The sequence below is a fragment of the Rhipicephalus microplus genome, unplaced genomic scaffold (genome assembly GCF_043290135.1).
Source record: "Rhipicephalus microplus isolate Deutch F79 unplaced genomic scaffold, USDA_Rmic scaffold_14, whole genome shotgun sequence".
In the NCBI taxonomy this organism is placed as follows: Eukaryota; Metazoa; Arthropoda; class Arachnida; order Ixodida; family Ixodidae; genus Rhipicephalus; species Rhipicephalus microplus.
The window spans coordinates 8,437,389-8,581,567 of NW_027464587.1; the positions used below are offsets into that span (position 1 = coordinate 8,437,389).

A 144,179-nucleotide genomic window follows, 5' to 3' on the forward strand; every position below is an offset into this window, starting at 1 on the left:
GTTAGTGGTTGATGGGGAAAAAAAAGAAGGCACCTAATTTCCGTCTGCCTACAGGCGACACGGCACAGTGCCTTTGGGGTGGGGTGGAGGGGGATGAAAGAGGATAGAGTATTATTGCACTGTGAGCTACGTTATGTTTCTCTCTCGCCGTGTGACAAACTGTACGTGCACCTTCTCTCTTTCCTGGGTTGAAAAGAAGGCAGTGTTTGACTTTCTCTCTCTTTCTCCCTCTCTCGTTTTTTTTAATCCTTATTCGCTGCTCCCTGCGCTCCCTGCTGGGCTGCAGAAATTAGGCACCTTCTTATAACCACTACCCCCCCCCCCCCCATTTGGCGGATGGAGATGAAGACGACAATCTGTTCGGACTGCCCTGAACTGAATTGACATGCAGTCTGTCAGTTTACAGTGATCTGCAAGGCGGCTTTCCTGTAAGATTTGTTTTTCAACCAAAAACTCTCGTTCGCAGACTGCTTTTTTTTCTCATTTTGAGCACGCGAGTACAACAAAATGTCACCTCTCCGAATTCCAGCGAAGGCACGCGAGCAAAAGAAGATCTCAAAAAAGGAATGGCAAAAACGAAATGAGCGAGAAAAGCAGCCTATGAACTTGAGTTCTTGGTTGAAAAACTAACCTTACAGAAAAGCTGTCTAGCAGATTATTGCAAACTGTCCACTGTTTTCTCCTGCAGATAATTTCAGGAAGACCAGGGCGCAAAGCGTGCGCACCGAGACGCTCTGAACCATCCCTGAGAAGCTCCCATCACGCTTCCATGATGCTACCATCAACATATAGCTATATTTAGTGTGTAAATAGTGTATATTAACGTTCCTCTTATCAGCCCCGGCTACTCTGCTCGACTTCTACCCGAGACTTGGCTAGCTCCTTCGAATACATCACGAGCAAGCAAAAGGGCACGGAGTTGTAGAAGCGAATATGTGCGACACCACATCGCTTTTATTACGTGACATATTCGTTCTCCGCTGCATTCGCCCGCTCGTGTCCGCAGATAACGTTCCAGTTTTGTAGCGACGACACACCGTTGATTGCGGTCACGTCATCGAATATCAATTAAACAGCGGTTGCATTATTTGTTTGCAAATTACTTCACCATAAAGTTTGGTGAAGTAATTTATTACTTGGCCACCTGAGGAGCTTTCTAACTTGACTAACTTTTTTATCAAGACCTGGATATAAAGTTAAGATTTATTTGGTTAATTCTGAGCATTACCTTCGCAACAGAAGTACATCACCACTGTCTGCAACAATGATTATTCATCTTTCACAGTGCCAGTAGGTCCGTTCAAGTTACGTGATGAAAACATGTTTGCTGGACGACGTCATATATGACATGTCGCTCAAGTGTCTCCGCATTATAGACGAATCCAGCCGTCTTTTGTAAACCGTTCGCTGGCAAGTTTTTTAAAATTTGTTTTGTTCCTTCAAGCTTAATACACTTCTGCTCACCACTGGATAGCGTTGTTACGCGCGGCGCCTGAGCCGACGGGGGAGAGAGGCATTCTTTGTTCGTCAAACAAGTCACCGAAGGGCTGCCAGCCTGCTGTCCATTGTGTTTTGTCCATCTTAGCCGGGAAGTGAGGTGGCATTCCGACACCATAAGACGTTCGACGTGACGACCACAGTGGTTTCTTGGTGTCACGGGTGCAGTGGGGTGGCCGCACCACAATCAAAGACGTCGACTTGAGCGAGTGTGAGCAGCACCGTCAGAAATGGTGTGTGTCCCCCGTGATTCAACAGCGCATTCTGGACCCATTTCCTGATTTAGTCAAAACGCACACTTTATAATGAGCCACCCAGCTCATTCGCAAGAGATCTCTCGCCCTGTCTGTACAGAATGTAATAAATCCTCTGTTAAGTTTGCCATCCTACTCCTGAGTACACATGCGTTTTCTTTTCTGTCTCTCTACACCCCCTTTCTTGCCCCTATTTCTCCACCCCCAGGGCTGGGCAGCAAACCGGATGCCAAGATCTGGTTAATCGCCCAGCCTTTCTTTCTCTCTCTTGCCATCTTACTGCCTTGGCATCTTCATCCCGGATATCTGATGCCTGAATTAAAAGGCATCAAATATTTTCTGCGGCATGTTGAGACGCTGCATATGAGTGGTCATCCTCGAAAATTATCAACTTTAACACCACGGACAAGTGATTATATACCCTGAGTAGGTTCGAGCATGTTTTATGCCTCGACGCTTCTAATCTCCATTAAACTTCTCCCTTTCCTTCGGGGCTTTGTGTAGTTCTTCACCTAACGTGCTGCATTCGTGCTGCACTGCTACCATTTCATTTTTTCTGTGTATACGCCCTGTTTCGGGCGCGATCATAGGCTGCCATCTTGGACTGATTATGATGCCGTTTTGCATTCATATGAATATTCGAATAGTGCTACGGTGAACTCGCACGCATCAACATGCTGGGCCAGCACATTCAACGTTGTATGACCAAAATCATTTCTAATTACGACATAGAAAACCATCAAAAATTAATTTTAAGCCTAAGATGGCAGCGTCTATGCATTACTGTAACTGTTACATTTATTGTTTGTCAATTTGTCCAATATGTCATTTCATGCAGCTGCCGCCGAACTTGTGCCGCTGCTCATAGTGGTACTCTCTGTCTCTAAAGCTGGATGAAGATAACTAAGAAGCCTGTTTTTTACTGGCTACATAAATGTGAAACGAAGCTATAAATCAAGATGAAAAAGAAAAAGACAAATCTGTGAACATTCGGTACTGGTGCATAAATGGCGCGCCGATTGCGCCGATGAAAAACGTCAGCGGCAACGCGGCGAAAACTCTCGGCGGCGGCGCGCCGACCAGTCGGCGCACACTTCTAGTACCAACTGGTTGTTTTTTCTCTGCGGCCCCTAAGGGCGCGTCAGTCGAAAGTTGTTCGAGACCTGCAACTGTGCGCCACTGTTTTGGAGGCTATGCAAAGTGTTGCGTTGTTGCACCGTCCGCCACAAGTGACACTAGCGACCGAAAACATTTTCAAATAAAGGAGGAAAAGAGTATGGCAGCTGTTTTTTTTTTCATGCGGCAGGCAGCTTCCTAGAGGAGTCATTAAATAGTGCAACGTCTCCTCCACACCCTTTCTCTCTTTCATTTATAATGTTTTGCAGAGACTGCTGCGCTGCGCTGGGCACGAGCCACACCCACACAGAAACGGCTGCTGCGCCGCACGAAAGTGACGTCATGCATTTTTCGGTTAGGCGCTTTGTTTGAATAGTCTGTAGTTTCTAGCGGTACGTCTAGACGTAACGATAAATGTAGTTAAAATTACGTCCAAACGAAAAAGTGAACAAAAATGTTAGTTGGGTTTAGCGTAACAACAATACAAAACCGGCTTGTTTGCCATCTCAAAGTGATCGGGAGCTGTGGCGTAGTTGGTTAAAGCAACACATCAACTGGTGAGGTCTGTGGATCAAGTCTTATTGCAGTTATCGATACTTTCTTTTTCTTCACGCATGCATTGTTTTAACATTTGCGCCTCCTCATCAGCCCGGTTTGCCTTTGGTGGTGGTCCCGTCCACAGGCCCTTTAATATTGGATCTTCGATGACTCTTGCAGGATTGACTATATTTATTATGATAAAGTGGTTTGCGAATTAGTGCTCTTAATCGGCGAGACGCAAAAAGACACAACAAAGTCGAATGCAGCTGGCTGCATTGGTTTCTGCGGCACAGGTGTCAGGAATGTTGATTCCCATGGTTTATCAAAGTTTTGATGACAGAAAGGTGCACTGCAACGTAGTCTCGGGCAACTTTTTTTATGTCGCTCAGTGTACCATCACCTGACGAGGTAACCGGCAGGCCACTTTCTTTAAAATTACTGACGTGTCACCACAATGTTCTAGGCAATCAGCACTTGATAAACAATGCCCAAGGGCAAGTGCCGACGGCGTTAGCCCATCTAACAACAAAACAGCTTGTCTGCCTTGCTCAATAACACGCGCGGCCTGTGAGAGCACGGGAGCATTCACGTAGCAACGGATGAGAACGGCCGTACGTGTTCGCACTTGACAAAACAGGCGGCAATGCAGTAGCTCTGGCCTTCGTAGATCACAGGCTTCGTAAGAACATTACAATAAAGTTGGTTCCATCCACCGTATGAACACTTCGCCGACGCACTGGAGTTTCGTGCATGTGCATCCGGTCAGTCACACGTGAACCGTGCGAAAGCATTTATTTCATCGTCGACCTTGTCCTTCGCGACAAGCGAAACTCGACAGCAAGAACACTTGCACCTTTGACAACACCACGCTTGGCATTGCATTATAGAAAACGCAGTGCGTCCAACGACTGTAATCCGCACATCATACTGAGAAACTTTATGGCGCACACACTCAGATGAAGCTGCGGCGCGGTGGACGGCCGCGCTAGCTCCAACCTCCAGGTTCAACTAAGCATCCAGCAATCACATGAAGCAGCGACGACACTCCAGTCCTCCTTGGGAGTGGCTTAGGCCATGGCCACGATTTCATCAAAGTTTTCACCACCTAACACATCGCAGGCGGCTACCATCTCGCAGTGTTTACCTTTCGCAGCCGCAGCATAGAGAAAGAAGAACCTTTATTTCTCTATGGCCGCAGCGCCCATGGCGCCCCCTGTATTTAAAATACTTGTAATATTTATTTAAATAACAAACCTGAGCTAATTTACTCGTTAAACACTTCCTTAGTAAAAGTTTTAGTAGGTTTAATGCATTACGCACGAATAATTTGCACATTTAACTAGCTTTAGGTAAAATTTTTTAAGTGACGTCACTTTTGTGCGGCGCAGAAGCCACTTTTGTGTGAGTATTGCTACTGCGCCGCGCGGAGCAGAAGACGCTGCCAATGTTTTTGGTCGCTAGCGTCACTTGTGGCGGACGGTGCAACAATGCAACACTTTGCATAGCCTTTGAAACAGTGGTGCACAGTTGCAGGTCTCGAACAACTCTCGACTGACGCGCCCCTAAGGGCCGTAGATCAAAAACGCTCAGCTGGTACCAACGCTTCTAGACTAGGTAAGTTGCAAAACTCCCGGCGTCAGACTACTCATCACTCGGCGCCGGGACAGCTTCCGGTTTGGTGGCACTGGCGGCGCAACAAGCTTTCGCTAGCAGACGAAAACGCGTAGTCGTCGTGTCAAGACGCCGTGGCGGCCGTTTTGAAAGAGCTCTGCCAATAGTATATTATCGAGATTTGTTGTGCTGCCGCAGAAACTTAATACTGCGTAATATTTAGTGGTGTAAGGCAAATACAGTATAAATATGGTTTTCTTAACTGCCCACAATAAACAATGCTTGATATATATAGCATAATATACGAGTCTGTCGGTTAGTTGCTAGTTGGCGTACGTTCGCAATATATTTTTAGACGCGAAAACCCCAAGTACAATGTCTGGCATCCTCTATTTGTGGCTGTGTTTTTCGAGCTTGAAAATAACTTACAACTATGTGACGCAATCTCGTGGCTTTTGTCTGGTTATGTAGTCAGCTTTTCTTTTTTTTTTTCATGTCAGTCACATTCTTTAGGAACTTAGACCATCGAGAAGCTACGCGTGCGGCCATTTTCTTGAGCATGTATTCCCTCTGCTTCTTCTGTATTTCCTCTAATGAAACCTGTTAACACAGATGCAGCCAAAGCTTCGAGCAGAGACCGCACTTTGAGGTATCGGTGAGCACTTCGTAGTCATTACTCACGAGTCTGCCTGCTGACGCACTGGGACAACATGAACACACTTTCAGATTTTCTATGTCCTCCAGAAGTTCGGCCGATTGGGTGATGGTATCTGCATTGCCAGGTGACTTGGCTAAGCGATGGTGACGGCTGCTAATGGTGACTGTCATGTCTTCTGCGACGACAACGTACTTCTCCACAAATAGCGCTCTTTTTTTTTCTTTGAGCCCTAGAAACACCACAAGACGTCTTGTCTTGTCATTCTCAACAACTTTCCGCTAGCATGCAAACAAACGTTTTCTATGTCTTGAAGCGATATGACGCCACTAGTTGACGGCATGTTAGGACTTATATCACTGTCTTCAAGCTCAGTACTCGGAGATTGTCTATTTTTTTTGCCGATTATATTCTGGAAAATACCCCACTCCTATCGGGCAGCTTTCGCTTCTTTGTCGCGGGCCCAACGACAAAGCTAAGTGGGCAAGGTAAGCGGGTGAATTCGGGAATATTCGTGGAACGCATCCTTCGACAAGGTCCAACTTTCCTCTTGCGATTTATGCCTTCCTACTATATGACGTCAGGATGTCCTTCTCATGAAAGTGCATCTACTGACGCCGACAAGAGCTCTCGCAAGTGGTGCCCCGTGCTCGGACTCCTGTGACCGTGTTTCCATCTTTCCTATCTCTCCTATCCCATCAGTTTGTTGTCGCTCCTTCTGGCTTACCACCTCACGTCTCTTCCTCTTTTCTACACCTTTACTCCTACCCCTTTTATCCCTCTTCACCCACATCCCTTGTGAGCTACTGTTGAGGTGTCGCTCACTGAAGCAGACAGTTACGGGGCTTACTTTTCTCTTCCTTTCTTTCTTAAGAATCACCTTCTCATATCACACATACGTGAAGTGCTGGGCAGTTTCTTATCTGCTCGAGCAATGGCATGGTTCTATGCCTCTCGCTGCTCAGGTACACGTGGGCAAAAAAGAAATACCGTGGTGTCTCATTTCCTGTAGATACTCTACAGCCGAGAACGCAACATCTGGGCATGATGAAAACACGCAACACATACAAAGTAGAACAGGGCACGCTGAAGCACAATACTGTTCACGCAGAAAGAACCCTCCACAGATATCGACGCACTGCAACATGCACAGGCGATTGAGGTTACGGGAGTGACACGAGCAAGCTAGGTGTTCTGTGAACGAGTATGCAGTGAGTGAATCTGGATGCGACATCAGCGCCACATTTGTCGCTGGCAGCCAGTGTTGCCATCGCTGAACGTCAGACATCCGCTAAAAAGAAATGAGAAATCCGCCAGATTCCGCTAGATTCTAAAACATATCCGCTAAATTTCCCGCTAGGGCCTATTTTATTCAAAAAACACTGCAATTTCGTATGATAAATACCTTTATCATTCTCAAAAGCTCCCCAAAACTTCGAGAGCTGAAATAACATATTGCCGCGAATAGTCGTTCAAGGAGTCTAACTAGAACACTTGAGGCTTCAGTGCTGCGGTCGTCGTCATTGGTGAACCTCATCACAGATGAGGCTAAAAGTTATAAATGTTCACACTGATAAAAAAAAACTCACAGGTCAACGAAAAACACATCGAGGTCTTCGTCGCCGCTGTTGTCGTCTGACACCATCTCCACAGGACCGCTGGTACTTGTTGAGGGACCAGGCAGGTGACTTGGTTGCACATACGTTGCAGATGTCCCGATTGCACTAACAACTGCCGTGGGAAGTTCGTAATCAAAACAACTTTTCTGGTGTCGCTTCAGCCCCACTCTTACGACGAGGATGGCATTTGTTGTTTCAGGCTTCAGCCTGTTCCTCAGCTTGAATTTTACTATGTTGAGCTGACTAAATGTCCTCCGGAGCAAGTGAACAGGAGCCTCTGAAGTTAAACAATTTCCGCATTTTTAGAGAACACGGGAATGGTTTCTTGCAGGGCGATTTTGAATTGGTTCACTGCGTGAGGTATCCGACAGAAATCCGCTATGTACAAAAATGGCCCGTCAGAAAATCCGCTAGCCGCTAGACTGATTTTTTTCCCGTCGAAATAAAATAAAATCCGCCAGATTTAGCGGGAAATCCGCTAAATTGGCACCAATGCTGGCAGCAGCCGCGCCGCGCTACATCGCCGAGTTTTGCAACTTACCTAGTCTAGAAACGTTGGCTGGTACCGCCCGTCGCCGTGATGATGGATGCATGGATGGATGGATATGGCTGTACCCTTTAGATTGGGCGGTGGCTAGCGCCACCAAGCCGTAATACCTAATGAACCAAAAACTATATTTATTTTTTTCCCTTAAAAAGTGAGTTTGAGGATTCGTACTTTGCAGTGAAGAGTTTAAATTTCACTCGTGCCTTGACTTTAGCCACCAATCAGATAACCTCCTTCTAGTTAAGTCTACCCGCTCAAAGTTTATTTTGCCCTCCCTGTCCCTAAACCCCAGTGCTTTGAAAAACTCTGCGCCATCATCCTGAACTATAGGGTGAAGCCCTTTACAGAACATTATCAAGTGTTCGGCAGGTTCTTCTTCCTCTCCACACGCACTGCATACTGTGTCTACCCCTTCGTATTTGGCCCGATATGTCTTGGTTCGCAGTACTCCCGTCCTGGCCTCAAACAGTAGAGAACTACCCCGAGTATTATCATAGATCCTTTCCTTGGCAATTTCCTGCTTAAAAGTTCGATAGATCTCTAGTGCGGACTTCTTAATCATGCCCATTCTCCACATGTCAGTCTCCGTTTCCTTCACTTTCTTCTTAACCGATAGCTCTTTTTGGTTTGGCCACCTGCTGTTTTCTAAGTATTTACCAGTCAACTTCCTGGTTCGCTTCCTCCATTTTGTATCGACATTCTTCATGTACAAGTAGCTGAAAACCTTCCTAGCCCAACGCTCTTCCCCCATTTCTCTCAATCGTTTCTCAAATTTTATCTTGCTGCTAGCTTCCCTGCCCTCAAATGATGTCCATCCCATATCACCTTGTACTCCCTGATTTGCTGTATTCCCGTGAGCTCCTAAAGCAAGCCTACCTATCCCACGTGTCTTAATTTCTAATCTTGCTTGAACTTCTGATCTCATGCACAAGACCGCATTGCCGGACGTCAGCCCAGGAACCATGACCCCTTTCCATATTCCTCTCACAACATCATACCTATTGTAATTCCACAGTGCCCTATTTTTCATGACTGCTGCATTCCTGTTACCTTTAGTCGTCACGTATATTTCGTGTTCCCTCAGATACTCGGTCCCATTGCTTATCCAAACGCCCAGATATTTGTATTTATCTGTTATCTCTAGCGTGACCTCCTGTATTCTAAGCTCACTACCTTTGTTGTCATTGAAAATCATGACTGCTGATTTTTCCTTACTGAATCTAAAATCTAACCTATCTTCCGCATTACTGCAGATGTCCATCAATCTCTGCAAATCTTCCTTGTTGTTGGCCATTAGAACTATATCATCTGCGTACATTAATGCTGGTAGTGCCTGATCAATAAGTTTTCCTTGTTTGACTAAAGAGAGGTTGAAGCCCAGTCCACTTCCCTCTAATTTTGCCTCTAATCTTTGTAGGTACATCATGAATAATAAGGGTGACAGGGGGTACCCCTGCCTAAGCCCCCGTTTTACCCCCTGCAGGCTTGGATACCTGTTTTTTCCACTTTATAACTACCTTGTTACCTTTATAGATACCCTTTAAAAGATTAGTGACTACATGTTCCACGCCTAGTGTGTCCAGTATTCCCCACAATTCCTCTTGAACCACGCTATTGTACGCTCCCTTGATATCCAAAAATGCTAGCCACAGGGGCCTGTGTTCCTTTTCTGCTATTTCGATGCACTGCGTCAGTGAGAACAGATTGTCTTCCAACCTCCTGTGTTTCCGAAACCCATTCTGCAGTTCCCCCAGCACCCCCTCATCCTCTATCCACGCCTGCAGTCTTTCCTTTATAATCTACATCGCCAGTCTGTAGACCACTGATGTCACTGTTATATGACGGTAGTTGTTTATGTCAGCTTTGTCCCTTTTCCTTTATAGATCATGCTCATCCTGCTTAGTTTCCATCCATCGGGAACTTCACCATCGATTATTATTGTGCTCACTGCCTCTCTCAAAGCCTGCTTAGACTTCGGACCTAATGTCTTTATCAGCCTAATTGGAATGCCATCTGGGCCTGTTGATGTAATACTAGGAACCCTTTTTTCAGCCCTTTCCGCTCTTGTTGTGAAAATGGATCCATTGCACCACTTGATTCGTCATTGTCTATTGTGGTGCATAAAGTACTTCTTTGTTGAAATTTTTCTGTCACCCTTGTTCTTATATATTGAATAGCTTCGTCCCCTTCTAGCCTAGCACCTTGGGCTGTAGTTATAAAACTCTGTTCTAGGCTTGTCTCATTTCTTAGGGAGTTTAGATGGTTCCAAAATTTCGCAGCTGCCTTTCTATCTTTTTTATGTACTTCTGCCAGCCACTGAGCTCCCTTCTTTCTAATCTTTTCATTGATCGGAAGCGATGCATCCCTTCTACAGCTAAGAAAGGTTGCCCATTTTCTTTCAACATCATCTGTCGGTTCACCCCGCTGCTTAGCATGTCTGTGTTCCCCAGAGGCTTCCTGACATTTTGCTATGGCTCTCTTAACTTCCTCATCCCACCAACTTTTGGGTTTGTGTCTTCTTTTCCGGGGTGACTTGTCACGCGTCTTAGCAAGTTCCAGCTCAAAAAGTCTAATTAGATTCGTGTATGTCCACGCTGTCTTATTATCCTCCGTGATTACTTTCTCAATTTGTTTAGTAGCTATTTCGATTTGCCTTTCTGGATAAAAAATTTTCTGTAGTTGCTCATTTTGTTCCTTTCCACTTTCACTGCTCTTCCAAAACTTAGCTTGATACGTTTGTGATCACTACCCAGACTTCTAGAGCCACTTTCATCTATGTGCATTCCTCTGAGCTTATCATACATCCTATGTGACATCAGTGCATAATCTATCGCCGACTGCAGCCTTCCTACCTCCCAGGTTATTTCACACTTCTCGGTACCTTCACACTTCTCGGTACTGTTGCAAATGATCAAATCAAGCCTTTCACACATATCCATGATCATTTTGCCTGTCGAGTCGGTATACCCATCTATATCTTCTAAGTGCGCATTCATGTCTCCTAGTATAATTATCTCGCACTCTCTTCCTATTTCCTGAATGTCCTTTGATATACACTCTACCATTGCCTGGTTTTCCTCTCTGACCTTTGCTCCCGTCCACAAGTACACGAAACCAAGGAGTGTCATTTGACCTGCCACTTTCCCTTTTAGCCATAAATGTTCCTTGCACTCCTGCTTGACCCTTTGCCAGTCTGTACTTTTATGAATGAATGCCCCAATACCACCCCCCTTTCTTCTGCCTTCTGTTCTATTACAATATTCCCACGCGTAGTCCGGATTGTTTGGAGGTTGTTCCATGTCCCTGAGATGTGTTTCTACAAAACCGTATACCATCGGCCTCTCCTCCCTTAGCTGTTCTTCTATCTCTTCCCACTTCAGCCTGTTCCTACCACCCTGCATGTTAATATACCCTATGTCTGAATTGGCTCGGCGCTCGTGGCTACGTCTATTTATGCCCCGGACTCTACCTATCTTAGATATTGGTGCCACTTTGGAATCGTATCTGTCCATACCACCTGTCGAAGAGTCTCCCTGGTTGTTTTCCTCGTTACTAGCTATCCTGCACCCCGAAGGGCTCGCTTGCCCCCCAAAAAAGCTACTGCGCGTCCTGCAAGTCGCCAACCCACCTCATGACCTAGCCGCCCATCGAAGTGAATTCTGTCTCGTTGAAAACCCCCCCACCTATGCACCTCTCTGTTTATTTCCACCACCTCAAAGCCTTTCTCTCGACTCATCCGCCATATCTCTTGGTTTGCGTTGACCACCGCTCTTTGCAGGTTGTTATTACGCACCGGTACCTCCGGTATCGTGCATATCACTACCTGTACCTTAGGAGAAGTGGCGCGCATGTCATCGACGCCTTTCGCCAGTGTGGCTGCTAGTCCTGCTGCATCTTCATTTAGGACATCGTTTAAACCGCCTGAAATTATCACGAGGTTTCGTCTATCAGCTGTCGTTTTTAGCTTTGCGCTCGCTTGCCTCATGACTGCTTCCAGCTTGCGTCCTCGGAACGCCCCTACTGCAACCCTCTTGTCACCTCTTACCCTCTCTTTGATGGCTTCTGTGCATCGATTTAAATTCGAGTCCCCGGCGATTATCACATGCTGTGACTTTTCAGCTGGAGCGTTCTGCACCTGGGGGCTACTTGCACCTGTGACGCCAGCTGCTTTGTTCCCTCCCTGCCCCACCACTACCTCGCTGAAGCTGGCCCTTGTGACAGTTGAACCGGCTAAACCTGTTTTTTCCAAACTTGCTTGCTTTTCCTTCTCCACCGTTCTGGTTGCCGGTTTCCTACTGTTCTCTCGGTAGGTCGCTTCTTTGTTCAGCTTCGCTAGCGCTTCCCCGGCGGACTTCAGTCTTTCTCCCATTGCCCTCGTTTTCTCTTGCTCTGTCGCCAACGCAGTCTCGAGCTCGGCGATTCTCATCAGCAGTTCACCCTGGGCAACCATCATTTTCTCCATTTTTTCCTCGACCTCACACTGCCTACACTTCGCGTCAGCCTCTTCTCCACCCGCTTCTACGCTTGGGTCCACTTTCAAACCCACTCCACATCATGAACACTTTACAGTCTTTTTAACCATGCCTTTCTGACACCAATTGTCCCTATACTCAATAATTACTAAACTCGAGCCCTGCACTACGAGAAAAAAAAGAAAGTCTCAGCTCTACTACAAAAATTTGCGTGTTCAATGTACGCGCACCTCCCCCACGGGGTGGCAAAAGAAAAAAAAACAACAAAAAATTTTCAAACACACGCACCCGCACTAACTAATAAATACCTGGTGACTGGCCCCCGAAAAAGCCGTACCATAAAATAAGTGCTACGAATATTTCAACCGCTGCCTTATAATTATAAAGACAAGCTCAAAACATGCAAAAACACTTATCTGCGCAGTCGATCCGGAGCGCTCAAAAAACGCGTCCATCCGCCTCTACAGCCCGAACTGAACCTGAAGTGATGGATGAATGGATGGATGGATATGGCTGTTCCCTTTAGATCGGGCGGTGGCTAGCGCCACCAAGCCGTAATACTTAATGAACTCAAAACTATATTCATTTATTTTTTCCTTAAAAAGTGAGTTTGAGGATTCGTACTTTGCAGTGAAGAGTTTAATTTTCACTCGTGCCTTGACTTTAGCCACCAATCAGATAACCTCCTTCTAGTTAAGTCTACTTGTTTAAAGTCTATTTTGCCCTCCCGGTCCCTAAACCCCAGTGCTTTGAAAAACTCTGCGCCATCATCCTGAGCTATAGGCTGAAGCCCTTTACAGAACATTATCAAGTGTTCGGCAGTTTCTTCTTCCTCTCCACACGCACTGCATACTTTGTCTACCCCTTCGTATTTGGCCCGATATGTCTTGGTTCGCAGTACTCCCGTTCTGGCCTCAAACAGTAGAGAACTACCCCGAGTATTATCATAGATCCTTTCCTTGGCAATTTCCTGCTTAAACGTTCGATAGATCTCTAGTGCGGACTTCTTTATCATGCCCATTCTCCACATGTCAGTCTCCGTTTCCTTCACTTTCTTCTTAACCGATAGTTCTTTTTGGTTTGGCCACCTGCTGTTTTCTAAGTATTTACCAGTCAGCTTCCTGGTTCGCTTCCTCCATTTTGTATCGACATTCTTCATGTACAAGTAGCTGAAAACCTTCCTAGCCCAACGCTCTTCCCCTATTTCTCTCAATGGCTTCTCAAATTTTATCTTGCTGCTAGCTTCCCTGCCCTCAAATGAGGTCCATCCCATATCACCTTGTACTCCCTGATTTGGTGTATTCCCGTGAGCTCCTAAAGCAAGCCTACCTATTCCACGTTGCTTAATTTCTAATCTTGCTTGAACTTCTGATCTCATGCACAAGACCGCATTGCCGAACGTCAGCCCAGGAACCATGACCCCTTTCCATATTCCTCTCACAACATCATACCTATTGTAATTCCACAGTGCCCTATTTTTCATGACTGCTGCATTCCTGTTACCTTTGGTCGTCACGTATATTTCGTGTTCCCTCAGATACGCGATAGTGTCAGTCGCGAGCGCCACCGCGCGGAGCTCGTTTAAAACTGAAGGCAGGCCAACTCCGCCACAGAACACATACTGGGAGCGCGAGCCATTCCTCAGGCATCTATCTGGAGGAGGCGTTGGGTAGTGTAATGGTGTTCTGTGCCGAAACACTGCCAGTCTAGTAACGTGGGTCGTAGCAGTCACTACCTGGGGGTTCAACAATCGCAGCGCCAGATTTCTCTCTGCTCTCTGGTATTATCATAGTGTAGTTGTTGGTATTACACACACAGTATTACTACTGTGTGAAACTCTATGGCAGATGACAAGTGGGTGTTGTACCGGGATCGGCCCGAATGGAAAGACGTGACGCCTGTCTCCCAAGACGACGGTGAGCGTCCGGTGGTGCGCATCGCATACTCGGAGCAGTTCCTCGATATATTTGACTACTTCCGCGCCGTTTTGCGCTCCAACGAGCGCAGCGAGCGGGCACTGGAGCTGGTCACGGATGCCGCCTCGGTGAACCCGTCCAACTACACGGTGTGGCACTATCGCCGACTCCTGCTCAAGGATCTGGCTGTAGACCTGGCTTCCGAGCTTGGCTACATCCACGCTGTCATCGAGGAGAACCCCAAGAACTATCAGGTACTCGGAAATAACTAATTTGGTGTGATCGAGCGCAAAAACATGGCTCATATATATACCAAAAGCTGTGCACGCTAAATCTGCGACAGCTCTGACGGTACACCGCGACATACCGCCTTGTGTGCGCGATCATTCTTGGCATGACGTCAGCCGAATATGCAGGCCCAAGACGTTGATCAAGTTCGCTTTGGCGAGCACCATCTGAAGTAAAGTGGCGAAGGCTGGCGCTGTTGCTTCTTCACTTCATCGGCGAAAACGAGCGTGTCTCCCTCTGCTCTGGTCTGCGAAGAATGTCATAAATGGACCAGAACTTTCGCTTTTACCTCCCTCTGGCAACCGAATTGAGGTTCAGTACCACGTCTCCGGAGAGTGGTAAGGGCAATAGATGCTAGAGGCAAAAGCACGTAAACATGTGAAATTTTTTAAGCACTCAGATAGACAGTCGTGGTACGACAGTGCTGCCAAACACCTGGAACAATGTTAACATGAAGCTGAGTTTTCGTAACAAACATACAGAAACGGACTTTATGCTGGCAGCAGTCTTGTAAGTAATACTTTAGTGGCTCCGCACTTGACAAAGGCGGTTGCCAGACCAGGAGGTTGCATGAATGCATTGGTCGCACCTGCTTGTCCTAATCCTGAACATATGACTTTCCCATGGGTCCACAACAGACGCTGAATACAGAGACAAACCTCGGCTCATAGGCCTGGCTAACAGAATCGGCTGAGTTATGAAAACAACCTGTACAAAATGGCTAGGTAAGCTTGTGTCAGCAACGATGTCACATCTGGCCTATCACCATCTCATTGCAGAATTTAAAGCTGTACTTGCATGTTTGGCCACTCTGATGCCAGGCATTCTTTAAAATGTCAAGCGTTTCTTATATACTGAACGAGGCTTCTGATGAAAGTATGTGAACACTTTAGGCGATTTCAGTTACAACCTGAACCATTTCTGCTTTACTCGTCATGGTACAAGGGGCGTTTCTAGTCATTTGTTGTGTGTTAATAATATATTTTATGACGTATGTCTAAGATTTGCCGGACTCACTAATTTTGGTGACTAGCGTGAAGAAGCACTCAAGTTTTGCTACAAATATTTGATTTTGCATCCAGAATGTTTCTAGGAAAGGGAAGAACATTTCTGGCACCTTTTATAGTTAAAATGAGCCAAGAAACTAGGTCTGCAGAAAGATAGTCACCGGCAGAATAGTTTCCACTGGAGAGGAGAGACCACAGTTGCGAAGATAATGTTGAGCTGCTGCAGGACTGCACACTTACTTTGATAGCACAACACAATACCGTAAAATCTTTAGCAAGCGCCCGATAGTCTGAGGAGGTTTAAAGTGGGGGGGGGGGGGGGGGGCATGCTTATTTGTGGCTGAAAATTCAAGATGATGGCACAAGACCAGAGGATGCATACCTGTGTTTCTGATGAAATCCTTAATTGAACACAACAGTTTTTCCCTTGTTGGGCAAATACAAGCAGGGAATAAAACTGAAAATGGTGGGAGAGGTCACATATTTAAAATTTCCTGACATGCCCCGCCGCGGTGGTCTAGTGGCTATGGTACTCGGCTGCTGACCCGCAGGGCGCGGGTTCGAGTCCCGGCTGCGGCGGCTGCATTTCAGATGGAGGCGGAAATGTTGTAGGGCCGTGTGCTCAGATTTGGGTGCACGTTAAAGAACCCCAGGTGGTCTAAATTTCCGGAGCCCTCCACTACGGCGTCTCTCATTATCATATAGTGGTTTTGGGACGTTAAACCCCACATATCAATCAATCAAAATTTCCTGACAAAGAGAGAGAGGCACCTGCTTGGGATTTAATGGCAGGGCAGGACTGCTACTGAGAACTACGGCATTAGTTGCCAAGTTCAAATTTTACTTAGCACCAAGTTGGTGTCGCTGTAATTTTCTTATGCAACTGCTGTAGTGCTGATTTTCTCATCGTTCTGAATAATGCCCCTGTGACACGAGCAGCCGCAAACTCTGTTGAACTCCCTCGTCATTACACCAAGGGAGATGCAGTCACCCTTACTTCGCACTAATATATTCGGAAGCATGGTAAGCTGGGCCATTTAATTGCGGAAGAGCGCAACAAAGGGCAAGACACCAAGGATGCACAGACAAGTAGCAACTATTCCTAAGAACAAAGTCATATCAGGGGAATGCCTTTTTTTTTCTTGGTATCTTTAGACTTTTCCCTCTTTATTCTCAGGAATAAAGAATCATTTGATAGCAAGTGTTTTTTTGTGTCTCATCTTTGGTGTCCTTTCTTTCTGCTGCTCCGCCAAGGGGAAACATCCAGTTTTTACATATTTTCTAGATTCAATGCAAGCACTGCCCTGTCCAGCTTGAAAGCTTCCTTCACTGAGAGAGCCCTACACTTAAGCGTAACTGTCACTGTGCACATAGACATCAATAAAGGAAAACCCATATATATGCATCAGAACTACAAGAACTTTTCTATATTGCAATTTTTAGTAGTTGACACTTTAATCTGTACGTATCAAAGCTATTACAAATTCACTAAATTGTAAATAAAAGCAACAAGCATATGTAGTACACTGAAAAAAAAAAAGGAAATCACAGTTGCTCATAAATATTGCATAACTGATTCAGAGTCATTGAAGCTACCTCCGTACCATCTCTGGCAAGTTCATATAGTAGTGTAGGTAATGTGTATCTGAGCATTTGCTTTCCATAAGTCATGTGCCATTTTCAAACTGTCCATATCTCAGGATGGCATGTGTGGTATGCAGGGTCATTCTTTTTCACCAATATATCTAGAAAAAAAATTTTCTTTATTGTTTCCAACTTGTGTTGTCCAAGTAATCTGAAATTGTAAATGTTTTGTATGCTTGCAATTTTTAGCTTTTCGAACATGTCCTTTGAGTGACTTAAGTAAGGGCCGTATGCGTATTGCGCATTTTTAAAGTAAGAGAAGTTTTTAAATATTTTCTTGTGTTGTCCTCTCCCAGACCAGCGCGCCATAGGTCAGAGTAAAGGTTAATATAGCATTGTATAAAATATAGTTGGTTGAAAGAGAGAGGGTAAAGCAATGTCGGCGTCATGAGGCCAATTACCTTGGACAGCTTTTTCAGCCAGTAATTTATGGGATCATCTCAGGACAAGTTACTCAAGAAAAATACGCCTAGTGTTTTGAAAGTGTTCATAACTTCTACTTCAGAATTATTGAGCACTAATTAGGGGGCTGCACAGAATTTGTTTCACAAGTGAAACAAAACAGCCTCAGTTTTACTGATGTTTAGCTTTACATCATTGTTAGTAGCCCACAAATGAATGGAATGAAGTGCTTCATATGACCGGTCCGAAAGACATGCAACGCCCAAGCCAGTAAAAAAGAGACTGGTATCATCGGCATATAGTATATGTTTTGCCGTATGATCAAAGTTAACATGTCGTTAATATAAAGAACGACGACAAAAAGGACCAAGAATGCTCCCCTGTGGTACACTTACATTGAGTGGTTTAATTGCCTTGCCTTTTGAAGTCGTAGGAATCTACTTGTATGGCCCTCTTTCTGTAACGTCGAATGAGAATCGCTGGATTGTTACGGCTGTTCACCACCTTACCCGCTAGGCGTAAACAGCTTCTCTACAATCTGGGACTGCCCCTGAAGTCTTGGATTTCTTCCTCCCCTACATCTTTTTGTGCCATAGAGCCCCACATGATCTCCTGAATGATCGGGGTCTTTCTTTCTTCTGTTGTTAACCAACTTTTGTGCGCGCCCAACACTGTTCACATCTAGTTGCCAGCCATAGATCAACCGATTGACAGAACGCTTCAATCGGATGCTCTCAAACATGATTGCCACGTACATCCATGCCAACCACACAATGCAATCCTGCCTTCCATGACATTCGCTTATAATATGGATGCTCAATGCACTGCCCGCTTTTCTCCATTTTTTCTCATCCATGGTCGCCCGAGTTTTACTGTGGACGTCTCTCTTGTTTCGGCCCCTGCACACTCGACAGCTCCTTTCTGTGAACAGTCTTTATCTCATCTTGAATGCTGGCCCCTCTAAAAAAAACTCGAAAGTCTGGTCCTTGAGGTACCTGATGACCTGTTGTGAATTACACACATGGTAGGGGTCTTTAATTACTAGACTAGAGGGTTATTTCTGCAGGTAACCTCCCAAAGGCCTCTGCCTGGTTTCCCTTTCAGAGACGCAGAGGCATGCAGTGGTTGTTCTGGCTTGATAGTGAAAAAAAAAAATGGATAAAAGCTGTCTAGTTTAGTAATTGAATGTCCCTACCACATCTGTAATTCACAAGTGGTAGTCAGGTACCTCAAAGATCATAATCCTACTCTGTGTCCCTTATCAACGTTGTTTGTTTTTATTACTCTACTTCTCAGAGCACCTTGTTACAGTATGTTGAAGAATGTATAACTAAAGATAACCGGGAATAAGTCTTCGTGAATAAATGTGGCATCAGTGTCACTTGTTTCATGGAACTTTTTCTATTTGGATTCCACTTTTGTGTTGTGGGGTGGGTCTGTTTGTAGACAGTGCACGGGTGTGTGAATAGGTTCAAGGGTTGCCCCGGTTCTCGAAGGTTTTGTGCGAATCGCTTTGAGATATGTGGACGACTGTATAATTTTTCTTTCTGTAAAAAATAGGGAATCGAGCGTGCTATAGGTGCTTTCATAGCACATAGTGGTGCACTTGTAAAGTTCCCCAACACGAATTGTGTTTCTCGGATAATAATATCAGAATATTTCCAAATCACGTTTTCCAGAAATATCAACTATGAAGCTAAACGATGCTTCCAGCCACAAGAAACTGGTAAATATTGCTTCGTCGGCTATAAGTGCGAGCCTATCCAAGTTATGCCTGCATAAGGTGAATGACAGTGTAGACAGACGGGATCGCTTAAATGTGTCTTTTCTTGTAAAAAATTGCTTTAGAAAATAAAACAAAGGCAAGAGAAGCAAGAAAGAGGCTTTAGTTTCTTATTTTCATAATATATTATCACGTGATTACGGATAGAACACAACGTCTGCTGACAGGAGCAGCAGCACTGGACGTCGAGCCGCACCGATCACCATGAACATTAGCCCATCGCCCCGTCTTCTTTGTCACAGTGGCACATACACGCATTGGCATGGCTCAATCTCATTCCATGCCTGTGGCATCACCTCCCTTCCAAAAAATAGTATCGTACTGATGCTCAATGCTGATCAAAAGTGGAAGTAATCACGAACACGCACAAAGACACATGATGAAGTAGTGTCAGGTGGTTTGGGGGTAGTGTGACTTCATCTGTGACACATGAACAATGTCTGCCTGCTGGAAACGTCGAGATCACCGAGCTGTGTCTTCAAGCAGGACTTTGTATTTGACATCATTGAGGCCCCGTAGTACTCTATAAGGACCGAAGTATCAGGGAAGTAACTTTTCCGGGCGGTTCCTTCGGCAAATGGAAATCCACAGCCACACCAGATCATCGGGTTGGCAAATAACTTGACGATTACGAGAGCTGTACCTCTACAATTCTGTGCATTGTTGTTTTCGGATCCGCTCGAGTGCAAGCTTGCGCGCTGTGTCGGTGATACGGATAAAGTCGTTCGCATCAGTAGTAGTATCGGTCATGTCAGGTAAGAGCATGGCAGCCAGCATCGTAATTGCTTCTCAGTCGTGAAGCGATCGGAAAAAAGTGAAACCTGTAGTTTCTTGAACTGCACTGTCGTAAGTGAACTTTGCGCATGGCAAAATGTTATGCCAGTTTTTGAGATCATGGCAGACGTACATGGATAACATGTCAGCGAGCACCTTGTTTAGTCTCTCTGCCAGATCATTGGTTTGTGGATAGTATGCGGCCCTTTTGCGATGAGCGGTTTCACTAAGCCTCATGATGTCTTGCATCAGAAGGGCTGTATAGACTGTTCCATGGTCAGTGACAACAACTGTTGATGCTCCATGGGGGAGGACGATGTTGTTCATGAAAGAATACGCAATCTCATTGGCAGTGCCTCGTTGTAGGGCTTTTGTTTCGCAGTACCTTGTTAAATAGTCAGTAGCGACTATAAACCAGTGATTGCCATCATCTGACTTCGGAAAGGGCCTAAGCAAGTTTATGCCGATTGGTTTAAGTGGTTGTGATGGTGGTGTAACAGGCTTTATTAAACCAGCAGGGCGCACAGGTGGGTCTTTACAGTGGTGGCTATGGTTACACGTTTTAACGTAATGCTTGACATCTTGGGTGAGCTTTGGCCAGCAGTAGTGAGTCCAAATGCATGCAAGGACACGTGCGAATCCTACGGGGCCGGAGGAAGGCTCATCGTTGCATAAAATGTCAGCACATAGCCCTGATGGATCGATGAGCAGGTATTCAGTTGCATAAGGTACGAAGTTATTTTTGTTGAGGATGTTTTTCAGAGACAAAATGGCTCTGAATGTGCTAATGCCCGTGATGGACTCGAGCTGTGGCTGTCAAGGTATTTGATAAGTTGTCCTAGCTCGGAATCATTTTGCTGTTGTTGAGCCAAGTCAGATTCACTGTCCGCGCAAAGAAAACGGCCATCAGTATCATCATCGCTTGATGTCGTTGCAAGGGGAGCGCGTGAAAGGCAATCGGCATGAGTGTGCCCGCAGCCAGACTTGTAGACGACTGTGACATCAAATTATTCAAGACGCAAGCTTCACCTCACGAGGCGCCCTGAAGGGTCTTTGAGATTGGCGACCCAACAGAGGGCATGATGGTCCGTAACGACTCCGAATGTACGGCCATACAGATACGGTTGCAACTTTTATATCGCTCAAATAACAGCAAGGCATTCATTCTTCGTGGTCGAGTACTTAATTTCTGCAGATGACAGAATGCGACTAGCATAAGCTATAAGACGCTCGGCACAGTGTTGCCACTGGATGAGCACTGCACGAAGACCGATGTTGCTTGCGTCAGTGAGCAGTTCGGTAGCGACATCTTCATCAAATTCCCTTAGTAAGGGCTCAGTATGAAGGCACTGTTGAAGCTCGAAAAAAATGGCTCTCTACATCGGACCCCATACAAAAGAAGTATCCTCCTTCGCTAAGCGGGTAAGGGGATCAGCGATGTTAGCGAAGTTCTGCACAAAGCACCTATAGTATCCGCAGAGACCCAAAAATTGGCGCACGTCCCGTTTGTTCGAAGGTGGGGTAAAAGCAGCAAAAGCCATTGTCTTTTCAGGGTCTGGTCGAATGCCATCCTAGTTGACAAGGTGGCCGAGGAACTTCAGTTTCTCGTAACTGAAATGACACTTCTCCAGTTTTAGTGATAGGCCTGCGAATCTAATAACGACGAAGACGTACTGAAGTTGCTTTGAATGTTAGTCAAATTTTCGGGGAAAAACAACCACGTTGTCTAAATAGACGAGGCAGGAATCCCACTTTAGATAGGACAGCACGGTGTCCATCATCTTTTGGAATGTTGCCCGTGCAGAGCACAATCCAAACGATAGCACTTAAATTCGTAGAGGCCGTTGGAGGATATGAACGCTGTTTTTTCCTGTAGCGTTCATCAGTCTCGATCTGCCAGTAGCTGCTGCACAAATCCATTGATGGAAAATATTGGGCATGTCGAAGTTGATCCAGTGAGTCATCTATGTGTGGGAGAGAGTAGACGTCTTTCTTCGTCACTTTGTTGAGTTTCCACTAATCCACGCAAAATCGAAGAGGGCCGTCTTTCATTTTAACGAGTAAGACCGGCGAGGCCTATGGACTGTACGAGGGCTAGATGACGTCATCGTCGAGCATCTGTTTCACCTGAAAACGTACCGCCTCTTGTTATTTTTGCAACACGTGCTGTCGTTTTGCGGCGTGCTGTCGTACAGGCCGTTTGGTAGGGCCCGTTATAATGTGGTTCTTCACGTTTGGGGTCTGTTTGATGTTGGAAATGAATGCAAGGCATCACTGCACGTGCGTAAAATCATGTGTATCCGCTCCTGCTGTGCAGAGGATAGCTGGCAATTCATGTCAACTGTACTGGTCAATGCAGTGTCACATTCGGCAGTAGTGGCAATTGGAGCGATAGTAGAACATGCTTCGTCATCAATGGCCTCGAAGTTCGCGATCCCTGTTCGCTTTGCCAAGTGTTGGTGCTCGTCCCTGAAATTCGTGATCAAAAGCCGAGCCCTCCGACGTTTCGATTGGATGACACAAATTTGCTGAGCCAAGAGCACCGAGACGTTAGTTTCGGCGATACCACTACTATTGTTGTCACAGTCGCCCTCAACAGTTACCAACATAATGGCTCGCGGCGGAAGTGCGATGGTGTCGTCAGCAATTCAAAGTGCTGTGTTCTGCGCAGCTGTATCCTTTTGTCTGGGTGTATAGTCGTCAGAGAATGTTATAAGCAGGTCGCGAAGGTTAATAATGGCTCCATGCTCGTGGAGGAAATCTATTCCGAGAATTATGTTTTGCGAGCATTTGTGCAATACAACGAAGGAAGCAATCTATGTCAACTCATGAATTTGGAGCCATGCGGTGTGAATGGGTGACCTCCTGCAGTCCGGAGGTTGGGTCCATGTCCCCAAGGTGACGTTACCTTTCGCAGTTGTGCGATAAGTTTAGTGCTTATCACGGAATAATCAGCGCTCATGTCTACCAGAGCGGTTACCGGGTGGTTGTCTACAAGAACAGAGATGCGAGCAGAGACACGTTTGTCGTCGATGGCATACGTCGGCGAAAGGATGTCGTCGGATGTCGGCAGGCAGTTCGGGGAAGGGTCTTGTAATGGTCGATCAACAGTGGCCTTACCCTCAGAGGTCGCTGTTCTTAGTTTCCCCGGTGCAGGCTCGCGAACCGAGGGGATTGTCCTGCAAGAATGTCCGCAAAGGTCGATTGTTGACATGGTGACGTGGAGTCCCGTGGAGACGGTGAGCAAGATTGGTGACGCGGAAGGGTTGGGGACTGCTGGCTTTCCAAGTACTCGGCGATAGCATGGGGCCGCTCACCATTGCTGGCATTTCTGGGTCGACGAGCATCCGGACGAAAGCCAGGAAGACCCATGTGCCGGTATGCGCAGTCATGGTAGATGTGACCTGGTTCACCGCAGTGATAACGGAGAGGCCGGTTGTCTGAAGCACGCCACACACTGGATTTCCGTACAAGTGGTGGGTTGCCATACTGTGGTGGTCCTGAGTAGAACGACGGCACCGTCTGCAGGGTAGATGGACGGGACAGATAGCCCAACGCTGGTGCAGGAGTTAGTAACGCTTCAGCGTACATTAATAGCGGAGCTACGGCTGGACGCGGGGCCATCATAGGTTAGACTTCGGCTGAGCGCAGAGCTATCATGGGTTGTACCAGCTGCCAGAACTCTTCGTGGACGACATCTGTTAGAGCAGCAACATCGGGCTGAAAAGACACCGCGTGGAGCTTTTGCATCTCTTCGTGCACAATACTGCGCACGAGCTTGGTGAGGTCTCTTATAGTCGTGACATCAGGCGTTGCCAGGGTCGATGACACCGATGAAAGACTGCCAGGACGCTCATACTGAGACGAACGTTGCGTTAGCATTCTCTCCATCGTTGTGGCTTCGTGGAGGAAATACGCTACAGTGCTGGTAGGGTTGGGCCCTAGTCCTGCGAACAACTGCTCTTTCACTCCCCACATCACTAGGCGAACTTTATTCTCTTCCATCATTGAGGAGTCGGCTCGCCTGAACAGTAGCGACATGTCCTCAATGAACATGGCAACTCTCGTTCGTGCTGATTTTGGGAATTGAGGAGACGTTCCGCTTGCTCCTTTTGGTCAGAGCTTTTGAAGGTATTCTACAACTGGGTGCAAAACTCTAGCCAGGTTATCAAACTGCTTCGTGGTTTCGAACCAAGTGCGCACAGAGTCCTCAAGGTAAAAGTAGACACGCCGAAGGGCTTTCGGTGCATGTTCCACTCGTTGACATTGGCGCAACGGTTGCAGTCGTCAAGCTAGTGTCAACGAGTGCAACGAGCCGAATCAATCACCATGAACCCCATCGCCTAGTCTTCGTCATTGTCACAATCGCACATAAGCGCATTGGCATGGCTCAATCACGTTCCATGCCCAAGTAATATCTCATGGCTTGAAGGATCGAAATATGGTGTAGATGTGGTTTTATCAGCCTCGTGCAAAGTGGGTCGGATTTGCAGGTTTACGGATGAACGTCTCAGTGGAATGTAAATAAGTTGGGCATGTGCCGTAAAACATGCAAATAAATTAAAATTATAAATGAGTGTGGTGTACAGCCTTTCTTTAACGGGTGGTCGCAGTTATATAGGACAAACTGGACCTTGCATAAATAAAAGGTTCTGAGAGCATAAGAAGGATTTATGCAAAGGGATAAGTTCTAAGCTTGTAATGCTCTCTAAAAATTACGGGTGCGAGCCTCAATTTCAGGCTAAAAGTGTGTTGAGAGCCATAAGGACAAATGAAGATGCGAAATCGCTGCAGCGTATTGCTTGGTCTACGGACTGCAGTATGTACTAAACAAATGAAAAAAATATTAGGAAATTTGATGACAAATGCGCGGCCAGCCTTTGTTGCATTGCATGAAAAATAATTTGTGCTTTTGGATAAAGGTTAGCTTGTTATCACTCTGCCTTCGTTTTTATCACCCCGAACTATGTCTTAGTACTCACATTCGCTTGTTGAAAGATTTTACCTGTTACGGTCGGTTATATGAACTTGTGTGCTGTGAAAAATAAGATCAGTTGGTAGTCAGCGCTCGTGTTGTTCCTTTTTGAAGCTTTCCTTTCAGCATCTTCGTGCTCACGCTGCAACCCCTATTAGTATCCGTTCTCATTTTAGTTCTCCTTCGCCAATGCGCTTATACTGTACAGCCTAAAAACTTTGAGGTACGGTGCATTTCCAGCTCATGCGGATCTCTTACAGAGACATCGTAATTATAAGTGCTCGCAATTACAAGTTGCATATCTACTGCGCACACACATGCAAAAAACAAAAAAGCACATTTCATCATACAAGTGTGCACAATGCCTTGTATACACCTTCACCTGACATTTACAGATCAGTGGAAGATCATGTAAAAGTGCAAAACTATTTTTTTCTCTCCTCATGCAAGCCGTGCCAACAGCCCGGCAGCCTTTCCAACCGACAGCGGCGAGTGTGGAGGTGGAGTGGGCCATGCCCACTTCTAAAATTACGCTCTCTTCGTGCGATTAGAACGACCAGAGAGAAATCTGCTGGTGCACAAGCTTGGAGGCCATGGCTTCACAAAAAAAGGATCTGGAGTTTTCACACTCTTATACACCAGAACTGACATACTAATTAAATACAGTTAATCCCTTGACCCATCGAATCATGGAGCCCCTGATATTTTTTTTTTTGTGGGGAGTGGCCTCTTTCATTTCTTTTTCTACCCTACTTTTGCAATAACACTCATGAAGTTGCAGTATTAAAAAAATAAAAGACAGACAAGTTAACTACAGCGAGCAGTATGCAAAGCCGTTCATTTCATTTGTTTAAGAAAAGCTCCAGTGTGGTTTGACCCCGTCTACTTTTAAAAGATTTTATGCAGGATGTCTAAGTTTGAATGCTGCACAAAAGACAGACTTTATTATTAGCAGCGCATGCTGCAGTGGGTTTTCGGATTTCGCACAGGAAGCGTGGTGTCCCGGTATGTAAGTGTGTCTGGTCTGAGCTTCTATGCTACGGCAACAATACCTGTTAAGTAGCTTGTCAAAAGTTAATACATACTCTCCCATTACCGCAAATTTCATGGAGCATGGGTTAAATTTCGGGCACAAAGAAGCAGTTAATAACTCTTTCGGAACTAAAAGAAAAGCATGCAAAAGTCGCTGAAAACTTTTTTTCTGTCAATTTTTATAGTTTTTGTTTTTTCTCAAATGAAATCGTATCATTCTTTCTATTCACTGGAGTTCTTTTACTTCACTAATCGTGCAAGAAAAGATAGCTTAAAGGTGGCTTCACGGCATGGCAATATAAAGAAAAATGCTAATAAAGGAAAGTCATGACACAAATGTCCCAAGTGAGGCTATGTAGTGTCAAGAAACAAAAGTATGACGAGTACCGTCCTTATTGCTTTTGCGTGAGACCACTTGTTGGGGATGATTGGCCATTTTGTTATAAAATATCATGACTTTACTCATTGATGGTCACGAGAGTGTGAAACTTGGCTCATCATTCATGAAGTGAGACCCTGATAATTTTGTCGACAAAACATGACAACAGGCAGTTCTCCGCACAGCAAACCTCTTGTTTGTACAGAAAGCTTAGACATGATCAGAATAGTTATTTTGAATAGTTTATGATGAAGTACATAAAAGAGGTAGGCAGGTTGTGTGTGCTTCCAGTATATTGTAACTAATGCCTCTGGGAAGGCCAGAGTCGCTTACATTTGTGAAGTCAATATTTTTTTTGTGACCCGAGCTGCCAAGAAACTTGAGACTGTCTGCAGAAAAGCGAAGTGCAGTGGCCTCATTTTTTTTAATTTTAGGTAGGTGTTCTGGTTACCAGCACTGGAGTTCGTGCTGACACGTTGCGCTGCCTTGGCGGCCTTGTTGCGATACGGCTAGTAGGACGGTGATGGCTACCGCGGCTGAATGCGGGGAAGTGCGCCCCCCCCCCCCCCCAAAATGCGGAAAACAAAGGTACTAGTGACGTACAGCGCCACACAGAAAAGGCGTATCACCCAAACATCTTTTACTCATTCCCGCCGAGGCCATACGAGAAACAGCGGGGACAACGCTGGATCTGTAGAACACAACAAAACTTTGGTATGTCACATAAAGGCTTTGGTATGTCAAATCGTGCTTCGAATTGTGCATTTAATTTCCATAAAATGTCACATACATGGTTCTAAACATGTAAGCAAGAAGGCAATACTGAAACGGATCAAGTAAGCAAAGCCATTCACCACCTTTTGCGCACATAGTATCTTGCAAACGCAAGGCACAAGAGCCTTTTATGCCTAGCTCCAAAAAGATTCTCAATGAGCTTCTTTACTAACGTGTCAGGTTTAGACGGCCGACCTGAAGCTTCTAATCGGTCTGTTGATGACGGCCAGTCGGCATAATTTACCCAAAGTACGTCTCTGCGATGTGTGCGATTTCCCCTCGCGCTAACCTTGCGAGTCCGGTTAGACGTGGACACCTCCCACTACGCTGTCAGCTACGAAGATGAATACTGATTGGATGGACACGGTTCGAAGCACCACATCGCAAAACAAAACGGCTTCTTACCTGCACCCGCTACGAGAGCTGTAGCCACCTGTTTGTTATCTGCTGTTAGTACTTATACAAACGGTGCACGTGTGCCTAGAATAAATAGGTGTAGCCTGTTGTTTTTCTCGCATCTTTGTACGAATAAGATACAGTTCCTTTCTATGCTTAATTAATATATTCCATATTGAGTGTTTACACTTATCTCACTTATTTTTCCCTTATTTATTCTGATGATTTATTACATGTTTTATCTGATATGTTTCTATTCAGCAAGCGTGTATATCAAGATAAGGTGGCACATGTGCCTTTATTCGCAATTTTGGTTTCCGGCCTCTATCAAGCTGCAGACCGCAGCTTTTAGCCCTGAAATCTATTCCGAATGTATTTGAAAAATTAAAAAAATTTGAATACAATGTTTGTAATACCAAGATGAAAAGCGCAATTGAATCAAATCTGTATTTCACACATGTGTAAATATAAATGTGGCTGCGGAGAAGGGAAAAAAAGCCGCTCAGGTGCGGCTTGACGTAGCTCCTTACCTTCCACACATATCGGTATCACACTGTATCTTACGATCAGTGAGTTGACTTATTGTACACCTCTGAGTTGATGAACTACGACAACTTTATCTACTGATTATGCACGAGTGTTCTGCTTCTAACACTGTTCAAAACATTGAAAACAAAAGCGCGAAACGAAATGGCATCTCGCTATGAGTTAAGATGTCATGAAAGCTGTAATTGCAGATTACATAAAAGACGGTCAGATGAGCTTCCACTTGGCCAAATCAGTTAGGTTGAGATAATAATTATCAATGAAAGCAACAAAACAATGTGCAGCAGCACACCAAGCTGAGCTCTTTCATGTACAATTCCAACACACACTTACCTGTACATTTTTGTTGTACGATGCTTGTTAGGCTTGAGAGCGGCATTTGCCTCGGAATGTGAGTTGCTGCAGCAGTTTTCTCCACACCGTAATCATAATTTTCTACGCAGAGCTTACATCCTTTTGGCAGCACACTGCCGCAAAAGTAATCTTTCACGAACACGACACTGCTGAAGCTGTACTGAAAGTTTACCAGTGGCATCACTGCTCGTTCGCTACACCAGTCTGCTCTTCAGTCGCAGCTCCTGATCTGTTGCTAAGAACAATGTGCATAATCATGAAGTTCTGTGCTGTAAATTTTGCAGAAACAAAAAAATCACGGCAGAAGAGGTGACATAGCTCATAACATGTCGTGCATCGGTTCGTAAGCCTTTCAACGGGACCCAGTTGCCCTGTTCTACGAGGACTTTTCAAGCTACTCGTTTGGTGGGGCCACGTGTGAATTTTGGACACGTCACCTGGGCTGGGCTGGTTTTCTATTGCACATACTGCTCCAGCTTGATGATTTATGCTTGAAACGGTGGGACAGCTTCCAAAAAGTTGTTCTGCTGCTTCATAAGCTATGCCGAATAGGCCTCAGTCAATAACGTCACAAGAATAACTTATTTCCAACCATGATCATAAGACCTTTTCCTATGAGCTCCTAAATGTTTCCCATCAGGCATGCAAACTTGCTATGCCACCAAAACCTCCCTTGTAGTGGCCTGCGTGCCCTAAACAGCACAGTAATGAGCCACACATTTCCAGAATGGTAACGAAGAGATGCGATGACTGGTGTTGTTGTCCACTCATATCTCTAAGATATATTTGCGTACAACTCAAATTTTGGTGTTTAGGCATACAATCTTATATATTCTTACGTGCACCCGAAAGTTTCCAGGGATGTGATGATCGCAAGAGCAGTGTTCTTCCTGTCCCTGCTTGCCCTCCCTTTGCTGGCAACTTTGACAAGGAAAGGAACTTGTCCAACTGTCCGGGCACCCTTGTTTGATGAGCGACTTCATGTGCTGAACCAGCAAAAGTATGTGGCAGCCATTAGTTTTCCAAAAGAAAGGGCCAAGTGACATTCACTGGGATAAAAGTGTTGTGGCTGGTTGGAGGTCAAATGAGTTTGACATGAGAGGGCATATGTGGCTGGGAAAAAAAAGTTATTCAAAAGTCACGCATTTCGTGATGCCAGCTAGCAGAAATTGTCTGTTCCACACTTGTCATCATGGTGTGCTGGCTGACCCTTTCAGGTTTAAATGCAGATACAGATGAACCCCTTTATAAGAAGCACTGATGTAAGAGACAAATGAGCATAAGAGACACCCGCGTGCCTGCATCAAAAAGTAGTTCATCAGTAGATGCGTATATGGTACTGTTATGACCGCCCTTCTGGTTTGGCTCTGCTTGAATGCGGGCGACATTGCGGCTGAGCCTACCCTCATTCATTATGGGTCAGCGCTCCCAGAGATGCACCAAGAGTGGCGGCAACACAAAAGTCATTCTTCGAATCATCTAGGGCCATCGGCACCTCTCATAAAATCCTTTGAACACGCCTGAACAACTGATGAATTAGGAAGAGCTGTTGATCGTCAAGGTGACTTGCTTTGTACGTAAAGGTGCCCCAGACAATGAGCCAAGCATCTTAGATTCGCGTTCCTGTGCATTTCCCATGGTCTGCCTGGTGCTGCACACTCTTTACTGCAACGGATTACCAAGTTGATTTGCATGTAGGGCTCAACGTTTTCACGTTGTGTTGTTTCATGCACGTTGTGCAGTGTTTTCTCCCTCGCCATAGGACGAACGGGCGTGCATCTTCCCTCTTTCCTGGGTTGGGAAGGGGGTGGCATTTTATCTTTCCCTTTTGGGGCCAGAGGTGAAGATGACAATTTTCATTGGACTGTCCTGGCTTCTATTGTCTTTTCCTGCAGGGAATCCTGGGATGACCATGGCATGAAACGCAAGCGCCGAGATGCTCCCTAAAAGCTCCCAGAGGCACCTATCAAGCTTCCACCGAAAGCTTCCATGATGCTGCCCCGATCATGTAGTAACAGGCTACCTGTAAATAATTTAAATAAAAATTACTGTTAGCAGCTTTGGGCTTCCCTCCTCAACATCCCCTTGAGACATCGGCTAGCTCCAGTCCTCTGGGTAGACCCCCGACCACATCAGTATCCTGCCTATAAGAGACACTTCATGTAAAAGACAAGAATTGCTCCCTGGTGCATGTCTCTGATTAAGGAGTTCAACTATATATTACGCCATGAAAAGTGGACAGGGGCATGTCGAAGGTCGCGTGTTTGGTCCCTGCCAGTGGAAAGTCATGTTTTCGTGCACTTTAGCTTCCCCACATTTGCGCCATGAATACCACCATCTATACTTTTCTCGGCTTTTTTAGTCCTCATTTTTCAAAAGTTGTGTAGCAAATGCCTTGATGAACCACAATAGTAGGGAGATGGCGCCAGTGTAGTCCAGCTCTACATGGGCATGAGATGTGACTTGCTGGCTCATGACAAGAAGGATGCGGTGTGTTGATGCAGGTGTGGCACCACCGTCGCGTCGTGGTCGAGTGGCTCCAGGATGGCTCTCGGGAGAAGGCCTTCACGGAGGCCATCCTGAACATGGACCCCAAGAACTACCACGCCTGGCAGCACCGCCAGTGGGCCGTGGCCGAGTTTGGGCTGTGGGACCGAGAGCTGGACTTCACCACGCAGCTGCTCAGCAACGACGTGCGCAACAACTCGGCCTGGAACCAGCGCTTCTTTGTCATCAGCCACACGGTAGTATTATAGCGCAGAATAATGCATACCTGCCAAGTCTCCCGGATTGGCCGAGAGACTCCCGGATTTCGGCCGTTTTTTCCGGTTGTACGATTGTCATGAAAATCTCCCGGGAATCGAAATTTCTGTGCCTGATCTGGCTCCATTGACAAAAAAGCAGCCAAATCCGCTCCAGGCTTTTCCAACCTACCCCATTTTATTATAAATGAGTATAAGAGACGTTCATGTAAACGTACAGTATAATCTCAGTGATGCGAAACCACGGCAGATACGAATTATTAAATTCCCCAGCCAAATTTTACTATGTTCATTGGGCCTCAATTCGAATGTTCCGAACACATTTCCTAATCGCGGCGGGTGATACGAACTTTAGTACGGAAACCGTCCAATGAAGGCCGACAGCAGCGCACTCGAGGCTTCGAAAGTACACGTGCGACCGGCGCACTACAGTGCGTGTGATTGTCGTTGCGACAACCGCTGAGAACAAAACCGTGGTCGCTCTTGACAAGATTGTATGGCGACGACGTAACTGAGAGAACCCCGAAAGTGTACGCTCAACCAGTCAAAGCAAGGCTGCTTTCTGCAAACTCTGCGGACAAACCTGCGGCAGATGCTATCGTAGATGGCATAAAACGACTTAGTTTTGAAGGCGCGTGCGTAGCCAAGTGCATGGGGATTGTAAAATGAACTACCGCTTGCTGCAGCCGCTGCACACAAAACCGCGGTCGCGGCGACGCGATAGCGATCTACGAGCTCCGAGGGCATGCAGTGGTAGGTTAAATGCAGTAAATACGTAAACAAATAAAAAAAAAGTTACAGTTTCGTCGTAAGGGCGAAGCAATAAATGCGACAGCAACAACTTGGCATGTAACGCTGAGAACGGCAAGCATATCGAAACGTGCAGCGCGCTGCTCACACACAAATGACGCACGAAAATGATACTCGCAGGACGAGAGAGAACTGACAGCGTTTACCGCTCAACATGAAACGTGCTGTTTAAACAAAAACGATGTACGGTACGTAATCGCAGGTACAGATGAGAACGAACTAACAAGTGTCCCATTTGTTATACCTCACTATGTATGAAAAGCACGCTGTTTTCGCAAAAGGGGCCTGTGCAGAGACAGAAGGGACATTTGTGGACCCAGGAACGAACGCTTTCGTTTCAGTGAAAGCCGAAGGCACACGATTCCTATACCAAAGGATAAGCGCGCGCGCACAGGCATCCATCCATGGGGCAAAGTACACGTGATAGAGAAGTACGTGTCGGCGCATCGTGACGAGCTTGGCGCCGAGCGCGGGCGGCTTTTTGCACGCGACCTTTTGCACGCTGCATTTTCAAGACCCGCATGGGTCTTGAAAATGCAGTGTGCATGCTGTAGTTTGCATAAGGGAGTTTGTGATGTGCCACACCATATTTTCGTCCCCTGAGCTGGGGGTGTATATGCACATGCTCTATATTTATTACTGATGATTTACATGTCACTGAAAAAATCAGCGTTCAGTATGTCTAAGAGGTGACAATGTTATCTATTCAAGCCATGCACGAACATAGAAAACTTTGCATGCCAGTACAAAAGTAATTTCATAAACACATCATTTTATAGAGCTATTCTTTCACCTACCTGTATTGCTAAGTGAGATTCTAAGTCTCCATTTTGATTTCTGAAGGCCCCCGCTCGTAGCCATCCAGTGGCTACGAGCGGGGGCCTTGAACTGGCCTTGAACTGAACTGGCTGGCTAACTGACTGAACTGACTGACTGAACTGACTGACTGAACTGACTGACTGAACTGACTGACTGTGACTGACTGAACTGACTGACTGACAGCTGTCGCGCTTGTCGTTGTTGATTGACCAAGTACTCTGGATGTTAGGTTGAAAAACTGTTTATTGATCAAGCTGACGCGTGCCGACGTATGTTTCTTCCATGACAAACGTATCAAAAAGGAGCACCAGGGCCATCGGGTGAATTTTCTTGTTGTATTTCTTCAGTGGAGGACACGCCCGCCACTTGTAGCGCCACACGCGGTGGTTTAAGGCGTCGTCATCTGGAAACACCTCGTTGTTTGAGAGCACAATGACGGGTGTCCTGGAGATGGTCTGGTCAGCAGTGTACTTGACAGCCACCGAGTCTACGTCACCACCAAAAATTTTTTTGACAGTGTCGAAAGCGGATGACTCACAGTTTGGCTCGTTCCATACCAGGATGCGACGGCCCACAGTGTCCTGTAGTGGAAAGCTAGTGTAGCGGTTAAAGTTGCAAATGGTACTGCGGTTGATGTAAAACGTAAGAACAGGATCGAAAAAAAAGTTTTTGCCTGCACTCGGAGGGGACACAATTTCCGTGCAATTTTTTTTGGGGGATCGCCTTCTCGACCAGGCTGTACAAGTTGTTGACAAAGGCCGACACTTCCTCGTGGATGCTGTGAAACTGAAAGTTTAAAAGTTCCATCACGGCATCAAACGACGCGGGCACATTCATGTAAAAGGTAGCGAGGTCGCCATGTGGGGCGTCAAAGAGTGGCTGCGTGTTCTTGTACATTTCAATGAAGTCGAGGGTGGAGTACGAACACATCTCATCATTAAACACTTGGATGGCTCGTTGAAGGCGCTTGTCGTCCAGGCGAATAAACTGAAAGACCGGGTCCGCCAGCCACTTGGGGGTGTGCACAATGTTGCTCAACGGCGATACGGGGTTTTCGCGTAGCCAGTCGTAGATGGATTCTTCCGACGCTCCTTTTGCACGTTTTCGGCACTTTGTACCCTTTCTTGCGCATACTTTGTCAGCGTCTGCACCGCTCGTCTGACCTCCATGGGCGCCGTCACATGCAACTGAATGCGGAAGTTTCGGGTGCAGTATTTGCAAAACTCGGCCGGGCTCGTGTCCAGGACCTTGGAATTGTCCCAAAACTTTATTTCTAATGTCGCGACCCCAATCGCTTCCTCCCACTTTAAGGTATTTCAACAGTCGGGGCTGACTATTGAGATTGGACGAGATTGTAGAGGCCCCATGCGCTGGCGTTTGTAGACGAAATTGACGAGCGATTTGGTCGTCTGACGAAGCCAGCGAAAATAACACATCGGCATGTGCCGTTGCTCCAGCTGCAGTTGTGTAGGACGTGGACGTGTGGTAGAGAGGTTCCTCGTGTGTGGAGTGCGACGGCTGCGACTCCGTACTGGGTGGGTCCTTGTTCGAATCTTCTGACAATGTCATTACAAATTGTCTGAGCTTCTGCGTCGTCTCGAGCGGGAAACACATCGTGCACAAGCTTTCTTCGTTTTGGAACTGAGTGTAACTGCAATGCCCAGCGTGGAGGGGATTGTAAACTTTTTCCATCTCCTCTAGACCCTGATCCTGGTTCGGGCACGTTTGAATTTGATACTTCTCCCACGTCTCGATCAGACTCCGCAAGTGTCGCCATGGTTTCATTAATGTCATAGGCACGGTTCTCGTGGCTCGAACCAATAAACTCTGTAGTTTGTCCCTGGGAATATAGACGGCGTCACCAAAAAGCACTTCCAATTGGTAATATAGCGGTACCTCGTCTTCTTGTTCATCATGCTGACGTTTACGTGATTCTGCCATGGTCTCTATTCAAAGAGCAAAAAAGCAACAATTCAGGGTATAGTATAATTAAGTAAAAAAAGTGTCTTACCGAAGGCGTCTTTAGTGTCCGCTTGAGGTCCTCCTGAGTGGACAGCCGGTTGGCGACTGCGTTTTTTGAGCTACTAAAGACCCCTTTATATACCTCTCGTGGTGGCCTTGGAAGCCACCGCGCTTGCAGGAAAGTCTTGTGCAACTACTACTTAAGGGGAGATGCTACTCGAAAAACGATTTTCTTTAATAAGAGTCTGAATTTAACACAAATGGGCATGCTAATAGAGCTTTTTCTCCTTTTTTCAAATATGTCATTTATTTTCATGTAGATTGCTTGGTTTTCTTTCTGCAGGTCAGATACTGCAAAATTATGGCCACTGTTATGCAAGAATTCTGACCTATAAAAATTTGAGATAAAGCATGCAGATATAGCTGACTATGATCCTTTGGAACTGTAGAGTGCAAAAAACTATATAAATGTTGTGTGTAAAAAGGTGAAATACAATAATAAAATAGAAAAATTTACTATGACTCTAGTTGCCAAGGGCTTTCAATGTTATGTATTTTTTGAAAAACATAATCAAGCAGCACTGACAATCTGAATAGATACTTGCACTCTATGGGCCTTCATCATGCTATGTGCAAAATTTCATAGAGGTATGACAATTCTAAGTATACGAACTAGCGTGTATAAGAAGCACAGATCACACAAAACTGCAAAAGGAGAAAAACGCATTTGAAAGTTTGAAACCTTTTTTTTTTTTTATCACAGAGTTGTTAGAAATGCATAATCTTTGGCCATAATGTTCAACAGAACTTTGAAAAGCACTGCAAGTTACTAGAACTGTCCTGCAGCATAGGTTGTGCCTTCACGGTCCTTGCGAGCACTTTCTTCTAGCCGTGCCCTTTTCACTCCACGACGACGGTGGGCCCTTGCTTCTGCTGTCAGACGCTCGGACATTCTCTTGATGCGCCTCGCATCGCGGGAATCACTGAAAGTAACTAGATCTCTAGATGGCAGTATGTTGAGCTCTTCCAGGATGTGCTCGAAAGTAGCATGACCCTTGTTGAACCACAGGAGTGCCATAGCTGCGGCAGTCTCGACAACCGTTCGGGAGACAAACTTAGTCTTGGGGCAAAGTAGCCAAATTTTGCTGTTCAGGGATTCCGATGCATTCTGGGTTTTCCCTTTGATGCATCGAGCAAGGAGCTTCTCATCCGTTAGCCGCTTATAAATGGGCGACACAGCCAATCCCTGTGCTTTTGTCAGGAGAGGTGTGTGGCGTGGTGCAGGTTCACCAAGTGCTTCAGCGCGTTGGTGTTTGCACCACGACTCTGTTCCTGCAGGGCAAAACTTGTGGCTGCCAGCATTGTCAGTAGAGCATGAGTGGAAGTACGAAGCCCATACTGCAGTGTACATATACCGTACACTCCCCCTGTTGCTTGTTATGGCAATCTGATAGTATGTTTGGAGCTTCTGAATGGCTGGCTCTTTCATTTGCTGCCCTCGTAGTAATGGCACATGCAACTTCCGTAGCGCGGTGCCAAGTCTCTTGGCCACATGATTAGTGCAGTCTTCTTTTTCTATATTGACAGCACCATAGACTTTTGACTCTGCAACTGCACTATATGCTTTGCTGTCACCCTCACTCAAGAATGACATGAAATGCAGTAGGGTGTCATAAGTCAATGTTCTCTGCCAAATGCGCATTGCAGCCTCCGTTTCCATGGCATGGGAGGAACAGTCTGCATTTTTTTCACAGACTGGGCCATGGAATGCCTGCCACACTTCCTCGTCTGGGCCCATATCCTTGTGCCTACTGCATGTCAGGCAGTAATTTGATATGACCTCGAAGTCTAAGCAGAGGCCAGTATCTAAGGAGATAACTGTGCCAATCCCGTTGTGGCTTTTGTGGCCTCTCTTCTGCCAAGTGCCGTCGAACATAACAGCCACATCAGTTTCGCCTGCTACTTCTTTCGTCAACTCTCTGGATCGGCGCAAGTTTTCACTCTTAGCTGCCATGGCAGCGATGTGCACCTTCTTTGCTATCGAAAAAAATCCTCGGTGGTGCATTGGCTTTGGGAGTCCAATAATGGAGCAAAATCTCGACAATTGCGCATGCCCAATGCCGACAGCGCGTGCAGCCACCACCGCCTTCACATTTACAGCGAAACTATCTCGGGAGCTCCCACTGTCATACTGTTGGCTCACTCGGCTGCTGCCGTCCGCCGTAACACGCAGTGACGTATAGGAGTACGAAAGAAGTGGGCATTGGAGTGGGCATTGGATCGCAGCAGTGTGCCGGCGGCTGACAACCCCCTTTGTCTTTTTGTTCAGCTGGCTGCAATCCTTGGAACGTGCCCTGCTGCCTGCGCGGATCGACTGCGACTGCCTCCTGAGATCGACGCATGTCCCTTGTTTGACTCGTCACCTTGCGTCGACCATGATTGGCCGCCTTACGCAACATTGAAACCCTACTACGCAGAAGCCAGTGTGACATCGTCATCAAGGCAGACGGACCATATAACCGGCTGGCGGAACCCTTCGCCCTTCAGTGGGCATTGGATCGCAGCAGTGATGCCGGCGGCTGACAACCCCCTTTGTCTTTTTGTTCAGCTGGCTGCAATCCTTGGAACGGGCCCTGCTACCTGCGCGGATCGACTGCGACTGCCTCCTGAGATCGACGCATGTCCCTTGTTTGACTCGTCACCTTGCGTCGACCATGGTTGGCCGCCTTACGCAACATTGAAACCCTACTACGCAGAAGAAGCCAGTGTGACATCGTCATCAAGGCAGACGGACCATATAACCGGCTGGTGGAACCCTTCACCCTTCAGTGGGCATTGGATCGCAGCAGTGATGCCGGCGGCTGACAACCCCCTTTGTCTTTTTGTTCAGGTTGGTCCCGCCCCACCCCTTTTTTCTAAACGCTCAAACAACCTCTTTCTGCTGCTGTTCCCATGCCCAAGTGTTCTTATCTGCTCCGTTGTGGAGTGTGTTTTTGTTGCTAAGATGTTGTTGGTCAGTGGAGACGTCGAGCTCAACCCTGGTCCCCCGAAACAAGACCCTAGCAAACAGAGCAGTGACGTTCTTCTGGCTATTCAAGATTTAACAAAACACCTTGACCAACGGCATGACACCCTCATTAAATCCATAGACGAAGTGAAAGAAAACCAAAAGTTACTTGAGTCCAAAGTGTTAGATTTGACCACTCGGCTAACTGATCTAGAAAAACGAGTCGATTCGTGTGAAGAATTTCTAGACGGCTCTCACGTGCAGGAAATGATAGCCACCGCCGTTCGAAGTGAACAGGCTTCGCTCCGAGCACGTCTGGATGAGTTCGAGGATAGGTCTCATCGTGAGAACCTGATTTTCTACAGAATTGAAGATTCAGCGTCAGAAACTTGGGCCGATTCTGAAGAAAAGGTCCGATTGATTCTTACCTCTACGTTAAACTTGCAGCTACCCGACGATGCTATCGTGCGTGCTCACAGGCTAGGAACGTTTTCGCGGCATAAAACTAGGCCCGTGATAGCACGTTTCACTTCTTCCAAAACTAAAGATAGTGTTTTGTCTCAGAAGTCTAAGTTTCGTGACACAAATACATCAATCTGTGAGGATTTCTGCAAGGCTACACGCGCCACCCGGAAAAAACTAATCGACTTCACCAAGTCGACTGGTCACAAATTTTCTCTTAAGGGGGGACGCGGCCTTTGAAAACCGAAAAATCGCGAAAAAGTCGATTTTTGGCAAACCACATATTCGGGCAGTATGTGTCATAAACTACCTTTTCTGTAAATATCAACGTCTAATTCATCGCGAAACCATTTGAAATAAAGTTTAGAACATGCCGCGGCGGCCCTCGAGCGGCGCGCGAGCGCTCAAAATACCCCAACTTGGCGTGATCGCAGTTTCTCGACCGCTCGACGGAGCGCCGCCATTTTGGTGTTGTTTTGTTTGTGAATTCTTGCTCTTTCTTTCCCCGCCACCTGCGTCGCCGGCGGCAGCGCAGGAGAGGAGCAAGCCGCTCATGATTGGAGGGCTCGCGAGAGCTTTCAAGTTTCCCGCGGCTGAGGCGCGCAGCTGGGATTGGGCGAAGCGCGCGCTCCCCAAGGACGCGGGGGAGCCCGCGACTGCCATTGGCTGCTGCGCGCGATGAGGTAGCGCTCTTGTGCATAATGCGGCCGATGCGGCCGCTCGTCTGCTGCTCCTCCGTCCGGCGTCTTTGTGTTCCGCTCGCTTCCGTGTATCGTTGCAGCCGTTTGCATACTCTCCACGTTTCAACTGTCTTCGAAACGATTTTCAACCGTCTTTACGAGACGATTTTCAACCGTCTATACGAGACCGTTGTTGTGTTCGCTCACGATGCGCCCAACGAAAAAGAAGACGCTATAATCGTTCGGTGCAAGGAAGCGAGCTATGAAGCTTGTCCGCGCGGCGAGGCTCTCCGCTCGCACGTGCGCCGACGGTGATCGCGCCGACGGTACCTGTGGGGCAGCTTCTGCTTCATCTACGCAAGAGAGTGGTCGCATCGGCGCGCCTAGCAACGGGACTCCTGCTCCGCCGGTGCAAGAATTTGTCGTTACAAGTGCGCCTGGTGTCTCGTGCTCATCGACAGTGGCTTCCGCATCTTCTCTTTCATCGGCCTCGAGTGCGATCGCGTCGTCAACTGTGCATTTGCGAACAAGTTTCCTGACGTGCGAGGAGAAAGAGGCGGCGGATCAACAACGTGCTGCTGTGCAAAGAGAACTTGGCGCTATGCCAGCGACGGAGCGGAAATTTCAGGCAATGGAGCGCGATCATGAAGCTGCCACCGCTACAAGTGAAGGCAAAAAATTTTTCCTTGTGCAAATGGATGCCCTAGACGGCCTGCTATCTCGGACCCCGTGCCACCGGTGCACCGCGATTGGGATGAAGGTACGAGGAGGCACCCAACTTGGACTTGCTGCAAAGCTTGAGCTAGTATGCTTGCATTGTGGAGTAGTTTCAAGCTCATGGAGTTCATCTCATCAGGATGACACAAAGGCCTTTGATGTGAATGTAAGAGCCATTATGGCAACAAAACAAATAGGCAAGGGACAAACAGCTCTCAACGACTTTTGGGCAGCGATGAACGTGTCCCATCGTGGCCTCCATCACAAGACCTTTCAGAAGCACCTGAAGAAATTCAGGGAACCGCAGACACAATGCATAGAAAATTTCTATGCAGAATCTGCTTCTGCTGTAAAAGCCACTTACAAAGAAATGGGTCAATATTTCACCAGGGATATAACAGTTTGTTATGATGGAACATGGCACAAGCGTGGGCACACATCCCATATTGGAGTCGGGGCAATTATCAAATACCATACGGGCCTTATCTTGGACGCCGTTGTTCTGTCTAATCAGTGCCTTGGTTGCCAAGTAGGGCCAAAGCCTGGAGACGCAGACTATGCATGCTGGCTGGAGAATCATGTGTGCCAGAAAAACACCGACTCTAAATCAGGGAGAATGGAGTTTGAGGCAGCTATCATTCTTTTTTCACGCTCACTGTCGAAGCACAACCTCCGTTACACAACGCTCGTGTCTGATGGAGATAGTGCCACCTTCTCTGCCCTTGTACAAGAAAATGTTTATGGACTGGTCCCCATTTCAAAAGAGGAATGCCTGAACCACGTTCAGAAGAGAATGGGGACTGCACTTCGCAACCTTGTGCAGAAAAGTGACAAGGCTTTGGGAGGGAAGGGCAGGCTGACAAAGGCCCTCATCGACAAGTCAACAGATTATTATGGCTGGGCCCTACGGAACAATTCCGATGATGTGGCTGCAATGCGGCGGGCAGTGATGGCATCGTACCACCATGTGACGTCGACGGATGAGGAGCCGCACCACGACTTGTGCCCAGAGGGTGCAGACTCCTGGTGTCGTCACAATGCCAGGAAGATTACCGGTGTTCCACCTCCGAAGCATTCGTACAAGCTGCCACGCTATGTTGCAGATGCACTTCTACCCATTTATGAGAGGCTCTCACAGGCTTCTTTTCTGCAACGCTGCCTGGGAGCAAAGACGCAGAATGCATCACAGTCCTTTCACTCTGTGCTGTGGTCCCTCATGCCCAAAGAGCAGCATGCGTCACTGATTGCTGTGGAGACAGCACTGCATGATGCAGTGCTAAGATACAATGCTGGCTGCTACAGGGCCACCCAAGAGCTAGCTTCATCAGTGGGGCTAACACCTGGCCACCTGGCCATTCAACGGGCAGCCGAGAAAGATTCTCTGCGCTTGAAAAAGGCTAAGAAGCGATCCCTAGAGAAGATGGAAAGGCGGCAAAGAAAGAGAGTGCCAAAGGACACCTCCAGTTACGCTGCAGGTTCATTTTAGAACTGCCTATGTGCTCAAAACTTTCAAACGTCGTTTTCTCAAAATGACTTTTTTGGCTAGTGAGGCTGCTTATTCCAGCCATATCTCTGGAACCACTCATTGGATTTCCATAAGTCTTTTTTTATTATGTACATGAATAAATTTCTGAGGGGGTGACAAGCCCATTTTTTCAATATATTGTGTGTGTTATTTATTATATTTAATCAAAATTTGATTGATAATATCCTAATCACGAACACAAAGTTTGATGGTCTGCTAAAACTTTTCAGCAAGGAAATTAAAAAAAAAAAGGGCTCTGTTACCCCCTGGAGTATCAATCTGGGAATCATCATAGTTAATTTCACAGTTCCAGCACCTTTTGAAAGTTCTCCAGGCCTGGAATAAGAGAACCATGTGCACTACCCTGATATTCTGCTGTAACTTGAAGGCCAGTGAACATAACTTCATGAAATTTTGTAGTTCTTCTAATGCTTTTGCTATAAGTCTATCCTGAAAATTTCATTAAGATATCTCAATAAACAAAAAAAGTTGGTATCCGATGGTAGCCTCCCCCTTAAATACAATAAAGTGGTCATTGGCAATAAAATATACACCTACTGCGCATCTTCAGATCGCGTGTGCGAAATAGAAACGGACTCGCTTGACCCCTCAAATCCTCCTAATCGCGATGATCCTGTCATCAGAGGCCCATCTTCTCCACTGTAGCTAGATGCTAGCACAAGTTGTAATACCTCTAACCCTGACTGTTGTTTTTTGCTTTGTAATATCAGAAGTGTTATCAACAAACGTGATGCCTTGTCTTCGTTAGTAAACACGTGCCTTTCCGATGTGATAGTTTTGACCGAAACCTGGCTGTCGTCAAAAGTTGAAAACCGTGAGATCCTGCAGTGCGACAAAAAATTTTCCTTTTTTAGGTGTGACCGTGGCTCGCGTTCTGGTGGCGGTGTCTTGATCGCTGTTTCAGAGGATTTCATGTCTTTTAAAATTCCCATTGTATGTTTCCTTGAATTGGTGTGCGTTCGAATCCGCATAAGTCACAAAGATGTCATTGTTTGTGCCTGCTATCGCCCTCCGAATGCGCCATCTGGTTTTTCCAATGATTTTCATGACGTCTTAAGTGACTTGCACGTGAGGTTCCCTGCCACACCAATTTTAATCCTAGGTGATTTTAACTTTCCTGATATTTCGTGGAACAACTCCCATTTATCGCCTGGCTCTGGCTCCTCTGAAAGCGCCTGCTTCCTTAACACATGCGCGCAATTCAATTTAACGCAGCTGGTTATGTGCCCAACCCGCATTACACATTCAAGTGCTTCAACTTTAGACTTAGTTCTGACTTCTGACCCCGATCTCGTGCAATCGCTTTCTGTTTTGCCAGGCCTCAGTGATCACGAAGCAATCGTTTTCAACCTGCCCTGTGCATCGCCCCGTAAACAAAAAAGTAAAAAGCGATTCAGGGACTACAGTAGAGCTGATTATGGAACCATTAATACCGAACTTGAACATTTCACCTCCGTTTTTCTAGAAGACTTCAACCAAATATCTGTCAACGATAACTGGATGCTGTTTAAAAATAAAGTTGCCGAACTCGTTAACAAGTACATACCACTACGCGAAATCGCATGTAACAGTCAATCGCCGTGGTTCACGCCAACATTGAAACACCTGTCCAATAAAAAGAAGCGCGTTTACCGCCAAGCCAAGCGTTCTAATTTATCTGAAAGATGGGAGGTTTACAAAAAGGTAGCCAATGAATACGGGCGTGCTTTATCCGCGGCAAAGGAGTCCTTTCTTCAGCAAACGCTACCGTTAATTCTGCAAAACAATCCCCACAAATTTTGGCAGATCGTTAATGGGGGCGATAGGAAACAGATTGAACTTACCACTGACACGGACGAAGTAATTTCCTGTGAGAACGTTTGTATCACCCTTAACCATGCATTTTCTTCATTCTTTACGAACACTACTCCTGCCGTCCTTCCAGGTGTTCAAGCTCGCGATTTCATTGTGATGAATTCTGTACACGTTGACCGGGCCGGCATACGCAAGTTGATCCAAAATTTAAAAATTTCGTCGTCACCAGGCGTCGATGGCATTCCTTCTAAATTTTTGAAAAACACTGACGTTCATTGCTCAATTATTCTGTCGAGACTTTTTGATCAGTCATTAAAAGAAGGTGTTCTCCCAGAGGACTGGAAGGTGGGGAAGGTGGCTTTCTTGTTTAAATCAGGAAACGCTCATAGTCCCGGGAACTATCGCCCCATTTCACTAACCAGTGTACCATGCAAACTTCTCGAACATGTAATTTACACCCACGTCGTGAGTTATCTTGAAAGTAACGCCTTCTTTAGCATTCACCAACACGGGTTTAGGAAATATTATTTATGTGAGACCCAGCTTCTGGCCTTCACTAACGATTTATTCTCTGCTGCTGATCGTTCATCTACTGTTGCTTGTGTCTTCATAGATTTTTCAAAAGCCTTTGATACCGTCTGCCACAAGTTACTTCTTCTGAAACTAAACGCGCTAAATATTGATGCTAACGTCTTAAAGTGGATTGAATGTTTCTTATCTAACCGCACCCAGTTTGTAACTGCTAACGACCATTGTTCCCCGACTAGCCCTGTAACGTCCGGCGTTCCGCAAGGTTCAGTTCTTGGTCCCCTACTATTTCTTATCTACATCAACGACTTACCTAAAGACATTTCATCATCCATCAAACTATTTGCCGATGACTGTGTAATTTACCGTGAAATCCGGACTAACGCAGATAATCTTGCCCTTCAAACTGACCTGGATCACATTTCATCATGGTGCGACGCATGGTTAATGAAGCTAAACGTTACTAAATGCAAGGCTATGCGAATTTCCCGTTGTATTTCTCATAATTTACCGTGCGACTACACACTTAACCACAGCAATCTCGATCTGGTTTCGTCCTACAAGTACCTAGGAGTATATATTTCTAACAATCTCTCTTGGAACACGCATGTCGATTATATTACAAACAATGCGAATCGCACGTTAGGTTATCTGCGCAGAAACTTTTCTTTGGCTCCGACTAACCTTAAACTTCTGCTTTATCAAACATTAGTCCGACCCAAACTCGAGTACACGTCATCAGTCTGGGATCCACATACCAATTACCTCGCTGACAGCATCGAGGCGGTTCAAAATCGCTCGGCACGTTTTGTCATGTCAAACTACCATCGCACGTCCAGTGTTACCTCGATGAAAGCCAATCTTCACTTACCCATTCTCTCACTGCGGCGTAAAATATCTCGCCTTTGCCTGTTCCATAAGATCTTTCATTGTATTCCGTCTTTTAGCAACACTCTTTTCCAGCCCCCATCGTACGTTTCCTCACGCAACGATCATCAGTTTAAAGTGGGCGTTCCTAGCGCCCGCACGAATTTATATTTTGAATCATTCATCCCAAAAACTGCAAATGAGTGGAACCACCTTCCCGCCCCTATCGCTACTATCACTGATCTCACTTTGTTTAAAAACGCCCTCTCTAACCATTTCGCGTAAATTCGCCACTTAAGTCACGCTGTGTTTTCTCTTGTTAGTTTTTTGTGTGCGCGTGTCATTCAAAGACGCAACCATGTTGAACATTGTTGTTACAACCACCCTGCCTCTTCTTCACATCACGCAGTCTTTCTTTTCTTTTACGGTTTTCAGACCGCCATTGTGCGCATATAATTTTGATTTGCTGGATTTCCTGATTTTCTGTACGATGTATACCCGCTCCTCTCTGTAATGCTTCGGCCTTGAGAGTAAATAAATGAAATGAAATGAAACAGTCGCTGAGCATTCGCTGTTTTCGCAATGAAGTTCGAGGAGCGACGAAAGTCCCTTGCGCTTTTCTGCCGGCTCCCGAACGGCAAGTTTTTGAATACCGCAAGCAGGGCATGCCGCACCTGCCACATGTGCCGTCAGCAAGAGGGTGTCGCACAAAACAGTCGTTGCACAAACCTCATCGCACTTGTCTTTCGTCTTTTTCGAAGAAGCCGAGCTTCTTTTCCGAAGCACTGACGAAAGAAAGTGCAGTGTCAATTCCTTCATTGCAGCCACTGTCGCTCGCGCACTCGTCGATGCCGCCGTCAGGCCTAGCACACGTAGGTGCGTTCTCGTTCGTCGCCGTCGTTTGGGGCGCTTTACGCAGCCTTCCCTTGAACTTGTGCTTCGTTCGAAAGTTCTGCGGTCTCACGTTGCACTTTTTCGGGCTTGTCATCGCGGAAATATGCGTAGACGCGCAGAAAAGCAGACGGACCAAATGCCGATGGCCGCCACCAACACAGCTGACAATGACTCGGTAGCCAATGGCGATGCGGCTTAGGGTGCCGCGCGTTTCATACCGCTCAAACCACGTCATAAAAAGGTCTTGTTTTTTTTTTTTTTTTTTTTTTGCCCACGTACGAAACTGGTGGTCGTCGGAGCTGTAAGAAAAAGGCCGGACGCAACTTTCCCAACCGATCGCGATGGCGGGCGGCACTGCGACGGGGAGCAGCGCGCAGTCAAAGATGGCCAATATCAGCGCAAATTTACGAAATTTTGAGCCACCGCGATGCCTTCATACACATTTTTTTGCATTTTGTGGTTCGAATTTAGTTTTGAAATTTTCACAGATGAAAGAAGAAGGTTTGAAGATTACAATGCAATAAAAATCAGAAATACGAGAAATTTCGCTAAAAACGCGATTTTTCGACTCGCATCTCCCCTTAATATCCAATGCCCTTGCGAGACGATTATGCAAAGCAGACAAGGCGTTGGTCTAGATACTATGAAAAAACCCAGCCCTTAAGCAACTAGTAGTTAATATGCGCAATGCCCTTGCGAGACGATTATGCAAAGCAGACAAGGCGTTGGTTTAGTTAATATTCCGCGAGTGCTTGCAGCCCTATGCAAAGCAGGGGCTCACTACATATTTTTTCTTGTATGTCGTTGTCGTTGTAGCTCCACTCAGAGAAAATATATATATATTTAAACATATCCCTTCTTAGTCTTTGACGACAACGACAGCAACGCTCAAGTAATAAAAGTCAAACGAAAAGCTTTCTTTCATCTTGCTTTTATTGTAAAAGAAAAGGCACCGAGCTTCTTGAGACCAAGGAACGCTGCTGCGCTTCCGCTGGTTTTTGGAGCTCTGCCTTGTGTTCGGTCACCTCGGTCTCTGTGCGAGCAAGGTTTACTAGACGCCCGTGACGTGTGAGGCCGTTGTAACTTGCTTTGATGTTTTCGTTGGTGTGACGCAAGTATGGCCCCACGCTTGACGGCAGAGTCACGCTGTCAGCTACTATGGTGTCCACGTCTGAATGAACCACCAATTCTGTGTCAATTTGAAAGAAAGCGGCAATATCTTGGTAAGTTTCGGTACTGCCGGGATCGTTCTTGTTCGACTTGCTTACCGCCAACACACCGAAATTCAAACTCGGCTGAATGTTGGAATGTATCATCGGTTTTAAACCACGGGTAAAGTATTTTCCATAGGGTATAAATATTTCACGTCGCGCGTGTGCATATCGTCGGGCCGAAGACACATGGTGACGTTCAGATCTGGCTTTTGTTCCTACGACTCGTAGTTCGACAGGTTGCTAGTAGTGTAGGATACAACGTCAGTAGGCAGGCCTAGCTGTGTTCGAGTTAGCAACTCATTCCCCGCGTTGTAAGTAGAGCCCATCTTTAGCCACATGTCACCTCCAAACTGATACTCATAGTTGACGATGGGTGTGCACACATGGCCTTTGAAGGGAAACTGGTTGACAAACTTGGTCAAGCGGCGACAAGCTTTGTCAATGTGAATAAAGTCATAGGCAAAGTTGTGTGCGCGGCACGCCCATGCCTACAGGTATGCTCTTTTCGTCATCGCCATTTTGCTCCTCGTTTCCTGGTGTGATTTTAAGACCCCAGTAGCTCTTAGCCAGATCGGCGTGGTCCTTCTCCTGAAACGGAGTGTAAAACTTCGGTTTCATTGGGTTGTTTGTCTCGCCTTTCTTAACGCGGCACATGCCTGTATAGGGAAGACCCACGCCAAGGGAGGCGCTGCAAAGCGTGGCGCTGTCAGTCAATGCGGGGAGAAAACTGGTTACTCGAGTCTTCGCCCCTCCGCTGTCCCATTCAACCTGCCATAAAAACGCGTTACTTTGCTCGCGCGCTGCACGCGTTCTGCACGTGTTTTTGAGAGTTTTGCGTCGCGTGCGGTTACGATGTACACGCTTCTGTCCGCGTTTAAGAGGATCGCCGCAATTGAGGATTTTTTTCGTAGGAGCAATTTGATAAAGGGCAGCGTCTGCTCAGCCATGTAGCCGATGTGAAGCAAATTGTACTTGTTACGATTGTGCTTGTTACTAACCGCGTTCCAATCTTACCCTTAAAATGTAACGGTGCGAAAGTGCCATGTTTGATCAAATCCCTTCTATTTTCGCTTTACTTGATAATTGTGCATACGCGGAACGAATTCACGCTGAGCTTGAAATCAGAAATCAAGGGTCCTCAGAAAATGCTTTAAAATGTATAGATAGTTATGCGCTTCACTGCCTATCATACCTCTGCGCCGTTTCCGCGTAAGGTGCCCGTTTCTTGTAAGCCGCTGGAAACACTGTCGGCACATATGACGGGTGCAGACTTGAGTCACTTTTGCAGTTTCCCACAAAATGTCTGCTACAAATGATTGTCCAAGATTTTGGCAACCACACACTTCCGTCGGCACTGCGTAGATAAAAATATATATAACAACACATCCCCAATACCACATGTGCACACAGCTTCAACTACTACGTCCCCAACAATATCGAATAATAGTAGCAGCATAAAATATTTGTTCCCTATTTTTTAACAGTGCTCTAAAGACGTGATTTGAAAATTTGTACTTTTAATATGGGGACGTGCATCTCTCAGTAACTCGATAGATTAGAGGAACGGTGACGCAGGAATTAACGCCCATTATTTTGAATGCATTGTGCGCCGGCAAATTTTCATGAAAAAATTGATTACTTACTTTCTTCGGCGCACTGCTTTAACCCATTCCTGTCGTCTGCTTGTTTCGTACCATCGGTTTGGGAATCGGTGGAATTTCACTGGTGGAGTCGACCCCTTCGTGTTTGCATGGCTATTGTGACAGTTGACGACGCAGCAATAGTTCCCCCTTTTCTGTTGGGGTGACATCGCAAAACGAGGAACGTTTCACGTGCAGTGCGCGCTTCGCAAATGCGTGGAAGCCAAGGGGAGCGGAAGGGTCGGAAGACTTTCCTATTGTGCGCTTTTTCTGGCAGGGGAAAGGCAAGCGCTGGCGTCGCCGGACAAACTTGAGCGGGTCTCCCCTATCCAAGGAGTGGTTTAATCCGACGGAGCTAAGACCATAAACTAGCATGTCAAAGTTGACAGGTTGGACAACCGAAGAGCCAGTCTTCCAAGGGGTGCGTAGACCATGGGGAGTAACCTTGACAGTGCAACGCACGGCTCTTGTGTGAGACGGTAAGTTAAGGTAGGTGCCGTGAGGAATGTAAAGATACGGCCGGTCCACTGGCAAGCGTGAGAGGCTAGTTAAAACTCCTGGAAACGTTTTCTCGGTGTCATACACTAAGTTCGTTTTCAGCATTGCATAGGCCCATGTGGTGAGTATTTTGCTCTCACAGAACACTGTGACCACTCCATGGTCGCGAGGTAGGCGCAAAATCTGCTGAATGAGTTCTGCGGAATTTTCACCGTCATCTCCAATTCCTGCTCCGCCTGGACGGACGGGAGCGTCCGATTGCATCTGCGCCGACATTTCGGCGTCGCCGGTGCTTGAGTCAGGCTGGTATCGCTTTGCGTCTGCTGTATCTGATTGCCCGTTATGTGCACGTTTCCGTCTATCTCCTGGCATTCCATAGAGGCTGCGGCCCAAAACGTATTGTTCTACAATATTCTTCGTGCCCAGACCGACTGCACCTAATGCAGAATGCCAGTTACCAGTGCATCTAAAGTCGTTCAAGAAGAGAGCTGCAGATGCTTGGTCAGCCGCAAAGACGTCCTCGTGACTTGTGGCTCGCTCGTAGGCTTCGACGTGTGACTTGGCTATGCCGTCGTCCTCGTCCACCGGATCTCCGTTGCGCAGTGGATTCTCGGGACCTAGGTACCGGTGGCCTGGGAACAAAGGCATACTACTCATGTTAAGAGATATACACATGGTAGCAGTAGCGACATCGACGACAGCTACATTCTTAGCCGCCTCTATTTTTTAGCCGCCTCTTACTGATGTTTGACTGACTGACTGACTGACTGTGACTGACTGAACTGACTGACGACATCGACTAAAGCTACACTCTTAGCCGCCTCTTATTGATGTTTGACTGACTGACTGAACTGACTGACTGACAGCTGTCGCGCTTGTCGTTGTCGATGTAGTCGGAAAATGCAAAGCATTGATCAAGTACTGACTGACTGTGACTGACTGGACAGACTGACTGACTGACAGCTGTCGCGCTTGTCATTGTCGATGTAGACAGAAAATGCAAAGCATCTAGTCTCTTCTGTCGGCTCAAGTCTCCCAGTCGCTTTTGCCAGCGGTCAATTACTGGGGTGGAAGTGCTGCGCCAACTGTGCCATTCTGCGCCAATCTGGCCTGGTGCGCCAGGCTGTGCATGAACGGCAATTTCCACGATAATTGTCGATTGGGTCTGTAAACCGCCAAATGTAGTTGATTATTATCGTCGACCGAGCAACACTGAGCGCTAGCTACACCGAGGACGCGGCCGGATCTATATTCAGTGGACTTGGGTCACGTAATTGAGTTCCTTCATTGGGCTTGCTAGTGCTCGTCTCATTTCTGTTATCGCTGTGGTTTCATGCAAAAGTGGTGGCACCAACATGAGAAACTGTTAATTATCAAGAACTACAGTGAAACCTTGATAATTTGAACCAGCCAAAAACGTGGCATAATCATCGCGCTTACAGGTGCAAATGTGCGTCTCCTGATGTGCCCCATTGCCATCATTAAAGAAATGCAGTACCACAGCAGATGTTGGTAGCGTCTCAAATAGCAACAAAATGGGCACTGTCGGCTTTCCTCAATGCATACGCATACTTGTCTTCCACGATGTGATACCAATCAACAACTGACAGTTTTCATCAAACACGGGGCGGTCCTGTGGACTCGGATCATCCCCTGGTTAGTTGCGTGCAGCACGGTGCCTATGCTGCGCATGCCATCACCATCGGGCGGTTTTCTAAACCGTGCGTGTGGATTTGCTGTGTGAATTGCTCGTCCTCACTTCGCTCCAGTACAAGCACTGATGAGGAGAATATTGTGTTTAATTATTGTGGAGATAACAAACTTACTCCAAGTGAAGTGCACCGCGATCATCTATACTTTGTTCCACACATCAGGTGTAACGCGGCGGACGCTAGCGAGACTCCTTGCAATACTTCCCTGTTTTTACCATCCAGAATATATTCTTTCATGCTATGTATAAAATAAGCATGTTTTATATCTCTCACGGGTGGTAAATCAGGTAATCTCACTAGTACTGGAGATTTAGTTAAAACCCACGCAAATAATTTTGATTAACGATGATGTTTGGCCCTAGAAAGCTGCTCCAAAACTAACTTGGGCTGCTAGTAGTTACACCTTTTGGTGCTCCAAACTTGCTCCAAGACTCCCATTTCACTGCGTCAAAACTGCTCCAAAACAGCGTTATTCCTGCTCCCCGAGCTGCTCCAAAACACTGAAGTCCACTTCCAATCCTGCAATTACTGTAAAGGTCTCTTCATCAAAACACCACCGAGAATCGTGTGGTGTTTTGGAACGATAACAAAAACTTGTGAAATGGAACGTGGCAATATGTACGGTTCGATTTAGTCGAAAAGCTGGCGACACTCATAATAACTTTGCTTTGAGGCACTCCTACAGTAATGAAAAATCTTCCCAAGCGCGCAAGACGACGGTCATCTACTTATCGTCTGCTTCTACCATAACGGCATGGCATCAATACGAATACTAAAATATGCTCTATCTCATATATTGTTTTAAATAACACAGTTCACACATATTTTCAATTTTTATTTAAGGCCTATCTTTTCAATGCCTTTTTATTGAACTATGCTTGATTTTCTTTGTTCTTGTGCTTTCAACAAGCTCGGTCTTCGAGTGCAGACGATAGTGAAATTGCTATCTATCAGCCAGATCGCGATAGTCTTGATCCTGATCGGGCATGATTGCAAATAAAAGTGACGATTTAGTAACACCTAATCCGGATGGTGGTTAATCCAGATTACCGCTGATCATGATTGAATGTGCCCATGTGATACTGGTATAAAGTGTTAAAACTTGGAAGCACGAAACCGACGAGGACAGGAATGAACACAGATAGACAGGACAGGGCCCAAACTCACAACTAAGCTTTATTCAGAAGTGTCCCAGATGCCGAGTGGCGCACGCAGACGCAATGCACATCACATTCTACAATGCTAATCAGGATCGACAGAGCAATATATGTTCATATCACAACCATGTTTCTAAGAACAGTTTCTTCTTACGGTGCAGCACAACATGAGTGTCACTAATACAATCATCTTCCCTTTTTTTTTTAATGTGATAAGCCTCCATTAGTTCTCTTGCCAGAGCATTTCCACTTCTGCCCAAAATTCTAATGCTAGACAGCATTGGTTCACATGCGCAGGTCTTACAATGCATAGGCCAATGAAACAATAAATTATTTTTAACAGATCACTTGTGTTCCCATGCCCGATCGTTGAGACGACTGGTCTATCCGATATAAGCCTTTTTGCAAGCGAGCGGGATTTTCTACACAATGTCCACGCGCAGGTGACGCAGTGTCGTAGGTGCTTTGTTTCACACGGTGATTATTCAAGTGGTTCCGAGATGCGAGGGTTCAGCCAGTTTATGTGGCACAGAAAAAACTACAGGCACATTGTAGTACCCACTATTTTTTAAAATTGTGTGTCACTTTGTGCATATTCAGCACCACTTCCAGCTTTTTTTCTGCACGATCAGAGACAGGCCTCCTCTTGCCCTTTGATTTCTGAAGGATGCTTTCGCACACGCAATCAAGTTTGAGCAGGGGAACCCAGCTGCCTGTAAGCGCCTAATCTAGCTATTAAAACTATCCTGAGCCAAGTGAACGCAGGACTTTGTCAGCAGCGATTTAAGGCATTGTCAAGCAGTAGCTAGCTTTACAACCTTACTGTGAGCATAATTGAAATGTAAAAGCTCTTCTTGCACTTTCAGAGAGTAGTCCCAGCAAATTATCTTGCACCGTAAAAGCATGCTAATATCTAAAACTGCAAGGTGCCATTGTCGGGAAGTTCATGGGTAAAGTTTAGGCCCTTTTCATGTCGGCTAAACAGGTTGAAAATATCCTCAACCGCACTAGCGTTCGTCTGATAGGGGTTAGTACTTAAAATCATGAGAAAGTCGTCTACATACCTAAAAACTCTGGAACTTTCTCTCGCTGGGCAAAAGCTTTTTGAAGACACGCTTAAGAGCTGCTTAAAAATCTTTCAAAAGAACTGTGGCAACACATGAACCTGTACAAATTTTTTTTCGCTTTACAAAAAAATGGCCATTTAAAAAAATGTAAACGTTTCTGCCGTCATTTAATTTTTTGAAGTCTGCCCAGCACCTTCTCTATTTTTTCAGTGTTATGTGCAAAGGAGCGGATTTTAACGGGAAGCGGCAGTTGGCGTTATGCGGTGTATCGGCGCAAGGCGCCGCTATTAGAGTAGACATGCTGCCACATTCTCTCTTGCATAAACAGATGCCATGGTTGCATTTGAAGCTGCTACACGGTTCGGTTTTGAGCTGTATTCGCATTGTTTAAGGTATAATGCAAACTTGCAAATGAGAATTGTGAAGCACTTGTTGTTCTGGACACCCTGCTCATTTCAATGGCATGTGGCGTCGACGACTACGTGATCAAGGCCCTCACGGGTCGTCTGCTAGGCCGGTGTCAGATAGCTCATGCCAGTAATTCGCACAAGATCGTTTTGTCACCGTGACGTTCGCTTGACTGAGAATTGCTTTTTTGACTCACCGAAGGTCAATTTGTTAGAGAAGCCTTTGCGAAGAACCAGTACAGTAGAATCTCGACGATACGAATTCGAAGGGAGCACGTAAAATACTCATGTCATCTCGAATTTGTATGAACCAAAAACAACCTAAAGCTGACATTAAAGATGACCAATAACTTTATTGGCAACTACTCCTTGCTGAAAAACAAGTCTATGATGTTCTTTTGAACTTTCTTGCCTTCACTGTCTCTCTATGAGGTGCTGCGGTTTTCTAGCTCATGGTGCTGGTGCGGCGCGTTCACAGTTGACACCACAGGAAGCGAAAGCGGCCAAACTCATTGGAAATTCACTCACTTCGTCGCTTAAGTGGCTGGAAAATCGTGCTGCTGCAAAAAAAAAAAAAGAGTCCTGGAGAATTCGTTCTGGAGAATTTGAGCGAAAATGCCAGAGCAGTCGGAAAACCACGTCCGTGCCCTTCGATCTCGTATACATGCCACCTCTACCGCAGTCATCGCTGCTTGAGAATTCATTGGATTTTGCCCGTTTCCCGAGCACTGAAGTTAGTACCGAGTTCTTATTATGCATGCAAGGCACTGAAAAGAAACAGTTTACACCTTTACTAATGTAAGGATGTTTATTGGGTGAACCTAACAGGTAGGAAGATTCGAAATAGCCACAGGACGAGGAAGATGGTAGTGCCCGAGTGCCAATCTCGTGGTGTCTTTCTCTGCGATGATGCTTGTTGTTCCCTGGTGTTGTATCATTCCTTTATTATAACTGCCTCTGTCGAGAAAGATCAAGCCATCCTGGCAATCTAACAGTTGGGAACAAGTGGGTGGAAGTACGGCTTGAAACGGTCCACGTGAGCAATATCATTTCCACGCGGACGATGGTCACCGAGCAGCATTAGCGGTTCAATGGCGTAATTGATGGGCAATGTGTACTCTACCACACGGTATGGACCATGGTAATTTGAAAGTAGCTTGGTAGACAAACCAGAGGCACAGGGTGATACATACAGCCATACAAAGTTTCCAGGGGCGAATTTTGCGGCAGGAGGGTGGTCGCCATCACGGGCCTTTTTCTGGCGTTGCTGCTCGGCCGTAGTACATAAACTGCTTTGCTAGTTGGAGGCATTCTTCGGTGTGACGGGCGGCTTCGGGCACAGTCGTGCACTCAGATGCATCTGGTGCATATGGCAGCAAAGTGTGAATTGTGTGCGACGGTTGACATTCGTATAGAAGGAAGAATGGGGAAAAGCCGATGGTGGACTTGGGTAACGGTGTTGTACGCGTAGGTCGAAAACGGCAGAACCAGGTCCCAGTTCGTTTGGTCAGATGCCTCATGCGTCGCGAGCATATCACCCTGGATCTGATTAAATCGCTCTGTCAGGCCATTCGTCTGAGGGTGGTAAGCAGTACTCATCCGGTGTACAATATGGCACTGGCGGAGAAGTGCTTGAGTTACGTAGGATAGAAATACACAGCCCCGGTCACTGAGGAGCTCACGAGGAGGGCCATGACGTAACACAAAACGATGGAGGATGAAAGCTGCGACGTCCTGAGCGGTCGCCGTGAGAATAGCAGCGGTTTCGGGGTACCATGGCAAGTAATCTAAAGCAACGATAGCCCACTGGTTACGTGCTGTGGTCAATGGCGGTGGTCCATAAAGGTCAAATTCGATGTGATCGAATGGGCGGTCGTGGCACGCAAGCGGCTGTAGTGCAGCTGCTCCTGGATTCCGTGGCTCTTTCCGTCGCTGACACTCGTGGCAGCCGCAAATAAACTGTCAAACGAAAGTAAACATCCCACACCAGTAATACCGCCTCTTTAAACGTTCGCAAATCTAATGACGAAAAAAACTCGGCATCTTGTAAGTATTCAAGGGCATCATCAATCCTTGGCAGAAGGTATACGTCTTTTCGAGTGATCTTATTTAAGTGCCTGTAATCAACGCAGAAGCGAATTGAACCATCCTTCTTCCTAACAAGAATGACAGGTGATGGCCGTGGACTTTGGGAAGGTAGGATAACGTCGCGCTTGAGCTTATCGTCAACCTGTTCGGTGATAACCTGACGTTCCTCGGCGGAAACACGGTATGGTCGCTGTAGTACTGCCGCTTTGGAATCTGTGTCGATGCAGTGAAAAAAACTGGGAGTTCGGCTAAGGGTAGGTTGAGCAACGTCAAAGTATTCACGGAACTGGTAGAGCAGCTGGAGAAGCTCAGAGCATTCAGATGGTGATAGTCCGTGGCAATCGATGAATTGAAAAGCTCGGAAGGTGGTACATTGGAAGGGTTGAGGGAACTGATGGCGTCGTAATCACTGGAACAATCTGGCGGCAAGGTAAAAATTTGTTCTTTATCAGTGGCATGCCTGAGTCGAAGAGATTCACCTTGAAACAGTTCGACGGGATATGGAAGGGGATTGATGAGGCAGAGAGCACTGTTTCCTTCAGAAATGGAGAGGGTTGAACGAGGCAGAAGAAGTGATCTTCGATTAAGGAAGAGGCTTAATGGTTCAAATATTGCAGCTTTGTCCTTAATGCCATCACAGAACATGGGGTGCAACACAGCTGCTGTCGGAGGAATTTCAGTGCCTTCTTTGACGATGAGTTTGTGTACGGCGGGCTGAACGCGGTCGGTTGGTTTGTCGTAAAATGGGAAGAGTTCAAGTTCCTATCTTGCACAATCAATAACGGCATGGTTACGCGATAAAAAATTTCATCCAAGTATGATGTCGTGTGAGCATGACGAAAAGACGATAAACTCAACAGGTCCTTCTCAATGATCAGTCGGCAGTACAGGCGGCTACAGGCTAAACCGGGTCCCCATTCGCTGTTTCCAAGGACATCATATCAAGAGGCATAGTCACTTTTTGGAGTTTTTGGCAAAGTTTAGCATCTATCACGTAAACGGCAGCACCGGACAAAAACTTCGACAATATTCAACGGCAATGTCCGAGAACTTGAGCATTTCGACAGCGCAGTTCTTGCCTCCTGGACTGCGGTGGTAAGTTTCTCTCGTGTTCAGGGGCTGGCCAACAACGCATGGGTGACAGGGAGCGACGATGGGGTGAAGGGGAGCGACTAGACATAGTATGCGGATATTCCCCGTGAAGACGAGCTTGACTGAGGATCTGAATTTTCTAGATGAGATGGAGGAAGGTCCATGAAGCTGTTCTGTGTCCGGGCGTCTGTGTATCCTGGCACGCGACGACGGCAGTATCGGGCGGTATGGCCAGGACCACCGCCTTCAAAACAGATGGGACGGTTATGACGCGTTCTCCGAGTATTTGCGACGAGGGGACCAGCCCATGCGGCGGATGTGTGAGTTGAGGCTGTGGTAGCAATGGGAGGAGCCCAGACAGTGGACGGCTGAATCGGGGCTGAAGTATGCGGCAGTCCCTGGAATTGCGGGGGCTGGTGTAGGTGCTGCCGCTTTAGTGCCTCAGCGTGACGAGGGGCCGCTGCAAGGGCACCGGCATAGCCTCTGATATCTGCTCCTGGACCACATGTCGGAGCATGGGAGCCAATGGTGGTGAGTGTCGCAGTGGCTGTTGCTGCGAGAGCTCCTGGCGTTGAGCAAAAGGCAAAGGCAGTAGAGAAAGCTGCCGAGGCACTTCTCGCACGAAGTCTCATTCGTGCGAGAATGTTTGTCTAGTCAGTCATGACGTCCAGTGCAGTCACTGGTTGCATTCTCTGGAATGAGCGTCGCGTCTGAGCTCGTTGCCTCCACAATTCATCATAGCTCTGACACAAAGTTACCACTCCGGCCACAGTGCCAGGAGACTTTGCGAGAAGCATCTGGAAAATGTCATCGTCGACGCCCTTCATAATGTGCTGTATCTTTGCACTCTTGCTCATGGAAGCATCGATGCGCCGGCAGAGATTGATTACATTTTCTATATATCAGGTGAAAGTTTCACCTGGCTCCTGTACCCGTGTGCGCAGGTGTTCAGCGCGTAGCTTCTGTAAGGCAGGGTGACCAAAAATGGCGCATATTGCCTGCTTGAAGGTGGACCAGTTCGCGAACTCGGTTTCGTGGTTCGTATACCACAGCTTGGCCACGTCGGTGAGATAAAAATTGACAGTGGCCAACATAGCAGCGTCATCCCACCTGTTTGGTCCACTGACTTTTTCGTATGACGACAGCCAGTCCTTGACATTCTGGCCTTCGGTGCCCGCAATGATCGAGGGGTCTCACTGGTGCACCGGGCCAGGGCAGGTAGGGGCCGCGAGAGGTACTGTTTGTTGGGCAGCATCAACTTGCATGGTCGATGGCAAGGTGCGGGATCGGAGTTCCAGGAGGTAGGCGATGCGTTTACCTAGCACGATCCACCAAATGTGAAGAGGTTTATAGAGCGAACCTAGCGGGTAGGTGGAAGATTTGAGATGGCCGCAGGATGAGGGAAATGGTAATGCTCGAGCGCCGATCTCGTGGTGCCGTTTTCTGCGATGATGCTTGTTGTTCCCTGGTGTTGTCATCATTCCTTCATTATACTAACGTTAATTCGAAAAATACACCAGCAGAAATGACGAGAGTGGACTCAGCGGCCACGACGGATTCAGCCGGCTGTGCAAAAGCAAGACACGTTGGGGCATGCCGACTCTCTGCTGCTGCACCTTCTTCTACTTCAGGTGTTATCAGAGATCATAATTTAAACAAGGCACTCGATGGACGCGTCCCTGTCAAGGCCGTGATCTTTGACGTGCCGCGCGGGTAATTCGCGATAGCGCCGACGCGATCCACCACCGATGTCTTTGCTGCCATGTTGAATTAGTGTCTGGTTGTTTACTTCATGTGGTTTGAGAGATAGAGCAACCAGTGAAGTCAAAGCCGTGAAGCCAAATGGCGGTTTCAGACGGATTTTTCCGCTTCAGCCTCGGGGTGTGTTTTTCTGGCCACTAAAGCAAGGAAAATTCCGCAAAGTTTTGCCACATTCACTCCCTTCTAGGTCAAGAGTGAATGGGCCTTCCTCCCACAGACAAGCTGCATTGCGTTGCTGGCGTGCAGCGGTCAATTGCACATTCGTATCATCCGCGGTGGTTGGAGAAACCGTTCGTATAACACTGAATCATGGCAGTGATGGAAGTGCTGCTCCAATTGCTCTAAACTGCTCCGAAAGAGAAATGATGCTCCAAACCTGCTCCAAAATGGTGTTGGCAAACTAATAAGAATGAAGTTGAATCATGGGACCATCCCGTGAGCATAAGCGAAACCAAAAGCAAGCTGTATACACTATCATCCTAGTATGCTACTCAGTGGTGTAAATCTTGAAAAATCTCAAGGGGTGACACATATCAGGTTGGTCGTCTGATGAATTGGCCATGGTGTCCAATTTGTATTTCTAATATGGGTTGTATTCTTATTTATTTGGGAAATTAATCATGCTTTCAAATTAAAAAAAAACCAAGCATGGGGTCCGAGCTCGAGCAATTGCATTGTTCTATTCAGTCTCTTTTTTTCACCTTTTTTCGATTTCCATAGTTCACACAGCTGGAGAGCATTTACCACAGGTATGCAGTAAAAGATCAAAAGCTTTTTAATAAGTTGATTGCACTATACCTAACTATTAATTCAATTAGTATATCACATGCTAAAGCTAAATCTCAAGTGGGACACTTGCAAGAGGGGTGTCCTCCACAGCCTAAACACTAGAAAAGTCCACACACTCTTGACTCCCCCCCTCCTGCCCATGATTAACGCCAACTATACTGCTTGTATACTAGCTGCATACTAGCATACGGCATGTTTAATAATAAATATAAATATTTATTAGATGCCTAAGTGATGCTTTAAGCTTCAGGAGTCGTTAGGAACATGCATCTGCTCCGAAAACACCATTTTTTTCTGCTCCGAAGATACTTGAGCCTGCTCCAAAGCACCATTTTTTCTGCCCAGAATATGCTCCAAAAAGCAAAATGTCACTTACATCACAGCCATGATGTATTTTGTATAATGTAGTCCATCCAAAACAAACTTAATATTTGTATCATCGCAAAATTCGTATCAACTGTAATTGTATCATCGAGATTCTACTGTACTAAAAGCGTAGGTTCCCTGATGCTTGCTATTGTGTAGTGTTGTAGAAAATTATATGCAAGCCTTGATTTAATGTGCTAAATAGCACAAAATACCACTAGACTGCATCCAGGGATATACTCATCTCTTCCCTTCGCAAAGCTTTTGAGTATTAGATGTGTTGCCACCGAGAGAAAGCAATTGCCAGAAGGTGAGGAACTATGCCAGGTGATTTCACTATTTCATAGCTTAAAAGATTAAATCATCCTGAAACCAACAAAAGCAGCTCCATATGTAGCGCGATTCCTACAGTCATGGCCTGTTTCAAACAGGTGATCTTAAAGCCTAAAGTCTAATGCCAGCTCTCAACTTGAGTCAAGGTTACAAATATGAAGAATGCGTCATCTTGTCAGTTACTTGAACTCGTCTGTGTATCCTTAGATAAATTGTAGCCTCCATATCCAGCTGCTCAGCTATATTTCTTTCTTATTTCCTCTGGCCTCTTAATTCGCTAGCGAGCAGAGTAGAGGCCAAATGGCAGTTGACCCGGACGCTTTTATCGCATGGGGCACCCTTTTCAGCCTTAAAAGCACGCATTTGTTATGGCACTGTACATGATAATTGTCGCTTGTTCCTACGATAACTCATGTGGTGCCCGTGGTCTCCCATTCAGTTTCGGTGCCTAATGTTAGCGTTGCACATGGCAGTGATGACGAGGTAGCAGAGCTACTGATAGGCTTATTTGTTGACTGTTCGGATGCAGTGCAGTCCTGTTTAGTGATACCAATTGCCTTGCTTCGAAGAGTGAAGGGTAGTCTTGAACCACCACTTCTTATATCTTATAATCTACAAAATATTGGCATTGTAAATGATGGCTACATATTCGAGTGTAGTATGAAGGAGACCAATTATTCTGCCTGATTACTGGAAGCACCGTCCCCCAAACACCAGCGGCAGCTGCAATTTTACGGAACGACAGCCGTACAGTGTATGAAGGCGTTTGGTGTGTGCCAACACCACAGACCCAAGCCAACGGAGGTTTCGACTTCCTCCCACGCTTAGCCGTGGGTAGCTGAGCCATGGCCAGGGAAAAGGGGATCATGGGGGTTGAGCTGACGCTGGGTGATTGGACCTTAAGGTTCCCCCGGCAGAGGCAACACACCCCTTTGGCCTCTGCTTGATGTACCGTATAAACCGGCTATAGGTCGAGTGGGAATGTAGGCCGACCCCCCAAGTTCAGGTTACCGAAAAAGAAAAAAAAAAGGAAAACAACCCGAAATTGCTGACCGACATTTATTTGCGAATCGGGCGCACCGCACCCCAATCGTCGGAGCTCCCCTCAACCACCATTGCAACTGTTCTTATTCGTCAGACGAAGCACCACTGTCTTCTGAAGACGAGAGTTTGTCACTGGCCGCCTCCCATAGTGCGTTGTTTTCCGTGCCATACAGCGAGTTGCTGATGGAACATTTCTTAAAAGCATTTACCACCGTGGAATCTGGCAAGGAATGCCAGGCGGAAAGCACCCAGCCACAAACAGTCAGAAGCAGAGGCCTCTGCAGGCAGCCCGTCAGTGTCTTTGGGTTGTCGCCGGACATCCACTTTTGGTACTCGGTCCTTGAACGGCGTGTTTAGCACAACGTCGATCGGTTGGAGGGTGGACGTCATACCACCTGGAACTAGGCGAGGTATCCCTTTTTGTTGACGCAAACAACACCGGGCGGGAACACTTCCTTCGGCATTGTCTTGCGTTTGAAAATGATGAAAAGCGGAAGCTTTCTACCATCTTCCATGCATGCCAGAATGATGGTGAAGCGCGAGTGCTCGTTGCCAGCGGACAAAAGCTTCATATCCTTGGTGCCACACTGCATGATCATGGTCGATGATGGCATGTCAAACCACACGAGGGTCTCATCCGCATTCTTAATCTGCCCCATCATGTAGTTGTTGTGCTCCCGAAGCCGGTTCACGAAGCCCTGAAAGTTTATAAGCTTGTCCTTGAACTCATCTGAAAACTTCTGACTGATGGATGTGCGCCACCGGAAAGAAAATTCTTTGCGTCTCATGAATCGTCGCACCCAAGAGGTTGGTGCACGAAACTCTTCTCTCGTGAGCCCAGCTTATCGAGCGAGTCCCACAGCTTTTTTGCGAATGGTATTCACGGTCACTGGCAGCGGGTATGCCTGAACTTCCCACACAAAGTTTTCTAGCGTATTCTCCAGCTGCGGATGAACCGCACTTTGCCCATGAAATGACATTTTCCGAGGATTGCACATCTGCAGCTTCCCTTTCTGCACCCTCCAATAGCACACGCTTTTTTCTGATACACCAAAGCGGCGCTGAGCAGCCATATTCCCATTCGCTTCTGCAAACTCAACAACCTCTAGTTTAAACGCAGCTGAGTGTACCGCCTTCTCGTACCACTACTCATATTCAGTGAACGAAAAAAATGCCACTAAAAATGAAACATAATGTCAAGCGTAGCGAGAAATAGATCAGAGGCAAATCACGAACACAAAAAAAAAAAAACAGACAAGAGAGAAAAAACAACAACCTGCTATTGGATTTGAATGGAAATATAGCCGTGTCCAGCTTCTCATGCACATGCAAGCCACATGTTGCCAGACAGCGGTGCACTGTCGGCTATACACCACTATATAAGACGAGGGGCGACTTTAGCTCGTTGTTTCATTGAAAATATCTTGACTTATATTCCGGTTTATACGGTAGACGATTAGCTGTGCTGACCCACCCAGGGGAAAACTGCAGTCGCCTCTTCCTATCTCTCGCCCTGCATCTTCATCTTTCTCTTTCATTTTCAATCTGTCCTGTCTTCTACTCTTTTCACATACTTCTAGCTTTTCTAGCGGCGAGGGTTAACCTTGCGTATATGTTCTCCCTTGGGTATTAAATATTTGGTTATAGTGACCATGCACAGCTGGTGTCTGTGCTCCCATAAGGTGTCACAGTGTGCCCATGTTGGGCTCTGTGGTGGGCGGCGGGCATGGCCGCCAAATATATTTCTACGCTTATGGTCTCCAACTACTTTCTGAACACCCTTTCAGAAAAAAAGGGCGCACCGAAGCAATACACAGCATCTTTGCTGACAGAAAATTTCCCTCATTTCCATGCACAGGGCTTTAGAAAAGCTTCAGAACCCCATTTCTTGTTTCGAAGTATCTTGCTGACAAAGTAGGACCCGGCTATAAGGCCATTAAAATTATCAGCGGCAACCTGTTACTTGAACTATGAGACATTGCACAGTGCAGAAACCTTTCCAACCTTGTAGCATTGGGCACCGTTCCAATCACTGTGACCCCTCATCGGTCAATGAGCACCATCAGAGGAGTGATCTCCTATGATGATATTCTGAACTTCAGCGAGAAAGAGCTTCTCGAAGGATGGAAGGACCAGAGTGCAACCCGGGTCTAAAAGATGAAGATAAGGATGGAGAACAAGGAAATCTTGACAAAAATTTTAATCATCACTTTCGCTTCAACTGTTTTGCCCGAGTTTCTCGAAAATGGTTACAGAAAGACAAACATCTAGGCTTGTGCAAATAGTGAATTTTAGGTTCGAAGTGAATTCGAAGCCAATAGTGATTTTCGTCGAACAATTTCAAATTGAATTGAAACAGTACATATGACACATAAAGAAAAATGGGTATATTTATTGTGACCTAACCACATGCACAGTATTTTTAAAAAATTGAAATAGGGTCTTTATGAAAATGACATTTCTTTTTTCGATCAATGGAAGTTGAAACAACTGTGAGTAATAGCAGGATTTGACTTTAAGCAGGATGCAAGTCATAACCCTTAAAATACCTAACATTTTCAAATTTATTATACTGAGAGCATATAAGCCGTCTTAACAAGCTTTTATGCTTAATAAAATGAATTGATTTGAGGGTAATATTTTCGTTTAGAAAGATCGTTCAATTTTAATGTAGCCATGGAACAGATTCAATAAAGAAGCTTATTGCCTCACAAATTCACCGCCAGAAAAAATTTTAAAATCCGTCCAGTACATGCAGAGTTGCAAAGATTTCTCACACGCTGCAAGTGCATTCTCACTTCTCGTCTCGGCAAAAGCGCTGGATACAAAGCAGGGTGGGATGGCACGGGGAAAGAAAGTACATCATGCGTGCTTTCTGAGCTTGTCGAGTCATTTGCCTAGAGAAGTGAGCAGTATTCATCTGACTGAGAATTTATTGTGAATCGCATGCCGCGTGCTAAGCTATTATATTTGGCTTGCATGTCCTCTGTAGCCTTTACTACTGATCAGCAGCATTTTATAACAATGCTCAAGAAGTGTTGCAGGGCCCCTTTAAATTTGCAGCGGGGCTTCGCGCAAAGCGGACTTGTTTCGGGTAGGTGCTTTCACGCTTCAGCACGCCTACGGCGCCGTAAAACCACCTTTACAGGTGGTACATTAGGAATAATATGCATCTATTTGTTCCTTGCGAATACTTCGAAATTTTCAATAATTTAAATTCAGATCGAAGCAAATTCGAATACCCTACTATTCGTTCGAATATTCGAAGGGTCCGAATATTCGCACAAGCGTACAAGCATCAGACCCTATATTCCAAATTCACACAGGTGTTTTAAGTGCCAACGTTTCGGTCATGATTTGCAGAGTTGTAGAAACCGACTGACCTGTGCCAAATATGGCGATCACAACCACTCCTTTAACACTTGTGCCAGTCCGCTCGAATGTTCAAACTGTCATGGTGAGCACGCGGCATACTTGGGAGCCTGTCCTACTTGTAAACAGGAAAAATAAATAATTACTCTGAAACACAAAGTAAATACTTCATTCAAGAAGGCACAAAACGGGTTGCACCCTATTACGGCACATTCTATGCTGATGCGGCGCGTCGGGGAGTAGTGCCGCATCGGCTATCGCCACAAGCCCAGCTCGCGCTAAGCGAGCTGTTCGCTCTGGCTACTGCTCTCGGGGTGGAAGTAGTTAGGTCTACTTCACCTACCCAGCAAAAAAAGCACCGCTGCTCTAGGGCTGCTGGCACTAATACCAACGGCGCACGCCTGCGCCACGCGTACTGAAAGCTCAGTACCGCCACAAACAGACATGGTGGGCGCAGCCAAAGCTGCCTCACTCTCTCCGGCCCCAGCTGGCACTGGTAACAACCAGCGTAACGTGGACTCCAAAACAACCCCATCGACTTCCAGGCCGGTGGGTGTAAAGGTCTTGCCCACTATGGCGAGGCTTTTACGCGAAACCTCACGCTCGCCCGTTGCCTCGCCAGAGGCAATTGACACCACACTTACCCTAAAGGCGCATCATCAGCCAATGCAGCGGCAAATGTCCCTCGACTGCTCCAAAAGGGATAAGGTTCGTGATAAAGGGCCTGGAAAAGGCCCTTTAGCTTAAAGTAATATTCATTTTTGTACACACAGCAGTACTTTACACACAAAATGGAGACACAAATTTTACAATGGAACATTCGAAGACTGCTGAGAAACCTCAATGATGTCCAAGAAGTGTTACTAGGTCAAAATACCCCAAAAGTGCTGTGTGGACAAGAAACACACCTAAAATCTAAAAACAGGAACGTTTTATGCCAATATGTTATATTCCAAAAGGGCAGGGATGATGCTGTGGCATAATCTGGTGGCGTAGCCATTTAGTTAGTCTAGGAATTGCATGCCCACACTTGCCCTTTCAAACAACCTTCGAGGCAGTGGCTATTTGAGCTGTCATCTTTACTAAACTCATCACCATTTGGTCCCTTTATGTGCCCCCGCATCACCAGCTCCAAAAACAAAAATTTTAGGTTTTAATCGATGGACTTCCAGACCTTTATCTGGTTCTTAAAGACTTTAATGCACATAGCAGTCGATGGGTGATTCTCACTGCGATTCACAAGGTCGTCTAATTGAACAGTTCCTGTTATTATCCGGCGCTTGTTTCTTGAATCAGAAACAGTCCACGTATTACAGTCTGGCCAACAGTACCTACTTTTCCATAGATCTCAGCATTACAACTCTATCACCCCTACCTTTACTCAAATGGAATGTTAATAATGATCCTCACGGAAGTGATCATCTTCCAATAATTCTGAGCAGACCAATTGATAATGCATGCCTTCCACAGGCTCTGAGATGGCACATCGACAAGGCCGTCTGGAAAACGTTTCAAAAGGCAGCATGCCTAAGTTTATTCAATTTATTTGACTTAAGCGTAGATGCAGCTGTTGAATTTTTCACAACTTTTCTAATTGATGCTGTTACAAAGTGCATCCCACAAACGGGACTGTGCGCCAGACGACGCGTTCCTTGATGGAATAGTGTGTCCAAATGCACGAAAAAAGCGAAATAAGGCATGGAAGTTGCTCCGGGATTCACCGACAGCCAAGAATCTAAACAGTTTCAGGAACGTCAAGTGTCGACCTTTTTGAGGGTGTCAACAAGCTAGAAAGGAGAGCTGGCAGAAATTTTTAGTGGGCATTTACTCACACACAGATGAGGAGAGAGTCTGAAACATGGTTGGTAAGGTAGCAGGACGACGAGCACACTGACTTTCTCTAGTGAACACTCAAGACCACAGCTTGGAGGATCAGGCGAATTCTCTCGGGGCACACTTCGAACAAGCTCGTCGCACTATACTGAAGCGTTGCAACGACACAAAACTAGAAGAGAAAAGCAGAAAATATAGCACAAATTTACGACACACGAGGCATACAATGAACCTTTCTGTCTATCTGAGCTACAGGCTACTGTTATTTGCTGCGATGAATCTGCCCCTGGCTCTGATCGAGTAGTATATGAAATGGTTAAACACCTGCCCTCTGAAATTCAAAAATCCCTCCTTTCCCTGCATAATGCTGTATGGCTTTCTGGCGAGATCCCCCTAGCATAGAAAGAAGCCATTGTTATCCAGATTCTAAAAGCAGGATCCAGATTCTATTGCCAGCTACAGGCCAATCACGCTGATAAGTTGCCTGCATAAACTTTTCGAGAAGATGATTAGCTGGTGGCTTCTACACTTTCTAGAAACAAACAGTCTACTGGACCCATACCAGTGTGGATTTTGCGAGGGTAGATCCACTACTGACCATTTGTTATGAATCGAGGTGCAAATCTATGATGATTTCATCCGTAATCAATTCTTTTTTTCGCTGTTTCTTAATATGGAAAAGACTTATGACACCACATCGCACTATGGCATACTGCGAGATCTCTCACACTGAGGTGTCGGAGGCAACATGCTGACCGTAATCGAAAGTTGCTCTTCCGGCTACACTTTTCATGTCCGGGTGGCAAATGTCTTGTCACGAACATATGTCAAAGAGACTGGTGTGCCTAAGATGGTGTCTTAAGTTCCACACTTTTTGTTGTAAAAATCAATGCCTTAACATTTCCCACATTCCACAGAATATCATTTATTGCACATATGTCGACGACATTCATATCGGTTTTAAATCTTGCAATGTGCGAGCGGCAGCTTCAACTTGGTTTGAATAAGGTTACTAAACGGGCAGATGAGAACAGGTTCACCCTTTACCTGCAACAAAGCATGTGCGCTTTATTTTCAAGAAAGAGAGGTCTCCATTTCAATCTGATCATTCACCTGCACGACCAGTGACTAGCTGTGAAAACTAAACACAATTTTGTTGCCATATTTTAGATATGAAATAGTCATTAATACACCACAAAAAAAAAATCTCAAAAACGAATGCCTGAGAACTATGAATGTACTAAATGTCTTGTTATAAACATCATGGGGTAGTAATAGAAAGTGTTTCACGAATCTTCATATAAGAGTCATACGTATACGCTTAAATTATGGGGCGATCGTCTGTCAATCTGCCGCACCAAGCGCTTTGGAAATGCTTGACCCGGTCCATCATTTGGGCATCCGACTCTCTACGGGTGCTTTTCACACTAGTCCTGTAGAAAGCCTGTACGTAGAATCGAACGAGTGGTCGTTTCAACATCAGAGTTCTTACATGTTGTGGGGTGTGCTTACACTCCCTGTAAAGTAGTTTGCACCACGTGGTGCACTTGTTGAGCAGTAGGGGGCATTGTGTTTGCGAGCATTGATCCCCACTATCATCATCATGGTTAGATTGGTAGTGCCAGCACGAGAGTGTTGAGCGAGTCTCTTTGGCAGGTGGCGTTTTGCGCGAACGGTTGTCTTCCACGTGGGTCCCCGGGGCTTGGCACCGCGGGCCATCTGTCGGGGCCCTTGTGGTGAGTCAGGCGTTGGTGCTGCCGCCTTGTGTTTGTTATGCTGTTGAGTGTTGCGTAATTATGCGTGACGTTGTTAAGTGTGATCGCAATTGATGATTTGATAATTATTTGGCTGACGATATCGTCGTTCTAAAAGCAGGTAAATAAATGTGTGTGCTTGGCTTGGTTTGGTCTGACCGTGTCTGCTGTGTTGGTTCACTCCAAGAGCGTGATGCCCTCTCTATATCGAGACCCCCGTTAATGTTCATGCTATATTATTTCAAAAAGAATGTAGACAAAGAACGCCCTACACAGTCAACTATTATTGATTAGTAGTTGCTCGCATAATTTGCGCATTCCTAATATTTTGCCTGCTTTACGAAAAAAAAAACTCACTTGCATATTTTACGCTCCCTGACCTGCTCGAGCCGGCTCACCGTAGCGCGCACAGAGAGCATTTAGAGCTTTGGACGCCTTCAGCAAGTGCGGGCCTTGCCGAGCAGGCGAATGAAATCAAACGGGCTGTGAGTGCGAAGCCTCTCTTATAAGGGCTTCTCGCAAACTGGGTTCCCTAGAAAACTGTACCCACTGGAACTGCTCGAGTGTTTGTCTCTCTCCCCCTATCTCTACAATCTCTACTATGAGAATGTTCGCTCGCATCGTGCATCACGACACGGTCAACTTCCTACATCGAAGGCGTGCGAGCGCCTGTCGTGCCAACTGTTCCCCTCGTTCTCTGCTTCCGCGGTGCAATGCATGCTTAGTTGATTTCCAAAGTTTCGGTTTTGCCATCCATTCATCGCATTTTTACTATTCTCTTGCGATGGCCTACGGTAATTAATATATATATACGGAAAAATTCAAGCTCGCTGCTGTGAAGATTGCCAAAAAAAAACTGGGATTGTGCTGCCGCCAAGCACTTCAACGTGTGACGATTGGCGTGATCGGTACTGGAACAAGCAGGGTTCGTGTTAGGTAATGCAAGTTTTCTGCCGTTGAAGAAGGCTTTTTCAATTATATGTGAACGGTTGGGCCCTTTGGTATCGCCGTGTCGTGCGACTTAGTTTCTCCCAGCATTGTCGAAAGGAGCTTTAAGAAAATGGGGCATTCGACTGGGCTCGACAGAAATGAGCACGATTGGCTTTGGGAGGGTGGTGACAGCAGCTGCGGCAATGATCCTCCATCGGAACTGTCTATCAGCATTTCCGACTAGACCGCACGCATCTGACCGCTTAAAGTACATGATAATTCCGTTCAACAAGTACACTTTGCGCATCAATTTATTATTTTGAGTGTATATACTGCGCGCATTAGGACAATTATTTAGTATGTGTTCGCCGAATTCCCGCATAATTTGCGCACCCTCTTTTCGGAGCCCCGAAATAACGAAAAAAAGTGTACAAGTTATGCGAGTAAATAGGGTATGTCGAGTTCTGCACTGTTTTACAGCAAGCCACCGTTGCAACAACCCTACTCGATTTGTGTGAGGGGCCTTGCTCAGGAAACCGGTGTGCCATTTAAATACCTTTTGATGGCTCCTGCAGCACACCTGCCACTGTGGCAGTGGCAGACTATAGGCTGCGATGTGTCTTCTTAGAGGTTACAAAGCACACGCCCATTGTTCACATCCACACATGCTTCATGGAACTGCAGCATAAATACACTTGTCTTAAATTTTTTACTGATGCCTCAAAGTCTTACACTTCTGTGTCGTACGCAGCGGTCGCTTCATCCTTTTCGGAGGCTGGCGCTCTGCATCCTGACCCAAGCATATTCACCGCAGAAGTTTTTCTCATACTTGCGGCCGTTGAACACAATAATGAACGAAAGCTACAAAAGACAGTAATTTACACAGATTTGCTAAGCATTGTAAAAGCTTTGAAAACTAAAAACATACAGAAGCCCGGTCCTTGTCTCGCTTTATTCACTTTTATGCAGTCTACAAGTCCAAACAGCATGTTGTAGTGTGCTGGGTACTAGGACACCGTAAGATCCAGGGCAACGTGATGGCAGACCAGCTAGCCGCATCTGTTCATGAAAACACTATCAATACATCCGTAACTATCCCTGCTCTTGACCTAGAACCATATCTTAAACGAAAGTTCAGAGTTTATTGGCAGAGCGCATGGAATAGTCACACAGAAAATAAACTACGCGTCATCAAGCTGTTCCTTGGTAATTGGCCACCAGTATGAAAATTAAATCACTCAGAAGTTACACTTACAAGGCTAAGAACAGGACATACACACAGCACACATTCATACCTTTTGTGGGGTGGTGCTAAAAACTGTGCGCCGGTACCGAAATTGCCGGCGGCGGCGCGCGGGTGTTTCCACCTTCGGCGGCGGTGTGTCGACGGCACGGGGTGTATCAGATCGGCAGCGGCGCATCGTGGGGAAGGGGGGGGGGGGGGGGGGAGGCAGGATCACTATTCAAGAGTTGGTGGGGATAGCAACTTGTTCCTTGAATTTCGAAAACAAAATCTGTTTACCGAAAGAACGAAGCAGTTGAAGTGACAGCAGCATGTCCCAATGTTATTTATTTACAAGTACTGCTGTTTCAGTTTTCGAGACATTGTAGGTGTAAATACAAACGTTCAGCACCATCATAAGTATATGCAAAATGAAGAGGTCATTTCTTAATTGAAAAGGTCGTGACCACAATATTTTCGCAGTTAATAGACGATTGCTATGTTTTGCTCTGACGAAAAAAAAGGAGCTATCAGCGTGCATTGATCTTAAGTGTTGAAGATGATTGACCAGATAACGCAGTCGTCTGCATATATTTGAAGCTTATTTTGGGTGCTACTGATAATTTTGGCTACGTCATTTATATAAATAATAAACAAAAGCGGCCCAAGCACGTAGCCTTGAGGCAACCCTGATGGGATCTTTACGACAGATTACTTTGCGTGGTTAAACAAAAATAATTTTGAACGCCATCGCAAGTAATTCGCTATCCAATCAGCCAGCTTGTTGTGGCCAAAACATTGGTGAAGAAGCTAGAAGTTTGGCATGGCAAACCATGTCAAAATCCTTAGAATAGTGAATAAATATGCCATAAATCTGTCTTTGGTCGTCAAGGAAAGCAGCAATTCTATGCATGAATTTATGAAACTGTAGCCAGTGCAAAAGCCTTGCTGTGATTGGAAAAATATGTTGTGTGCGTTTTGGTATTCTATGTATTTGTTGATTACATGCTCCAAAAGTGTGGAGCTCGTATATAAAGCATAGATATTGGCCTATAATTTGGCATCTGCTTGTTTCCGGACTTAAGGGCACAACGTTTGCTAATTTCCACAGGTTGGGAACTGTTGCAGAGATTTACTCGTTAAATGTTACGGTAAGATAATTAGCTCACCATACTCAGTACTACTTTAGAAATATATTTGGTGTACCGTCTGGGCCAGAGTGTGTTGTAACTTCAGAAATACCATTACGTTATACAGTTCAGAGGAGCTGAATTCTAGATTGCGAAGAGCAGGTGGTTTGCTGCACGCGGGAAATGAAGAAGTGATGCCGTTATCGGTACGAAAAAAAATCTGATTTGAAATAATTATTAAAGGCATTTCCTATAGCTTCAGGATTTGAGGAGGATTGACTATCAAGAATAAACAATAGGGTATAGACAATCCTGGGCTAATCGACCTATAGAACCTGGATAAATTTTTTTTTTCATAAGTGTAGTGAAGGCATTGCTAAAGTAGTATTTCTTAGAAGGATTGGTCGCTATTTTTAGTCAATTTGGCGCATTCGAGAGGCTTCTGGCGACCTAAATTTATGTATGGCGAAATGGCGAAAATTTGGCAATTTTCGGCTTAGGTCTCGACTAAGTTAAACATTCTATACTACGTCTCTTCAAAACAAATGTGCAACAACACCTTTTCAATTTTTTATTGTTTTATATCGTCTAGTAGAAGGCGCACTTTACTCGTGATTCAGTACCTCTGTTCTGTTTGTCAATTCACCTATATCCTTGAGGCACTGACTTAATGAGTCCGCCAGCAACCTTCCATGAAACTTTACGTCAATGGAGTGCTTCACGTGCCACAAAGCGGTGGTATAACTTTTTCAGGTGCTTTAAGAGTTTTAAGCTCCTTCAAAGTTTGACTTTTCAAGTGGCTTTTCATGGTTATACCTCATTTTCCGACCATAGCTCCAACTGTCTTCAATAGCTTGTCAACTTCTTCGATATGGTAGTATTCCCTGATTTGGTATATAGAGCGTACAATCGTAAACATGCTTTTCGGGCCGACCAAGAAGGCAATTTCCTTGGGCAGCCTTCAGAAACTGCATTGAGGCGGATGTGTAGTGTAAGCATTACTGCACAAAAAGCGTGGTGCAGGCATTGCCACGGTTATGCAGTCCTTTGAACTCCTTTCGAATTTATTTATGTTGTTTTATAATTAAGTTGTTCGGTTATCACAACTTCATTCCACTGCATCATTCTACTGCGACATCATTCCACTGCGATGAGATTGTCTAAAACTGCAGGAGGCTATATACGCACGCCAACCCTCTGTTGTTTTAGCAATTGTTTCGCCCTGTATTCGATACAACTGAAACCATCACAAACTTTTGTTAGGTGCTAACCTTCAGGCACGCTGCTGGTGCATCCGTGCTCTTTCTCAGTGTGCCCATGGTGAGGCTGGTGGTGGGACTCCAAGGCTGAATTGAACCCCAGTGAGCCCTCCCATGGCGAATTGGGTGATTAGACTTCGATTGAAAAACATCCGTATAATTTAGGGGTTATGGATGCTTCTGTACTACTGGGGCCCCATATAATCAGCAATATTTAATACTAGGCCCGCAACATATGTTGAGGGGCGACTTCTTTGGTGATATTTAAAGAAAATTGGGACTTTTAGCGATTTTTCGCTCGTTATTTGGTGAATTTCACTGAAATGTCAGTGGAAACCCAGGTTATTAGCCTCTTCATTTACTTTTCGATGTATCAACTCAAGAAGCATTATATTTGCACTTAGAATGACGGCTCTTACATTAGCACTTTATGCGACGAATGAGATGAATTACATTATTATGGTAGCATGGGTGTATTGGGTTACATTTAATATATCTTTGTGGCACATACTGTAATAGGCATTATCACAAAACTTGAGAACGAGCACATCTAAATTGCAAAGTTAAGGTGCAATTGCAAAGATAAGGTTAAAGTGTCCTGTACGAAAGTGTCATCAACATTAAGAAAGTTCGAAACAGTTTTGAACTGAGGTATTTGAGAAGAACACGCTAAGTTTGAGGCGACTTCAAAAGTATTATGGTGGGAAAACCCTTCAAAGTCTTGACATTTTACATTGTGTGATAGGAGTTCGCTGTCCCACAACGAATTTACGCTGCAGTTAACTGTTTTTTATCTGATTTCATGACTGTAAAACGCTAGTGTATAGGAATACGGCTGCTCCGGGAAAGAGCAGGGTTTGTACAATGATATCATAGCGTGTAGAAGGGTAAACGAGCCGTTCACTGATGCCTGCGGAAATAGCGAACGCACTAGCGCATGCTAGCACTCGCGACCTTATATTTAACGTTCACAGTTGCGGAGCGAGCCACGCAGGCTCCTACCTGAGTATCCCCTCGTACTCTTTTGTCCAGCAAAAGACAGACATCGCTTCCTTTCTGGTTGAGGGGCGATTCACTGTAGGCATCACCCGCGGAGTGATGTTATCGCATGCGCCCTCCGTGTGATGGAGATGGGCAGCTTGTTTGATCTATGCTTCAGTAGCGTTTCTCGCTGTAGTGCTGGCGAGATTTTATCCGCGCGAATACCATACAGTGTGCGTACAAAAGTAATTTTTTGTACTTTATATGCAACATGACGGAGATGATGAAAGCTTGTAGAGAGTGTTCATATAATTCTTCTCGCAATCAAAAAACGTACAAAAACTGTCGAAGCGGGCTCGTCTTTACTATAGAGAGCTGCTATAGAGAGCTGGTGGGCTCTGTGACTGCACCTCAACGCAGCCATCTAACCCGCTAATCTTTGCGATGCAGACGATCTTCCGTATGATCACCAGCCAGCTACTGCTGACCTCGGTGCGCATCTTTGCCGGTGTGTCATTGGGGTGCGCACTGCCGTGCTTCGCAGCGGCGTCGGGATGCTACCACCTGTCGCTCGTCAACAGCCAACCCGGGATGACCGTGCCGCCAGGGGAGCAGTGGCTACCGGAGGCCAAAGCATTGTAGATGACCACATCATCATCGACGTCAACAGCTCCGCTGCATATAAAAGCGCACCCGCCGCCGGCACCGCCCCGTGGGCTCTGTGACTGCACCTCAATGCAGCCATCTAACCTGCTAATCTTTGCGATGCAGACGATCTTCCGTATGATCACCAGCCAGCTACTGCTGACCTCGGTGCGCATCTTTGCCGGTGCGTCATCGGGGTGCGCATTGCCGTGCTTCGCAGCGGCGTCGGGATGCTACCACCTGTCGCTCGTCAACAGCCAACCCGGGATGACCGTGCCGCCAGGGGAGCAGTGGCTACCGGAGGCCAAAGCATTGTAGATGACCACATCATCATCGACGTCAACAGCTCCGCTGCATATAAAAGCGCACCCGCCGCCTGCACCGCCCTGTGGGCTCTGTGACTGCACCTCAACGCAGCCATCTAACCCGCTAATCTTTGCGATGCAGGTTAGTAAATCCTACGCGCTGTTTGCAAAAAAAACTAGCAATTACGTCTTGGTGCAGTAGCAGAGCCCACGGTGCTGTCTCGCCATTGCCGCCGAATGTGTTTCTGTTATTCATTCCTTGTTGATGTTGTCAGGGGATGTGGAAACTAACCCTGGCCCTGGCGGAAATGATGCCGTGTTGACAGAACTTCAGAGAATAGCCGTAGGCCAATCCAAAGTAATTACCAAAGTAGAGAGCCTCAAATCTCAGCTAAACACTACTGATAGAACATTAACGGGTTTATGCAAACGGATGACCGACCTAGAAGCACACCAGCAGGCCCTTATTCCTATCCGAAACGACATCGAAAAGATGCGGGCAGACACAAGCAGCATGTCTCGCAAGATCGAGGAGTTAGAAGACCGCCTAGATGACGCGGAAAATCGATCACGTCGAAATAACCTCATCTTTTATGGCATCTCCGATCCTACTGACAGCGAGACATGGAACGATTCCGAAAAAATAATTATCGATTTCTGCCATAATAATCTAGGAATAACCGCAGGACCTCATGACTTCGAAAGAGCTCATCGCCTTGGTCGTCATTCGCTCGGTAGAAATCGTCCCATAATCGTAAAATTCGCATGTTACAAAACAAAGGACTCGATCCTATCAAATAGCTGGAAATTAAGAAATACTAACTTTGGCATTGGAGAGGACTTTTCGCTCTCCGTTCGGCATGCGCGAAAACAATTAATAGCATTTGCCAAGGCTAAATCTTCTAAGTTCTCCTTGCGATATAAAACCCTGCACATCGGTCCGAAACGTTATATTTTTGATAAATTGTCTAGCACAGTTAAAGAAATCACATAGCAGTCGTCCTGTCACCATGTACCTACAAACCGACAACGCCCGGCACTTGCCAAACCACTCTCATTTTCCGTGATATTTACTAACATCTGAAGTTTCCTTCCAAAGCGCGAACTCTTATCGAACATTGTTTTGTCATCCGGAAGCAATATACTGGTACTAACTGAAACTTGGCGCAACGATAACGTTTCGGACGCTGAAATTCTGACCGACTTAGCCGAATTCCGCGTGTATCGTACCGACCGAAAGTGTACTCGAGAAGGTGGTGTTCTGGTCGCAATTCACCAAGGTATATTATGTTCCGTTGTACACGTCACATTCGACATTGAATCATTATGGCTCATTTGTCACGCTTCTCCCCTAACAGTACTTCTTGGCGTTTGTTATAGCCCACCGCATACTAATCCAGACTTCTGTAGGCACCTAAACAATAGCCTAAGGCAACCTGTTGCCACTAACCCCAATGCTCGCATCCTTCTCTTTGGTGACTTCAATTACCCGAACATCGAATGGCATAACCTAGGCATGTCCTCATTATTATGTCATGAAGAGGCTAAAAACTTCATTGACGTATGTTTAAATTTTAACCTGAGTCAGTTAGTCTCGGAACCAACACGTGTTACGCAAGAAACAGCAAACATCCTAGACATAATACTAACAGTCCTGAGAACCTTTCGTCTATCAGTTATCTCCCAGAAATCAGCGACCATAAAATCATACATGCCCTATTTTCATTCAGTTCTGCTCCAAAGTACACATCCGCAAAAACAATATGCCTTTACGACCGGGGAAACTACGATGCATTAACTGAAGACCTTAACACCCTTTTTTCTGAGTACAAATCAGTGTTTCCCACTCGCACAGTACATGAAAACTGGTCAATATTCAAAAATAAATTAAGTGTGCTCACTAATATGTTCATTCCGAGGGTTACCTTTCATACTAATCACAATAAGCCATGGTTTTCTGCACGTTTAAAACGGCTGAAAAATAAAAAGAAACGGCTCTTCCATTCGGCCAAACGCCGTGACACGTGGAGTGATTGGGATAAATACCTCGAAGTTGAAAAATCATATCTAGTTGAGATCCGGAACGCCAAGCATACATTTTATCACAATGACTTACCAAAGCTACTAACCAGCAACCCCAGGAAATTTTGGCAACTTTTAAATCCAAAGCAGACTCACGACATCACACTGACTAACGACGCGCATGAACCAGTGACAGACCATGAATGTGGCGAAATATTTAACACTGCATTCGCATCTGTCTTTACTCAAGAACCTGATGCACCTTCACAGTCACCATCAGTTAAGATCGAAGCATTCATGCCAACTATCTTGTTTTTCGAAGAAGGCATTGCGCCCGTAATCAATAACATGAAGCTTTCATCATCAGTCGATATGGACTCAGTTAATTCTAAGCTACTGAAGAATGGTAAATCAATTTGTGCCGCCTATTTATCTTTGATTTTTTTACAGTCACTCGCCTCAGGAATCATTCCAGATGAATGGAAAACGGGGAAGGTCGTTCCAGTGTACAAATCAGGTAACAGAGACTCACCCTTGAACTACCGCCCCATTTCATTAACTAGTGGACCCTGTAAAATTATGGAACACGTCATTTACTCTCAAATCGCAAGTTTCTTGGACTCATGTAATTTTTTTCATCGATCACAACACGGATTTCGTCAATGTCACTCCTGCGAAACACAATCAGCGCTCTTTCTTCACGACTTGCACACTAACCTAGACCATAACATGCAGACTGATGTAATTTTTCTAGACTATGCGAAAGCGTTCGATAAAGTTCCTCACCGCCGTCTTTTGCTAAAACTTTCACACCTGCACCTAGACCCTAACATTCTTCATTGGATTGAACAGTTTCTCACTGCCCGTTCTCAGTCAGTCTTTGTTAATGGCCACCTATCTAACTCTCTCCCAGTCACATCTGGCGTTCCCCAAGGATCTGTCCTTGGTCCCCTTCTTTTCCTAATATATATTAACGACTTGCCCGACCATGTATCCTGCAGCATTCTCATGTTCGCGGACGACTGTGCCATTTATCACACCATCAGTAACCAGCATGATCACCTGTATCTCCAAACCAATCCTAACAACGTGCTTAATCGGTGTAACACGTGGTTAATGACCCTTAATCCTTCTAAATGTAAACTTGTGTCTTTTTCTCGTCGCCACAGCCCATATCGCTTCTAGTATTCCATCGTTAACATCCCAATTGAATCAGTACCATCTTATAAATAACTTGGAATAACCTTGTCTTATGATTTATCATGGCGTACCCACATCGCTAACGTAGTTTCAGCATCTAATTAAGCACTTGGTTTTCTCAAACGCCATCTCCGCCTAGCCCCCCTACATGTAAAATTACTTGTGTACAAATCTTTAATCAGACTGAAATTAGAATATGCATCTGCCATATGGAGCCCACATCAAGCGTATTTAATCAAAGCATTAGAAGCGGTACAAAACCGTGCTGCCAGATTCATTCACTCATCTTACTCATACGATATCAGTAGCTCATCTTTGAAAGCGAAATCTGGACTGCCACCCCTTTCTTTGCGCCACCGCACTGCAGCTCTCGTGCTTTATCACAAATTCTTTCATTCTTCCCTCAATCATCCACTTTATATAGTAGCCGCAGCACGCATATCTCATCGAACCAGTCATCCATTTCAGGTTTCTCGCTCATCTTCGCGCACCACTGCTTTTTCTGCCTCGTTCTTTTTTCGAGCAGCCACGGACTGGAACGGCCTCCCCCGGGACATCGCCAACATCGCCTCATCATCTGCCTTTCAAGACCGTATTATTGATCACCTTCAATGCTAAAACAACTTACTGCTTATTGTTAACCTAAATAAAACCCCACCCCTTATGTAATGCCCCTCCTAGAAAGGGGGGCCTTTAAGGTAATAAACTGAACTGAGCTGCGTTCTCGTCGCTGTAAAGAATTCTTCAGTTGGGAAGATGAATATTGGGCGGTCTTTCCCATTGGTCTCGTTCTCGATTATACTGCACAACTCTCTTTCTTGCAGTTCTTACAGGCTTTTCGACATTTATGTCTCCATAAAGCATGTTTGGAATGTAAGCGATACGCGTTGAGTCTATCAGACTTACAAACTTTTCGGCTACACTCTTTCTATTTCCACTTACCCAATAGACAACACAAGATACAGTGAAATCACAAGTTCATTGTGGGCGATAATACTGCAAGACGCTAGGAAGAACGGTGGTGGTGGGTAGCGAAGGCATGGCAAAGCAGGGTATAAAACAATTTACAACTGATATATCTTGTATATGGACCATTCTAGAGTATGTGCCTTAATGATGTCACTTGACTCATTGTTCGGGTGTCTCGAAGATGACAAACACACTAGATTGTGTATCTTCACAAGCTGTTTCAGGGCACTTATATAAGCATGCATACAGGGCACTTATATAGGCATGCATACAAGAAAGTAGAGACTAGTCAAGACACCACAAATGCCGCTCTCAGAAATTTTAAAGCTGTAGAAAAGAAGGTGAAGTGAAGTCTTTTATGCTCAGATTCCCCACTCTGGTAAAAAATAAGACAAACGGCAGTGCGCTGCAAATTATTGTGCGGCAGCGGCGGCGGCGGCGTGGCCTCTTTTGAAACTCCGGCAGCGGCGCGAACGACATGAGTGAAAACGGGTGGCAATGGCGGCGCGGCGTGGCGGTGCACAGCTCTAGTGGCGATCCATCATTATGTGATAGATGTGGTGAATCACTCGCTGTCAACCACATCCTCATCCAATGCAGTAAATTAGACTATTAGAAAAAAAACATTTTTCGTTAGCCTACCACAAACACATTCCACTTCATCCTGGGTTGTTCATTGGCAAAGAACCACTTTTGAAATATCAGTCATTGCTTGTGTTTTTAGATGAAATTCCAACCTTCAGCATCAGATATAATGGAAATTCGTAACGTAACCTCTCCGCAAAGCTTGTGGCTGTGGTACCTGCCTCTCAGCCTTTGGTTCCAGAGTTGTTGAGGAGGCATTCGTGCTATTTTACAATTGCTCACTTGTAGATACCATGGCCACTTGTAATTCATTCCACACCCATACATCAAATCACGTATCACTGTCATAGTTTTGTACTTTATACACATATTTTACGCTTATATATAGCACATGATTTTAGGCCTCCATACAGCCGTACATTGTCATTGCAATCATTTGTCATCGCTTACATCGCATCAAAGACATGGCACTCCTCGGCCACCCATGTCTTTTGTGACACAAAACTCCACTAATAAGAAAACCACTTCAGGTGCAGAAATATCCCGGAGGGAAGTTGGAAACATTGAATGGGAAGAAAATGGAGACTGTTCTTTCCTTTTAGTTTTCTCAGGTGAACCCATAGGGGAAGCTTTGAGTTGTTTCTTCATCACTAATGAGCAATAAAAAAAAGGCAATCTGATTTCTTTGTCAGATATGCAGTGTGGTACACAGCAGTGTTATATAAAGAGACGCCTGAAGCTTGGGCGAAATACAACGCAGCCGAAAAAGAATATACTACCGCTATTAGTAACGCAAAATACACGTTTTTGAACCAGGATTTACCAGGCATGCTAACCGATAACACACGTAAATTCTGGCAGATCGTGAACCCTCGGTCTACCAGCACCATCCACCTTACTAATTATTCCGGTCACATGCTCTCAGATGATCAATGTGCTAATGCTTTTAACAGTGCATTTTCATCTGTAATTACTAACGAATCTACCGTACCTTCCTCTCCTGCCCCGGCGCTGTTGACATCCTCTATGTGCTCAATTGTTTTTTGCACAGATGGTATTTCAAGTGTTATTCAAGACGTGAAGCTGCCCTCATCAGGTGGTGTCGACGATATTAACTCAAAAGTGTTAAAAAACATCCATGACACCATCGCCCCATTTCTGTGCTTGATGTATGCGCAGTCACCCACCACAGGCATTCTTCCAGATGACTGGAACATGGGCAAAGTCGTTTCCATCTACAAATCAGGAGATAAGAACGTTCCATTGAACTACCATCCCACTTCTTTAACAAGCGTCCCGTGCAAAATCATGGAACATGTCATCTACTCTCAGATTGTAAACTTTCTAGATTCCAACAACTTTTTTTCACCCCAGCCAGCATGGTTTTAGAAAAGGATTCTCCTGCGAAACACAACTAGCAATATTTCTTCACGATCTGCATGCTAACCTTGACAACAACTTACAAACTGACGCAATCTTTCTAGATTACGCAAAGGCATTCGACACAGTACCCCACCAAAGACTAATGCTAAAACTATCCCAGTTAAACTTAGACCCAAGTGTACTAAATTGGATCAAAGCATTTCTAACTAACCGCTCTCAGTTTGTGCATGTCAATAACAAATCTTCTGCTTACCTCAAAGTAACATCAGGCGTACCTTAAGGTTCAGTTCTTGGCCCCCTCCTGTTTCTAATATACATTAATGACTTACCCCTCAGTGTATGGTGCAAAATCTGCATGTTTGCAGATGACTGTGTAATCTATCGGACAGTAACTAACACTCACTACCAAAATCTTCTCCAGAACGATATTAACCACATTCAAGAATGGTGCGATAATTGGCTTTTGTCTCTTAACCCTAACAAATGCAAACTTGTTACGTTTACCCGCCTTAAGAATCCTTTCATTTTTTCATATCATATCGCCAACGTCCCTGTACAATCACAACCATCCTACAAGTATCTAGGTGTCACATTGTATCGCGATCTCACTTGGAATGCACATATTACTAACGCCATTTCATCGGCAAATAAAACTCTGGGCTTCTTGAAGCGTCACCTACATCATGCACCAAAAGATGTGAAGTTGCTGGCATATCAGTCCCTCATCAGATCGAAACTCGAATATGCCTCCCCCATATGGAAGCCGCCCCAAACATACCTCATCAACGACCTCGAATCTGTCCAAAATCGCGCCGTTCGATTCATTCACTCCCAGTACTCATGTGACATCAGCATTTCATCCTTGAAAGCAAAATCCGGTTTTTCACCCCTCTCTGTTCGCCGCCATATCGCCACCCTTTCTCTCTTTCATAAATTTTTTCGTTCTTCTTTCAATGCAGCTCCTTACATCCTCCCCCCGACATACATTTCACACTGCACAAGCCATCTACTTCAAGTGTCCCGTTATCGCAACAGAACTGCCACCTTTTCCGCTTCTTTTTTTCCCCGCGCCGTCAAGGAATGGAACGTCCTTCCCTGCTCTATTGTTTCAACCACCTGCCCATCATGCGTCTCTGCCGAGACGATGGACACAATGCAAAGTCTATCGGCCCCTAAGACGCCGAAAGATCGGCATGGCTCCAAGGAGCCTGCCAAAAAGAAAAACCATGTACTACGAAGCCTGAAAAGGCCTTTTAAGGTAAGGTTGTCTACTTCAATTCACAGCACAAAAATTCACTCAAAATGGCTACACAAATAATGCACTGGAATGTTTGTGGTCTTCTCCACAATCTCGATGACGTTACCGAACTTTCACACAAATACAATCCCAATTGGCAGTGCATCTAAGATACATCTGAAGCCATTACAAACAAAATTTCTGCGACAATATGCTATGTTCCGCAAGGACCGAATGAGGCAACTGCTTCTTCCGGTGGTGTAGCTATAATGGTAGAAAAATATGGGCCTTTCCAACCTCTTAATCTCCAAACGGCACTAGAAGCAGTGTCAGTCCGCGTCATTCTATGACAAACTGAGCACTGTGTGCTCACTATACATACCACCAAACTACAAACTTAACCGCACATACTTCCATCATTGCAGTGATCAGCTGCCGGCACCCTATATTGTTGTTGGTGATTTCAATGTTCACAACACTTCGGGAGGGGGGGGGGGGGTGGCGCTGGCATGCGAGAGGCCGACTGGTAGAGCGATTCCCCATGTGTCCCGGAGCATGCCTCTTCAATAAAAAACAGCTTACCTATTACAACATTCATCACAACTAATATTCATCGATACACTTGGCCCTTGGTTCTCCCTCTCTCTTCACCGAGTTAGAATGGAATGTGTTCAAAAATCCGTACGGCAGTGACCACTTTCTTGCTATGTTAAACTGGACAAGATCACATGAATCTCCTCTTCATATACCCAAATGGAAAATAGCATATGCTGACTGGGAGAAGTTTAAGGAATCAACACTATGGCTTTATCGCTGATCGTGGCAGCAGTTATGCAGTAGCATTCGTCAGTGCATTTATTCTTGATGCTGCTGAAAAGTGTATCCCGCAAACAAATGGTCACTCGTGTCAACGATGTGTTCCCTGGTGGAACAAGGACTGTAGGGATGCGCGGAAGGAACAAAATAAAGCCTGGGGCATCCTGCACCGATATCCTAATGCAGAAACATTGTCGAAATTAAAAAAAGGAAATCACTGGGTAGGCGAACATGACGTCAGACAAGAAGGGAGAGTTGGGTCAAGTTTCTCTCTGGCATTAATTCCTACACCCACGAAAAGAATGTCTGGAGTATCCTAAGAAGTCTTAAGGGGCAGCAAGCACATGCCCTGCCTTTGGTGAGTCAAGAAAACACACTGCAGGAACAGGCCAATAGTCTTGGCAAGCACTTTGAGCGCATCTCTAGTTCTGCACAGTACTCAAAATCTCTCTTAGAATATAAAGAAATGACAGAACGCAGAACACTTGAGTTGAAGTCTAAAACAAACGAACAATATAACACTCCTTATAATATTGCCGAACTTAGGACGGCCTTGAATGCGTGCCACAGCACAGCGCGGGAACCAGACAGAATAATGTATGGCATGCTCAAACACCTTCACGATAAGAGTGGCGATGTGGGCTTGTTGGTGAAACATTTGAAAGAAATTTATGTAGTGCGAGGCTACATAAATGAAGCGCTAAGAGCCTTCTCAATTGACGTGACAGACTTGTACTATTCCCTCCCCCATTCACAAATGCTAAAATGTGTCTGAAGTAGCATTGATGAATTTGGTGCTGCTAAGTTTTCTTCTGAGTCAGGTATATCCGCTGATAAATTTTTTACCTTGATAGAATTTTATCTTACTTCGACATTCATTAAATGGAACAATGATATTCTTTTGCAAAAGCACGGTATATGTATCGGTTCTTGCATCACGCCTGTCTTGAGCAATCTGTTTCTGGCAGAACTTGATAGAATTGTGGCATATCGTCTCGCAGAGACGACGGCTAAGAAAGTGTTCCAATATGTAGATTTTATTATTTTCATTGACAGCTTGAAGGAAAATTTCCAAAGTGAGAGCACTAGTGTGTTGAATGTGTTTCGTGATGGTCTTAAGCCCCTTGAAGTGACAGTAGAATGGCCTAGCGACGGACGAATAAGGTTTTTAGATTTAAGTGTCCAGTGTTCTGACAACCAGCTATGCTGGTGCTATGATCCGTGTGCTCAGAAAGCTTTACTCCCATTTCATTCTGGTCATTCCAAACTAACCAAGAGAGCCATCGCGACGACTTGCCTCAAAAACGCATTGAACAACTCATGTGCGCACCTTATAAAGCAGAGCTTCTATAATCAGATCACACGTTTGCAAGGATCGGGCTATCCGGATCGTGTTTTAGTTTCAATTGCGGAAAAGGAGTTGAAAAGGATTCGTGCAAGGTCAAGCCAATCTAATGTTCATGTCGATTCACCGGCAAAATCAAGACGCACGGCCATAATTTCATATGTTCACCAGCTGTCACATAACCTTAAGAAAGTGGCACTTCAGGACAATAATAGGGTGCTATTTTCAGTACGTGATAAACTTGGTAAATTGTGTGTGCTGACGAATCCGTCACGTGGGGAAAGGGTGTTGTGCACAAAAAGGCATACACACAAATTTGTGGAGTGCATTTTGTTCGTCATTTATCATACTCTGTTCACATGTGGGAAAAAATATATCAGCCATACCAGTAGGTGTGTGAATGAGCGATTGAGAGAACACAATCACAAGGCGGATAAACTGCCGCCATAAGGTTTTCTCGCTCTTCACATTCACGCGTGTGGGTGCCGGCCTTTGTTCCAGAGTACAATCATAGTTGGTCGGCATAAGGATGAGATGACTCGATTGATCATAGAAGCCGAACTTATTGATGCTCTTGGAGATGTATGTATTAGCAAGCCTTCAATTGTCTTGTCACCCAAGGAACTAACGTTCCTGCGTACACAGTGATACGTGATTTTATCTGTGAGGTTTTTTTGTTGTTCTATTTAATTTTTTTCTTGTAGGTAGATGACATTGTCGTGCATTTATCTGAATACACGTGCTTATCTTCTTGCTCGCCTGATGATTATAGCTTAAAAGCGGCTTGGAGGTCGAAAATAAACATGTTGTTGCTAGTAGCACTCAGTCCTCTCAGTCTATTCTTTCCTGTGTTCGTTTTTTCGCCTCGCACTACATAAATTTCTTTCAAACCTTCACGATGACAACGAAATTACTTTACTTACCCTGTATAGTGCTACCTGGGCTGCTGAATGCCATCCACAAGAAGGGAGGCCACTGTTGTGCCCTCATTAAAGGAAGGCAAGGACCCCTCTGCAGTTACAAGTCCAATAGCACTTACAAGCTGCTTGTGTAAGGTGTTCTAGAAAATGATAGACAAAATACATACATTTTCTAGAAACCAACAAACTACTTGACCTTTTCAGTGTGGTTTTAGAGAGGGCCGGTCTACTACGGACCATCTCGTACGCATTGAAGCATATATCCGCGATGGGTTTATCCACAAACAGTACTGTGTCTGTGTGTTTCTCGACATTGAAAAAGCATAATACACCTCATGGCGCTACGGCATCCTTAGAGATGTGTCAGACATTGGTATCTATGGCAATATGTTGAATATCATAAAGAGCTACTTATCCGAGCGGACATTCCGCGTTTGTATTCGGAATGTCTCGTCTAGGCCATTTATCCAAGAAACAGGAGTACCACTGGGTGGTGTCCTGAGTTGCACCCTTTTTATTATAAAAATGAACTCATTACCGACTCTGCATTCCACATAACACATTCTATTCCGCATACGTGGATGATATCAAGGTAGGCTTTAGGTCATGTAATCTTGCAGTGTGTGAGCGGCATGTTCAGCTCTGTCTGAACAATGTGTCTAAGTGGGCTGATGAAAATAGGTTCAGGTCATGTCCAGAGAAGAGCACCTGTGTACTCTTTGCTAGAAAGAGAGGCTGTCGCATATCTGTATGCGTGTGCTCGCGCGATACTATGTCACGCGGGCCATATCGCAACTTTCTCGCCCACAAGGTGAATAATAGTGCTTGGCGCACGGCTGGGTGGGGGCACTTTTCCTTCAGCACTCTTGATTGTAGCTATGTTGTTGGCATGTGAATAAAGCATGTTTAAACACTCTCAGCGTCTTCTTGCCCTGAAGCCCCGAGACACGACATAGTTCTTGGTGATGAGGCAAGGTTCTTGGGACCCTAGTCAACGGCCACAAGAGATAAGTGAATGAAATCATGTCGGCGCACTTGGGGCAAGTAGAACCATTCAACGACTCTGCAGCAGATTGGGCTAGTTATGAGGAAAGCCTCCAAGCATTTTTGCGTGCTAACAAAGTCTCGGAGGAGCATAAGGCTGATACTTTGATAAGCCTTGTAGAACCGAAGACATACGCATTGTTGAAATCGCTAACGTCTCCTGAGACTCCAGCAACGAAGTCGTTTGCGGAACTTTTAGACTTACTGCGAAACAACTTTGTTCCCGAACTGGCCATTATTGGCGAAAGAGCCACGTTTCATCCAGGGGCGGCGCCAGGATGTTTTTACTGGGGGGGCAACCACGAAAAGTGAGTTCCTCCGGGGGGGCAAGCTAGCTCTGCTCCTACTAGGTTTTCAATATATGCTTCCGGGCACTTGGGTGGGCATAGAGGGGGCAGGCGAGAATTTTGGGGGGGCTCCAGCCCACCCTTGCCCCCCCCTGGCGCCGCCCCTGGTTTCATCGCCGCTCACAACTGCTGCAAAAGACTATTACTCAGTATGCCGCAGAGCTGCATACGTAGACTTGCGCAAACTTGCGAGTTTGGTACTTTTCTTGATCAATCTTTAAGGGACAGATTTGTTTGTGGTTCGCTGCAGTCTGACATACAATGCAGTTTATTTGCAGAAGACAACCAGTTCAAGTTTCAGGCAGCAGTTGTTCGTGCGATAGCCATTGAAGTTGCTATTAAAAGCGCATCTGCCACGCGCTCGACAGCACAGGAAGAATTTCAGGTGCACAAAAATAGCAGCACTGCGCTAGCTTCGAACTCATTTTATCGCTGCTGGTCAGTAAAACACACCGCCAGTTCTTGTTAGTTTGCGAATACCAAATGCTTTTACTGCTACAAAAAGGGCCACATCAAGAGTATTTGCCGGAGCAGACAGTTAAAGGGATTGAGAGGTAAAAATAAACAGCCTCTTTGTACCTTCTCACTGCCACGAAACAGCTTGAAAAGCGTAACACCTGCTGCAGAGGCAAGACAAAAACCAATTATGGTCGAGGTCACTATTGACGATGAACCAGTGAACATGGAACTCGATGCAAGCGCTGCTGTATCTGTCATATCTGTCTCACAGTTCCGTTCTCTTTTTCCCAGCATTTGTTTGCGCAGGACAAGTCTCACCTTGAGAACTTACACGAATGAACCAGTGAAGCCCTGCTTAGTAGCATTTGTTGCAGTGCAATACAACTGGCAGTGCCAACAGTTATCACTGTATGTGTTACGCCAGGATGGCGAACCACTGCAGGGACGCAGTTGGCTGAAACACCTCCAGCTGAACTGGGCGCAAATACAAATTATAACAAACTTATAATGCAACAAAAGAAAATACTTCGCTGTTATGAAAATTACCAGGGTAAACCGTTTTCACACTTCAGTGCTCTTTCATAAACATTAAATGTTAAAGGCCAACCAAATATATTATTTTAAACTACTTCAAGAGGTACACAAAAACAAATTGTATAAACAAAAACAAAATGACCAACGTTAACCTGCTAGAAGAAACTTACCGCGTTTACGGAGAACCAGGACACATTATGGAAAACAAATGCTGCATTACCAATCAATGTGAATGGTTAACGAATTACAAATTGACTTGCAAGTTGACGTCAGTCTAGGGACCTTTAAAAAGAACGTTAAAGAAGTTTTGATAAAAAGGAAATAACTTACCGTCACTAATTTATATTTTGTAAAAAGAGTAGGTAGAATTGGGCCATGACATATTTGTGTTCAGAAAGTATGTCACTTCATTTTGATATATGATGCATCCGTTTTTGTTTCTGTTAAGATTTGTAGATTGTAAGACTTTTGTGTAAGATTTGCGTATCGGTATTATATCAAGTTTATTATGTGATGCTTACTTTTTATTACTGTATTTCTTTTGTTAGCGCACATGTAATACATGACATGTTATTTTTGTTGCTTGTTGTATCTGCAAAAAAAAAAAAAAACAAGGATCTGTGATGATCTACAGGTGCAGAGGCCTTTGTCAAGTGTATAAAACGCCTTTTGCTTTTGTATCTTTTCTCTTGTATTTCAAGAAACAAAATAAATTACTGCTACTACTACTACTACCCACCACAATGGTCCAGGTTATGGTGCTCCTTCGCTGACCCACAGGTCGTGGAATCGAATCCCTGTCATATTTTCTATGTAGACGGAAATACTCGAGGCCCATAAACTTTCATTTAGGTTCCCCAAAGTGGTAATATTTCTAGAGCGCGCCACTACGGCTTCTCTCATAATCATATTGTGGTTCTCATAATAGTGTCTCATAATCACCTTGTCACCCACAGAAGATCACAGTGTATATGATGGAGATCAGTTTTTTTTCTTTTTCTGTTTAATTCATTTTTGCTTGCGCGCATGACTCCACCTTTTCAGTGATTGACTCGCCTTTGAGTGCTTCTAGAAAATTTGTCTTGGTAGAGCTGTGGTCTTGTGATTTCATAAGCCACACTTGTTGTGGCTATGAAATTTACAACATAGTTTTTGGCACATAATAAACACAAGAGACAGACAAGCGCAAACTATCAACTGAATTTATTCGAAAAATGATATGGCTTTAGTGCAGCTCAGTTTGAGCGTGAGGGAAAGATTTTATCAGAAAGAAAGATCATTTTTTCATGCACCAATTCGCCCAGTCAGCAGTACTTGTTATACGAAAAAAAAAAAGCACACACACACATATATACAGGTCAACAAAGTCACAAGTCATATTGTAACGATGTTGAAGGACTCGGGGTGTAATAAAACATATTTATTACAGGGCAAACCTGTGCCCACAACTCAAAGGGACTATGGTCGTAGCACGTTACAGCAGAACACCAAAGATGTTTCCTTCTTCTACTTCTTCAAGAAGAGTTCCACGCGCGTGGCGCACATCAGCAGGGGCCAGCTAAGTTCTCGTGCTATCATCATCGTCTCTGCGCAACACTAGACGGCGCGTATGTATGTCCCTGTGCGCGCGGTGATGGGCGCGTTGTTTGAATGCAGGCACTATGTCGCGGCATTATCCCCCTCCTCATACGCGTCGTCCCGATGCGTCGGGCAATTAATAGATTCGTGGTAGGCGTCACTGGTCTTCCGGTGATCTTTCATAGTAAGGCTTCATCCAGACTACATGTACAACCTCTGTAGGGTTGCGCCGTTTTGAGCTCCCGTGTATAGCGGATCTGACTTGGTAAGTTACATCACTTACACGATGGAGTACTTCATAAGGCCCAAAGTAGCGGCTAAAAAGTTTTTCAGAAAGTCCACGGCGACGCACTGGGGTCCATATCCATACTTTGTCACCTGGTTGAAAATGCGCTTCGGTACGACGCTGATTGTACCGATAGGAGTCGATACGCTGTTGGCGGCGTATTTTGTATCTCGCCATCGGTCGTGTCTCCTCGGCTCTTTGCAGGAAGTCGTCTAGGCCAGGTGGATTGCTGCTTTCATCATTCAGTGGTAACATGACATCCAGTGGGGTGGTGACTGTTCGGCCAAATACAAGTTCAAATGGTGTCACTCGCGTTGTTTCTTGAACGGCTGTATTATATGCGAACGTGATGTAGGGCAATATTTCATCCCACAGTTTATGTTCGACGTCAACATACATTGAAAGCATATCAGTCAGAGTTCTGTTCAGGCGTTACGTTAGGCCATTTGTGTGAGGTTGGTATGCTGTAGTTCTTCTCTGGTCTGTATGGGTCATTCGCATCAGACATTTCATTAGGTCTGCAGTAAAAGCTGGGCCACCATCTGTAATTACGACGCTGGGTGCACCATGTCTGAGGACTATGTTGTTGATGAAGACCTTGGAAACTTCAAGAGCTGTTGCAGTGTACAGCGAGTCAGTCTCGCGTAAGGAGTGAGATAGTCCGTGGCTACGACTATCCATTTCTTGCGTGCAGTCGATGTCGGAAACGAGCCTAGGAAATCCATACCGACTTGTTGGAATGAGGCATGCGGTGGTTCTATTGGCTGGAGGAGGCCTGCAGGTTTCACGGATGGAGTTTTGCGTCTTTGACACTCATGGCAAGTTTTCACATAGCGCTGAACTGATGATAACAGTTTTGGCCAGTAGTATTTTAGGTGAATTCTGGCGAATGTACGGCTGACACCCATGTGTCCAGATGTTGGCTCATCATGACATGCGTGCGGAATCTCGTTTTGTAAAAATGCAGGTACAACGAGTAAAAGCTTGTCACCATGAGGCTTGAAGTTCCTCTTGTAAAGGACCCCTTCTCGAAGACAGAACGAAGGGAGCCCTCTGGATAAAGTGCGCGGCACTTTAACGTTGAGTCCTTGGAGACGCTGTATAAGCGGCAGCAAATCGGGTTCATTTTGTTGTTGTTGTTGAGCGATTTCTGATGCCTGGACCACGCCTAGAAACGGGAAGTCTTCTTCCTCGGGCTCACTCGTCTCCACTGGTGCACGTGACAGGCAGTCGGCATCGCTGTGCTTTTTCCCAGATTCACAGTAACATCGTACTCTTGTAGTCTAAGGCTCCATCTTGCTAGTCGGCCAGAGGGATCCTTAAGATTCGCCAGCCAACACATGCAATGGTGGTCACTGACTGCTCGAAATGGTCTACCGTAGAGGTACGGCCGAAATTTACTTATGGCCCAGATGACCGCGAGACACTCTTTTTCGGTTGCAGAGTAATTTGTCTCAGCTTTTGAAAGCTTGCGGCTTCCATACGCTAGCACTTTTTCTTGGCTGTTTTGCCGCTGGATTACAATGGCTCGAAGGCCGACGTTACTCGCATCAGTGTGAACTTCAGTTTTGGCAGTCTCATCGAAGTGGGCGAGGATTGGAGGGGCTTGCAGGCGTGTTCTTAACTCATGAAATGCTTCCTGCTGTTCACTTTCCAACATACAGGGCACCTCGTTTTTTGTTAGATTAGTAAGTGGTTTAGCAATGTTTGAAAAATTTTCCACAAATCGCCGATAGTACGCGCATAAACTCAGGAAGCGACGTACTGACTTCTTGTCTTTGGGTGTCGGGAACTTCGCGATGGCAGCTGTCTTTTCGGGATCTGGCTGAACGTCGTCGAAGCTGACGACGTGTCCGAGGAATCGAAGCTCTTCAAAAGCGAAGTGGCATTTTTCTGGCTTGATATGTCTACTGAACGAATGGCTTCTAATACTGTGCGGAGTCGCTCTAGATGTTGGTCGAATGTAGCGGAAGATACGACAACGTCATCCAAGTACACCAAGCAGGACTGCCATTTCAGTCCCGCAAGGACAGCGTCCATCATTCTCTGAAATGTAGCTGGCGCTGTGCACAGGCCGAATGGAAGCGCTTTAAATTCGTAGAGGCCGTTTGGGGTTATGAATGCCGTCTTTTCACGGTCGCGCTCATCCACCTCAATTTGCCAATATCCGCTCTTGAGATCAAGGGAGGAGAAGTATTTCACACTCCGTAGCCGATCGAGTGTATCATCGATACGCGGCAGAGGGTATACATCCCGTTTTGTTACGCTGTTCAGTTTCCGATAGTCGAGGCAGAATCGAAGGCTGTTATCTTTCTTTTTAACAAGCACTACGGGAGACGCCCATAGACTGCTGGAAGGCTGGATCACGTCATCTGAAAGCATCTCCTCCACTTGTTTTTTGATGACGTCTCTTTCCTTTGGCAATACTCAATATGGGTGTTGGTAAATCGGTCTCGTGGCTTCTTCTGTTATAATCCTGTGTTTCGCAATAGCCGTGCGTCGCACTTTAGAGGACGTTGAAAAGCAGTCCGAAAACTCGTTTATAAGGGCGAACAATCGTTTCTTTTGATATTCTGGGAGCCTATGGTTGACGTTAACTGATGCGTCGACGTTGCAGGTCTCTTGTGGAGTGGTTGGCGTTGTCGCTAAACTGCATAGTTCAGTCGCCATGCAGAACTCGTAGAAATAGGTGATAGTCATACCTTGCGCGATGTGCTGACATTCATTCCCAAAATTCGTAAGGACAACTGAGCGGCCATTCGTTAAGTGAACAACACCCCTCGCCACGCAAATTCTTTTGTTTAAACAGAGCTCTACGTTTCCATCCGCTATTCCTTCGTGGTCACAAAATGCCTTATTTTCAACAAGTACCATTACACTACAGCGTGGTGGCACTGTGACGTCATCATCAACAACGCGCAGAGCAGTAAGACGTCGCTTTTCCGATTCCTCCACCGACATAGCTTGTTCGGTCGAAAACGTTACACTGGATTTGCGCAGATTAATTATGGCTCCATTGGCTTGCAGAAAATCCATTCCTCGTATAAGCTCCCTTGAACAGTCCAGCAGCACGATGAAGTCAGCAACGTAAGTAAAGCCTCTTATTTCGAGCCTTGAGGTGCATCTGCCGAGCGGTGTAATAGTGTGGCCACCTGCCGTGCGTATCTGTGCCCCACTCCATTTTGTCACAACCTTTTTCAGTTTCTTTGCCAATTTGTGACTCATTACCGAATAATCAGCGCCGGTGTCAACTAAAGCATTTAGCTCGTATCCGTATATTTTCAACCGCAAATCTGAAGTAATCTTCGCACTGCTGCGCTTATCCTCTGTAAACATAGCATCGTCACCTTGAAACCATAATGGAGGATCTTCGCAACTGTCGTTATCAGCGGCCTCACCTCCGGAGGTCGCTTGCTTCAGTTTTCCTGGTGTGGGCTTGTAGAACGGTGCCCAGACCGTGTGGAAGAAGCACGTGGGCTGGGTGATCGATAACGCCTGGGCGACGGCGATCTTGGCTGATGTTGGCGTGGAGTGAGTGGGCTCTGGCGCGCGGACAAGTACTCTTCGATCTCCGTTGGCCGTTCACCGTTTCGAGGGCATGGTGCGTACAACGGAAAGCCCCTTAATCCTGCCTGTCGGTAAGGGCAGAACCTATACAGGTGACCTGCTTCCCCACAATGGAAACACAAAGGCCTGCGCTCATGGTCACGCCAGATGTCACTTTTCCGGGGCCTTTGATCCACGTGGCGAGCTACACCACGGGCTCGTGGCAGGTAGGTAGCCGTCGGTTCTAGTGGACGAGGTGCGCTGTGTACCGTCTGTGGGCAAGGGGAGGCCATCGCAACTGCTGCATTGATGTGCGCTGCGGGTTGTCTGAGTATTTCAGAGTACGTTGGGATGCGTTGGATCCGCTGTGGCGCACGCTCCGACTCACGTATCATCTGCCTCAGTTCATCTCGTACTACGTCGACGACAGACAGTGTTGCTGTAGTGTGAGGTGCTTGCAACTTGCTGAGCTCTTTCCTGATCACCGACCTGATGAGTTCTCGCTGGGCGTCCATGTCACTTCGCTGGCGTCCAGAGAAGACATTGGCAGGTGCGTAGTTTATGTCTCGATTCTATTGTCGAGCCCGCTGTTCTAGCGTTTTCTCGATGGCTGTCGCTTCCGTATGATACTCCGCACCTGTTCGTGGTGGGTTGCGGACGAGAACAGCGAATAGCTCTTGCTTCACCCCACGCATGAGGTGGCGTAGCTTCTTGTCTTCAGTCATATGGGAATCTGTGCGCTTGAACAGGCGGATCATGTCCTCAATATACATTGCGACACTTTCGTTGGTGAGTTGGTTCCTAGATTCGAGCGCAGCCTGCGCCTTTTCTTTGCGATCCGCGCTGGCATAAGTCGCCAGAGCTTGTCGCTGAAATTCATCCCAGGTCGTAAACGAGGTTTCATGGTTCTCATACCACATCTTTGCGAAGTCCTCCAAAGCAAAGTATACGCGGCGGAGCTTCTCTCTCTCGTCCCAACCATGCAAACGTTCCACTCTCTCAAAGAGGTTCAGCCAATCTTCTACGTCTTCATACAAGTCGTCATGAAATACTAGTGGCTGGTGAGGCTGATTTATCACCACTTGGGCTGGTGTTACATGACTTGTCATGGTGGCGGTGTCCATTGACTGAGTTCCCCTTGGCGTGAAGTGGAGTGGACTGAATTCTGGTGAATCACCTCAAAGACGGCGACTGGTCCTCTGATGCACAGGTGTCAGCTCCCCAGGATCAACTCGCTGGTGGTCGGGGCTACGCGGTCTTGCGTTCGTAGGGCTTTGATTCATTACCCAGCACGTCCACCAGAAATGTAACGATGTTGAAGAACTCGGGGTGTAATAAAACGTATTTATTAAAGGGTGAACCTGTGCCCACAACTCAAAGGGACTATGGTCGTAGCACGTTACAGCAGAACACCAAAGATGTCTCCTTCTTCTACTTCTTCAAGAAGAGTCCCAAGCGCGTGGCGCACATCAGCAGGGGCCAGCTGGGTTCTCGTGCTATCATCATCGTCTCTGCGCAACACTAGACAGCGCGCATGTATGTCCCTGTGTGCGCGGTGATGGGCACGTTATTTGAATGCAGGCACTATGTCGCGGCAATATTAGCAGAAAATAAATCCTATTAGTGGTGAGCACTCAAGTAATCTATCTCGGTGGCATGTAACATGATTGCGCTTGTCCGTCTCTTGCGTTTATTTCGCGCCAAAAGCTACGTAAACCATGAACAAACTTGCCCAACAAGTCACTCGACTGAAATTTTCAAGCGCATTCTTCTAACGTCTCGACGGAGATCGGACCAAGGCATCACTTGTGAGTCTCTTTGACTGAAATTTCTTTTCTAAAAAGCATGTCTTGCAGAGAGCTCCCTCCTGATATTTGGAATACACCAGCCAGGAGGAAATTTCTCGCCAGTAAGTTTGGAACTTCAGTTTGCGCTTACTAACTGAGGGAAAGCTGTAGTTAGCACTTGTTTTCCATGTTGTCATTAGCAAACGTCGTCTAGCCTGGTCGTGCTGCATCTCCTAGCATCTTGGCCCGTTAAAAACTTAGACCTACGTCGTTGTCAGGAATCGTGGTTTCCGTGCATGCATCATGCTCCGATAGGTTTTCAGGAGTTTTTTCGGCACACGAGTCATATTCAGGCAGTGCAGAATTTAGCTGGGAACCGTTTCCTCGGCTGCTGTTGCATTTTCGCTAGTTATTGAGTGTGCAATGGGAGCAGCGTTGCCTTTCAAGAAATAATAATCAAGCGTTACCTCAGGACGTTTGGGCGTGGCCATCCAGTCTCATAGAGGGGTGCTGACCGAAGCAGAACACCAACTACCCACCAATACATGTAGGCAGTGTATTGGGAGATGATACAGGCTCCAACCAAAAGTTTTTAAGAGACCCGACGTTTCGGAACCGACTTGGTTCCTTCTTCAGGGCTGACTGCGTAGGCTATGTAGCAGCAGCGTCTTCAAAGCACTCGAGGGGTGGCTAATCACCCCTCTCTCTGTCTCCCTCTTTCTCGTTTTGCCGTGGAGCGCAGTCCGTTTGTGTACACTGGGGGAAGGGTTCCGAAAGAGCGGTTGATGTTGTGGGCTGTTTTCTGAATATGCCACGATACGAGTAACAACCTTCTCCTCCAGTTCGGCTCGCTTTCGAGGATGGCCGTCGCCTCGAAATTTATCTTGTGGTCCAATGTCTCCGCATGTTCGGCGACTGCGCTGCGCTCTTTGTAGAACCTCCGCACATCATTTGCAAAACTGCGCTGCGCTCTTTGTAGAACCTCCGCACATCGTTTGCGTGTTGCTTCAGTCGTTCCGGCAGGTGTGCACGGAATTTTGTAAACGACACCGGGGTTCCTGTCCGTTTTTGGCCGGTCTTTCGGGCAGGGGTGTAGGCGGCCCAGCGTACACGAAGGCACGTGCACGATGCGAACCATCTCCCTCTTGAAGATCCGTGCCAGCGTCTCGCTGGTTCCGTGACCGTATGGAACCGGTACGCGTTTTAGGCAAGTTTCGTTTAATAGGAGTCTACTGTAGTACACAGTAAACATAAGCAGAATTGTTATCTGCACTCGGGTATCTGGATACGATGCAAGTATGACGGCGCCCCTAACGTTTGCAATACCAGCCCCAGCAGTGGTAGGCATGTAAATTGTGTTGTACATCACTTCCCTGTCATGGTTATCATGTTTGCGCCTAGCTACAAAAAGCTCGGAAAAAAAACAGAATATTACTCGTTTTGCACGTATTTCAGTTTTCTAGCGCATATACGCAGCAAACAAGCTCTTTCTGTCTGAGTAGGTTGTTATGCCTGCGAGTTCACAGCGAACGTCCATGCCTCTGAAAAAGGCAATCTGTGTCAAGGCCAGCCCGCGAGCCCGCCTGACGCGAACAACTCAACGGCGTCATCACGCGGCGGTGCCTTTCTGCCGCGCATGCTCAGTGAGTCACCTCAGCCGCAAGCCGTCGAAGCAATCGGCGGCTTCCTGTCTGGCGAGTCTGACGCAATGCGTGGCGACGTCACTCGTCCTTGGGTGCAGCCACGTGCAGCGCAGCGGCTCCAGATTCGATGAGAATGACGCGGCCCAGCGGCGACCCCATTGGAGGATTCTGATCTCACGACCAGCGGCGCTTCTGGTTGGGCATTTGGTTACTCAAAGAATCCACCCGGTGCACATAAAAGAAGCCCTGTGGCGCGTCGCGAGCAGTAGACCTATGTGTTAGAGAGAAGAGCTCGGCTCTTCGGGTCTCTAAGCTGTCGGCCCCAGTGCCGAATTTGTAACGCCTCTGTATATATGCTGTACATAAACCTTGTTTAACTCACCGTCGTCTCGTCCGCTCGTCTATCAGCTCTGCGCGGAAGCAGTCGCGAGCTGAGAAACCTACGCTACCAAACGGCTGGTGACCTTCCCGGCGGAGTTCGAAGCAGTGGTGCCTTTTGGATCGTGTTGGCGTCGCCGTCTTTCGTAACAGTGGTGGCAGTAGTAGGATTTGTGACGCCCTTCGTAATGTCGTCAGAGGCGCGCTTCGCAACAAGGTATAGTCTCGTTGCCGGTGCATTTTCGATTGAGACCAAGTGAACATTTCTCAACAATGATTACCTTGCCTTCGCAGATTGCATGATAAGACCTCTACAATTGGAGTATTTCATTGATATGAAACCATTTATGTCAACTATGGTTGAGAGAAGGTCTGCCTGAAAAATAACGCGTGCGAAATGGTGTTGCCAACGTGCTGCATAATTTACAAGAAGAACTACTTCTTGGGTATCACAAGCATGCATGGGTGTGTGCAGTAAACTAAAAAAAATGTTGGCTACAAGCTATCTCTGTATCAGAACTGCTTGACATATGGAGCTGAACTTATATAAAGAGCATTCCTGTAGGCATGCAGTCACTCTCGTTCCACGTTGTAAGCAGAGCGGTCCTTGACTTGTGAAACGCACTTTGCCCCAATGAGGACTACACTATCTATGCTTAACAGAGATTAACGATTAACAGAGATTAACGATTAACGATGTCATCTCCAATCGGGAGGGTCGTCGCAATGATGCGTTTTTGAAGGTTAGTCTATTCAATGGAGCCACGAAAGACCGTTGCTTGAAACGACCACTGTCTGTCGTTTACTGTATTTTGCTATTTTGCTGCTATTACTTTCCTTTTGCTTACTCTCTTCACAAGCATATACGCATGGGGAGGGTTGGGGAGTCTCATGACTTTTGATATAGATGTACGCATCTATATCAAAAGTCATGAGACTCCCCAGAGACCAAGAAAGAAAAATCCGCAACAAACACCAGACTTGACGCGATTGACAAAAAACTTGAAAAGATAACTGGCCTTGAAAAACAGGTCACTGAGTGCAATAAACGAATATCTAACTTAGAAAAAAACCTAAAGGCTATGCAAATGAAAGTGGATGATCTAGAAAACCGGAGCCGTCGGTCCAACCTTGTCATTTATGGTGCTGAAGAACAACAAAATGAATCGCCAGACATGCTTGTCGAGTTGGTCGAAAAGAAGATTTTTGATGGTGTGCTACAGATAAAAACCAAGGGAATCGAAATAATCCACCGTCTAGGAAAAAAGAAGCCAGTTGGTATATCTAGACCCAGACCCATTATTCTAAGACTACTCGATCATCGAGACAAAGTTTCAATCCTCAGACAGTGTTCAAAGCTGAAGGGCTCAGGTTTCTCTATCAGTGAAGATTTTTCTCGTAATACTCGGGACATTAGAAAGAAACTGTGGGATCGAACGAAAGAACACCGGGACAGGCAAGAAAGGGTGTCACTGGTGCGCGATAAAGTGCGAATCAACGGTCAACTTTTTGCTTGGGATAGTGAACGAGAAGATATAATTGCAGTGAAAAAAAACGAAGTTGGCATAGAAAAAAGAGTCACTCGAAGTCGACAGAAGTAACCCTGTTGAATGTGAACGCACGTAGTCTTGTAAATAAAGTAGATCAATTCGAAGCTCTCCTTCTAGAAATTAAACCTGACATAGTTGCTGTCACGGAAACATGGCTGTACTCGGATATCCTAGACCATGAGGTCACGCCGCCAGGTTATGTGATTGTGCGCAAAGATAGAGAGACTAGAGGAGGGGGCGTGGCACTTTTTTTCAAGAAGGAATTGCGCTACTCTGTCTTACCGGGCAACCCTAGCATTGAAGCGGTGTGGTGCAAAGTGCAGCTGCAAAAGGGCTGTGTATTTGTTGGAGTTATTTACCGACCACCTAATGCTGAGACAAGTTATCTGGAACTTCTTCTGGATTATATGCACGATCACGTGACGGGTGGTATGATCATCTTGGCTGGAGATCTCAATCTGCCTGAAATAGAATGGTCATCAAAAAAAGTGCGAAGTGCTGCAAATGACGTCATATTAGATATGTTGTTCAATTTTAACCTCGAACAACTGGTGCGCGTCCCCACACGTGTACAGGGCGTATCCAGCTCTATTCTAGATGTTGTGCTCGTTAGTGACCATTTTCCAGAAGACCAGGCGCGCATCGAGATCTTAGACGGAATATCTGATCACAACTCAGTCCTATGCACACTGCCTCTATCTGGTCTTTCTAGAATCCATAGCCCCGGTAGACACGTTCTTGCCTTTAACAGAGCAGACGACGCAGCAATAATAACATATCTTAATCACGAATTTCTTGCCTTCTATGATCTTTGCATGGACAAAAATTTATCAATGGATCACATATGGTTACAATTCAAGGCACGTGTCATTCATTGCATTGAGAACTTTGTCCCCACACAGCGAAAAATTACAAGAAAGCATAATGCCTGGATCACACGTGACATAATTCATATAAAACGTAAAATCAGTAGGCTGAGGAAAGCTAGGAGGTCTAGCTCACGAGCTGGCTACACCGCTCAGATCGCCACTTTATCAAGAACACTGAAAAGCAAAGTACGCTCTTCAAAAATTCACTATTTTGGTACCACGCTAGCAAAATTCATCAAAACCTCGCCAGGAAAATTTTGGCGCTATGTAAGTGGCAAACACAGTGGCCAAAACGCCTCCCCCTCGATAGACACAAAAGATAAGGCAGACAATTTCAACCGCTACTTTCAGTCCGTCTTTACGATCGATAATGGGCTAGTGCATCATCCCGAGATTAGGCCACCCACTGACAAGAAGTTATCTAAAACTCCGGAAATAACTGAAAGCGGTATACTGAATCTGCTGTTAAACCTCGATGATAAAAAGAGTTGTGGTCCAGATGGGATACCGAACGCTTTTCTCAAACGGTATGCGGAACCGGTTAGTAAGTACCTGCGCTTACTATTTACAAAATCTATTCAAGATTCGCAGATTCCCTCTGAATGGAAACTTGCAAAAATAATCCCAGTGCATAAATCTGGGGACAAATCGACTCCATCAAACTACAGGCCCATTTCTTTAACTTGCACTAGCTGTAAGCTACTCGAGCACATTATCCTTAAATTCATTACAAAGTTTGTCGAAGAAAATAACCTATTACACCCCAACCAACACGGTTTTCGGAGAGGCCTATCGACCGTAACGCAACTAGCTGAAACAATTCACGATCTGGCCGAAGCCATCAATCAACACTCCCAAATTGATATAATCTTTATGGATTTTTCAAAAGCGTTCGACCGGGTTTCCCATGAAAAGCTAGTTTTCCAGCTGGTTTGCAAACTCGGGGATGGGCCAGTGACCCGTTGGATATCCAACTATTTGTCCGGTCGCCAACAATTTGTACACTGCAGTGATCACGTCTCTGACACATTAAACGTTACGTCCGGTGTTCCTCAGGGATCCGTCTTGGCACCGATATTATTTCTTCTATTCATAAACGATCTAACAGTCAACATTAACGCAAACATTAGGCTTTTTGCAGACGACTGCATATTGTACAAACAGGTTAAAAGCTCCAGAGACCAAACTGAACTGAACGATGCCCTGAACGACGTTGTACGGTGGTGTTCTAACTGGCAAATGGTGATTAATTCTGACAAAACAGTCGCCATGCAAGTAACAAAAAAGAAATCACGCCTACCTTTCCATTACGGTTACAACAACATCGTGCTACGAAATGTAAGCCAGTATAAATATCTTGGTGTGACTATAACTTCCGATCTCAGTTGGACAGTGCACCTAGAAAACATAGCCGAGAAAGCCTTAAAAAAATTATTCTTCCTTAAGCGGACGCTGCGCCACGCTGACCGCGACACTAAGCTTCTAGCATACGTCACACTTGTCAGACCAATCTTGGAGTATGCGAGCATAATCTGGTTTCCATTCACGGATAGTGGTATCAGCACGCTTGAAAGAGTCCAGCGCAAAGCGATTAGATTTATTTTTAACCGGTATCGTCGCCTCGACTCCCCAACACAATTACTACGCCACGCAGATTTGCCGACACTCGAAAGTCGAGCAAAAATTCATCGCCTAAAGTTCTTATACCTGTTATTGCACAACTGTCTTAAAATAGACCACGCTAAATACGTGAAAACCAAGACAACAAGGCAAACACGTCACACACATGATCACACACTCCAAGAGTACTCTTGCAACAATAACACATTCTATTATTCTTTTTTTCCTAGATGCATTCGAGAATGGAATGCTCTTGACCGACTTATAGCCGAACAGCGTACAGTTGATGACTTTCTAGCAATGTTGCAAAATACACATAGCACTTAATCATAACGCTGATTACATAGTATGTATTGTATTTTCATTTCCTTGTGTACTTCCTTGAATTGACTTGCTTGCCAACATTTGTATTTGCACCAACTTTTACAGCTATGATTTATTATCCTTCTTTTCTTTTCAACGGGTGTAAAATATGTATAATGCGCCCACTTTAACTCGTTCATGCAGCCTCCTTAATTTGAACTTGTTGAGAAAGGCTACTCGGTCCAAAATTGATTGTTACTATTGATGTGAATGTTTCTGTTTTTCTTTGTTCCCCTTCGCTCCCACTCCTGTAATAACCCTGCAAAGGGTTAACAGTATGTGAAAATAAATAAATAAAATAAATAAAATCTGCTCAAACTACCGCCGACAGTCACGTCGGAAAAGAAAGCTGATGCCTGTGCGCCCTCCAAGCCGGGTCGGTGTGAACTACTCCCGCTACACCCCTGCCTAATTGCCTCGTCAAATGACACAAAGCAGGTGTTGCTCATGATGTCGTGTTTCTTCCCTGCTTTGTAGTGCCATTTGAGTGGCAGTCGCGTCACACTAGTTGAGAGCATTCAAAGGTGGGGTTGACCTAGTTGATCTAGTTTTGCATGTGCTCATGAACTATGCTTGGCTGCTATGTGCTCGAGCCAACAAAGTAGCCACTCCATTTCTGTAGCCAAAATCTAGTTGATGCTTATTGTGGCAGCACCAACTATAGCTAATTGCTGCATTGTTTTGAGAAACATGCTAAGGCTGGTGGTGTCTTGAACTTTGGCAAATGCAGGAGTTGCATAGTTCTGCCGCACATGAACCGTCAGGCTAACATGGAGGACAAAAGGGATTGAGTAGGCATAGGTGTCAAAGAAAAGCTGCTCTGAAAAAATTCATGGTACTATGACTGAAAAAAAATTCCCGCATATCCACGAAGTGAATAATGATGAAGGAGCTTGCTCCAGAGGTAAACCGTGAATCCTCTGTATATATGCTCAGTTATCATCCTATAAAGACGTGACACGAGAGTGGTCTTGGTGTAATTGTATATACACGTTATATACGCAGTGTTTATTATTTGCATATCAATGTACATATCTGTATACTATGTGCAGATATTTACATTCTGATGCAGTATATGCATTCTGTTCAAGAGCTTGATCACGGATCACATAAGCTCGGAAAAACGTTTTCTTTTTAGTATAACGGCTTTGTGATCCATAAAGTACAAAGCAGAGGATCTTGAATTATGGGATGTGGTGAAAAGTTAGAAAAGGGTCCTGACAGTGAGCAAGCACTGCATGCTAATTGCGAGCCCTCTGCGCCACCACCTTGGCTTCTGCCGTGTTCATAGTGGGCAGCGGTATCTACGCGCACTGAGTGAAAGCAATAATCACTAGCAATGATTGGTCTGCCGTACGAAACACATGTTTTAGGCATATGGGAACCTTATAAAGCACATTATAGTTTTCCTTTATTTTTGTAATGAAAAATTTTATTAAAAGTATGCCTTGCACGAACACTTGTAACGAAAGTTCCACTCGTTAAAAATGTTTCATTTCTTGCATGCAGATATAAAAAGCTTTGGCCTGTTCAATGAACTAAAACTAATGAGATCTGATTAATACATTGTAAATAAATTACCAAAAAGTATGCCCTAGCACTAGGGACACCTTCGTATAATAGGCAGTCATCTTGTTGCATGACTTTGGTCATCGAAATTCATTGCACCCCTTCTAATGTGATAGGAAAGTGTGCTTAGTTGAGATAAAAAGTGTTAATAAGCAAAAGAGCTACAACTGTTTGGATATGGGAAAATGCGAGAAAGTTTCAAGAAGAGCGCCAAAAAAATATTTGAAACAGGTGCATAGCTGACACAAGATACTCAGCAGTGCTAATAAAATTCTCAATATTTGTAGCTAGTTTTATCGTGGACCTTACTACTGCATGCCTTTTGTTTAGCAGCCACTCTAAATTTTTTCGAGCTTGTTTTGCAGCATCAGTGAGATGGTGGGGCGCTTGGGTGCTGATAGTTTGTAAAGCATGCTTTTCTAGTGTACGGGCCAGGCTCTATCCCAATTTGCCTAAAAAAATGAGATGTGCTTCTGTTGCCTATATTGATGATATGACACACATTGTCAAACAAAGCAAATTTGATGCTTTTAGGCTCATGTACATGCCCTTGAGTGGGATGTGTACCACTTGATGTGTTCACGTAGTAAGAATTTCGTGATTAAAATGATGTATTGACAGTGCTACGAGAGCAATGTTGCACTTGATGTGATTGCTAAATAGCCAATAAAATACCACATATCTTATGATGCACACAAAACTGACACTTTCAGTTTTGGTTTCGTCAAGTGGCCAAACATTTTTTAAAAGAAACTGCGAAGCTTGATGCAGCAATATTACAGGTGAGAAATCGCACATTTATCATAATAAAAAAATGACATTTTGAGAAAAAATTTCCTTTTCCACTGTGCCTCATAGCAGCAAATTAGCAAAATAATACTGAAACCCACTGAAGACAGTGCAATGCAATTAACAAAACATGAGCAGTGAAGTCCTGTTAAATAATAGCACGTGAATGGAGGCACGTACTCATAGTTAAAAACAGTGTGCAATATCACCCTCTGTTACGCTTTATTTTACGCGAACCCCTTTGGGCCCAAATGCAAGACCACGGACAGCGTGCGAACGCTCCCGGGCCTGTAAACGTATCGGGGGTAGAGGCGCAGAAGTGTATGCCCAGACGCCGAGGAACCTGAGACGCTGCTGCCGCGAAGGTTGTCATGTGCTGTGCGCGAGAACGTGGTGAGCTCGTGGCTCATTCGCACCTGGCTCTTGAGTGTGGGAACGCCGGTGGTGTGATCCGTGGCGCGATCAGTCGCGTGATCGGTGGCGTGACCAGCCGCGTGGTAGGTGGTGCGAACACAAGGTGTTCCATATTTGGTCATGTCTGGAGGCGCCTGACGTCACACAAGCGTCTGGAACCCTTTAAAAACGCGCAGGGAGAGACTGGGTGAAGCAGTCTGGATTGAGACTCTGCCGGAACTCTGCTCCTCGGCTTCTTACCTTTGTGTGTAAACTTGAATGTCCACTTTGGTCTAACTATGTAGTATTAAACTCTTTTGATTTGCTGTTCTGCGCCGTCTCGCCGGTACTTCCCTTCTCGTCGGTCCTGATGCAAGTTACGAGCACAACCTGCTGACGGCGGCGGTCAAGAGACACCCGTAACAACATGTGGCAGCGGTGGGATGCTGCAGTCATTTCGACGACTCGAGGACTGAGCTGCGACACGGATCCACGAGCCGTCTCGTCTGCCAGGCCGCAACCAGATGCAGTGTTTGCGAGGGTCTACGCGGAATTCTTGGCTGTTGAGTGGTGAGTGCGGGGCTTTGTCTGCTGAGTTTTGCCAGGCTTTTTCAGTGGGGAAGCGTAACTGGTAATTCGAACTATTGTTGTCGCCAAAGTGGGCTGCGGCAAGATAGTTGTGTACAGTAGGAAAGGTTGCACTGAACACAGCCATGAATTTGAAGTTGCTGCGTAAAGCGGAGTTATTACAGCTTGCAAAGGAGTTGCGTTTGGATGTTTCTGACGCACTCCGGAAACCAGAATTGATCGAGGCTATTAGTGCTCTGGAGGCTGAGGAAGATGAGCTGACGGAATGCCTTGAGATAATTCGAGAAAGGGAAGCCGCAAAAAGACAGGCAGAGGAGCGTAGAGAACAGCAAGAGAAAGAGCGTGAGGAAAGGGAGCTCGAATTAAAACGACTCGAGTTTCAACGTTCGAGAGAGCGCGAGGAACGCGATCACGCGCTCGAGTTAAAGCGACTCGAGGTTGAAATAGAGCGCGTGCGAACGGCAGGGCAGAGAAGCGAGGCAAACAGTGCAGGGGTGCACATATCGCTCAAAATGACACAACTAATTCGCCCTTATAAACTCGGAGAGGACATTGGGTTGTTCTTGGTGAACTTTGAGCGGACGTGTGAGAAGCAGGGGTTCTCCCGTGAGTCGTGGCCACAGCGCTTGCTCACACTCTTACCTGGCGAGGCAGCAGAAGTAATCGCTCGTTTATCCACTGAGGAGGTCGACGATTGCGATAAAGTAAAATGCAGTTTGCTTAGGAAGTACAGGCTGTCCGCAGAGGCATTCCGGCGGAAATTCCGTGAATTGGAGAAAGGAAGGAGTGAGTCATACACTGAATTTGCCTATAAACTGAAGTCAAACATGGCGGAATGGCTAAAGGAGGAGAAGGCCTTCGGTGACCACGCAAAGGTTATTGAGTGTTTTTTACTAGAGCAATTCTACAACTGGTTACCAGAGAACATTAGGCATTGGGTGCAAGACAGGCCAGATGTTAGCTCTGTAGCCAGAGCCGCAGAGCTAGCAGAGGAATTCGTCACACGTCGGGCTCGCGAAGGCAGTGACAGTGGTCGAAAAGGGGGTCCCGATTTTGGGTTCAAGCCAAAGAGAGGGCCTGTGAAAACGAAGGAAGAGCCTGAAATTGGGAATGCCCGAACCGTAAATACGTCGGAGTCGGAACGGAACACCGAACCTGCGTTAGAACAGCAAAGGAAGCTAGAAGCGAGGAAACCGTTCCTTTGCTATAACTGCCATAAACCCGGTCACATTGCGGCGCACTGTAAGAAACCAAAAGTTGTGTTTCTATCCATCAGTGGTAGGGACGAGAATATCAAGCTTCTCGAACTTTACATGCGCGACCTTGAAGTGAACGGGAAGCCATGCCGCGTACTGTGCGATTCTGCGGCTACGATGGACGTAGTTCACAGCTCCTACGTTGAACCGCAAATGTTCACGGGTGAGTGTGCTTGGATCAAGCAGGCTGTAGAGTCGTGTAGTGCATGCCTTCCCGTCGCAAAGGTAACTATCAAAGGCCCTTTCGGCACGCTCGAGACGGAAGCTGCCGGGTCGCCGGCACTCCTTCCGCAATACCCTTACCTGTTTTCGAATAGATCTGACAAGATGCTGCGCGAGAGAGGGCAGCTGTTTGGGGAGGCAAATGTGATGGTGCTAACGCGTTCGAAAGCACGGGAACTCGCTGCGAAGGCAGTTGCCGAGTCCCCTTTAGCTGAAATCGGCCTGACGCAGGACTCCCCAGCAGAGGTCGAACTTACGCCAGCGTTACAACAGCAGGGGGTCCCATCCGTGGAGGATGAAGCTACGGCACGGGCACCATCAGAAATATTGGAAGAGCATTCCAGAGATTTACTTGTAGCGCCTACGTCGGAAAGCTTACAGCGACTGTTAATGGTAGACAGCATGGCCTTGAGGAATCAACAAGATAAAGACCCGAGCTTGCGAAACATCCAGAACAGGGTACATGAAAAGATAGCCCCGAAAAACATAAGTTATTATGAGAAGGATGGCATACTGTACAGGAAGTATGTTGACAAAAGAGGTGTAATGTTTGATCAGCTGGTCGTGCCTCAAGCTTATCGAGAGGATTTACTGCGCTTGTCGCATGGAAGTTCTTGGGCAGGTCATTTAGGCGTCAAGAAAATGAAGGGACGGTTGTTGCAGGAGTATTATTGGCCAGGCTGTTTCCGCGACGCAGAGCGATTTGTAAGGACATGCGACACGTGTCAGCGTGTAGGTAAGCCGGGTGACAAGTCGAGGGCGCCGATGAAGCTGGTGCCTATCATCACAGAGCCGTTTCGGCGGCTCGTAGTGGACACTGTAGGCCCACTGCCGGCGACATCGTCGGGGTACCGCCACGTGCTGACCGCGATATGCCCAGCCACTAAGTTCCCCGAAGCGGTTCCACTTAAAGAACTTAGCTCTGTGGAAATAGTTAACGCGCTCCTTTCCATATTCGCACGAGTTGGCTTTCCCTCCGAAATACAGTCGGATCAAGGCTCTGTGTTTACTAGTGCTCTTACCACTACGTTTTTGGAAAGGTGCGGAGTAAAACTAATTCATAGTTCAGTCTACCACCCTCAGTCTAACTCCGTGGAGAAGCTCCACTCCGTTCTGAAGCGAGTGTTGAGGGTGTTATGCTACGAAAGGAAGACGGACTGGGAGCTATGTTTGCCGGCTACCATGTTCGCGTTAAGGACTGCCCCGCATGAAGCAACGGGGTTTTCACCAGCCGAGCTCGTGTACGGCCGCTCGTTGCGATCTCCTCTTCGCTTGCTTCGAGAATCGTGGGAAGGCCGAGCCGAAGACCCAGTAGTGGTCGAGTACGTTTTGAAGCTACTGAAGCGTTTAAGAAGCGCTCAACGGCTATCAGAGCAAGCCATGGCTAAAGCGCAACATAGGTCAAAGGTGTACTATGACCGCACAGCCAGAACCCGTCGATTCGATGTCGGGGACAAAGTAATGATACTGCGACCGTCGCAGAAAAACAAGTTAGAAGTGCAGTGGGAAGGTCCCGCCAACGTAGTTGAAAAGCTTTCTGACACAAACTACGTGATACGCCTGCCCGGAAAGCGAAAGATACAGCAAGTGTATCATTGCAATCTGCTCAAGCCATACCGAGAACGGGAGGCAGTGGTATGCATGATGGTGAACATCCCCGAGGAGATTCCAGTTGAACTTCCAGGGCTTGCATCAGTCATAAACGGTGAGGATGGTGAACCACTAATCAAAGAATTAATATCGAAAGCGCAGTTAGAGCCGGAGCAAAAGATCGAGCTCCAGGATCTTCTGACAGAATTTCAGGACTTATTTGTAGATAGGCCTGGAAGAACCTCTGTTGTTACTCATGACATCGAGCTGACATCCTCAGAACCCGTGCGTAGCAAAGCTTACCGAGTGTCACCGCGCCAACGAGAGATTATGGATTCCGAGGTGAAGAAGATGTTGGAATTAGGCGTGATCGAGCCTTGTGAGAGCGATTACACTTCGCCTTTAATCTTAGTTGAGGTGCCGGGAAAAGATCCACGCCCTTGCGTGGATTATCGCAAGCTAAACTCGATCACCAAAGATCAGATTTACCCGATACCAAACATTGAAGGCGCATTGAGAGGCTTAGTGGAGCTCGATATATTTCCACGCTGGATCTCGTTCGAGGCTACTGGCAGGTTCCTCTCACCGAAAGGGCTAGCAGATATGCAGCGTTCATATCGCCGTTGGGAACATTCCGCCCTAAGGTATTAAGCTTCGGTTTGAAAAATGCACCATACTGTTTTTCAAGCCTTATGGACAAGGTGTTACGAGGACTAGGGGAATTCGCTTTACCCTACTTAGACGATGTGGCGATATATTCGTCCTCTTGGTCGGAACACATGCAACATCTGCGAGTGGTTCTAACGCGTTTGCGTGAAGCGGGACTAACTGTGAAGGCACCTAAATGTCAACTCGCTCAAGCTGAGGTGATCTACCTAGGTCACATAATCGGACAAGGACGCCTCCGACCTTCTGAGCTCAAGGTGGCTGCCATACACGATTTCCCGCAACCACGCTCAAAGACAGATATCCGCTCATTTCTGGGGGTTGCAGGTTACTATCAACGTTACATCCCGAGATATTCGGAATTAGCTAGCGCTTTAACTGACGCGCTCCGGAAAACTGAGCCACAAACTGTCATCTGGGATGACTGTAAAGAGGAGGCTTTCAAAGCATTAAAAGCCGCCTTAACAGGTCAACCTGTGCTGAAATCACCTGATTATTCGAAAGAGTTCATAGTTCAGTGTGATGCTAGTGAGCGAGGCATGGGAGTAGTGTTGTGCCAACGAGGAGAGGACGGTGAACACCCAGTTCTTTATGCCAGTCGTAAGCTGACTGTGCGAGAACAAGCGTATAGCGCAACCGAGAAAGAATGTGCGTGTCTCGTATGGGCAGTGCAAAAGTTGTCGTGCTACCTCGCAGGCTCGAGGTTTATAATAGAGACAGACCACTGTCCTCTCAGATGGCTGCAGTCCACTTCTTCCAAAAATGGTCGCCTCCTGCGCTGGAGCCTCGTTTTGCAGCAGTATTCATACGAAATACGGTACAAAAAGGGGAGTCTCAATGGCAATGCCGATGGCTTAAGCCGAAGCCCCTAGGTCATGAATTGGCCTCGATTGTTTTTCTTCCTGACATAGGTTTTTGTGTTATTATTTCTTCCGTAGTTTTGGAAGACCTGTGCGTCGTTAGGTGGGCAACGAAATTAGGGGTGTGTTTAGTACTTTGTACGAGTAATAAGATTGAGACTTTTGTGTTTAAGGTAAGCCTGGCGGGGCTCAGTGGATACGTGTCTCGCGCTTGCTTCTTCAGTGGCTTTGTTATCCTGTGTTTTCCCGTGGATTGTTTGTTCAGTCGACCGGCTCTACCATGGCGAGGATCTTGCTCTCCCAGAGAGAGGACTTCGTTGTCATCTGGCATCTCTTCGGACACCACGTCGGTTCCAAACTCTTGGCAGGAACGCCGGAAGAACCTGTGGTTTCCCTTCTTGCTGATGAAAGACCTGAAGCGGTGGGGTGTGATGATCTCACCACCCGGAACTGCCTGGCGACCAGCCCCACCGACGAGCCCCTGCGGGGTCGCCCCGGAAAGGAGCTCATACCATTGTCTTTGGCCACTTTTGACTGTCGCCATTTGCTGGATTCCATTGTATGGTTCGCCTCCAGCCTCCGGCGAACCTAGACAACATCAGGGAAATCTGGCGGAACTACCTTACGAGACGGAACAGGGCCTGGAGCCAGGTATCACGTACCGTGCTCCAGGTTAAGAAGGCTACGAGCTTCGACGACTGATCCCTGTTGACAGTGGATGCTGTCCCCTGCCATTCGGGATCTCCATCCGCGAGGGGGCAGTCTGTTACGCTTTATTTTACGCGAACCCCTTTGGGCCCAAATGCAAGACCACGGACAGCGTGCCAACGCTCCCGGGCCTGTAAACGTATCGGGGGTAGAGGCGCAGAAGTGTATGCCCAGACGCCGAGGAACCTGAGACGCTGCTGCCGCGAAGGTCGTCATGTGCTGTGCGCGAGAACGCGGTGAGCTCGTGGCTCATTCGCACCTGGCTCTTGAGTGTGGGAACGCCGGTGGTGTGATCCGTGGCGCGATCAGTCGCGTGATCGGTGGCGTGACCAGTGGCGTGGTAGGTGGTGCGAACACAAGGTGTTCCATATTTGGTCATGTCTGGAGGCGCCTGACGTCACACAAGCGTCTGGAACCCTTTAAAAACGCGCAGGGAGAGACTGGCTGAAGCAGTCTGGATTGAGACTCTGCCGGAACTCTGCTCCTCGGCTTCTTACCTTTGTGTGTAAACTTGAATGTCCACTTTGTTCTAACTATGTAGTATTAAACTCTTTTGATTTGCTGTTCTGCGCCGTCTCGCCGGTACTTCCCTTCTCGTCGGTCCTGATGCAAGTTACGAGCACAACCTGCTGACGGCGGCGGTCAAGACACACCCGTAACACCTCAGAATGCACAGTGGACTAGCGCAGGCTGCACACTGCTGGATTTATTGGGTTTGCTGTGAAAACAGCTGATTGAAGTAGAGTACTCAATGCAGAAGATGCTTCTCGCAGTGCATGTGCCTAGATGCATAATTTTTGTAGTACAAATAGATTAGTTACGGAGAATGCGATACTTCTTGTCAGATTAATCAATGGCTCGCTAACACCTGCTGCATCTTTACACATTATTGCGAAAGCCTCAAACACTTTGCGTGCAGAGTGGTCTTTGTATGTTTGCATAACCTGGGTCTCTTGAAAACGTAGTCGGCAGCCACTCTTTGCACAGAGTACGGCCCACGATCGTACGGGCATTGGCTTGTCTGTGTGCTTCTTGTCAGTGTCTATTTTGTGCTGTTTTCAAACTATGAACTTAGCTGTTTCTTGTGAAAATATGTGCCTGTTTTGGCATGTGTTCAGTGAAAATTGTGCTTTTATGTTGTAAAAGACAGTGCTGTTCATTCCTGCAAGCTCAGCAGGTGCTGCAAAATTCTTTGTTAGCAGCCTGGAGGTCCTTATAAGACTGTTGACTTTTGATTTTCAAGGTTGCTGTGAACCCCGATTCCATTGCGTTCTCACGTGGTAAGATTTATGTGGAGTAAACTCAGCATTATCTTGCCCTACAGCTCTTTAGTGGGCTCGCCCTGCTCCCATTTGTCTGCATCACATGTGGTTGGCCCCCAGAGTACACCTTATTTGGGCACAATGATGCTTGCGTAAGGGAGATTACGGAAGCATTTGCTGTCTGCAAAAGTGGCAGCACATGTGTCAGTACCTTGTCCAATGTATTGCTCAAATGTGAGTTTACTTATTTGGAAAGTACTTAATGAGGCTGCATGCCTGAGATGATTTTGTCATGTGTGTAGGTTGCGTGTCTGCATCTTCTGTCCTCCTTTCTTTCCTTTATTTCTGTTTGAATGACGCACTTTGTTGTCATCTAGTCTAGTTTTCTTTTATGTGTTTTGTCTTTTGTACTGTCTCAGTGGGAACCTAAGCCTAAGTCTTCATAATGCTATGTTTGTTGGCTCCAATGCCTGGTAAGGTGCTCCACATAATGCAAGAATTGAAATTTCCGCGAGTAGGATTAACAAAGAAATTGATCCGCAGTGCTCAGATTTTTCAGATGTTTTTAGCACTCGTAAACATATTCTCCGCATTATCGAATATGCCACTCACAGCGAACAGAACTAAGACAAGGCCATCTCAAGTGCCACGCTCAAGGTCCAGTCAGTGGCCATTCAGACGGTCCAAGAAAGTACGGAGGTGTCGCCTTCCAACATGGGAGCGGCATGCTGGGGTCACACTTTACACTGTCTGTGGGCGTTTCACGTTTTTGACGTGTAGTGTAGTTTTGTTCGCGCAGTTTAAACATGTCTCCAAAATGAGCGAACCAACTAGCCCAACTTGAGTATCATCTTCCAGGTTGGCTTCACTGAGGAAGTTGTGGAGCGGGAGTGCGCCTACTCTATGGAGTGCATCCGCAAGGCACCACACAACGAGAGTCCCTGGAACTACTTGCGTGGTGTGATTGACGCGGCCGGAGGCGGTGAACGACCAGAGGTGCAGGAGTTCTGCAAGAGCCTCTACAAAGGCAACTGCCGCGTAGCGTACTTGCTGGCCTTTATGGTGGACTCTCTGGCTCATCGTCTGGAGAGCGAGCCAAAGCTGTTAAAGCTCGCACTAGAGCTGTGTCACACACTGGCACAAGAGCAGGACGTCATTCGATGCGAATACTGGAATTTCGTGGCGCGTGACCTCGAAGCTCAATGCAGACGTGTAGAGTGAAAGATTTGGTTGGTTTTATGTTTTGGGCAACTCGTTTGTCTTGGGGAGTTACACCGACAAAAAAGTGTGTATGGTTGAAAATGAAATGAGCTGTTTCCGTCAAGGCTGAACATCGAGGATGGCTTTCGTACTGCAATCACGAAACACACTTGACAACACAGCCTTAGATACTGCAAACGGTGCCAAGCACTGTGCTTAAGAAGTTACTGTCACCATCATTAGTGCGGTAGGATACATTGCATAGAAATAGAACACACAATAAAAGTCTAATACAGGTCACAAAACAGGCAAAGCTTTACGAATGCAACAGTCAATGTGTTCTTTATGAAGCCCTGAAGACACAGCGAAGTCAGCATACTAAGTGGACGCCGTGTCCCCACAAATGACTACAACTCAGTTCAATGCCGCTTTGAAGTTCCGCATGCTCACTATGCGTTCTGGACAAAAAAAAAAAGCTATACACACAGAGCTCTTGATGACTTTCTTGCGCGCTTATTTTCTCCCAACTGTCGGGCTCAATATTGACCTTGTTGGCTGCTCTGTGGGAGTTTTGCTGATTTTGATGCGTGGCGCTCCAACTTGGACGTCTCCTCTTTTGCGAACTACTTCTGTGTTATTGTTACGTTGAGCGTATAGGTCGCGGGTGGTTCGAGTGCATGAAAAGTTTCCAACTGCTAAATAATAGGACTGGTGCTGCCTTTAAGGCTGTATCGTATTTTGTTTTGGAGTTGTAATTAAAACTCTCATAAACAGATATAGTTTAGACAGGGGTCCTCAGTTGGGAGTCAGATATACATTCTAGTAATTACATTTACGGCTAGCTTAATAGTGTACAATGGTGGATGGAAAGGTAAGGAGAAAATTATTTCTAGTTGTAGAGAGCGGCAAAAGGCAGAAAACTTAGTAAAAAAGTAATGATGTGTTTGTATCACTCTCAGCACAGCATCAGGTTGAAAACCCCCGTCTGACTTCACATGTTGTCTAGCAAACGACTGTTGTCTAGAAACAAGACACATACACAACAATAAGTCCACGCGAAACGTTGTACTCGAAAAAATTGGCCCGAATCTACATGTTACCCTGTAAATGTTGTCAAAAGACTGATAGTCTTGCGTCTGGAGAGAGTGAAAAAAACGTTTATTTTATGTTTTGCGCAAGAAAATTGGTGAATGGTATTTAGAAGATGCTGCGTTGGAGTGCCTCGAGCGTGTAACGGAGGCGAACAAGCACATCTAGGCACGTTATACGTAATATACGTAACGTTATACGTAATACGTTAGCGCCATCTGGCAGTTATCTTCGAAAACGAAGACGTGCACAACCGCGGAGGTAATGAGGTGTAGAATTCAAAGCGACGGGCAGGTATTGAGCATCGTGTTGCACTGTCAGCGCAGCGTGTTAAACGCTACAGTCTTTAGAATGACTTCTGTGTGCCTCTTCTAGTATAAAGGCAGACATACAAAACATGGACGTGTTGTTGTGGCGCCTCATATATGCGCAATATTTGCTTTTTTAATTGACAATCGCACAAATATGAACGCTAAACCTTGAGCAATATTGGTGGGCGCTGCGGATGGGATTGGCCGTTTGAGGTATCTTTGGGCGGACAAACAGACAAATGTACAGACAGACAGACCAAATATTTTTCGTTGAAAGTCCCCAAGAAAGATTATCGTCTTTAAAAAAATGTGTGGTGTACAATAGCACCGGGTAGCAAAATGACCTCTGTGGGACGTACAAAAAAGAAAACAGGCACGATGTAACTTGCAGCACTACGATATTATCACAGTTCATTGATAGAAATGAAAAGGGAACACAGAAAGTAGACGGAATCGCAGAATATTTCTCAAGAAAAAAGTTTGTTTTCTGCCAGGTACTTTTAAAACGGCAGTCGAGGAAATTCTATATTCCCATTCCTCACCCTGAAAAATCGTGCACGCTACATTCTGATGAAGGCCTTTGCACCTTGTGTTTATATTTGTTCGATAAAGTACCGAATCCTGATCATTCTAACCTTGTGTTTTCAAGGGAAAGTTATCGAACCAGTATACGCAAACACCAGACACACTTATACACTAAAATTTAGAAATTGCATCAGTATTACCTATACAAATGTTAGATGCAATTTTACCCGGAATTCAATATTAGACTGTGTGTGGCTATGAAACTATGAAAAAAAAGATATCCTTTCAAAGAACTTAAGAGAAAGGTAAAAAAAGAAGTGAGCAACATAGTGAGTCGGAAGAGGACTTGTTTCTTTTATTTAACTCAGTATGGCACTGCCAGAAATTTCAGGTTTTTTTCCATTTAGTATGAAAATCTGTGCCTTAAAAAGGCTTCGACACCACTTATATCTAGATTCTCAACTAGGTAACCAGAAACAAGTATATAAGCTTAGTGTAAAACCGGGAACGCAGCTCACTGTAGTTGTCGACTGGCTGTGTTTAAAAAAGTGTATAACGATTAGGAGTACTTGGTACTCTACCATTGAACAGTCGTGAGACGTAGAATGTTCTCGATACTGCAGGGGCATTCATTTAAGATAGCCTAATTCATCATAAGTGTGCATCTGTGTCACCGGTGTTATGAGGAAAATCCCAACGACCCAGTAAATTATATGAAAGGTCCTTGCATGAGTTCTTTTTCTAATACAATATCTTGAACATAAACGAGGCACCTTTATTTCAGCATAGGTTTTAAAGTTACAATTGCCGAGCGAAGCAATATACTTTGAAGGAAAACCAGCAGTGTTACCTGATATTTCCTTTAAAAGCGACACAACCGCCGCTATCTCATCTGCCCGTCTAACCATCTCACATTCGCGTATTTGTCTTATCTTGGCATCCAGTCCGTTTTTTTTTAACCAGCAGTTATCCTGTATATATGCCGCATGCCTTGCCCACATGTATTTCTGCTTCTTGATTTCGACTGAATTGACCTTGACACCCGTTTGTCTCCTGACCCACTCTGTTTTGTTCCTATCTCTTAAAGTTACACCTATCGTTTACCTTTCCACTGCTCGCTGCGTCGTCTCCAGTTGAACCCTCTTTGTAAGGCTCCAGCCTTATTTCCTGCTGCTAAGTACTGGTAAGATGCAGCTGTTAAGCACTTTCCTCTTGTGGTAAACCACCGCTTATGATACGAGGATGCCCGCCGATTGCGCTCCTACCTATTATTGTTCTGGTTACTTGGGTATCGTGGTTCTGCTCCGCGGTCACGAGATGTACAAAGTGGACATATTCTTTTATCACTTCCAGAGCTCCACTATCTATTGCGAAGTACTATTCTCTCTTGAGACTGTTGCACATGATTTTAGTTTTCTGCATATTGTCATGGTAATAAAATCAGTGCAAGTACTAGTGTAGCAAACAGCGGAACGGCTTCGATCGAGCTGCGCGAGTTCGTCGTCTTTCCACAGACCAAATCCTTCGACACATACAAGTTATGATGACACTAGCCACGCAACAGCCGGAAACCCACTACATGCTTGTGTCATTACTCCCCCTCTCAGAAAAGCATCAACTCGATGCTTTCAGATGTATGAAGGCAAAAGCAAGTCTACAGAGTGAGAAATTCGGCTTCATCCTAGCCACGTGGACGATGCTCGGCTGGGCACCACGACGAGAGAACCGCATGCTGGGCTCTGCAATAACTTCGTAGTGTACATAACTGAGGCGCTGAACAACTCGGTATGGGCCGAAAAAACGACGCAAGAGTTTCTAAGAGCGGCCACGTTGGTGTACTGGACTCCAGAGCCATACTTTTTATCCGGGGTGATAGGTGACTTCTTTGTGGCGAAGGTTGTACCTATGAGCATCGTGTTGTTGCTAGAGCAAATGCACTAGCGAGCTAGTTGTCGAGCTTCTTCGCACGCTGCAGATACTGGTCAGCATTATCGGTGGTGGTCGTAAAGGTGTCAGGTAAAAGCATGGCGTCTAACATTGTAGTAACTTCGTGGCCGTGAAGCAAGTAGAAAGGTGTAAATCTTGTAGTTTCTTTGCACGATGGTGTTATATGTGAAAGTTACGAAAGGGAGGAAACTGTCCTAGTTTTTATGGTCCACGTCGACATACATTGATAATCTGTGATGGTCTTTGTGAGCCGTTCTGTTAATCCGTTAGGTAAGCTGTCGTTCGGCGATGTACGGTGCCAATGAGTCTTGTCACTTTTCCCCACAGTTGGGCATTGAAGGCCGTGCCTCTGTCTGTTAGAACCACAGCTGGTGCACCATGGCAGAGGTTGACAGCACGAATGAAAAAATCCGCGACATCGCTTGCCCTACCGCGCTGGAGTGCTCAAGTTTCACAGTAACGGGTTAAATAGTCAGTCGCAATTATTATCCAGCAATTGCCCGCTGAAGACTTTAGAAATGGACCTAGCAGGTCCATGCCAACTTGTTGAAACAATTCTTGGGGTAGCTCCACAGGGTGTAAAAGACCAGCAGATTTCATGGGCGGAGTCTTGCGACGCTGGCAGTCTCGGCAAGTTTCGACGTAGTGCTTGACGGTACAAGACAGTTTGGGCCAGTAGTACGTGTGGTGGATACAAGCCAGAGTACGCGTGAACCCTAAATGCCCGAAAGATGGTTCGTCATGGCACGCCTTAAGGATGTCGCCTCGCATCACAGATGGTACGACCAGTATGGCTCTCGTAGTTCATGCTTCCTAATTCTGACATTTATTTCTTACTAAAATACAAAAAAGGTTAGTTTTCACAGAAAGTTCATACTCCGGAATCCTGTCATTTATTTCTTCCCGAAATACAAGAAAGAGGTTAATTTTTTGAAGAAGTTTATGCTCCCAAATTTCATTATTTTTTCCTTACTGAAATACAAAAAAGTTCACTTCTCACAGAAAGTTCATACTTCCGTATTCTGTCACTTATTCCTTACTGAAATACAAAAAAAAGGTACTCTTCAAAGAAAGTTTATGCTCCCGAATTCGGTCATTCATTTCTTTTTGAAACACAAAATGGCCCGTACAGTCCAAGAAGATAATTGACAGAACATAAAGGGCATCACTTGCAACCAACTTTATTCCAAAAAAATTAGTGCAATATATAACCGTAGCAACCATGCACACACATCATCTCACATGCAAGTAAAAAAAAACGCTACAAGTTTCACAACAAAAGAATGATGACCAAAAAGCCACTGAAGGAAAAAAAGATTAGAAAAAATTAAGTTGAGCACCATGCAAAGCAACATATTGTGACGGGGCGAGATCTAGGCTTATAATAGAGTGTCCACAGAGAATCAGACGCTGAACAAGGTGGCTAAGTTGCCTCTCGCGCAAGCGTCTAACGCACAGGCGTCTTTGTCGTCTTCGCAAAGTGCCATGCTTGCTCCTGTCGATGATGCACCGTAACATCACTGGATGGATGGATGGATGGATGGATGGATGGATGGATGGATGGATGGATGGATGGATGGATGGACGGACGGACGGACGGACGGACGGACGGACGGACGGACGGACGGACGGACGGACGGGCGGGCGGGCGGGCAAGCGGGCGGGCGGGCGGGCGGGCGGGCGGGCGGGTTGTGGTTTTACCCTTCAGATAGGGCGGCGGCTAACGCCACCTAGCCGTAATACTTAGTATACTTAGTGAACTAACCACTAGATTTATCTTTTTTTCTTCCTTTAAATAGTGATGTTGAGGACTGGCACTTTGCATTGGAAGGTTTAATTTTCACTCGTGCCTTGACTTTAGCCACCAGTCAGGTAACCTTCTTCTAGTTAAGTCTACCCGCTCGAAGTCTATTTTGCCCTCCCTGTCCCTAAACCCTAGTGCTTTGAAAAACTCTGCGCCATCATCCTGAATTATAGGGTGAAGCCCTTTAGAGAACATTATCAAGTGTTCGGCAGTTTCTTCCTCTCCACACGCACTGCATACTGTGTCTACCCCTTTGTATTTGGCCCGATATGTATTGGTTCGCAATACTCCCGTCCTGGCCTCAAACAGTAGAGAAATAGCCTGAGTATTATCATAGATCCTTTCCTTGGCAAGTTCCTGCTTAGAAGTTTGATAGATCTCCAGTGCGGACCTCTTAATCATGCCAATTCTCCACATGTCAGTCTCTGTTTCCTTCACTTTCTTCTTAAGGGGGCAGGCTGGTCTTAGACATTTTTTGTTTATTTCTTCAGCGATCTTGATCAAACTGCGCATGATTGTGCTGTCTTTCCTTCTGATTTCAAATATTTAATTAGTTTTCCTGTAACTCACTTCGTTCCTGAGATAACATAAGTTCACCCCCTATTGTTTAAGGCCACCATAGGAGAAAAAGTGCTTAATTAAAACTGATATTTAAGATATGCTAACATAGACTGATGATTACGGAGTTAGACAAGGAGAGCAGAAAGGTTGGTCTTAAAATTAATCTGCAGAAAACGAAAGTAATGTACAACAACCTCGGAAAGGAGCAGCGCTTCGAGATAGGTAATAGTGCACTTGAAGTTGTAAAAGACTATGTCTACTTAGGGCAGGTAATAACCGCAGAGCCTAACCTTGAGATTGAAGTAACTAGAAGAATAAGAATGGGGTGGAGTACATTTGGCAAGCACTCTCAAATTATGACAGGTAGATTGCCATTATCCCTCAAGAGGAAGGTATATAACAGCTGTATCTTGCCGGTACTTAGCTACGGAGCAGAAACCTGGAGACTTACAAAGAGGGTTCAGCTTAAATTGAGGACGACGCAGCGAGCAATGGAAAGAAAAATGGTAGGTGTAACCTTAAGAGACAAGAAGAGAGCAGAGTGGATTAGGGGACAAACGGGGGTTAAGGATATCATAGTTGAAATAAAGAAGAAGAAATGGACATGGGCTGGGCATGTAGCGCGTAGACAGGATAACCGCTGGTCATTAAGGGTAACTAACTGGATTCCCAGAGAAGGGAAGTGGGTTAGGGGGAGACAGAAGGTTAGGTGGGCAGTCGAGATTAAGAAGTTTGCGGGTATAAATTGGCAGCAGCAAGCACAGGACCGGGTTAACTGGCGGAACATGGGAGAGGCCTTTGCCCTGCAGTGGATGTAGTCAGGCTGATGATGATGATGATGACTATAGATTGAAAGTATGCAAGAGTTTTTTGTATTTGAGCCTTTCTTGGTTATCTTACAGCAAAATGAACTGTTCACTTTCAAAAGGAGTTGTAATCGTGTTATAATTTTGATGAGTATATAATTAAAAAAGCTCATGCTCTAAATTCTGCTCCCATACTTGCATTCTACACACATACAGGTTTTCATTGCAAAAAGAATGATTGTTGTATCTGCCCTAGCTGCAGAGATATTGAGGGCTCAAAATTGAACAGTCGTAAATTTACTTTTTGAGAAAAATGAAAAAACTGAAAACACACAGCTTTTTCAAAAAACAACAATCATAGTGGGCATGTTTTGCAATGCTCATAAAGGCGCTCATAAATTCATAGAAGGGCTTCTAACAAAAGTCCCGGCAAAGTATAAAGAAGCCTTGAAGTCGGTTCCACATTTTTTTTGCAGGTTCTGCATGTTAACAGCACCAGTAATCCGGACAGTTAGAATAACATTACAAAAAAAATACCACTTCCTGTTGTGTGAAAATTTGCAGAGAGATAGAAAAGTTCTTGAAGAAACCACATATGTCAATTTAAAAAAATTGATTTTTTTGTCACTGTTGGTCTCAAAGACCAGTCTGCCCCCTTAACCGATAGTTCTTTTTGGTTTGGCGACCTGCTGTTTTCTAAGTATTTACCAGTCAATTTCCTGGTTCGCTTCCTCCATTTTGTATCGACATTCTTCATGTACAAGTAGCTGAAAACCTTCCTAGGCCAGCGCTCCCCCCCATTTCTCGCAATTGCTTCTCAAATTTTATCTTGCTGCTAGCTACCCTGCCCTCAAATGATGTCCATCCCATATCACCTTGTACTCCCTGATTTGGTATATTCCCGTGAGCTCCTAAAGCAAACCTACCTATTCCACGTTGCTTAATTTCTAATCTTGTTTGAACTTCTGATCTCATGCACAAGACCGCATTGCCGAACGTCAGATTAGGAACCATGACCCCTTTCCATATTCCTCTCACAACATCATACCTATTGTAATTCCACAGTGCCCAATTTTTCATCACTGCTGCATTCCTGTTACCTTTAGTCGTCACGTATATTTCGTGTTCCCTTAGGTATTCGCTCCCATTGCTTATCCATACGCCCAGATATCTGTAGTTATCTGTTATGTCTAGCATGACTTCCTGTATCCTAAGCTCACAACCTTCATTATCAATAAAAATCATGACTTCTGATTTTTCCTTACTGAATCTGAAATCTAATCTATCTTCCTCATTACCGTAGATGTCTATCAATCTCTGCAAATCTTCTTTGTTGTCGGCCATTAGCACTATCTCATCTGTGTAAATTAATGCTGGTAGTTCCTGATCAATGAGTTTCCCTTGTTTGACGAAAGAGAGGTTGAAGCCAAGTCCACTTCCCTCTAATTTGGCCTCTAATCCTTGTAGGGACGTCATGAATAACAAGGGTGACAGAGGACACCCCTGCCTAAGCCCCCGTTTCACCTCTGTGGGCTTGGATACCTGTTTTCCCACTTTATAACTACCTTGTTACTTTTATAGATTTCTTTTATAAGACTAGTGACTCCATCTTCCACGCCTAGTGTGTCCAGTATTCCCCACACGTCTTCTTGAACCACGCTATCGTACGCTCCCTTGATATCCAAAAATGCTAGCCACAGGGGCCTGAGTTCCTTTTCTGCTATTTCAATGCACTGCGTCAGTGAGAACAGGTTGTCTTCCAACCTCCTGTGTTTCCAAAACCGATTCTGCAGTTCCCCCAGCACCCCCTCATCCTATATCCATGCCTACAGTCTTTCCTTTATAATCTGCATCGCCAGTCTGTAGATCCCTGATGTCACTGTTATAGGACAGTAGTTGTTTATGTCAGCTTTGTCCCCCTTTCCTTTATAGATCATGCTCATCCTGCTAAGCTTCCATCCATCGGGGACTTCACCATCGATTATTGTTCTGCTGACTGCCTCTCTCAAAGTCTGTTTAGACTTCGTACCCAATGTCTTTATCAGCATAATTGGAATGCCATCTGGGCCTGTTGATGTACTACTTGGAACCCTCTTCTCAGCCCTTTACCACTGTCGTGAAAATGGAGCCATCCTTGATCCATCCTTGTGTATTGTGTTGCATAAGGCCCTTCTTTGTTGAAATTTTTCTGTCACCCTTGTTGTTATATATTCAATAGCTTCGTCCCCTTCTAGCCTAGCACCTTGTGCTGTAGTTTTAAACCTCTGCTCTAGGCTTGTTTCATTTGTTAGGGAGTTGAGATGGTTCCAAAATTTCGCAGCTGCCTTTCTGTCCTTTTTATGTACTTCTGCCAGCCACTGAGCACCCTTTCTTCTAATCTTTTCAGTGATCAGGATTTGATTTGATTTGTGGGGTTTAACGTCCCAAAACCACTATATGATTATGAGAGACGCCGTAGTGGAGGGCTCCGGAAATTTTGACCACCTGGGGTTCTTTAACGTGCGCCCAAATCTGAGCACACGGGCCTACAACATTTCCGCCTCCATCGGAAATGCAGCCGCCGCAGCCGGGAATCGAACCCGCGACCTGCGGGTCAGCAGCCGAGTACCTTAGCCACTAGACCACCGCGGCGGGGCCAGTGATCAGGAGGGATGCTTCACTTATAGAGCTTAGAAAGATGTCCCATTTTCTTTCAACATCATCTCTCGGTTCACCCCACTGCTTAGCGTGTCTGTGTTCCCTAGAGGCTTCCTGACGTTTTGCTATGGCTCTGTTAACTTCCTCATCCCACCAACTTTAGGGCTTGTGTCTTCTGTTCCGGGGTGACTTGTCACGTGCCTTAGCAAGCTCTAGCCCAAACAGTCCAATTAGATTTGTGTATGTCCACATTGTTTTATTATCCTCAGTGATTACTTTCTCAATTTGTTTGGTAGCGATTTATATTCGCCTTTCTGAATGAAAATTTTCCTGTAGTTGCTCATCTTGTCTCCTTCCCACTTTCGCTGCTGTTCTAAAACCTTAGCTTGATACGTTTGTGATCACTACCCAGACTTCTGGAGCCACCTTCATCTATTTGCATTCCCCTGAGCTTATCATACATCCTATGTGACATCAGTGCGTAATCTATCGTTGACTGAGCCTTCTTACCTCCCATGTTATTTGCCCTTCACACTTCTCAGTACTGTTGGAAATGATCAAATCATGCCTTTCAGAGATATCCATGATCATTTTACCTGTTGGGTCAGTATACCCATCTATATCTTCTATGTGCGCATTGATATCTCCTAGTATAGTTATCTCGCACTCTCCTCCTAATTCCTCGACGTCCTTTCATATACACTCGACCATTGCCTGGTTTTCCTCTTTGGCCTTTGCTCCCGTCCACAAGTACACCAAACCAAGGAGTGTCATTTGCCCTGCCACTTTCTCTTTTAACCATAAATGTTCCTCGCACTCCTGCTTGACCCTTTGCCAGTCTGTACATTTATTAATGAATGTCATCCACAACACGTGAAAGGAAGTACCTTCCTTGATCAGTAAGCAGCTGCCGCGGAGCGGCGCGATGAAGAATGACTTCATACAACAGAAAGTCAGCGACGTCAGTGGAACAGCTTGTCGGCAGTGCTTTAGTGATGGCAAAGCGTGTGGCGTAATCTGTGGCGACTGTAACCTATTTATTTCCGGAGGCGGGCGTAGGAAACGGTCCCAACAGGTCGAGACCAACACGGAAGAATGGTTCTGTCAGTATGTCAAAGGGCTGCAGGAGGCCAGACGGTAGCACAGAGGGGCGCTTGCTGCGTTGGCAGCGGTCGCAAGGAGTGACGTAGCGAACCACAGAACGATACAGTCCGGGCCAGAAAAAGCGACGCCGCACACGATCGTAGGTACGAGAGACACCTAGGTGACTGGCTGTAGGTTCGAGAACGCTGGTATGCAGGTGATGGGGAAGCACGAGTAGTAATTCCGGGCCATCATCGTTGAAGCTGCGACAGTACAGAGTGTTGTCGTGCAGTTCGAACAGGCGTACGGAAGGGTCTGTTGGAGCAGAGGTCAGACGCTCGATGATGGAGAGTAACGATGGGTCACGTGTTTGGTGGAGATATCACCCAAAGCGTGTATGGAGAGCACGAAGGGGTCTGATTCAAGGTCTGTCAAGTTGGGCGTTTCAACCGGATGACGTGACAAACAGGATTTTAGTCTGTCTGGCGCACCGCTATACGGAAAAAAAAGTTTGCGGATACCGGTTTACCGGGTCTTAACTGTGCATGCGCGTGACTTACGGGCGTTTACAGGACACACTCAAACGCCCAAACGCTCGAGATGCTTCCAAGGTTGCCATTACCGGCTTCCCTTTGAGCCCAGTCAAGTCGAGCCTAACAAAAACGTAAAAAAACAAAATGGCTCCTTCGAGGCCCGCTACCAGCATGGCACCGCGGACACGCTGTTCGGCTTCCGACGATAAAATTATCCTCGAAGAAGTTCTCGCGCTGAGCCCTTTCGAGGATGCTTCGCAGTGGCACCCAATCACTGAAAGAGTGTCAATGCTACTGCGGCGAACACTTGACTCACGAAGCGTAAAAGAGCGCGTTGACCTTCTCCTGGCCCACTTCCTACGGAATGACGCGAAAAATAAAAAAAAAGTAAGTAGACCGTATATTTCACGTTATCTTCCAGCCACCACGTTGTGGCCAAATTTGTAAACGTGATTGTTTGCTTGACTAGATTGGGAACAGAAGAAGAATACGCGGCAATCGACGTAGTTCTCCAGCACGTGGCTGACCTCGCCACCGAATACTCGTATCGGCCACCACGGTCGGCTGTTCGGACGCATGCTTGTGTTAGCGATTCTGATGCCATTCACCGTGATGTCGATGTTTTCTTCATAGTCAGGTTTAAATTATAGCGCAAGTAAGGAAAACAGACAAAGTTCCGTTTCGTAACAAAAAATTTATTGGCATTGTCCAATTTTTTTCTTTTCTGATTTACAGTAAACGCGAAGACTTTCTACTTCGCGCATACGCAGATGCGGCGGCCGCGGCCACGAAGGCGATGCGGGCGTTTTTGGTGCGTATTTTGGGCGGTACGGGTTAAAAGTGCAAAAAAGTGCGTTTCAATGCTATCCAGCTTGACGCCCTCCGGCAACCCGGTATACACAAAAACGTACCGGAGCGCCGGACAGACTAAAATCCTCTTGTAGTCTACGTCTGAGTGCAGGTGTCCCGATTTGTAGTGGACCACGAACGAGTATTCTTGCAGACGCAGCGACCGACACGTCCAGATGGGTCCTTTAGCGATGAGAGCCAGCAGAGAGCGTGATGGTCAGTAACAACGGAAAAAGTTCGGCCATACAGGTAAAGCCTGAATTTTGTCACGGCCTACACTAAAGCTAGGCATTCACGCTCAGTGATGGGGAAATTCTGTTCAGCAGGTGAAAGAAGACGACTGGCGTAAGCAATCGCGTGGTCCTTCCCGTGCTGTCGTTAGCCAAGAATCGCCTTCATTCCATGGCCACTGGCATCGGTCCGAAGCTCTGTAGGAGATGCAGGGTCGAAATGGGCCAGTATTGGTGGCGTAGCCAGCAGATGGATAAGAGCCGTAAAGGCGTTTGCTTGCTCTACGCCACACGCGAAGTTGCGGACAAATCGACAAAAATAGGAAGCCCTACGAAACTTTGGACGTCCTTGGTTGAACGTGGTTCAGGAAATTCGTGTACTGCTCGCACCTTGTCGGGATCTGGTTGAACGCCAGCGGCACTGACAAGATGGCCGAGTTTGTTGATTTGGCGACGTCCGAAATGGCATTCTGCAGAATCGAGCTGGAGAGCGGCTCTTCGAAAAACATCCAGGACGGCTGACAGACGTGTGATATGGCTGTCAAAGGTAGGTCAAAAGATGATATCGTCTAAGTAACATAAGCAGATAGACCTCTTATATCCTCGGAGAAGGGAGTCTATCATGCGCTCGAAAGTTGCCAGCGCATTACATAGTCCAAACGGCATTACTTTGAACTGGTAGAGGCCGTCGGACATAACGAAAGCGTTTTTTTTTTTTTTGCTATCCATAAGGTCGACGGAAGTTTGCCAATAGCCGGACCGAAGGTCGGTAGACGAAAAGTATTGGGCACCATAGAGGCAATCGGCGGCGTCATCAATCCGAGGCAAAGGGTAAACATCTTTATGAGTGACTTTGTTTAAATGGCGATAGTCCACGCAAAAGTGCCAGCTGCCATTCCTTTTTTTAACGAGCACGACTGGGGAGGCCCAGGGGCTAGATGATTCTACGACGTCTTTAGTAAACATTTTGTCCACTTCATTCTGAATTACTTGGCGTTCCTTGTGAGATACGCGATACGGACGCCGCCATATAGGACTGGCATCACCAGTGTTGATCCGGTGAGTCACGGCAGTTGTTTGGCCGAGAGTGCGGTGGTGAAAGTCGAAAATGGCTCTATATGATGTTGGCAGACGACGGAGGTCGGCAGCTTGCGCTGGAACAAGATCGAAAGCAATCATCTTGTTATTGTCATCGGCAGGCAGAGTGTAATTGTGGCCAAGACATGGGGTGTAGCATCGTGTGTCCAAACCAGTAACGTTGCAGGTATCAAGCGGTGATAGGGTGGCCAAAGACATGTCTTGCGGAATAACTTGAGTCAGCAGACTGACGTTGATTAGGGATATAACCACTATATTATCATGAACGGAAGCAACAGTGTGAGCAAGGGTGATGTCTCGGGCCATCAGTACGTCGACTATAGGAGTGACGAGGTAGTCGCCATCGGGCACATCACGTGAGCACGACAAAGTGACATATGTAGCAGCTTGCGGAGGCAAGCGAACGTGGTGACGAGAGCATAAACGTGGAGAATGGTCAGCTGGAAAATCGGCAAAGTGCAGCAGCTCAAGCTGAAGACATGGCACAATCACTGAGCGCAGAATGACGTGACATGAAGTCCAAGCCAAGTATTAGGTCATGAGGACACATTTCAATGATGGCAAACTGAACTAATGTAGGATTACTGGCAATGAACACACGGGCCGTGCACATCTCTTAAACGGCAGTGGTCCTCCAATCAGCGACTCTGAGTGTGGGGAAAGCGGCAGGCGTGAGCACTTTATGTAAGCGCCGGCGAAGGTGCGCGCTCATTACAGAAATGTGCGCTTCAGTGTCTAAAAGGGCAGAAATTGCCACACGATCATCGTCAACATCTAACAAACTTTTTCTGGTTGGAAGCGTCAAGAGTGGATTTGTGGAGGGAGTCGAAAATGCAGCGTAACCTCCGGGCGCTGCACCGTTAAGTTTTCCGGGTAGGCAGGAGCGGGGTTGAATGGGAACGACGGCCTGCGAGTCTGCGGTGAGCGAAACGACTGGCGACGTCCTGGAGGCGAACGCGACTGATGACCATGCGGTGACGAAGATCGGCTGTTGAATCTTCTGTAGTTGTTTGGCGAAGAAGACTGCGTGGCAGATGCAAAGCGGGTGCTGTCCTGTCGGTAGTGTGGTTCAGGTGAGTGACGTCCGAAGTGGCGAGGACCAGCGGTAATTGCAGTAACGGACAGCAAGACCGATACGGTGGCAATGAAAAGAAGTCGGTCGATTGTCGGCGGTTCTCCACGCAGAGGGGTCGCAAGATCGAACCGAAAACTGCTGCTCGTGATAGAACGAGGGTGGACGCCATGGAGCTCACTGCGAGCTGGGCAAAGCGCACACTGAGGGAATACCTATGCTGGCGAGTTCTTGGCGGATGATGGCTTGAACCATGTTAGTTGTTAGTGAAGTAGTGTCACTTGTAGCAGTGTGAGCCGGAGCAGGGGGCATTGGCTTCAATTTCGCGCCGTACAATTTGGGTCACCTGATCCAATGAAGCTAGAAACGACGGCTGCGTTCTTGCGTGGTCTTCGCAAGACGACGTTGCAGCCGTATTTGGAAGGCGGGCAAACACGTTGTGGTTCTGCCGGCTTTTCGCTTGTTCAAAGCGCCGACATTCCTTTGTAATGGCGTCCACTGTAGAATGATTTTTGCAGATGAGAAGGTTGAATGCGTCGTCCGCAATCCCCTTAAGAATATGTCCGACCTTGTCAGCCTCCGAAATCTCGGCATTGGCTTTGCGACACAATGCAAATACATCTTTTATATACGAGACGTACGACTCCGTTGAGGTCTGCGCCCGAGACGCGAGCATTTTGTTCGCGGCCATTTTTCTTCCAATCGGCTTCCTGAACAGGTCCAACATTTTCTCCCTGCACATTACCCAACTCCCAAGTTCTGCTTCGTGGTTCTCATGCCACGATTTGGCAGTTCCCCTAAGATAGAACAACAGGTTTGCCAGCATGAGAGTAGGGCCCCATCAGTATCGCATACTCACACGTTCGCACTCTGCCAGCCAGTCTTCAACGTCCACTTCATCTGGATCACCGGAACAGCTATACGTGCCAGGATCCCGCGGGGGTTTGAGCACGAAGGTTGTGGTCGCAGAACGAGATGTCGCCGCATTGTCTCCAGGCGCAGGAACACCAGGAGCAGATGCAAATGCCGTATTTTCCGTCATCGTTGCAGAATGACCTTTCAAACGACGGCTGCTGCGAAGTTCCTTTGCGAGGCAGTTAGCCAGCACGTCCACCAAATGAGACGGGGCGAGATATAGGCTTATAGTAGAGCGTCCACGGAGAATCGGACCCGAACAAAGTGGCTGAGTTGCCTTGTCTTGTCGCCTAGGAGATCTTAGCTCATACCCAGGGGGATTGGCCGCACTGTACTTTATGATAGATATTTTTTTGTACAACGCTTGTTAAAAAAAAGAGAGAAATTATTTAAGAACAATAAAGTTTCTTTATAGAAGCGTGAAAAAGTTCAGAAGAATTCGATAGACCAGGTTATATAAAACAAATTAACAAGAATGAAGAAGGGGGACAAGAATTGGATATATCTGGCAATACCACTAGCAGCGTATCCTTCCGGTTGTCTGAATGAATTTAATGACTGGCTCCAAACGATAATAGGGTGGATGTATTAACGGGCAATCCGAGCATACCGATTGGTCTCTCAAGAATTATTCGGCGCAGTGAGGCGAAGCGGCGGCATGATAGAAGAAAGTGATCTATTGTTTCCGGTTCATTGCAAACTGCACATAGGTTAGTTAATGAAAATCCTGATTTGTTGAGATAAAAATATAACCGAGGAACTCTACAGCGAAAGCTTGTGAGGGTCACCTCACATTGACGGGAAAGGCATTTTGCGGTCTTCCATGTGAATTGCAAGTGCCGAAATTCTTCAGATTGTAGGAGCGATGTTTTGTTGATTTTTAGGATTAACAGGCATTTGAATCGTTTAACAGTAATAAAAGGAAACTGTGGAGCTACTAGCACCACCAGGAAATTTAAAGATGCCGAAGCGAGCAAATCAGCAATTTCAATTAGTACAATTTCAGCATGCCCGGGGATCCAAATAAACCGAACTTCTGATAGACTATCCGGTGCAAAAGACCAAAATATCCTGAGAAGAGGACACTGCTTTGCGGACGTTAGATGTGTACATACAGACAAAGCATCCGAAATAATAATAGCTTTTGATTGCTGAGAATTTAGTTTGAAGAGCCAATGTAATAGCTAGGAATTCTGCGAGATAAATTGGTGTGAAGTCAGGCAATTGAAGCGCAAAAGACCAATTAAGCTGACGAGAAAAAATACCTACTCCAGCCTTCTTAAAATTTTGCTTTGCATCCGTCGAAATTACTACGTATTTGGGGAAATGACTGAGATGGTCTTGAAGGAGGCCCTCCAGAACATGCTTTGGAAGTAACTTGGCATTTTTCAGAAAAATGGCATCAAAAATTAAGTCAATCCGCACCGAGCATATGGTTTGGGGAGTTAAATGCTGGAGGGAAACGTGAAGATTTGATAACAAAGACTCGACGAAAATGACTTGGGGTCTTTGATAACAACACCACGGGCGCTTAAACAAAGAAACTGGATATTTGATGAAAACTGTCTGTGAACAGAAGAGGGGCACATCGTAGAGTTTTAAAAATGTTTGCACAGTAAGCTGTCGAAATCTAGCATCAAGTGGAATGATTCGAGCATCCAAATACAGCATGGTATTCGCGACACACCTAGGTAGCCCGAGACACAGCCGCAGAGCTTGCCTTTCTAGCAATATAAGAGGTCTTAATTTGTACTCGGCACTGCCGGAAAACAGAACGCAACCAAACACCAGAATTGGGCGTACGTAATGTTTGTATATCATAAGTAACGTATCCCTGCGGATCCCTGAATTCTTATTGCAAAACTGGCGTAGCAATCCTAGAGCGCTTTCTGCTTTACGGGTGTTTGATTCTATTTGTTGCTGCCAATTTAAATTGTCCACGTAAACAATGCCAAGATATTTTATTGCTGTTACTTGTGGAACCGGATCATTTCGATAATGCAGTGAAAGAAATACAGGAATGAATAGAGGGAATACAAGCAGAGCACATTTGCTAACATTAAGTGAAAGAGACAGCCCGCCAAGCCATACCTCAAGCTCACTCAAATATGACTAAGATTTGATACAAACTATCGATGTCTCGGGATGACGAGAAAAAAGCAATATCATCGGCGTAGACGTAAAGATGAACATTTTTATGAACGGGAATGGATGATAATAAGATAATAAATAAATGAAGTGACAGAACTGATCCTTGCAGAACACCTAATGTTTCCTTATATGAGGCAAAAGTAATTCCCTCGTGACAACAAAAGAATTGTCTCTCAAAGAGAAACTCCTGAACTCAGATATAATGTACTCGGGCAGCTCACAGTCCACTAATCTTGAAATTAATGTACTGTGTATCACACTATCGTAGGCTTTTGCAATATCTAACGTGACTAATGCAGAAAGCTCACTAGATACTTTTGCAAGGCGAATTCGGCTTTCCAAATCAACATGAGCTGACCATAAAGAGAACCCCTGTCTAATCCCTACTTACCTTGGTAACAGGATGTCCTGACGAGCGATGAATTCACTGAGCCTTCTATGAAGAATTTTTTCAATTACTTTAACTAAGTTTGAAGTAAGCGAAATTGGCCGAATGTTATCCAGGACATATCCAAGGCTTTGATTTTTTTTCGCAGCAACACAACTTTAGGAATTTTCCATCGGCTTGGAATCCTTGTGTGGTGTATGAAGCAGTTAACAATATTCAAAAGCTCATCGGGATGGGAATCAAATATCAATTTAATCATAGAGTTTGTAATCTAATCTGGACCGGGAGTCGCTCGATTTACAGTTAGTATGACATCTGCCAGTTCCGCCATAGTGACTTCCCGAAAGTCCGAGGTTGAGCTTTTGAATTTTATAGGTCTCAAGCATGACGAAGCGAAACGTGCTTCAAGTCCTTTCGCGATGCCCTCTAACAAATCGGTTGTCTCTTTAGGAGACAGCACTACTGAATGCGAATATGCTGGTACCTGCGTCGATTTTTCGTTCCGTAGAAACCTGTACAGGGCAGATCTTTTATCAGGTTTTGATAAACGCGAATGTAAGTCATAATTGTGTTAATCTTTAGATATAGCAACTGTACGCTCAAACAGTGCTGCGTGTAATGTATAGTCAACGTAATTTTTCGGAGTATGGTTGTGGCGTAAACGTTTCCAAGCAACTTTACGTCGCCTATACGCAAGCGTACAATCTTCATTCCACCAAGCTGAATTTTGACGGCGTGCTGCCGTACTTAACAGAAAACTCTGCCGGCAGAGCAGAGTCACTTATGGTGCATTCAGACGACGGATCGAATCCCGATGTGGCGGGACGGACGGCGCGTCACGTGACCTCACATCAGCGATTCCCCTCGTCTTCGACTCGTCCGCGCGGCTCGCGGACGGATGAACCCAACCTGTTTTTCACTTCGGGATTCTGGCGGGGGAGAGCCGGTACTTCAGCGGAATAGCTTGGGGTCGGTGGCAACCAGTACACTTTTCGTCTGCTCGCGGCATGTCCTCCATGGCTCGCGGACAGCTGCATGACTGGTCGGCATCATCTACGCTTGAGCATTGTTTACTTAGTTTCCGGAGACTTTGTTCTCAGGTGATTAAATATGCAGAAATCACTTTTGGTGGTTCGGGAAATGTCGCCGCCGTCGCTCAACACGCGAGATTAATCTTAGCCATCATGGTGGTGAAATATTCTAACTTTTGCAACCGGCGACGTGCCGCTTCTAAAAAAAGGCGGGAGACACGTTTAGAAGTTCTACAAGCGGGGGGGAATAATGTAGTTGAAAGAATATCCTGCTAGCAACTCCCTTTTCTCCTGAAAGAATAACACTACTCGTTCATTTGTCACAACACGACAGACATCGCAGCCAAGCTAGGGTGGCTAGAATGGGCTAGGGTGGCTAGAATTCTAGCCACCCTAGCCAAGCTTCACTTCTTGCGGGCATCCATGTTGAATACTGTCAAACCGGTCTGCTGCCAGCGGGCGCAGGTGAGCGCCGGATCTGCTGTCGAGGGTAATCCGGCTGTTTTCCCCTAGGACACCGTCCGTCGTGCGAATGCGCCAGCAGGCGGACCATCCGCGGATTAGCTGTCCGCGTCCACGACAAATCCGGATTCGGTCCGTCGTCTGAATGCACCATTAGACACGCTACTACTGAAGCAGCTCGTTGCTGTCCGAGGCGTCCTCTCAATGACGAGAGTGCGGAGTTTAAAACAGTTTTATAAATTTTATAGTTGGTGAACCGTTGTTGCCGGATACCAAAGATGAGTTGTGGTAGCATTATTTCATAGGTAATCGGTACATGATCACTACTCGTCCCATCATCAAACGTTTCCCACGATGAAATTATAAACTGGCCACACGGAAAAATTAGGTCTAATGTTGATGAGCTTATCCCGCGTAGAAAGGTAACTTGTCCAAAGTTACCTTTTTTTTTTGGGGGGGGGGGGGTGACACTTTGAAGTGATAGTTGGCTGCGCCTGCACATTTGTGTTCTCGTGCAATGAATGTTTTCTAATAAAAGTTCAGTTGTAAATTGAGCGTCTTTCCTGTCAAGTGCTTGTTGCTTCTACCTTGTGCACTCATATATTTTCACATTAATTAGACTTACCTTTCCAAATGCACAGCAAGGATTGCAGGTGCAATCAGCAGTTTGGCAGCACGAGGACTCTGGGCAAATCTAAACAGATTGACCAGAGAAATGGAATTAGAACAGAATAGGGCGAACACAAGCACGTGTATCAGTGTTCTTTAGGTAGCGCTGCGTGAAAAAGAGGTGTCTTTTTTTTAGCTGTTGAAGTTGATGATGATGATGCCTTCACTGTGGCTCTTGCCCACTCAGGGGGATTGGCCAAGAATTGAAGATGTGAAATTGGAGGCATTTCAAATGATACCTAATCCAAGCAGAAGGAGGATACAGAAAGGAGGAGGAATAAACTTTATTATAAGAAACCAGCAGGTTTAGTCAGCCGGGCCTAAGCCTCCCATGAGGGAAGGAGGTCAAGGGCTTGCCTCGAGGCTGCCTCACGGGCGTGCTGGGTTGCCCAGGTTTGGAACAGAAAGGGTGCAATATTTATTTTTTCTGACATTTCGACCAGACAGAATAATGTATATCTTGAATTGAAATCGCAGTAGTTTCGAACACTTTTAAAACTAATGTTTAGAATTTGCTTAATAGTATTATAATAACAAATATACAAATAGGAATTCAGAGGCGCATTCGTTTTGTTTCATGAAGATAACTGCAAACGGCATCAAAGACATTCCTGTGGCTGTAGTCCAGAACCGAAGCACCAAAGGAGAGTATATTCTCAATGGTGAAGGGCAGCCCAAGGTTGGCAAAAGGGATGGCAAGGAGACGTTTACCTAGTAGACTGCAACGGCAACATGACAAAAAGTAATGGTCGATTGATTCCAGATCTATACAATAGCTGCACAGGGGAGATATTCTCAGACCAGCCCTGTGTGAATACAGATTTAAAGGGGGCACACGAAATCGCAATCTTGTTAGCATGACTTCTATTTGTCTAGTATGACACCAGTCGGAGTTCCATCGATATTTCAAATATCTAAATTCAGTGCATGGTGTTACTGATTCTATGGCATCAGCCCCGAGTGAAAATTTTCGATATCTTATCGCTGTTATAGTGGACAGCACTGGAAGCACAGAAAGTATTGGGCCATTTAATGCCATTTGAGCTAACGAGTCTGCCATTTCATTTAACTTTAACCCGCAATGTCCAGGTACCCATAATTTTAGGAGTTTCAGCTGTGGAGGAATTAGCGTAAGGAATGTCCTTAAGGCATCTGATTGAGGTGAAGCTATCAGTGACGTACATATGGACAGGGAGCCTGTGATTATAGCAGTGTGGGAGTCCAAAGTTAGTTTTCGTAGTGCTAAAACAATTGCCAAAATGTCAGCTTCAAAAATAGGTGTGAAGTCTGGTAGTCTTACTGGAAATGACGCATCAAGTGAAGAAGAGTAAATACCTACTCCAGCCTTTTCGTCTATTACTGAAGCGTCAGTGGCTATTACATCATTTGTTTCCACGGGTGCAAGGTAATCTTGCAAACGGCTATTTAAGACCTTGTGTGATTGAAATTTAGGCTTACAGGGAAAAATCTCATATTTTATGATAAGATTTTGATTTGGCAGGTTTGTTGCTGGTATATTTCGAATTTTCACGTTTATTCTGTCTAGTTGCTTCTGAACAAAATTAATTTGTGGTGTATGAAAACGTGGCCAATGAGCAAAAAAAAGTCTGGGTCGTTGATGAATACATATTCTGATCGTCTTACCAAATAGCGATAAAATTTTAGATAAGCCTGAACCGCCAGGATACGGAATCGACAAGGCAAGGTTGGCAAGTGCGCCTCCCGATACAAAACATTGTTCGCAACAAACTTTGGGAGCCTTAGGTAAAGTCGCAGGGCCTCACGCTCCAAAACAATCAAAGGTTTAAGTTCATAAGCTGGCCCACCTGAGAATAACACACATTCAAATTCCAGTATGGGACGCATATACATTTGGTAAATCATAACCAGAGTGTCCCTGCGTAAAGCTAAAGTGTCTGCTGGTCAATGTGTGAATCATGCCTATGGCACGCTGTGCCTTACATCCCATACTCTTTATAGGAGGAGTCCAGTTTAATTCATCAATATAAATCATTCCCAAATATTTATGTGACCCAACTTGCGGAATAGGCTCTTCTTTAAATCAAATATTGTTTGTTTGGGGGGGGGGTGGCACCTTGAAGTGATAGTTGGTTGCGCGTTTGTGTTTTCTTGCTATGAATGTTTTCTAATGAAAGTTCAGTTGTAAATTGAATGTCTTTCCTGTCAAGCGCTTTTTCTTTCTACCTCGTGCGCTCATATATTTTCACATTAATTAGACTTACCTTTCCAAATCGGGTCACGAAGTTCAAAAGGGGTGAATCTTTCTTTGATAACAAAACCGAAACACAGCAATAAACGCAGCCGCAAGTACGAAGACTAGGCAAATGTGTGTACTACCAATCATTCCCATGGTCGCTGAAAGATCGCAGCGACAGAGTCCCCACTAGTTAATTTTAGCAAACTCTATGCCTCCCGCGACCCGCAGTACGGACCAATGTTTCTAGAACTAGCTAAGTTTCAAAACTCCCCGCGTCAGACGACCCGTCACACAGCGCCAAGACAACTTCTGGTTTGGTGGCGCTGGCGGCGCAACAAGCTTCCGCTAGCAGACGAAAACGCGCAGTCGTCGTGGCAAGATGCCGTGGCGGCCGTTTGAAAGAACTTTGCCAACAGTATATTATCGGGGTTTCTTGTTGTGCTGCCGCAGAAAATTGATACTGCGTAATATTTTAGCGGTCTAAGGCAAATACAGCATAATTATGCCTTTCTGAACTGCCCACTATAAACGGTGCTTGATAGCATCACACACGAATCTGTCCGTTAGTTGATAGTTGGTGTAAGTTTCCAATTAATTTGAGGCAAAAAAACAATTACAATGCCTTGTATCCTCGCTTGTGACTGTGTTTTTTGTGCCTTAAAATAAATTACAACTACGTGGCGCAATCCCGTGGCTTTTGTCTGGTTATGTAGTCAGTTTTTTTTTTTCATGTCAATCGCATTCTTTCGCAACTTAGGCCATCGAAAAACTACACGTGCGGCGGTTTTCTTAAGCATGTCTTTCCTCTGCTTCTTCTTGAGTTCCTCGAATGAAACCTTTGAGCACAGCTGAAGCCAAAGCTTCGAGCAGGAACCGCACTTTGGGGTATCGGTGAGCACTTCTTAGTCATTACTCACGAGGCTTCCTGCTGACGCATTGGGACACCATGAACACACTTTCAGCTTTTCTAGAAGTTCGGCCCATTGGATGATAGTATCTGCATTGCCGGGCGACTTGGCTAAGCGATGGTGGCGGCTACTAATGGTGACTGCCATGTCTTCTGCGACGACTACGCATTTCTTCACAAATAGCACCTTTTTTCTTCTTTGAGCACTATAAACACCACAAGACGTCTTGTCTCGCCATTCTCAGCAACTTTCCGCCAACATGCAGCAGGCAAACGCGTTTTCTATGTCTTGAAGCGAAATTATGACGCCGCTCGTTGACGGCATGTCGGAACTTATTTCATCGTCTTCGAGCTAAGTGCTCGGAGATAGTCTATTCTTTTTCGCCGATACTATTCTGGAAAGAACCCCACTCTTCTTGGACAGCTTTCGCTTCTTTCTAGCGGGTTTTGAAAGGTAAGCGGGCAAATTTGGGATATCCGTGGAACGCATCTTCCGATGAGGTCCCACTTTCTTCTGGTGATTTGTACCTTCTTACTATCGATGACGTGAACGAAAGTCTCCAGGATGCCCTCCTTATGAACGTGCATATCACACACGCGTGACGTGCTGGGCAGTTTTTTATCCGCACGAGGAATAGCTAGGTCCCATGCATCTCGCTGCTCAGGGATTTCGGCGAGGCTCGCAATGGCGTGAGACACGGCTCCGCGTCGGCTCCGTGAAATGACCACTTTTAACGCGCAAAGGACAACAGCCAGCTGATAAAGTGCTGTGTGTGGTTGCGGACGTGCTCAGGATCCTGTGGCTACCAGTCTGAAAACTGTAAGTAGATTTTAAAGGATTTTATTGCGCCTTCAGTGTTCGGCTACGTTGTGCGTCTCACCAACTCCGCCGTTAGGCCTAGCGCCGAGGCGGTCGGATCGGCGTTCGAGGCTCCAGGCGTCGGCTCGTAGAGCGTCTGCGGAGGCACTATGACGATGGAAGTGATTGTTAATGGTAGAGATGCCAATCAAGAAGAATTGGAAAGCTCGGACTGGGTGACGAAAGTGTCGAAACGTGTGGCGGAGCTCCAGGAGAGTCAACAACGGGAACGCGATGGCGCCACCAGGGCGGCGTCTACAAGCAGTGGATGCGGAAAAGAAGGCAGGACGATGCCGGCCGGCTTCAATGGCGACAAGCATGGTGTAAGCGGGAGACCCTCATATAAAGCGGCGGGGAAAAAGCTCGCGGAGCGGTCAGTAGCGTCGCATCTACCGCGTCTTCCGAACGCGGATCACAAGGTTATTATCAGGCCCAAAGAAGAACTGACGCACACCAGACACTCGGCACCTGTGATTGGTGGAGCAGTAAGGATGGCAGCAGGCATTCCGTGGCAGAAAGGTCGGAAGGAGGACAGGATCGTTGTCAATGACAAGCAAGGAACATTGATATACAGCACGCCCAGGGAGGATGACGCCAAGAAAATGTTGGACCTGAAAGTCATAAAGCTCGACGGCAAGGAGTACGAGGTGAAGACATACATGGCTGCGCCTGAAAGCTGTGGCAAAGGAGTGGTACGTGGACTTGATATCAGGCTCTCTGAGAGAGATAGAGTATCGTCCTATTCTTGGTGTGCGAAGGATGGGCAACTCCACTTCGGTAATCATCACCTTCGTTGACGACTACGTGCCGAGATAATAATAATAATGGCTTTATTTCGCATCAAGGATACATGATGCAGGAGACCTGCAGAAAAAGCTGGCGTGATGCCAGCTTGACAAGGCCGCAGGCCCCCCTTCCCCCTCCCCGAACACATCGCAGCAGCGGTAACACTTTCATAAAAACATTCGGGATCATACGCGTAAAATAAACAGGTCTATGACAAGAAAGAAATCATCGCTGTCTATGTGTGATAAAACGAAACGTCTAATGCTTAAACAACAACAACAAAAATCTATTTCAAAAGATGCAAAAAATGTTGGCGTATTTGCCTTAAAAAAAGGAAGCATTTGCGTAATACATCCGAGCGAAGCATACAAACATGTATACGACAAAAATGAGCAATCAACACTGTACAGGTGTAACATATTGGTACATATAATGCTATAAACAAATAATTTCGCAATGTGAAATACAGACGCATTTGCCTTGCAAAACACAGAAAAAAGCATCATAAAAAGAAGAAATATGCCTAATTTATTGCTTTGTCAACACCACAAATGCATACTAATTTCCTAAAAAAAAACAAACAAGACACCAAGAAACATATCGTGAAAAAAAAACACAAAGCAGTATACAAAATACACGTCAACAAAAACAAAATACAAAAATACATTCTTTAGAAATTACAAGTAACAGAAACGAGTGATCTTGACGTCTGGAGGAAATGATTCCGCAGTTGTTTAAAGGTGATTTTTTCTAAGTCAATTTCGTTATCCCTAAGTTCATTTAGTAACCTTGGAAGTTTATTTACCAACGATTGAAGACCGTATGTGGTTCTAAAGGTTCGAACAGTCCACACTTCATTTTTCCGGGTATTATACTTAGGCTGGTTGAGTATTAAATCTGCCAACTGCTTTAGAAATGGGTTAGAGTTTTTTATGTCTTGCTTATATTTCTTGGACAGAAAAAAATCATACATTTTTATTACTGGCATTAGGTTGTATTTTTCAAATAAGGAACAAGTATGATAAGTACGTGGCACGTTCTCTACCGCCCGTACAAACCTTTTTTGCAACATATGAAGTTTGTTTATGTTTTCTTTAGAAGTTAGAGCCCGAACTAGATAGCAGTAATTGACTCTTGATAAAAATAAGGTATTGTAAATTAACAACAAAATATTCCGAGGAAGCAAGTGCTTGTTTCGGTACACAAGGCCGACTACCTGAGAGACCTTCGTAGCTAAGAAGTGTATGTGGTGATCCCATGATAATGTTTCTTGAAATATTACTCCTAATATTTTAAGAGAAGGGACTATCTCGACAGGGGTGGAATTTAAAAAGATCGCTTGTTTTACAATTTCCGCTTTATTTTTAGCATGAAATACCATAGCCTTAGTCTTTGCAACATTTATTTTTAGACCGTTTTCTCTTGTCCATTTTTCTAATCTAATCAGCAGTAGATTTGCATGTGTTATTAATTCGTTCACTGATTTTCCTGTTAAAAATATATTCGTATCATCTGCATATATTATAAATTTTACGTTAGGGGAGATGTTCACGATATCATTAATGTAAATATTGAAGAGGAAAGCTCCCAAAATGCTTCCCTGTGAAACTCCTGCAACTATTGACAAAGAATCGGAATTGCAACCACCCAGGCTAACAATATGATTACGGTGTTGCAAATAAGACTGTATTAATGATCCCGCCGTTCCCCGAATACCGTACCGTTCCAGTTTTTCTATAAGTAATTTGTGGTTAATGTGGTCAAAAGCTTTCGTAAAATCTACGAACAATCCTAACACAACGTTTCCCTGTTCGAATTGCTGATAAATGTACTCTTTCTGTGCCATGAGAGCATATTCTGTACTGAAACCTTTGCGGAAACCATACTGCGAGTCATGAAGCAACTGAAACTTCCTTTCAAAATTAGTCAGCCGTTTTAATATTAGTTTTTCTAATGCCTTCGATAGGACTGGCAGAATGGACACAGGCCGGTAATTCGACATGTTATTTCTATCGCCTTTCTTGAAGAGGACGGTAACGCGTGCAACTTGCATTTTAGTGGGAAAAACAGCCCGGCCAAGGCACAAATTGAATATATGCGTTATATAAGGAAGAAGGAATATAATGACATGCTTTATAGGTTGAACTTGTATCCCGTCAATATCAAGTGCTGTACTGTTTTTCAAATTCAAAACTAATTCTTTTACTTCATTCTCACTTGTCGGATCAAGAAAAATGGTACTGTCGATAAATGGGACACTTCCAAGGTTACTACTCACATCACATTTTTCTGCGACATTTACAAAATATTTATTGAAAGTGTCGGCCAAGGGTTTTCCTGATATGACCTTGCCGTTAAGATTCATGCTATGTACTGAACCCGTGGACACATTGCGATTTAAGAGAGAATTTAGCCTTTTCCACAGTATATCTGAGCACCCAGAAACTGAACTAAACATATTGTTATAATATTCTTGTTTTGCCTTTTTGAGATCTTTATTTAGGCGATTTCGTTTAACCTTGAATTCTTTAAACAATTTAGGGTCTTTCGTTTTAAGATAGCGGCTAAATGACATATTTTTTTCTTGTATTCTTTTCCGAAGTTCCGCGTTAATCCAGAGTTTACGAACTTTCCTGTTCTGCTTTGTTTTAACCAGAGGAAACGAAGCAGTATAAATTGGCTTTAGTATGTTCAAAAATTCTTCGTACGCCTTGTTTGGCTCATTCATTTTAAGTATATTCGTCAAAGGAGCCCTCAAAATCTTCTCCGAAAATATTTTCAGAGTTTGTTCGTTTATACGCTGGGTGAAAAATGTGTTCGGTTTGTTTTTGTCACATAAGTGTTTCCTACAACAAATGTATATTGGCAAATGATCACTCAAATCTACAGTAATCACACCAGCCTTGAGGTTTTCTGTCGGTATATTTGTTAAGAACAAATCAATCAAGGACGAAGACATTTGTGTGATTCTCGTAGGGACAGTGATCATATTTGAAAAGCAATGAGATTTCAGCAAAATATCAAATTTTTGTACTATAGCTTCCTGTTTGAGCATATTTATGTTCATGTCACCGCCACACACAACGTCTAAACGATTTGTGTTAGTGAACGCAAAAAACGTGTCCAGGTAATCCAGAAAGGATGCCGTTTCGCCGTTTGGTGGTCTATAACAAACGGCAAGAACCACATTTTGTAGTTTAACTGATAGAAATTCGAAGTCATTGCAAGAGTGGGTGAAATTTTGAATTAGGTCACAGTCAAGGACCTTTTTCACTAGAATACATACGCCACCGCCACGACCAGAAATTCGATTAAGGTAGAACGTATTGTACGAAGGCAAGCGAAACACGCTGGCTTTATCTGTTAACCATGTTTCAGTTAACATTATGACGTCGAATACATGATTTAATTGTTCGAAAAAAAGGCTAAGGTCGGACTGTTTATTATTTACCGATTGCACATTCAAGTGAAAACATTCAAACGAGTTTGAATAGAAATTTCCTAAACTCTGCGAAAACGCTTCTGGAAGCACATAAGAATCGTTTCCTACGCAAGCCATGTTGAGCCGATCATTTCTTCTTTCTTTAGCTTAGTTTGTTTAGATCACTAGCATTTGCGATGCGTATGGCTTTCTCCCCATCAGCTTTACGCACTAGAACTTTCCTGTTTGAGTGCCATGCATACTTGAAGTTCGCTTCTTTAGCCCAGTTCTTTGCCTCAAACAACAGCGCACGCGCTCTTTTGGTCAGGTTTTCCGTCAAGAAGAAGTGCTCATTTAGGCTGCTCAGTTTCTTTCTGTTTTTCCACCAGAAATCTCGGTCCGCTTGCTTCGCAAAACGACAGATAACGACCGGCGTCTTATCTTTTCTGGGCGGAAGCCGATGAATGGCGACCACATCACTTTCTGCGAGTGGCGGGAACTGGTGTTTAATTGCCATTGCATTGATCGCTTCTAGCAAGTTTTCATCTTCCGTTTCCTGTATTCCATGGAATTCTAGGTTGAGTCTGCGGCTCCTCCACTCAAGATTATCTACTTCTGCCTGCACTTCAGCTACTTCTTGGTCCCGCATCTCAACCTTTTCCAATCTGCGCTTAATGTCCTTGACGTCACGCTCGTTTTGTTCCGTTTTTTTTAGTATTTCGTCGTATTTCTCACTCAAGTATTGCACCGCGTCGTCAATGCTCTCAACTGTTTCTTTGAGCAGTACTAGTTTATCCAGCTTGTCGTTAATAGCTTTCATCCAAATTCGGACATCTTGCATGTCGGCCTCACTGCCCGCTTCTTTTGATTCAGCTGATGCTGCTCGCAACCTCGCCCGTCTAAAGGTAGGGCAGCGCCATGCATCGCAGTATGCCTGCCCTTTGGACTTGATAGTTGCTTCAGAAATTCCAGCACATTTGCCGGCGTGAAATGCTTGACAACAGTCGCTACATTCAATCCATACGACGTCCCCAGTGAACGGCTTATCGCACACAGAACATGTTCTATCTCGGGGCATAGTTGCACAAAACGACAAATGAGAACAGTAGTTTACACAGCAGCACCAGCAGTAGCAGCAGTAGTTGCGGCACAACCAAATTTACAGCGGGCATAGAAACAGCACCAACCTGCGAAACAGAAGAAGAGACCGTGTTCGTTTACGCCGTTTTTTCCGCCGCAACCACTGCTGCCAAGTGGTCTCGGTGATGGCTTGGTCCTCCCTTTAAGAAACCCAGTGGCTGTACGGCGCAGGTGCGGTAGAATTCATCGCAGGGTAGTTTGGCGCAGGCGCAGCGGAGCTTGTTACTTCTCCTTCGCACCGACGGCGATGTGCATATGGACGACGAAAAATGCGCACGGTATCTGACGAATGCCAACAGCCTGCGAAACAGAAGAAGAGACCGTGTTCGTTTACGCCGTTCTTTCCGCCGCAACCGCTGCTGCCAAGTGGATGATCGTCTTTGGGACGCCGATGAAATGTTTTCTCTACAAGAAGAGATATGAAGTGTGTTACAAGTGTGGTGAGCTGGGACATCGATCCGACGTATGTGACAGCCCGCACGAAAAATGCAGAGGTTGTGGGGTGGCCTCCCCTCTCACGGACCATGAATGTACGCCGAGGTGCCGTCTGTGTGGCAAGGAGCACGTGACCGGAGACAAAAGGTGCGAAGAAATTTTTCGGACACCTTATATAGTGAAGAAGCGACTGTGGGAAATGAAGCTTGAAGAAGCGCGGGAGCAAGAAGAACGACGCAAGGCCGAAGAGGGCACGCAGCGGCACAGCAGGACAGACGGGGTTCAAGATCGTTCGAGGCGCAAATCCAAGCATCGAAGTAGATCGAGAGGGCGCTCGGAATCCTTTCCCCGATTGCGACCGCTGGAGAAGCCGGGAGTTTCTCACAAGGCATCCCATGATGGTGGTGATTGTGCCCAGGAGAAGTCAAATCCACAGGACCACAGGTGGGTTGGGTAACTAAGGTCTCCCAGGATGCTAATACAGAGATGATTAATGCTCTTAAAGAGCAAAACAGGATATTACAGGAGCAAAATGCGGAACTACGTAAACAGCTTGATGAGATTAAGGCTCATCTAACCAGTAAACCAGGGAAGGCGCTGGAAACACCCCAGGTAGCAAACCAACCGCCTTTAAAAAAGAAGAGGGCTAAAGAAACCAAAATTGAAGAAAATCACGGAGCGAGAATTGAAGCGCTTGAGGTGGAAACAAAGTCATTACAAGGTATGCTCCAAGCTGTACTAGAACAGATGAAACAAGTAGGCAACGCTATTGAGCAAATTAAGGCTGAATTTGCTAGCAGGGACGACAGATAGAATGGCTATGCCAAGCGCTCAAGCTAAACCAAGATGGCTCTGCACCCTTACAGTAATACGATTTGGCAGTGGAACTGTAGGGGTTTCTCGCGCAAACGTGCGGTTTTACAATCTTTTCTTACCAACGCCGATCGACCGGAGGTTATTGCGATCCAGGAGTGTGGGAAAAATGCAAAATTAGCAGGTTACAAATCTTTTGCCGAGTCGGGTAATGATACCCAAGTTACGACTTTCGTAAAGAGAAACATTACGACATTGCAGCATGAGACGGGGAACTCGCAGATCGATCATGTTTTAGTTGAACTCGTGCCTCGCAAGCGCAAAGACAAGAGTCCTGAATGTGTATAGTTCCCCCAGGCAGCGCAAAATCAACTTTGGTGATCTTTTCACGAAAACAAAGGTTATTTCAGCAAACGGTCTACTATTGATGACTTCTTTGCGCAAACACGTACACGGACACAAGGAAAAGAGGCAAACAACACGGGCGCAAACTCACAACTAGTTTATTTTGAACAACGAACTGTACTTATATCTTCACGAACCCACTTGCAGCTTACATGCAAGAATGCTGGGACAAGGGAGAAATACCGCAAGCTTGGAAAACGGCCAATGTAGTCTTCATTCCTAAGCCAGGGAAAAAGCTCAGTCTTGAACATCTCAGACCCATTTCCATCACATCTTGCGTAGGAAAATTGCTGGAGCACGTCATCCAAACAAGACTGACTAGGTTCATGGAAGATGAAAACCTGTACCCTGATACTATGATAGGCTTCAGATCCCACCTATCGACGTGCGATATTATGCTACAGCTAAAGGAGGAGATAATAGACAAAAAGACTGTTGACACCAAAGTAATTGTGGGTCTGGACGTCTCCAAGGCGTTTGACAATGTCAATGTTGTGGGCGGCAGCGGTAGCAGTGACACGGATCAACACATCGTGGACTAAGCGCATCTTGTATTCATTGCAGAATCCAGCAGTGAAGGAACAACCAAGATATCTTTTCATCGAGCGCCGACAGCTGTCACCATGGTCGAGCCTGGAAGTACAGACACGTGTGCAGATTGGCGTCGTGGCCAGCCCTTAAAAGCGTCAACCAGAGGCCAGCTACCGTCACTTTGTGGGCGGCAGCGGTAGCAGTGACACGGATCAACACATCGTGGACTAAGCGCATCCTGTAATCATTGCAGAATCCAGCAGTGAAGGAACAACCAAGATATCTTTTCATCGAGCGCCGACAGCTGTCACCACGGTCGAGTCTGGAAGTACAGACACGTGTACAAATTGGCGTCGTGGCCAGCCCTTAAAAGCGTCAACCAGAGGCCAGCTACCGTCACTTTGTGGGCGGCAGCGGTAGCAGTGACACGGATCAACACATCGTGGACTAAGCGCATCCTGTATTCATTGCAGAATCCAGCAGTGAAGGAACAACCAAGATATCTTTTCATCGAGCGCCGACAGCTGTCACCACGGTCGAGTCTGGAAGTACAGACACGTGTACAAATTGGCGTCGTGGCCAGCCCTTAAAAGTGTCAACCAGAGGCCAGCTACCGTCACTTTGTGGGCGGCAGCGGTAGCAGTGACACGGATCAACACATCGTGGACTAAGCGCATCTTGTATTCATTGCAGAATCCAGCAGTGAAGGAACAACCAAGATATCTTTTCATCGAGCGCCGACAGCTGTCACCATGGTCGAGCCTGGAAGTACAGACACGTGTACAGATTGGCGTCGTGGCCAGCCCTTAAAAGCGTCAACCAGAGGCCAGCTACCGTCACTTTGTGGGCGGCAGCGGTAGCAGTGACACGGATCAACACATCGTGGACTAA

General features: G+C 45.9%; 4 protein-coding genes and 2 pseudogenes across 5 annotated transcripts in view; 3 read left to right on the forward strand and 3 right to left on the reverse strand.

Annotated features, from left to right (window-relative positions):
- Positions 1-13,951: 13,951 nt before the first annotated feature.
- On the forward strand, positions 13,952-111,743 carry Fnta (farnesyl transferase alpha). Of its 2 annotated transcripts, XM_075882831.1 has the most exons (4): positions 13,952-14,481; positions 31,086-31,325; positions 67,459-67,538; positions 111,271-111,743. In XM_075882831.1, exons 1-4 carry the CDS (start codon positions 14,152-14,154, stop codon positions 111,374-111,376), a joined length of 756 nt encoding a protein of 251 aa, XP_075738946.1. In that variant the 5' UTR covers positions 13,952-14,151; the 3' UTR covers positions 111,377-111,743. The 2 variants fall into 2 exon arrangements, with proteins under 2 accessions (XP_075738946.1, XP_037288260.1); XM_037432363.2 differs by lacking the exon at positions 67,459-67,538 and having other exon boundaries at positions 13,957-14,481.
- LOC119181182 (uncharacterized) lies at positions 33,198-34,586 on the reverse strand (annotated as a pseudogene).
- LOC142784452 (uncharacterized) lies at positions 39,346-45,089 on the forward strand. Its single transcript, XM_075882829.1, has one exon. The coding sequence runs from the start codon at positions 39,346-39,348 to the stop codon at positions 41,284-41,286; it is 1,941 nt and encodes a 646-aa protein (XP_075738944.1). The 3' UTR covers positions 41,287-45,089.
- On the reverse strand, positions 46,737-47,417 carry LOC142784454 (uncharacterized; annotated as a pseudogene).
- On the forward strand, positions 97,045-111,262 carry LOC142784453 (uncharacterized). Its single transcript, XM_075882833.1, has 2 exons — positions 97,045-103,830; positions 108,708-111,262. Exons 1-2 carry the CDS (start codon positions 103,688-103,690, stop codon positions 109,117-109,119), a joined length of 555 nt encoding a protein of 184 aa, XP_075738948.1. The 5' UTR covers positions 97,045-103,687; the 3' UTR covers positions 109,120-111,262.
- A 24,827-nt stretch (positions 111,744-136,570) lies between the features above and the next one.
- Positions 136,571-144,179, reverse strand: part of LOC119181078 (uncharacterized) — a 20,804-nt gene continuing 13,195 nt past the window's right edge. Inside the window, exon 1 of the mRNA XM_075882832.1 lies at positions 136,571-144,179. This exon is cut by the window's right edge and continues 13,195 nt beyond it. Within this exon, the coding sequence (XP_075738947.1) occupies positions 140,128-141,042 (915 nt within the window). The 5' untranslated portion in view covers positions 141,043-144,179 and the 3' untranslated portion in view covers positions 136,571-140,127.

Bases quoted from the DNA above. Each gene is read 5' to 3' on its own strand.
- LOC142784453 (XM_075882833.1), top strand. From the start codon at position 103,688: ATGTGGCAGCGGTGGGATGCTGCAGTCATTTCGACGACTCGAGGACTG. The intron at 103,831-108,707 runs GTGAGTGCGGGG...TTGTTTGTTCAG, and splicing joins GAATTCTTGGCTGTTGAGTG to TCGACCGGCTCTACCATGGC.
- LOC142784452 (XM_075882829.1), top strand. From the start codon at position 39,346: ATGAAGCTTGTCCGCGCGGCGAGGCTCTCCGCTCGCACGTGCGCCGAC.
- Fnta (XM_037432363.2), top strand. From the start codon at position 14,152: ATGGCAGATGACAAGTGGGTGTTGTACCGGGATCGGCCCGAATGGAAA. The intron at 14,482-31,085 runs GTACTCGGAAAT...GTGTTGATGCAG, and splicing joins AGAACCCCAAGAACTATCAG to GTGTGGCACCACCGTCGCGT. The intron at 31,326-111,270 runs GTAGTATTATAG...ATCATCTTCCAG, and splicing joins TCTTTGTCATCAGCCACACG to GTTGGCTTCACTGAGGAAGT.